This window comes from Bufo bufo, chromosome 9 (assembly GCF_905171765.1).
Source record: "Bufo bufo chromosome 9, aBufBuf1.1, whole genome shotgun sequence".
Taxonomy (NCBI): domain Eukaryota; kingdom Metazoa; phylum Chordata; class Amphibia; order Anura; family Bufonidae; genus Bufo; species Bufo bufo.
The window spans coordinates 188,583,384-188,727,562 of record NC_053397.1 but is presented as its reverse complement, the minus strand read 5'-3'; positions in this window follow the sequence as shown (position 1 = coordinate 188,727,562).

The window sequence follows — 144,179 nt, the reverse complement described above, 5'->3', positions numbered from 1 at the left end:
AATCTACCTTGCCAAGGGGTAGGTGTTCAATCATAAGAAGTGTGGAGCTTAAAGAAAATGGTTTTGTGAGATGTCTCCCTGGGGCTACTGCTAGAAGAGATAGAAGACGTATTATTAATATTGTTAAGCAAGCAAAGCAGGAAGGGGACGTGGATGTTCTTGTCCATCTAGGGACAAATGACCTGGCTTGCAATGAAGTGTCAGAGGTGAAAAAATCTTTTATCACACTTGGTAATGACGTACAGGATTTTGCATCCACCATTTCATTTTCTGAAGTTCTGCCTGTGCATAATGTTCAGAATGATAGGCAGAGGCGCATAAAGGAGTTCAACATATGGCTTGGTAAATGGTGTCAAGAGCAAGGATTTGGCTTTGTTTCTCATGATAGCTCTACTTGGAATAGAAAGGAACTGTACAAAAAAGATGGTTTGCATCTTTCTCTCAAAGGAACAAATGTACTTAGTGAACAACTCCAAGAATTTGCGAAAGAGTATTTAAACTAGGAAGGGGGGGCAAAAGAGTGAAAATAAAAGAGTCCAATTGCCCCCCGAAACAATGCCAGAACAGGCCAGAAGCACTGAGGTTAAGAAATGATAAGCTCAGAGTCCTGTCTACAAATGCTCGCAGTTTAGGTAAAAAAATCAATGAACTTGGGTCAATAATGGCATCTGAGAATGTAGATTTAGTGGCTGTTACGGAGACATGGTTTAATGAAAGAAATGACTGGGACATAACCATACCAGGGTACTCTTTATACAGAAGAGACAGAGAAGGCAAGAAAGGAGGAGGAGTGGCCCTGTATGTGAAAGATAGCATTAAATCTAACCTAATACAAGTTGGTGAGGCCAACATAGAGTCAGTTTGGGTTACGTTGCAGTTTGCTAACCATGCAGTAACTCGTGTAGGTGTGATATATAGACCACCTGGTCAAGTTAAAGAACTAGATGATCTACTAGTTGAAGAAATAGCTAAAATGACAATGAAAGGAGAAGTTATCATTATGGGAGATTTCAATCTTCCAGATATAAACTGGAAAACCAAAATAGCAAGTTCTACCAGGAGTACAGATATTCTAAATTCCCTACTGGGGTTATCTCTACAACAAGTGGTTGAGGAGCCAACCCGGAGGGAGGCCATTTTGGATTTGGTATTCACAAATGGGGATTCGGTATATGATGTCATTGTAGGCGAAACCTTGGGATCTAGTGATCACCAGTCAGTGTGGTTTAATATAAGAACTGTGAAAGAGTCCCACCACACAAAAACAAAAGTTTTAGATTTTAGAAAAACAGACTTTTCAAAAATGAAATTAGTCATAAATGAGTCCTTATCAGACTGGAACGGATTACATGGAGTCCAGGAGAAATGGGACTACTTAAAAGGTGCATTATACTTGTCAGTAAAAGCAAAAAAAGGAGGAGACCACTGTGGTACTCAGCAGAAGTGGCCCAAATCATTAAAAATAAAAAGCTAGCATTTTGTAATTATAAAAAAACCCAGAGCAATGAAGATAAGGAAATCTACAAGATTAGGCAGAGAGAGGCCAAGCAAGTTATAAGAACTTCTAAAGCGCAGGCAGAAGAAAAACTAGCTCAGTCTATGAAAAAAGGGGATAAGACATTCTTCAGATATATAAATGAAAAAAGGAAATTAAAACAAGGAATAACTAAATTAAAAACAAAGGACGGAAGGTATGTAGAAGAGAATAAAGGGCTAGCCGACTGCCTTAATGAATACTTCTGTTCAGTTTTTACAAAAGAAAAAGGAGAAGGACCTCCACTAGAAAGAATGACTATTAAATCGTTTGATGCATGTATCTTTACAGAGGAAGATGTTCTAAGTTTGCTGTCTAAGGTGAAGACAGATAAGTCACAGGGGCCTGATGAGATACACCCAAAATTATTAAAAGAGCTTAGTGGTGAGCTGGCAAAACCGTTAACAGATTTATTTAACCAATCATTAGTAACAGGAGTCGTCCAGGAAGATTGGAAATTGGCAAATGTCGTGCCCATTCACAAGAAAGGTAGTAGGGAGGAATCGAGCAACTATAGACCAGTGAGTCTGACATCAATAGTAGGCAAATTAATGGAAACCCTATTAAAGGATAGGATTGTGGAACATCTAAAATCCCATGGATTGCAAGATGAAAAACAACATGGGTTTACTTCAGGGAGATCATGTCAAACAAATCTTATAGATTTTTTTGACTGGGTGAATAAAATAATAGACGGTGGAGGTGCAGTAGACATCGCATATCTAGATTTTAGTAAGGCTTTTGACACTGTCCCACATAGAAGACTTATCAATAAACTGCAGTCATTGAGCATGGACTCCCATATTGTTGAGTGGATTAGGCAGTGGCTGAGTGACAGACAACAGAGGGTTGTAGTCAATGGAGAACATTCAAAACAAGGTAATGTTACCAGTGGGGTTCCACAGGGATCTGTACTGGGACCGATTTTGTTTAATATCTTCATAAGTGATATTGCAAAAGGCCTCGCTGGTAAGGTTTGTCTTTTTGCTGATGACACAAAGATATGTAACAGGGTTGATGTTCCTGGAGGGAAACGCCAAATGGAAAAGGATTTAGGAAAACTAGAAGAATGGTCAGAACTCTGGAAACTGAAATTTAATGTGGATAAGTGCAAGATAATGCACCTGGGGCGTAAAAACCCAAGGGCAGAATATAGAATATTTGACACAGTCCTGACCTCAGTATCTGAGGAAAGGGATTTAGGAGTAATTATTTCAGAAGACTTAAAGGTGGGAAGACAATGTAATAGAGCAGCACGAAATGCCAGCAGAATGCTTGGATGTATAGGGAGAGGTATAAGCAGTAGAAAGAGTGAAGTGCTTATGCCGCTGTACAGAACACTGGTGAGACCTCACTTGGAGTATTGTGCGCAGTACTGGAGGCCATATCTCCAGAAGGATATAGATACGCTAGAGAGAGTTCAGAGAAGAGCTACTAAACTAGTACATGGATTGCAGGATAAAACTTACCAGGAAAGGTTAAAGGACCTTAATATGTATAGCTTGGAAGAAAGAAGAGACAGAGGGGATATGATAGAAACTTTTAAATACATAAAGGGAATCAACTCGGTAAAGGAAGAGAGCATATTTAAAAGAAGAAAAACTACCACAAGAGGACACAGTTTTAAATTAGAGGGGCAAAGGTTTAAAAGTAATATAAGGAAGTATTACTTTACTGAGAGAGTAGTGGATGCATGGAATAGCCTTCCTGCAGAAGTGGTAGCTGCAAATACAGTGAAGGGGTTTAAGCATGCATGGGATAGGCATAAGGCCATCCTTCATATAAGATAGGGCCGGGGGCTATCCATAGTATTCAGTATATTGGGCAGACTAGATGGGCCAAATGGTTCTTATCTGCCGACACATTCTATGTTTCTATGTTTCTATGTTCTAGCAGTGTTCCGCAGTATGGCGCTTTTTTGAGGAAAGTGCAGGCGACAAAAGAGTGGTAGTTTGCAACCTGTGCCATACCAAAATGAGCCGGGGCGTGAACACTAGCAACCTCACCACCACCAGCATGATCCGCCACATGGCATCCAAGCACCCTAATAAGTGGGCCGAATACCTGGGTCCACAATCTGGGTCTGCGGGTCACACCACTGCCTCCTCTTCCCCTGTGATAGGCACTGCTGGCCAATCCCCTGTCGAAGGCACAGGCCCGGATGCCTCTCGCCCTGCACCTGGACCTTCGCATGAACCATCAGCAACAACATCCAGTTCCCTGTCCCAGCACAGCGTTCAAATGTCCATAACACAGTCATTTGAACACAAGCGCAAATACCCATCCACCCACAGGCCATAGCACTAAATGCGCAACTTTCGAAATTACTGGCCCTGGAATTGTTGCCATTTAGGCTTGTGGACACTGAGGCCTTTCGCAGCCTGATGTTGGTGGCCGTCCCTCGGTATGCAGTCCCCAGCCGCAACTATTTTTCCCGGTGTGCTGTGCCCGCCTTACACCAGCATGTGTCCCAGAACATCACCCGTGCCCTGACCAACGCAGTTACTGGGAAGGATCCACTTAACCACGGACACATGGACAAGTGCTGGTTGCCAGGGATGCTACATTTCCCTGACCGCACACTGGGTAAATTTTGTGGAGGCCGGTAGTGAGTAATACCCTGGGTTGGCACAGGTGCTACCCACGCCCAGGATTGCGGGCCCTACTTCCATCAGGGTCTCCGCCAGCAGCTATTTTACTGGCTCCAACCCCCACTTCTCCACCTCCGCCGCCTCCTCCTCCACTTCCACCTCCAGCAGCAGTCATCCATCAGTCGCTAGCTGGAAGCAGTTAACAGGCCGTGCTGAAGCTGATTTGCTTAGGGAACAAACAGCACACCGCCGCAGAGCTGTGGCAGGGTATAAGGGACCAGAATGAGCTGTGGCTCTCGCCACTCAACCTACAACCAGGCATGGTTGTGTCTGACAATGGCCGTAACTTGGTGGCGTCTTTGGAGCTCGGCAACCTGACACACATCCCAAGCCTAGCCCACATCTTAAACTTAGTTGTTCAGTGGTTTATCAAAACCTACCCCAATTTGCCAGAGCTACTTGTGAAGGCGTGCCGCGTGTGTGCCTTTTTTCTGCAAGTCGTTCACAGCTTCAGCTGGTCTGTCAACGCTGCAGCAGCGCTTGCGGCTTCCAGCTCACCGACTGTTGTGCGACGTGAGCATGCGCTGGAACGCTACGTTCTACATGTTGGCCAGGCTTTGTGAGCAGCAGAGGGAAGTTGTGGAATACCAGCTGCAACATGGTTGTCGCCTTTCGAGTCAACTGCCACTATTCACAAGCTAGGAGTGGGCATTGATGTCAGACCTCTGTGAGGCTTTAAAAAACTTTCATGACACCCCGCCAGCAACCTCACCCTGAAGCGCGGCCTAGTGGTACAAGGAGGGAAAATTTTTGGAAGATGGTGAAGAAATACATAGCAGACTGTGTCAGCGTCATAAATGATCCCTCAGTGCCTTACAACTACTGGGTGTCCAAGCTGGACACATGGCACGAAATTGCGCTCTACGCCTTGGAGGTGCTGGTCTGCCCTGCAGCCAGCATTTTGTCTGAGCGTGTATTTAGTGCTGGTGGCATTATAACAAATAAGCGTATCCGCTTGTCCACTGACAATGTTGACAGGTTGACTCAGATAAAAATGAACAAGGCCTGGATTGCCCCGGACTTCTCAACTCCACTAGAGGAGAGCTGAGCTGATGATGAACATAAAGGCAATTTCAATCTATAATTTATAATGTACTCAATCTACTGTAGTGTATTACCATGCACCTTTTCCACCACAAAAAAGAGTATATGGTTGAATCGTGTTTTCTCCTCCTCATACAGATTGTATATATTCCCTCCACTCAAATTTTTTTAATAGGGTCAGCTCAACTGCAGGCCCTCAACTCAAAGTTTTTATAGGGTCAGCTGAACAGCATGCACTCGCATATAATGTTTTAGAGCGTCAGCTGAACAACATGCACTTGAAAATAATGTTTTAGAGTGTCAGCTGTACAGCATGCACTCGCATATAATGTTTTAGAGCATTATTTGAACAGCATGCACTCGCATATAATGTTTTAGAGCATCAGCTCACCTGCAGGCACTTGCATATAATGTTTTAGAGCGTCTGCTTAACAGCATGCACTTGCATATAATGTTTTACAGCGTCAGCTCACCTGCAGGCACTAGCATATAATGTTTTAGAGCGTCAGCTCACCAGCAGGCACTCGCATATAATGTTTTAGAGCGTCAGTTCACCTAGCAGGCCCTCGCCCCTAATGTTTTAGAGGGTCAGCTCAGCAGCAGGCCCTCGCCCCTCATGTTTTGATGGTAAGATCAGTAATCCCTTGCTCCAAATGTTTTTGAGGGTCATCAGCAGGCCACCATGTTGCTTGAAGATCTTGCACAAAATCCCATTCACGGTGACGTATGACGTCACCACGACGGCCGACGTGATGACGTAATCATGGGCCACACGAGATTTCAAGGCAGATCTTCAATCAAGATGGTGGCAGCCAGCCTGTGGTAAGCAAATGGATGAGGTAAGTATGATTTTTTTTATTTTATGTTACACTGTGTTCGATCAGCTATGGATGCGGCATCTGAGGGGTACAATGATAGGGGGCGGCGCAATCGCCCCTTCCTGTCATTGCACCCACTACAAATTTTTGGGTGAAATTCTGCAAAACAGCCAAAACGAATTTTGGAATACTTTGCTTATCTCTAATTACAATGCTTGAATTGTGCACAAAACCCATCATATAATTCAAGTTGAAACAACTGCCATGGTGAGGCATGAATTCACGAATAACCCCAGGGATATGTGCAGCTAAACTATAAAATTTACATTGAGGACTGAGTAACTCTGTCCAATAAATAAATGGTTGATCTTTCTATAGATAACTAATGTATCAGGAGGTACACTGTGCACTGTGGGTAACCATGTACTGTTACATATGTATGGGCATAATGTCAAAGTCCAAACATAGTCAATGTCAGGCCCAGGGATGTACAGGTTTGTGATTGTGGTATGGTGGCTCAGTGGTTAGCACTGGTGCCTTCCAGCACTTGGCTCCTGGGTCAGAATCCAGCCAAGGACAACACCTGTCTGAAGTTTGTATGTTCTCCCTGTGTTTGAGTGGGTTTCCTCCGGGTACTCTGGTTTCATCCCACACTCCAAAGACATACTGATAGGGACCTTAGATTGTTGATGCTCAGAGTGATGCTAATGTCTGTAAAGTGCTGCGGAATATAGTAGCGCTATATAAGTGCGTAAAATAAATAAATTGAGCACAAACTGCAATGTTCTATCTAAACCTACCTCTATATTGTATAGATATGATATTCCAAACGTTCCTATTTCTACAGAACTGCTTTGTGGCATTCCCATTATTGTATAGGATATACTGTACAGTAAAATGTACCATGATTTAGGCTAGTTTCCCACTAGCGTTAGACATCTCCGGCAGGCTGTTCCATCAGGGAGCAGCCTGCTGGAGATATCTGGATCCGGCACTGCCAGACGCTACCTGACACCCGCTGGCCCCATTCACTGTAATGGAGACAGGCATGGATCCGGCCGCAACCCGGCACACATGCTGAGAATTGGCCAGATGAAAACCGCTGCACGTGGCGTGAAAGTAGCCTTAAAGGTTAGTAAGTATGCATACCTACTATATTTCTCCTAATTCACTGAACAGTGCATCTGCAAGTTCAGTCATTATATTACTTTTTTTAATGTATTGCTTTTATTGTCTTTGCTGTTTGAGGGCTTAAATCCGGTTGTGTGCTTTCCATTATCAGGAATTTATAGTGTAAGGTTACATTCAGACATGGCAGATTTGTCATGGATTTTCAGGGCGAACGCTATTTGCATGTATTAAATTAAAAGAGAGTCAGAACTCCAATGAATAGTGATGCAAAAAAATTTGAAAGTTTATTTAGCCATATGTGACATACGCAAAGATATTCAGTGTCCTATGCAGAGTTTATGTCAGTTTAGATGCTGTGTCGACCTCAAGCTGCTACAATGTTGGTACCCTACTGTAGCAGTGAATGCAGAGATATAGAGCACAGTCACCTATAATTGTAAGCAGGAAATTACCGGTAACTAGGGTTGAGCGAACCCGAACATTTCAGTAAAAGTTTGGGTTCGGTGTTCGGCGCTTTCTTGGCGCTTTTTGAAAGGCTGCAGAGCAGCCAATCAACAAGCGTTTAACTCTGTGCCCTTAGAAGCCATCACAGCCATGCCTGCTAATGGCATGGCTGTGATTGGCCAGTGCAGCATGAGACCCAGGCTCTATATAAGCTTGAGTCATGTAGCGCTGCACGTCACTCTGCTGTTATTAGTGTAGGGAGAGGATGCTGCTGGTGATTTCAGGGAGAGAATAGGAGAGAATCTTTGGTTCAGCGATCGACATACATTTCGTTGTGTGGGTGCAGGGCACAATCTTTTTACCCTGCCCTGAGCCCAGTGACTGAAAAAAAACAACTTTTATCCGTCTGTTAGTTAGGTGGGAGGCGGCAGCCATTTTATGCAAGCTCAATGCACCAGCACTGCATCTGAGCTTTTGTGACATTGAAATCCAATCTTTGAAAACTGCACTAATAATCTGGTTGTAAAAAATCACCCTTTTTTGGCAATATACAACATCTGGTGCATTTTCAGGATTAGCCAGTGTGCAATTTAAAGGGCTTCTGTCACCCCATTAAACCGTTTTTTTTTTCTTTACTAATAATCCCTACACTGCGATCTCAGCATACATAAGCTAATTAATGATTTTCGTTCAGTAGAATTTGCTAAAAATCGATTTTTATAATATGTAAATTACCTTGCTACCAGCAAGTAGGGCGGCTACTTGCTGGTAGCAGCCGCATCCTCCGATCCTAATGACGCCCCCTCCGCTTGTTGATTGACAGGGCCAGGGAACGGAATCGTTCTCTGCTGGCCCTGCCTGTTTTCATTCAATATCTGGCGCCTGCGCCGCGGCCGTGCCTATCTTCAATCTGCGCAGGCGCACTGAGAGGCGGCCATTCACTCGGCCGCTCCATCCTCAATGCGCCTGCGCCGATGATGTCACATCTACACCCGGCGCAGGCGTATTGAGGAGCGAGCGGCCGAGTGAGTGGCCGCCTCTCAGTGCGCCTGCGCAGATTGAAGATAGGTACGGCCGCGGCGCAGGCGCCAGATATTGAATGAAAACAGGCAGGGCCAGCAGAGAACGATTCCGTTCCCTGGCCCTGTCAATCAACAAGCGGAGGGGGCGTCATTAGGATCAGAGGATGCGGCTGCTACCAGCAAGTAGCCGCCCTACTTGCTGGTAGCAAGGTAATTTACATATTATAAAAATCGATTTTTAGCAAATTCTACTGAACGAAAATCATTAATTAGCTTATGTATGCTGAGATCGCAGTGTAGGGATTATTAGTAAAGAAAAAAAAAAACGGTTTAATGGGGTGACAGAAGCCCTTTAATCTAGAAATACAGCCATAATTTTCTGGGTTTTTTAAAACACCCTTTTTGTGCAAAATACACTATTTTACATCCCTAGCTGCATCTGGATGTGTGAAATTCAAACGTTATATACAGATTTCATATTCTGTTAGTAAAAAACATCTGGATTAGTCAGTGTGCAATTTAAGCTAGAAATACAGCCATAATTTTCTGGGTTTTTCAAAACACACTTTTTTTTGTGCCAAAATCCACTATTTTACAGCAAGTATGAAATTCAAGTTTAATATATACAGCTTTCATATTCTTTTAATAAAAAAACACACTTTTTTGGCAATATACAACTTCTGGATTAGTCAGTATGCAATTTAAGCTAGAAATACAGCTATAATTTTCTGGATTTTTCAAAACACACTTTTATTTTCTCCAAAATCCAATATTTGACAGCAAGTGTGAAATTCAAGTTTAATATATACAGCTTTCATATTCTGTTAGTAAAAAAACACACTTTTTGGGCAATATACAACATCTGGATTAGTCAGTGTGCAATTTAAGCTAGAAATACAGCCATAATTTTCTGGGTTTTTCAAAACACACTTTTTTCCCAAAATACACCATTTTACAGCCCTTTCAGCATTGGCACGTGTGAAATTCAAGGGTTATGTACTGCTGTCATATTCAGTTATTAAACAAACACCTGTTTGGGCAAAAAAAGTTTATTTGGCTTTTGCTGCATATGTCATTTATTTGGCCTTTGCTGCATATGTCATTGTGAGATACACCCTTTATATACAGGGGTTCTATTCAGGTATTTGAAATACAGACATTTTGGGCAAACCAATTTAATTAAGGCCTATTCTGGATCAGGGCTTGTGAGATACACCCTTTATATACAGGGGTTACATTAAGTTATTTGAAATACAGCCATTTTGGGCACAAATCTTTAATTGCGGCCTAGTGTGGGTCAGGGCGCGTGAGATACACCCTTTATATACAGGGGTTATATTCTTCTAGTAATAAAACACCCCTTTTTGGGCAAAATACACAATTTAACAAAATAATAGCAAAGACAGGTGCACTCTGCGGTCTTACTAAACCCTCAAACTGATTTTAAAATTGAGAGATTAGCCAACATGTCCTACGGTGTAGGACATGTCTGAGCCCGAGCACCGCGCCAAGGTTTCTCAAGTAGCTCGGGACCTAACACTCACCTACCTGTGCCATGTGGGCAATACCAGGAGCCAGTGGGCAAATTACAGGAGCATGAGGCCGACTCACAAGCAACTCACCAGTTGCCTCCAGCATGTACCCATGCTAGCAATGGGAGGAGGGAGGAGTCTGCGAGTCCCACTCAAGACTGGCTGATATGGCTCCTGTAATTTGCCCACTGGCTCCTGGTATTGCCCACATGGCACAGGTAGGTGAGTGTTAGGTCCCGAGCTACTTGAGAAACCTTGGTGTGGTGCTCAGGCTCAGAGATGTCCTACACCGTAGGACATGTTGGCTAATCTCTCAATTTTAAAATCAGTTTGAGGGTTTAGTAAGACCGCAGAGTGCACCTGTCTTTGCTATTATTTTGTTATATTGTTATATTGATTATCACATCCACATAATTGCTATCTTGTGTAGGATGTCTATTGTGGTACTTGTGGTTCGCTGCGGGCATCCTCCATTGTATGCATTTTTGCTGGGGATCGTCATTAGCAACGGGCCACAAGTGCAGGATTTGCTCCCCTGTATATATATGCACAACTGCATGTGGGTTTGAGCACTTCCTGCTTGTTTAATACCACGCCATTCTTTTCAGTTTGTACAAAATACACAATTGTTGCGCCCTTGCAGTATCAAGTCGTTTGAAATTCCAGGGTTATATACTGCTGTCATATTCAGTTATTAAACAAACACCCATTTGGGCAAAAAATATATATTTGGCAGCCTTTGCTGGAGATGTCATTGTGAGATACACCCTTTATATACAGGGGTTATATTAAGTTAATTGAAATACAGCCATTTTGTGAACAAATCTTTAATTGCGGCCTAGTGTTGGTCAGGGCATGTGAGATACACCCTGTACATACAAGGGTTATATTCAGTTTAATTAAAATACAGCCATTTTGGGCACAAATCTTTAATTACGGCCTAGTGTGGGTCAGGGCATGTGAGATACACCCTGTATATACAGGGGTTATATTCTTCTATTAATAAAACACCCTTTTTTGGGCAAAATACACAATTGATGAGTCCTTGCAGTATCAAGATGTTTGAAATTCCAGGGTTATATACTGCTGTCATATTCAGTTATTAAACAAACATTGTTTGGGCAAAGAAATAATTTGGCACGCTTTGCTGCAGATGTCATTGTGAGATACATCCTTTATATAAAGGGGTTATATTAAGTTAATTGAAATACAGCCATTTTGAGCACAACTCTTTAATTGCGGCCTAGTGTGGGTCAGGGCGTGTGAGATGCACCCTTTAAATACAAGGGTTATATTCAGTTATTTGAAATACAGCCATTTTGGGCACAAATCTTTCATTGCGGCCTAGTGTGGTTCAGGGCATGTGAGATACACCCTGTATATACAGGGGTTATATTCTTCTAATAATAAAATAACCTTATTTTGGCAAAATACACAATTGTTGCACTCTTGCAGTATCAAGACGTTTGAAATTCCAGGGTTATATACTGCTGTCATATTCAGTTATTAAACAAACACCCGTTTGGGCAAAAAATAATTATTTGGCAGCCTTTGCTGCAGATGTCATTGTGAGATACACCCTTTATATACAAGGGTTATATTCAGTTAATTGAAATACAGCCATTTTGAGCACAAATCTTTAATTGCGGCCTAGTGTGGGTCAGGGCATGTGAGATACACCCTGTATATACAGGGGTTATATTCTTCTAATAATAAAATAACCTTATTTTGGCAAAATACACAATTGTTGCACTCTTGCAGTATCAAGACGTTTGAAATTCCAGGGTTATATACTGCTGTCATATTCAGTTATTAAACAAACACCCGTTTGGGCAAAAAATAATTATTTGGCAGCCTTTGCTGCAGATGTCATTGTGAGATACACCCTTTATATACAAGGGTTATATTCAGTTAATTGAAATACAGCCATTTTGAGCACAAATCTTCAATTGCGGCCTAGTGTGGGTCAGGGCATGTGAGACACACCCTTTTTATACAGGGGTTATATTCTTCTATTAATAAAACACCCTTTTTTGGGCAAAATACACAATTTTTGCGCCCTTGCAGTAGCAAAACGTTTGAAATTCCAGGGTTATATACTGCTGTCATATTCAGTTATTAAACAAACACCCGTTTGGGCAAAAAATAATAATTTGGCAGCCTTTTCTACAGATGTCATTGTGAGATACACCCTTTATATGCAGGGGTTATATTCAGTTAATTGAAATACAGCCATTTTGTGCACAAATCTTTAATTGCGGCCTAGTGTGGGTCAGGGCGTGTGAGATACACCCTTTAAATACAGGTTTTATATTCAGTTATTTGAAATACAGCCGTTTTGCGCACAAATCTTTAATTGCGGCCTAGTGTGGGTCAGGGCATGTGAGATACACCCTTTTTATACAGGGGTTATATTCTTCTATTAATAAAACACCCTTTTTTGGGCAAAATACACAATTGTTGCGCCCTTGCAGTATCAAGATGTTTGAAATTCCAGGGTTATATACTGCTGTCATATTCAGTTATTAAACAAACACCCATTTGGGCAAAAAAAAAAAAATTGGCAGCCTTTGCTGCAGATGTCATTGTGAGATACACCCTTTATATATTTGGGTTATATTCAGTTATTTGAAATACAGCCATTTTGTGCACAAATCTTTAATTGCGGCCTAGTGTGGGTCAGGGTGTGTGAGATACAACCTTTAAATACAGGGGTTCTATTCAGGTATTTGAAATACAGCCATTTTGGGCACAAATCTTTAATTGTGGCCTAGTGTGGGTCAGGGCGTGTGAGATACACCCTTTATATAGAGGGGTTATATTCAGTTATTTGAAATGCATCCATTTTGGGCACAAATCTTTAATTGCGGCCTAGTATGGGTCAGGGTGTGTGAGATACACCCTTTATATACAAGGGTTCTATTCAGGTATTTGAAATACAGACATTTTGGGCATAAATCTTTAATTGCGGCCTAGTGTGGGTCAGGGCATGTGAGATACACCCTTTATATACAGGGGTTCTAATCAGGTATTTGAATTACAGCCATTTTGGGCACAAATCTTTAATTGCAGCCTAGTGTGGGTCAGGGCGTGTAAGAAACACCCTTTATATACTGCTGTCATATTCAGTTATTAAACAAACATTGTTTGGGCAAAGAAATAATTTGGCACGCTTTGCTGCAGATGTCATTGTGAGATACATCCTTTATATAAAGCGGTTATATTAAGTTAATTGAAATACAGCCATTTTGAGCACAACTCTTTAATTGCGGCCTAGTGTGGGTCAGGGCGTGTGAGATGCACCCTTTAAATACAAGGGTTATATTCAGTTATTTGAAATACAGCCATTTTGGGCACAAATCTTTCATTGCGGCCTAGTGTGGTTCAGGGCATGTGAGATACACCCTGTATATACAGGGGTTATATTCTTCTAATAATAAAATAACCTTATTTTGGCAAAATACACAATTGTTGCACTCTTGCAGTATCAAGACGTTTGAAATTCCAGGGTTATATACTGCTGTCATATTCAGTTATTAAACAAACACCCGTTTGGGCAAAAAATAATTATTTGGCAGCCTTTGCTGCAGATGTCATTGTGAGATACACCCTTTATATACAAGGGTTATATTCAGTTAATTGAAATACAGCCATTTTGAGCACAAATCTTTAATTGCGGCCTAGTGTGGGTCAGGGCATGTGAGATACACCCTGTATATACAGGGGTTATATTCTTCTAATAATAAAATAACCTTATTTTGGCAAAATACACAATTGTTGCACTCTTGCAGTATCAAGACGTTTGAAATTCCAGGGTTATATACTGCTGTCATATTCAGTTATTAAACAAACACCCGTTTGGGCAAAAAATAATTATTTGGCAGCCTTTGCTGCAGATGTCATTGTGAGATACACCCTTTATATACAAGGGTTATATTCAGTTAATTGAAATACAGCCATTTTGAGCACAAATCTTCAATTGCGGCCTAGTGTGGGTCAGGGCATGTGAGACACACCCTTTTTATACAGGGGTTATATTCTTCTATTAATAAAACACCCTTTTTTGGGCAAAATACACAATTTTTGCGCCCTTGCAGTAGCAAAACGTTTGAAATTCCAGGGTTATATACTGCTGTCATATTCAGTTATTAAACAAACACCCGTTTGGGCAAAAAATAATAATTTGGCAGCCTTTTCTACAGATGTCATTGTGAGATACACCCTTTATATGCAGGGGTTATATTCAGTTAATTGAAATACAGCCATTTTGTGCACAAATCTTTAATTGCGGCCTAGTGTGGGTCAGGGCGTGTGAGATACACCCTTTAAATACAGGTTTTATATTCAGTTATTTGAAATACAGCCGTTTTGCGCACAAATCTTTAATTGCGGCCTAGTGTGGGTCAGGGCATGTGAGATACACCCTTTTTATACAGGGGTTATATTCTTCTATTAATAAAACACCCTTTTTTGGGCAAAATACACAATTGTTGCGCCCTTGCAGTATCAAGATGTTTGAAATTCCAGGGTTATATACTGCTGTCATATTCAGTTATTAAACAAACACCCATTTGGGCAAAAAAAAAAAAATTGGCAGCCTTTGCTGCAGATGTCATTGTGAGATACACCCTTTATATATTTGGGTTATATTCAGTTATTTGAAATACAGCCATTTTGTGCACAAATCTTTAATTGCGGCCTAGTGTGGGTCAGGGTGTGTGAGATACAACCTTTAAATACAGGGGTTCTATTCAGGTATTTGAAATACAGCCATTTTGGGCACAAATCTTTAATTGTGGCCTAGTGTGGGTCAGGGCGTGTGAGATACACCCTTTATATAGAGGGGTTATATTCAGTTATTTGAAATGCATCCATTTTGGGCACAAATCTTTAATTGCGGCCTAGTATGGGTCAGGGTGTGTGAGATACACCCTTTATATACAAGGGTTCTATTCAGGTATTTGAAATACAGACATTTTGGGCATAAATCTTTAATTGCGGCCTAGTGTGGGTCAGGGCATGTGAGATACACCCTTTATATACAGGGGTTCTAATCAGGTATTTGAATTACAGCCATTTTGGGCACAAATCTTTAATTGCAGCCTAGTGTGGGTCAGGGCGTGTAAGAAACACCCTTTATATACAGGTATTATATTCAGTTATTTGAAATACAGCCATTTTGGGCAAACAAATTTAATTGAGGCCTAGTCTGGTTAAGGGCGTGTGAGATACACCCTGTACATACTGTCGTTCTATTCTACTATTAATTAAACACCTATTTAGGGCAAGATCCTAAATTCGAGAAATATGAGGAGAGTGTCAAATAAGGGACGTGGCCCAGGTCGTGGTGCTGCTGGGGGAGCTCCTGTTACAGGGAGAGGACGTGGTCGATCTGTGCCAGCTACACGCACAAGTTAAATCCCTTCCTCAGGTGCGAGTAGGCGACAGAACCTGAAACGGTATTTGGTCCGGCCTAATGCGGCTCTACGAATGGTGAGGCCTGAACAAGTACAGGTGATAGTAGATTGGGTTGCTGACAGTGCCTCCAGTTCCTTCACATTGTCTCCCACCCAGTCTCCTGCTGAAAGATCAGAGTTGGCACCTGCAGCCCATGTCCATCAGTCTTACACCTCACCCCCTTTCAAATCAGCCAAGCAGTCTGAGCCCCAAGTCATGCAGCAGTCTCTTCTGCCTTTTGATGACTCTGTTAGCAGGGTTTCCCAGGGCCATCCACCTAGTCCTGCCCCAGAAGTGGAAGAGATTGAGTGCACCGATGCCCAATCACTTATCTTTCAAGATGAGTACATGGGAGGACCATCGCAGCACGTCTCGGATGATGATGAAACACTGCTGGGGCTTTCGAAAGTGTGCAGACCGACAAGGAGGGCAGGGGTGAAGACTGGGTGGAAGATGATGTGGAGGACGATGAGGTCCTCGACCCCACATGGAATCAAGGTCAGGTGAGTGATCTATGTAGTTCGGAGGAAGAGGCGGTGGTCGCACAGAGCCACCAGCACAGCAGAAGAGGGAGCAGGGAGCAAAAGCAGAGCGGCCGTCCTCTAGACAGTACGCCTGCTACTGCCCACTGCAGCAAGGGACCGAGCACACCAATACCAGCTCCAAGGAGTTCCCTGGCGTGGCAGTTCTTCAGACAATGTGCTGACGACAAGACACGAGTGGTTTGCACGCTGTGCAATCAGAGCATGAAGCGAGGCATAAACGTTCTCAACCCGAGAACAACCTGCATGACCAGGCATTTAAATGCTAAGTACGAGCTGCAGTGGAGTAGACACCTCAAAAACCAAGAAAGATCTCTGGCTCCTCCTGCTTCCTCTTCTGCTGCAGTCTCGGCCTCTTCATCCACCTCTGGAGTGACAGTGCCACCTGCCATCCCGCAAACAGAGGATCTGCCAGAAACACCACCACCTGGGTCACCAAGCATCTCCACAATGTCCCACGGAAGCGTTCAGCTCTCCATCTCCCAAACACTGGAGAGGAAGAGGAAGTACCCCCCTACCCACCCACGATCCCTAGCCCTGAATGCCAGCATTTCTAAATTACTGGCCTTTGAAATGCTGTCATTTCCTCTGGTGGAGACAGATAGTTTTAAAGGCCTTATGGTGGTGGCTGTCCCGCAGTACGTCGTGCCCAGCCGCCACTACTTTTCCAGGCGAGCCATCCCTTCCCTGCACAACCAAGTAGGGGACAAAATTAGGTGTGCACTGCGCAACGCCATCTGTTGCAAGGTGCACCTCACTACGGATACGTGGACCAGTAAGCACGGTCAGGGACGTTATATCTCCATAACAGCACACTGGGTAAATGCAGTGGCGGCTGGGCCTGAGGCAGATAACAGTTTGGCGCATGTCCTTCCACCACCGAGGATTGCAGGGTGCTTCAGTTTGCCTCCTGTTGCTTCCTCCTCCTACTCCGTTTCCTCATCCTCTACCGGCATCTCATCCAGCGTAACACCTTCACCATTAACTTCAGCACAGCCAGGGGTAAACGACAGCAGGCAGTTTTAAAACATATCTGTTTGGGGGACAAACCCCACACCGTGCAGGAGCTGTGGACGGGCCTTGAACAACAGACCGATGAGTGGTTGGTGCCAGTCAGCCTCAAGCCCGGCCTGGTTGTGTGCGATAATGGGCAAAATATCGTAGCAGCTCTGGGACTAGCCGGTTTGACACACATCCCTTGCCTGGTGCATGTGCTGAATTTGGTGGTGCAGAGATTCCTTAAAAATTACCCCGATATCTCAGAGCTGCTGCATAAAGTGCGGGCCGTCTGTGCACTCTTTCGGCGTTCTCACCTTGCTGCTGCTCGCCTGTCAGTGTTGCAGCGTAACTTCGGCCTTCCCGCTCACCGCCTCATATGCGACATGCCCACAAGGTGGAACTCCACCTTGCACATGCTGGCCAGACTGTGTGAGCAGCAGCAGGCGATAGTGGAGTTTCAGCTGCAGCACGCACGGGTGAGTCGCTCTGCGGAACAGCACCACTTCACCACCAATAACTGGGCCTCCATGCGAGACCTGTGTTCCTTGTTGCGCTGTTTCAAGTACTCCACCAACATGGCCAGTGCCGATAACGCCGTTCTCAGCGTAACTATCCCACTTCTATGCCGCCTTGAAAAAACGCTGCTGGCGATGATGGAAGAGGATGTGGCACAGGAGGAGGAGGAGGAAGAGGGATCATTTCGTGGGGTTTCCGGCCAGTCATTCACAAGTGGCTCCGAGGGTGGGTTCCTGCACCCACAAACGCCAGGTACACAATTGTCCGGCCAGGGCACAGTTCTGGAGGATGACGAGGTGGAGGATGAGGAGATGGAGGAGGAGGAACCATGTTCACAGCAGGGTGGCACCCAGACCAGTTCATAGCCATCAGTGGTGTGTGGCTGGGGGGATACAGAGGACACAGATGATATACCTCCCACAGAGGACAGCTTTTCGTTGCCTCTGGGCAGCCTGGCACACATGAGCGATTACATGCTGCAGTGTCTCCGCAACGACCGCCGAGTTTCCCACATTCTAACTTTTGCTGATTACTGGGTGGCCACGCTGCTGGATCCCCGTTACAAGGACAACGTACCGTCCTTAATTCCCTCACTGGAGCATGATTGTAAGATGCGCGAGTACAAGCGCACGCTGGTAGATGCGCTGCTGGTGGCATTCCCACCTGACAGCGGGGGCACAGTGGAAGCACAAGGCGAAGGCAGAGGACAAGGAAAAGATCGCCAACGCAGCTGGGGCACCGCCAGCACCTCAGAAGGCAGGGTTAGCATGGCTGAAATGTGGAAAAGCTTTGTCAGCTTGCCACAACAACCAGCACCACCAGCTGATATGGAACATCTTAGCAGGAGGCAGCATTTCACCAACATGGTGGAGCAGTATGTGTGCACAGGCCTACACGTACTGAATGACGGGTCTGCCCCCTTCAACTTCTGGGTCTCCAAATTGGGCACATGGCCTGAGCTTGCTCTTTACGACTTGGAGGTGCTGGCCTGCCCTGCAGCCAGTGTATTATCTGAACGTGTGTTTAGCACGGCAGGGGGCGTCATCACAGACAAGCGCAGCCGCCTGTCCACAGCCAATGTGGACAAGCTCACGTTCATTAAAATGAACCAGGCATGGATCCCACAGGACTTGTCTGTACCTTGTGCAGAATACACATGTATACCGGCCTTAACCAGCCATTGTTATACTGCAGCGCAATTGCTCATTCTTGTATTTTGGATATTTCACACTCTTTTGGAGTGTACCCTAATTAAAATAAATAAATAATTAAAACAAAACCAGTGTTGGCTACCTTGTCCTCCTCCACCGCCACTTCCACCTACACTGCTACGTCCATCGCCTCCTCAAACTCCTACTCCATATGGAACTCCACCTCATAAATCTAATTTTAATTTTTTTATTTGTACGTATTTTATTTTATGTCATTTGACTACTTTGTCAGTTACATTTTCTGGTGAAATTCACCAATTTTTGGGTGTGATGTACCACTGCTATACCTATTAGAGCGGTAAAAAAAAAAATTGTCAGTTACATTTTCTGGTGAAATTCACAAATTTTTGGGTGTGATGTACCACTGCTATACCTATTAGACCGGTAAAAAATTAAAATAAAAAATGTCAGTTACATTTTCTGGTGAAATTCACCAATTTTTGGGTGTTATGTACCACTGCTATACCTATTAGACCGGTAAAAAAAATAAGATAAATTTGTCAGTTACATTTTCTGGTGAAATTCACCAATTTTTGGGAGTGATGTACGACTGCTATACCTATTAGACCGGTAAAAAAAATATTAAATAAAAATTTGTCAGTTACATTTTCGGGTGTTATTCCCCAATTTTTGGCTGTAAAGTATCACTGCTATACCTAGTAGACAGGTTAAAAAAAAAAAGAATTGTCAGTTACATTTTCTGGTTAAATTCACCAATTTTTGGGTGTGATGTACCACTGCTATACCTAATAGACAGGTAAAAAATAAAATAAAAATTTGTCAGTTACATTTATGGGTGAAATTCACCAATTTTTGGGTGTGATGTACAGCTGCTATACCGAGTAGACAGGTAAAAAATAAATAATTTGTCTGTTACATTTTCGGGTGAAATTCACAATTTTTTGTGTGTAATATACCTCTCCTCTACCTAGTTGACACCTTGTTAATTTCAATAATTTTTCTTTTACATTTTCGGGTGACAATTTTTTTCTGTAGACAGGTTAATAAATTTCTGTAATTTTTCTGTTACATTCTTGAGTTGACATTTTACAATTTTAGACGTGAATAAACCCCTGCTCTGCATAGGTGACAGGGGATAAAATTTCCGAAATTCTTCTTTAACCACCTCAGCCCCCCTAGCTTAAACACCCTTAATGACCAGACCACTTTTTACAATTCTGCACTACACTACGTTTATTGCTCGGTCATACAACTTACCACCCAAATGAATTTTACCTCCTTTTCTTCTCACTAATAGAGCTTTCATTTGGTGGTATTTCATTGCTGCTGACATTTTTACTTCTTTTGTTATTAATTTAAATTTACCAAAATTTTTGCAAAAAAATGAAATTTTTCACTTTCAGTTGTAATTTTTTTTTTTTTAAAACGACATTTCTATATAAATTTTTCTCTAAATTTATTGTTCTACATGTCTTTGATAACAAAAATGTTTTGGTAAAAAAAAAATGGTTTGGGTAAAAGTTATAGCATTTACAAACTAAGGTACAAAAATGAGAATTTCCACTTTTTGAAGCAGCTCTAACTTTCTGAGCACCTGTCATGTTTCCTGGGGTTCTACAATGCCCAGACAGTAAAAACACCCCAAAAATGACCCCATTTTGGAAAGTAGACACCCTAAGGTATTCGCTGATGGGCATAGTGAGTTCATAGAACTTTTTATTTTTTGTCACAAGTTAGCGGAAAATGATGATTTTTTATTTATTTTTTTTCCTTACAAAGTCTCATATTCCACTAACTTGTGACAAAAAAATAAAAAATTCCATGAACTCACTATGCCCATCACGAAATACCTTGGGGTGTTTTCTTTCCAAAATGGGGTCACTTGTGGGGTAGTTATACTGCCCTGGCATTTTAGGGGCCCTAATGCGTGAGAAGTAGTGTAAAATTAAAATGTGTAAAAAATGCCCTGTGAAATCCTAAAGGTGCTCTTTGGAATGTGGGCCCCTTTGCCCACCTAGGCTGCAAAAAAGTGTCACACATGTGGTATCGCCGTACTCAGGAGAAGTTGGGCAATGTGTTTTGGGGTGTCATTTTACACATGCCCATGCTGGGTGAGATAAATATCTCTGTCAAATGACAACTTTGTATAAAAAAATGAGATATTTCTCTCACCCAGCATGGGTATATGTAAAAAGACACCCCAAAACACATTGCCCAACTTCTCCTGAGTACAGCGATACCACATGTGTGACACTTTTTTGCAGCCTAGGTGGGCAAAGGGGCCCACATTCCAAAGAGCACCTTTAGGATTTCACAGGGCATTTTTTTACACATTTTGATTTCAAACTACTTCTCACGCATTAGGGCCCCTAAAATGCCAGGGCAGTACAAATATCCCACATGTGACCCCATTTTGGAAAGAAGACACCCCAAGGTATTTCGTGATGGGCATAGTGAGTTCATGGAAGTTTATATTTTTTGGCGATACCACATGTGTGACACTTTTTTGCAGCCAATATGCACAAAGGGGCCCAAATTCCTTTTAGGAGGGCATTTTTAGACATTTGGATCCCAGACTTCTTCTCACGCTTTAGGGCCCCTAAAATGCCAGGGCAGTATAAATACCCCACATGTGACCCCATTTTGGAAAGAAGACACCCCAAGGTATTCAATGAGGGGCATGGCGAGTTCATAGAATTTTTTTTTTTGTTTGGCACAAGTTAGCGGAAATTGATTTTTTTTTTTTCTCACAAAGTCTCCCTTTCCGCTAACTTGGGACAAAAAGTTCAATCTTTCATGTACTCAATATGCCCATCAGCGAATACCTTGGGGTGTCTTCTTTCCGAAATGGGGTCACATGTGGGGTATTTATACTGCCCTGGCATTTTAGGGGCCCTAAAGTGTGAGAAGAAGTCTGGAATATAAATGTCTAAAAAATTTTACGCATTTGGATTCCGTGAGTGGTATGGTGAGTTCATGTGAGATTTTATTTTTTGTCACAAGTTAGTGGAATATGAGACTTTGTAAGAAAAAACAAAAAAAAACAAAAACAAAAAAAATTCCGCTAACTTGTGAATGTCTGAATGAAGCCTTACAGGAAGGTGATCAATGACAGGGGGTTGATCAGGGAGTCAATGTGGGGTGATCACCCCCCTGTCATTGATCACCCCCCTGTAAGGCTCCATTCAGACGTCCGTATGTGTTTTGCAGATCCGATCCATGGATCCGTGGATCCGTAAAACACATTCGGACGTCTGAATGGAGCCTTACAGGGGGGTGATCAGGGAGTCTATATGGGGTGATCACCCCCCTGTCATTGATCACCCCCCTGTAAGGCTCCATTCAGACGTCCGTATTGTGTTTTGCGGATCCGATCCATGGATCCGTAAAACACATACGGTTGTCTGAATGGAGCCTTACAGGGGGGTGATCAATGACAGGGGGGTAATCAGGGAGTCTATATAGGGTGATCACCCCCCTGTCATTCATCACCCCCCTGTAAGGCTCCATTCAGACGTCCGTATGTGTTTTGCGGAGGATCCGATCCATGGATCCGTGGATCCGTAAAACACATACGGACGTCTGAATGGAGCCTTACAGGGGGGTGATCAATGACAGGGGAGTGATCAATGACAGGGGGGTGATCAGGGAGTCTATATGGGGTGATCACCCCCCTGTCATTGATCACCCCCCTGTAAGGCTCCATTCAGACGTCCGTATGTGTTTTGCGGATCCGATCTATGGATCCGTAAAACACATACGGACGTCTGAATGGAGCCTTACAGGGGGGTGATCAATGACAGGGGGGTGATCAATGACAGGGGGATGATCAGGGAGTCTATATGGGGTGATCAGGGGTTAATAAGGGGTTAATAAGTGACGGGGGGGTGTAGCTTAGTGGTGTTTGGTGCTACTTATTACAGAGCTGCCTGTGTCCTCTGGTGGTCGATCCAAGCAAAAGGGACCACCAGAGGACCAGGTAGCAGGTATATTAGATGCTGTTATCAAAACAGCGTCTAATATACCTGTTAGGGGTTAAAAAAATCACATCTACAGTCTGCCAACGAACGATCGCTGCCGGCAGGCTGTAGATCCACTCGCTTACTGTCACGGCCATGGTCATGGTCGTGACTCCTGAACCGCATGCGGTTCAGGAGTCACGACCATGACCATGGCCGTGACACTTACCTGCAGTTCCTGTGAACGCGCGCGCCTGTGTGCGCGCGTTCACAGGAAATCTCGCGTCTCGCGAGATGACGCGTAGATGCGTGACTCTGCCTGAGTGAGCCGCCTCCGGAACGCGATCCGGAGGCGGTCCGGAGGCGGTTAATTGATGCGTGTCACCTCCTTTCATTCAATGCTTAAACTTTAACAAGCTGTACCACATTTGCGCTTCAATAATTTGTCCCACATTTCCGCTTTACTCATTTGGCTAACATTTGCACTTCAATAATTTGTCCCACATTTCCGCTTTACTCTTTTAGCCCACATTTGCGCTTTAATAATGTGTCCCACATTTCCGCTTTACTCTTTTGGCCCACATTTGCGCTTCAATAATATGTCCCACATTTCCGCTTTACTCTTTTGGCCCACATTTGCGCTTCAATAATGTGTCCCACATTTCCGCTTTACTCTTTTGGCCCACATTTGGGCTTCAATAATGTGTCCCACATTTCCGCTTTACTCTTTTGGCCCACATTTGCGTTTCAATAATCTGTCCCACATTTCCACTTTACTCATTTGGCTAACATTTGCACTTCAATAATTTGTCCCACATTTCCGCTTTACTCTTTTGGCCCACATTTGCGCTTCAAAAATGTGTCCCACATTTCCGTTTTACTCTTTTGGCTAACATTTGCACTTCAATAATTTGTCCCACATTTCCGCTTTACTCTTTTAGCCCACATTTGCGCTTTAATAATGTGTCCCACATTTCCGTTTTACTCTTTTGGCTAACATTTGCACTTCAATAATTTGTCCCACATTTCCGCTTTACTCTTTTAGCCCACATTTGCGCTTTAATAATGTGTCCCACATTTCCACTTTACTCTTTTGGCCCACATTTGCGCTTCAATAATATGTCCCACATTTCCGCTTTACTCTTTTGGCCCACATTTGCGCTTCAATAATGTGTCCCACATTTCCGCTTTACTCTTTTGGCCCACATTTGGGCTTCAATAATGTGTCCCACATTTCCGCTTTACTCTTTTGCCCCACATTTGCATTTCAATAATGTGTCCCACATTCCCGCTTTACTCTTTTGGCCCACATTTGCGCTTCAATAATGTGTCCCACATTTACGCTTTACTCTTTTGGCCCACATTTGCGCTTCAAAAATGTGTCCCACATTTCCGTTTTACTCTTTTTGCTCACATTTGCTCTTCTGTGATTTGTCCCACATTTGCGCCTCAATAACTTTTCCCATATTTCCGCTCGATCCCAATTTTTTTTAATAAATTTATCTCCCTTAAATTTGGTCTCTTTTTCTCACGCTTCCTCTCCGGCGTGGAACCCTGATTCACCGATAACCGTGATCAACATGGTAGGCTCAGAAAAGAACATCGAAAGTTGATAGAGAAGATATCCAAATGGATGGTGGATGTCACTGGGGCACCTCTACATAGGTGACAGGAACATAAATTAAAAAAAATCGTTAATTACATTGTCAGGTGACATTTTTAAAATTTTGCCGGATAGAAACCCCTGCTCTGCATAGTTGACAGGGAATAAAATTTAAGAAATTCTTCATTAATTAATGCGCGACACATCCTTTCATTCAATGCTTAAACTTTAAAAAGTTGTCCCACTTTTACGCTTTAATACTTTGTCCCATATTTCCGCTCTATAATTTTAAATTTGAAAAAATGAATCCTCCCTTGGATGTGGTCTCTCTTTCTCACACTCCCTCTCCGGCCTGGAACCCTGATTCCCCGCCACCCATGATCACCATGGTAGGCGCATAAAAGAACATCGAAAGTTGATAGAGCAGATATCAAATTGGATCGTGAACATCACGGGGACGTGCAACATGGTGGGGCAGTAAAGATGCACACGCCTACACGAACTGACTGACAGGGGTCAGCGCCTGCGACTTCTGGGTCCCCAAATTGGGCACATGGCCTGAGCGTGCCCTTTACCCCTTGGAGGTGCTGGCCTGCCCTGCAGCCAGTGTATTGTCTGAACGTGTGTTTAGCACGACTGGAGGGGGTTATCACAGGTTATATTTCCCAATGTTTTGGGGTGTACCCTAATTAAAAAAATATATATATAATTTAAAACCAAAAAGCAGTGTAGGCTACCTCCTCTTCCACCGGCGCTTCCACCTACACTGCCACATCCACCGCCTCCTCAACCTCCTACTTCATATGGACCTTGTTCTCCTAGATCAAGATTATAATTTTTTATTTTTACGTACTATATGTTATTTGGGCAGACTAGATGGGCCAAATGGTTCTTATCTGCCGACACATTCTATGTTTCTATGTATGTTTCTATTTAAAGTCATTTCCCTATCCACATTTGTTTGTGTTACTGTCTTTGGTGTGTGCCGTGACACTTTCGCCGCGCATGCTAAGTGCCGGTGGCAACTTGTTGATATGCATGTGTGTGCTCTTTCCCTTTAAGGATGCTTCCTTTCCCTGCTTTGGTGTGCACGGGGTTAAGGTGTGCTTGGTAGGTGTGGCGGGTGTGACCTCAGGCCTCCTTATATGTTGGTGTGGTGGAGCCTGAAGGTAAGTTTGATTTTGCTTCAGTCTGTGTAGGAGCTCTTCTCCCTGGCTGAATGATTATGTCTGTGTGTGCTATCCCTATTTGTTATTTTGTTTACCTTGCTCTGTCTGTTGTCTCCTCTGGTGTGTTTCTGTCATTCCTCCCCCCACCTGGTGTATGTAGTTATGGTGTGGGTTTTGCTTGGAGGTTTGATTGTGGTATGTGGCTCCGGAAGGGGCGTGCTTTCCCAGAGGGGTTTAAGCGAAGACTAGACTGTGGATTTTCCAGCTTGGAGCCCCCTTTCATCATGGCTGCGGCAGGTAAGTGTGGATAGCATTGTTGTGTTGCTGTTACTTACCTTCCGTACTGTTTAGCTCATGGTCTTGCATCCTGTTTGCCACTGGGCCTCTGGAGACACCATTCAGGGATAGCAGGGTCAAAGGTTGGTGAGCATGAGCCCCCTTACCTTCTGAGGTGGCTCATGCGTTAGGAGTCTAGGGAGAGTTCAGGGTTGCACTAGGAGGTGACCTGCTCCCTGTTCCCTGCTATCTGGCGTTGCAGCCACTGTCATTGCATGGTGGGGGGTTTTCCCCACTCCCCGCTGTGACAGTTTTCAGAACACTTGCCATGCTCTTAACCACATTCTGATGCCATTTGCAGCCCTCTAGCCCTTTCCATTCCATTTTTACAGCCATTTTAGTGCTCAAAAGTTCGGGTCCCCATTGACTCCAATGGGGTTCGAGTTCGGGGTCAAGTTCGGGTCAAGTTCGGGTCCCGAACTCTAACTTTTTTCTGAAGTTCGGCCGAACCCGAACATTTAGGTGTCCGCTCAACTCTACCGTTAACTAATATTCGCGAATTTATCGAAAAACATAATTATGGATAGATTTTTAAAAAGGTTTTATTTTGTATATGAAAGACCACATCTTCTTTGCATAATGTACAAACTTTTAATTTATTTTTTATTCGGTAGTATGAGCCTCTTTTAAACATTTTAAATAGGGCCAACATTCTGTGCTGATTAAATTTGTCCATAGGCTGTGCGGTCTGGTAGTACAGCTCAATCTATATACTGTATGCCATTAAGGTTAAAACTTTAAAAATCATTTTAATGCTGAAAGTGCACACGGCGTCTTGCCTTTTTTTTGTGGCATTCTTATTGGCTTTTTTAGGTAAAAAATGCTGTAGCCATATGTTATCTTAAAGTCAATAGTAAAATATTAAGATTGAAGTCTAACATTAAAACATTTTGACTTGTGCCGTTTTTGGGGTCTTCAAAATGCAAAATGCTCTATTTCTCATAGACTTCTTTTTACATTTTGAAAATACCCAGTAGGAAGACTAAAAGATTTTATTGTCAGGGCCCCTCAACAGTATTATACAATGACATATATAGCAACACTATATACAGTGACATAACATACAGTATATACGTGCAGGAAATGGACCGAGCGGCTGCCTGGCCTGGTCATAGAGAGTGACCTTGATTAGCTGCAAGAGTGAGGGTTACATGAGAGGAGGGGGTTACTGGGGAAGCTGCTATACACAATAAAATGCACAATAAAATAAATCTCATCCAACCTGCAAACTTCAGTGGGACGCCCATCCATCTAGTATGAAGGTAAATGTTCCATATTTTCTCAATGGAAGATGTCATGGGAAAGAAGGATCAGGCATTTTGGATTTCGACATTCCCAGTACGGAGTACCCGTTGAAGATAAACCATTCCAAGTAAAGTCTGGCAGTGGCTTATTCCCTTCTCCCCACTGAGAATGCTCAGTTCGGTCTGCTATGGTGAATGGAGGAACTGCAGTTGCCCGAACAAGGTATCTAGCCACCTTACTTATTCACAAGCTTTTCCAGGGTGTGAGCACACTCAGGATCCGAACAGACTGTCAGCATGTATCTCTGTTGAGCTGGACATCTCCCTATGTAAGTCTGACCACCTTTACTGATTGGAAAATCTGTTAAATGCAGGTCCATGTATCCCCCATAACGCTATACTATTAAATTAAGCAGCACAACATAACGCTCTGGAACCCATTATTATTAGATGAAAAATATACCTGATTTGCCAAAGTACAGAAGACTCAGAAGGAATATTAGCAGCTTCATTCTGTAAAAAGAAGGTACATTTAAGGAAAACAAATAAATATACATCTAGCAGTATATAATTGTAGGGTCACATCACTAACGGTGCACACATTGTCAGGGGGTTGATATTCATTATTATCAGAATGTCACTGAACAGGTACAGCTACTGAATATATACCTTATTGAGCAATCCTGTAGGATTGGAAATGATGCCATTTTGGGTAGAATAGCCTCTCCAACGCCAGTTTTGAAATTAGGATTCTAGAGAAGAAATCAAACAGACTATAACCCATAACAAAATGTTATGGGTTGTGATAAATTTGATTACCTCGCTCTGCCTTTTATATGTTAGGTTCAGAAATAAAGTAGGTGGGGACACAGGGTTTATGAAGTGCTAAGGAAACTTTCCTTATGTATGGATTAAATGTAATGTTTTCTTAAGCATAACTGTATATGCAGAAGGATTTAGATCTAGTGCCAAAGCTGTTAAAGTACATCTTTACCAATGCTTCTGAAGCTACCGTATATGAACACAGCCAAACTTGCTGTTCCAAATAAATTACTCCTACAATTAATCTTTATGTATGATAAATGCTGTATTAGTTTAGTGGAGAAATCGGTTTGGCTAGTCAGTGATGAATGAGAAATTGCATAAAGGGAACCCTTCATCTCATTTTTTGTCATATAAACTGTACATAGTACCTTTGCAATATGCTCACGTTGCCCCCACAGTGCCTCTTGTTCCCTTAAATGTGCCAAAAATCTTATCTTTAATCCATGCTTCCGCCATATGCAAATTAGAAGTTTCAAGTCAAGGAGACCGGCGCTTTCCTCCTTGAAGTCAGGGTTTCCCAACCCAAACCCGATCTCCTGCACCTTGACTGATGGTCCCTATCAAACAGAATGTGATCCCCTCACCTTCTGAGATAGCAAACATCAATCAAGGTGCAGGAGGTGGATTTCGGATGGGGAAAACTTGACTTCGAGGAGGAAAGCATAGGCCTTCTTGACTTGAAACTGATAATTTACATATGGTGGTAGCGTGGATCAAATTAGATTTTTGGTACATTTACAAGTTGCAAAAAGGGAGCAAGAGGCATATTTCGGGAGCAACATCGGCATAATGCAAAAGTACTGTGGCTTTTGCCTTGAATCAAGGCAATGATCAACAGACCCGCAGAAGGATCCTCACATGGTCACCTGACCATTAGTGTTGAGTAAATCAAAGCATCTGAAGTGGAATTCGATCTGAAGTTTAGGAAAAATTCAGATCACAGCAAAGCTGAATTTAGCATAGCATTTTTTCTAAAATGGCTGCTGCATGTGTTACAAAGTGAAAGTAAGAAATTCGGGAATGTGATATGACCCATAATTCCATGCAGCTAGCCAATCAGCAGATAGCCAGCCCCTGATAGCCAGCCCCTGTGATGTCATATCCCTATAAAAAGCCTCATCCCCGCAGTCTCCGCCATTTCACTGTGAGCTGAGACTGTAGGGAGAGACGTGACAAGTGCTCTTGCGCTAGGGACAGTGCTGCAGAAAACAGTTAAAAAAGGAATATTGGAGAGGGAGGGTACAGGAAGAGTGCAGGGAGAACGTAGGGAGAGTTTTTTTTAGACTGTAGGGAGACTGCAGGGACAGAGCAGGCTGAGTGCGCCATGCAAAATTAATCTGTTCTGTTATACATAGACTTACTGTGCATCAGACTCAGTCTTAACAGGTGGTCTAATATATAGGTGCATTTATTTTGTTCACCTGCTGCAGCGTTCATACTTAATCTGTTAATATATGCAGTATATACAGTATATTTACTGTGCGCCAGACTTAGTCTTAACATGTGGTCTAATATATTGCCCTGGTAAAGGCGCCATCCCTAAGTACTTCCTAGGACTCATTGCTATTTCCTATTGGACAAAAGATCCCGGCTCTGTGTAGGTGTGATATAGGGAAACAGCTCTCCTTGTCTGAACACTGTTTGTGTAGATTAAATGAAATGATCTGGACTAACATTCTGTTGTTTGGCCACAAGATGCTGCTGTTTCCTAAACACAGCTACAGACTGCATATATTTCCATATTCATGAGAGGTGGAGTTACACAGACCCTGGAGAGGAAGAGAAAGGAAGCAGCCATCTTAGAGGGAGCTGAGACTGAGGAACTGTGCCATCAGAGGATTCAATGGCATCCAGGTGTGGGGGCATACCTCAGTGACCAGAGCGGCAGCTCAGTGAAGCTGATTGTGTCCAAGACCCTGATCCTGTCCAGAGGAACGAGGATTGCTTTCAGGAACATTGATGAGAGCTAAGGTGCAAAGCTACATGCACTGCAGGACCGCTTGGTTGTTGGAGAGGCATTTGTTCTGTTCAAAGTCACCAGGGGAGGCAGAGCAGACCTGGGCTGGTAAGATCGTGCACGCACTTGATTACAGTGTTGGCGCCTAGAGACTGAGACCAGGCTTGTAGTTAGATAGGGTCTCTGTTTGTGTCAGGCCACAAGTGTTGCTATAGTTCATTGCAAGGACTCCATAACTTAAAGGGAAATTTCACACCGGAGAGCTAATAAACTTCCCCACAAACTCAAGGGTGGTGTTTTGCTCAGAAGGAATACTCAGGCACGTGCTACAACACCAGTTATGAGGGGGGGGGGGGGGGGGTACTGTAGAGCTTTGTAAGATTGTAAGCTGTTGTGCTGCACCGCAGGCTATCCCGTACCACACACCCATACAGTTATTCTTGTAAGGTGGCAGGTGTGGTAAGGTGTGGCAGTTTAGTTATGCTCGCCAGTAGGTAAATTACCACACTTTCCTCCTGCATCCATCGGAGGGCGCCACGCTGTGCAGCACAAGGGTCTCAGCCTTCGGGCTTGGTGTATGTAAATTTATTATATGTTCCGTGCATTTGTGGTTGTGTTTATTACCACATTTAAGTAAAATTCTGTTTTGGCAAAAGCTTGTGGTGGAGTTGTTTTCCTTGTTTGTGACTTCGCTGTATCCTTGGGAGCCCACCCTGGCACACGGCTTATATCTGGATCAGCTGGGATAAACAGCAGGCTCATTCCAGATATCCAAATATGTCCCGCTGTGTTTCTTTGGGTGGTGTAGCCCAAATCATCAGGGGACTGATGGGAAGTCAAAGAACCTAGTCAAGGTATAGTTGTCACCCGAATCACAGAAATAAGATAATAATGCGCTTAATAAAGTAGATGCAAGCATTATATATGGACAAAGTCCTCACTCTGATATGATCTATCATATCAGAGTGAGGACTTTGTCCATATATAATGCTTGCATCTACTTTATTAAGTGCATTTTTATCTTATTTCTGTGATTTTCTTCAATAATATGGCCAGGGACATCCTCACATTTATATATCATACCGTGCAGGATGTTTTTATTTTTGTTTTTTCTGTGATTTTTTTTGTTTATGTAGTATGTAGTATGTGCTTGAGGGAGTGGCACCTTCAAGTGTGAATGCGCTCCTATTTTATCTTGGTAGTAGCATTCCTTTGAACTTTTGCCCTTCTTATCTCATAGAGCACCTTGATTAGGTGGTACATACAGGTGTGCTTGCTCACATTGGTTGCTTGATGCACATGGAGGTGACTACAGTCGTGGCCAAAAGTTTTGAGAATGACACAAATATTAGTTTTCACAAAGTTTGCTGCTAAACTGCTTTTAGATCTTTGTTTCAGTTGTTTCTGTGATGTAGTGAAATATAATTACACGCACTTCATACATTTCAAAGGCTTTTATCGACAAATACATGACATTTATGCAAAGAGTCAGTATTTGCAGTGTTGGCCCTTCTTTTTCAGGACCTCTGCAATTCGACTGGGAATGCTCTCAATCAACTTCTGGGCCAATTCCTGACTGATAGCAACCCATTCTTTCATAATCACTTCTTGGAGTTTGTCAGAATTAGTGGGTTTTTGTTTGTCCACCCGCCTCTTGAGGATTGACCACAAGTTCTCAATGGGATTAAGATCTGGGGAGTTTCCAGGCCATGGTCCCAAAATGTCAATGTTTTGGTCCCCGAGCCACTTAGTTATCACTTTTGCCTTATGGCACGGTGCTCCATCGTGCTGGAAAATGCATTGTTCTTCACCAAACTGTTGTTGGATTGTTGGAAGAAGTTGCTGTTGGAGGGTGTTTTGGTACAATTTTTTATTCATGGCTGTGTTTTTGGGCAAAATTGTGAGTGAGCCCACTCCCTTGGATAAGAAGCAACCCCACACATGAATGGTCTCAGGATGCTTTACTGTTGGCATGACACAGGACTGATGGTAGCGCTCACCTTTTCTTCTCCGGACAAGCCTTTTTCCAGATGCCCCAAACAATCGGAAAGAGGGTTCATCGGAGAATATGACTTTGCCCCAGTCCTCAGCAGTCCATTCACCATACTTTCTGCAGAAGATCAATCTGACCCTGATGTTTTTTTTGGAGAGAAGTGGCTTCTTTGCTGGTCTTCTTGAGGCCATCTTCCAAAAGTCTTCGCCTCACTGTGCGTGCAGATGCCCTCACACCTGCCTGCTGCCATTCCTGAGCAAGCTCTGCACTGGTGGCACTCCGATCCCGCAGCTGAATCCTCTTTAGGAGACGATCCTGGACGCCCTGAAGCCTTCTTAACAAGAATTGAACCTCTTTCCTTGAAGTTCTTGATGATCCTATAAATTGTTGATTGAGGTGCAATCTTAGTAGCCACAATATCCTTGCCTGTGAAGCCATTTTTATGCAACGCAATGATGGCTGCACGCGTTTCTTTGCAGGTCACCATGGTTAACAATGAAAGAACAATGATTTCACGCATCACCCTCCTTTTAACATGTCAAGTCTGCCATTTTAACCTAATCAGCCTGACATAATGATCTCCAGCCTTGTGCTCGTCAACATTCTCACCTGAGTTAACAAGACGATTACTGAAATGATCTCAGCAGGTCCTTTAATGACAGCAATGAAATGCAGTGGAAAGTTTTTTTGGGGATTAAGTTAATTTTCATGGCAAATAAGGACTATGCAATTCATCTGATCACTCTTCATAACATTCTGGAGTATATGCAAATTGCTATTATAAAAACTTAAGCAGCAACTTTTCCAATTTCCAATATTTATCTAATTCTCAAAACTTTTGGCCACGACTGTAGGAGCAGCACACCATATGTGCGAGGTCTGCGCTCCTAAACATAGAAGCCCAATGGCTTAGGGTGGTTTAGCGTAGGACCCGCCTAACCTGAGACCACCTTGGCGCTTGGTAGGCGGGCACAGAGGTGTTTTGATCAAAATATATTGGCTAAGTGTCTCTGATTTTATCATATCAGAGTGAGGACTTTGTCCATATATAATGCTTGCATCTACTTTATTAAGTGCATTATTATCTTATTTCTGTGATTTTCTTCTATAGTTCTCACCCGAACCAAGCAGTTTGTCCTCTCCCAGCTTAATAGTGCTAAATGCTGCGAGGACCAGGACAGCAGCGCGTAATCCATGGCCCAGGAACTTCCTTTGTGCCTTCATCTGTCCTGAACCTGCCTCTTGTAATGTATGCTGACGATTCTGCTCTGCTTTTCAGCAAGGATGAGCTTTTTGAGGACAGTCAGCAGTTACAGGCAAGCTCAGACTTGGAGGAGGGGTCTGCTGCGGACTCCTCTAGGCGTGCAACTACCGATTAGGACAGTCGGGTGGGAGCACATGTTGCGAGAGGTCAGGGACGTGTGCAAGAGACAGGTGAGGGTGACATTAGTGAGAAACAAACAGATGTAGATGTCGTCGATCGCACATGGGAGCCATGTGAACAGGGGCCATCGTCATCATCAGGGGGCAAGGGTAGAAGTGTGCCCATGAGACAGCAGGGTGGAAATGTACCCGAGAGACAGCAGGGTGGCAGCGTGCCCATGAGACAGCATGGTGGAAGAGTGCCGATGAGACAGCAGAGTGGAAGCAGTGGGAGATCTGCACTAGCAGTGCACGGGTTTATAAAAGCATTGGCAGGCAGGCATCACGCAGTGGTGGAGGTAAAATGGCATACTTTGCAGTGTGAGAATTTTTCTGCAAGTTGCTGGTGGACGTTAGCATGGCGCTATGCAGGATATGTGGGCAGAAAGTGAGGCACGGCCCATTTTACCCTGTTCAAATGAGCAGTGGAGGCAAACTTATCATAACCAATGGATTCTGTTAGCTGTTGCATTACATAGTGTCAGTATTAGGCCATGGTTAAATATTTTGCCCCCGTTCAATTGTGCAGTGGAACAAAATTTATCATAGCGCATGGCTTCTGTTAGCTGTTGCGTTACATAGTGTCAGTATTAGGCTACAAGATTCCAGCTATGAGCTTCTAAACTTCGTGAATCTTAATACACATCAGAGCTTTAATTACTGCGGCAGTGTGGGAATTTTTCAGCAAGGAGGGACGTTAGCATTGTGGTATGTAAAATATGTGGGCAGAAGGTGAGGTGCGGCGAGGGTGCTAATGTTGGCACAACAGCCCTCCGAACATCCGAAGTTGAATTTGATGTGAAGTTTAGGAAAAATTTGATTTGCTACGATACAGAATTTTCTCAAGTTTTTGTGGTAAGTTGGTAACCAATCAGTTTTTCCTAAAATGGCGGTTGCACGTGTTACAAAGTGAAAGTAAGAAGCCCAGCAACGCAATATTACCCATAATGCCATGCAGCCAGCCAATCCGCTGTTAGCCACTCCCCTGCAATGTCTGAGCCCTGTTCAATAGTGCAGTGGAGCCAAATTCATCATAGCAAATGCATTCTGTTAACTGTTGAATTATATAGCGTCAGTATTAGGCCACGATTAAATATTGTGCCCTGTTCAAATGAGCAGTGGAGGCAAATTTATAATAACAAATGCTTTCTGTCCAACTACGAGCTTCTTAGCTCGATGAATCTTTGATACACGCCAGAGCTTTAATTGCTGCAGCTGCAGGTGTAATATATCGCTATGTGCATCACGTTCTACTGCACCGACATTCAGAGTTAATTCATTATTTTAAGCCGCAGCTGGAGGATGCAAGGTGGTGCTGGGCTCCTTCACAATGGGCAGTGCTGGGCTCCTGAATCTCTGGTAACAGCCTCATGGGCTGCTTACTGACCTAATTAGCATATTAATAGAATTGTTACATGTGACATGCTAATGGTCATCTAGCAGCACAAGTAAAGAGCTCTATATGCTAAAACTAGTTGACAGAATCCCTTTAAGCCCCTATTACACTGCATGATTTTAAGGCTAATTATTGGGGAAAAAAGTTTATAGAAATGCTAATTCCTGATAACTGGCCTGTTTTTCAGTTGATCTGCATTTTTCAAGCACAGATGCACAGTTATAGGCAGCACCATACCTCCCAACCATTCCAGATCCAACAGGACAGTCCCAGATTTCGATGGCTGTCTCACAGTCCCAGGATGGCTGTAATATGTTTTAGTTTCTAGAGGATGCACATACAGTTGAATGCAATGGTGAAGGGAGCCCTGCTTTACCATTTACTGGCCTCCATTCACTAGCAGGTACGATGCAGTGACACATCGGCCTTGTTGGGCTGTGTAGGAGAAGTGTGCAGGCTGGGGAATCAGCCTGTGCACTCCTCCTACACAGCTTAGCAAAGGTGATGTGTAACTGCATCATACTTGCAGGGGAGTGCATGATGTGCTCCGATCATCAGGGGAATGATGCTAAGTATTATAGTTTATTTATTTATTTTATTAACAGTACAGGGGGCACTACTGTAAGGGGGAACAGGTCTACTGTGTGGGGGAACAATGTGGACATAACTACTGTGTGGGGCACAAAGGAGGCATAACTACTGTGTGGGGGCTCAATATGGACATTACTTTGTGGGGACACAATATGGACATAACTACTATTTAGGGACACAATGTTGGCATAACTACTGTGTGGGGGGCACATAGGAGCATATCTACTGTGTAGGGACACAATGTTGGCATAACTGCAGTGTGGGGGGCGCAAATGTCGTAAGAATGCTGTGTGGGGGGCACAAATGGGCCATAACTACTGTGTAGGGGCACAAAGGGGGCAACAGTACTATGTTGGAGACAAAAGCATGTAATAATTATCATGAGAGATCACTAAGCGGACTGATAGGCATTGAGTGGAGCTAGAGCCGTGGCTTAAATAAGAAAAAATTGCCCCGGCGTGCTTAATGTGACGCTGCAATTGTCCCCCCTTGGGCTTTTTAGAAGTTGGGAGGAATAAGCAGCACTTCTCTCTGTGTAATCAAGGAATTGCTGTCAATAATCTGCAGAATTGAACGAGAGAGGAATGGCCTTCCCCATTCACTTTGCATCACTGTGTGCAGTAGGCTGATGCAAACAAGAGCCGATCAGCATTTTTTTTGTGGTCTCCTGAAATACAGCCATGTAACAATCCATGTGTCCCTTAGACAAAAAAAAAAGTTGTGTACCCTTGCTGTAGAGTCTAGGGATGGTAGCAGAAGTGATGGCCCACAGTAATCTTGGCACTCAACTCTGCAGTCATCAGGGAAAGGTGTTATGGCGGTCTGAGCCAAACGGAGAAGAAAAAGAAAGAAAATGTCTATAATCAGAGAAAACATCACCTGTAAGTTACTTAGCTTTATTTCAACTTACATGTCTGTTATAGTAAATTACTTTATTCTACAAAAAATTTATATGTAGCCCAGGTATAATCGACAACTGGGTATTACCATTTACTTTGTGAAGAGTCTTCACACAGTCTGATTCTGTCAGCAATGGTTGGACACCTTAAGTTCATAGGGACATAGCCCTTTCACTAAGAGAATGATATCAACACTTAGCACAGAATGGTGGAGATGACTGTAGAGACAACATGGCAGGCCAATGGTGGAGAAGGGGGGGGAACAATTTTTCAGAGCAGCCCGAGGCCTATTTAATCCATCACTGATGGAGAGGGATTAGTAAGAAACTATACTTTTTGATGTGTTGCTTCTGTACCATCTTAACAAAATTATTATGTGAAATATGTGGGTAGATAACAGCATTTTTCCAGTTTGGAGTGTGGAGGTGATTATTGGAAATGTTACAATTGGAAGTGCCACAATTGTACATTGATTCTAAGGCTACTTTCACATCTGTGTTTTGGAATTCTGTTTCTGAAATCCGTCATAGGCTCCCAAAAGCGGTCCAAAATGGATCAGTTTTGTCCTAATGCATTCTGAATGGAAAAGGATCCGTTCAGAATGCATCAGTTTGCTTCCGTTCCGTCAGCATTGTGCTTTGGAGGCAGAGACCAAAACGTTGCTTAACACTGATGGCATATCCTTAGGATAGGCCATCAATACTTGATCACTGGGATTCCAATCATCGGAATCACACACAATCAGTACAATGACGGAGAAACCATAGGAGCGTTGTGTCCCCTATCTTGGTGACATAATCTCTTTTAAAATATGTTAAATATGTTTACAGTTAGAGTAATCAAACTATGGTAGTAATGGCAGATACTATGTCAGCATTTTACAAAGGGATACATGCTTAGGCTCCTTTCACATCTCTGCCAGAACAGCCTGATAGAATTCTCCGGATCTGGCACTGCCGCATGCAACCGGAATGCCTGCTGGCCCAATTAATTATAATGGGGTCCGGTGGAGATCCGTCCGCAATTTGGCAAAAATGTAAAGAATTGGCCAGAAAGAAACAGCTGCACACTACAGTTTGTGTCCGGCCATCCCGGCATTCTCTGACGGGACTGACCTGATCATAATGCCGCAGATGTGGAAGTAGCCTTATCTAATATCAAGTGGCATTGATGGTTACAGTTAATCTAAGAATTAATGTCATAATTGATCTGAGAAAGATTGAAGGACCTGTGTCCTAATGTCATGCTCTGCCCTGTGAGAGGCCTGAGAAGATCTGACAGACTTGCTACACGTGAGTCTATCTGACAGATTGTTCTGTTTCTCTTTGTTGTGGTTTTGGGCAGGATCCCACCTCCCCACAGGTTCTGCTCATTAGCTATTTAGTGGTGCTATTTATACCCACCTCTCACTTTAGCCCTTGTGGTTTATATTTGCTTCTGGACTTCTCAGCTGGTGTTTGGTGGATCTCCTGCTCCCCGTCCGTCTTAAGCTAAGTCCTACTCCTTCCCTTTTGTTCTGTGTTCTGGCTAGGCCTCAGGAAGACGCTGGTTCCTGCATCTTGCGCTAGGAACCGGTCGTCTTATCTCCAGCTCCCTAGCTGAGGGTTTGTTACAGTTTCAGCTAGGTTTAGGTTTCTTTGCATGAGCACTTCCACCTTAAGGATTTGCTCATGTTGTCAGCAGTCAGGGAAAGGCTCAGGGATTGTCAGGTGGTGACCTTTCCCTGTTCCCTAGCTTTGGGGCCTAGCCTGGTGTGTTGTTGCTTTTGTTGTATTTGGTTTTCTTCCCTTCCCTCACTTACCATGACACCTAACTACCAATGCGGTTGTTATAAATTAATGGTACCATTATTTAAAAAAAGACGTTATATAAAAAATGTAAGGTTTTAACATTTGCTGAAGCAGCCCAGTTGAAGAAATACCGGATCTCACTGACCACAGGACTAACCTAGGATGGTTGATAGTTAATAAAAAACAACTTTTGTGTTATTTGTAGGTTCAACAGACCTTAGCATCTGTAGATCAGGCAGTATTGAAATGGCTGACCTTAACAGCTGACATTTAATCATCTGCCAAGCAGTATCTACATTTACTGAGTCAACAAACTGAGTGAAACCTCATGACATTTCATTGTTTACAAGATATGCACAAAGACTTACACTGTCTGCATTAAAACCGCTACTAGACCTTGATTTTTAGATTTTAGACTTTTACATAATTACAGTACATAAATAGGATAGTATGGGATTGTCGGGATTGTAGCAAAAGGCCTTGGGTTGCATGTGGCCCAGAGTAGTTTGGTTGGGATTAGGTTTATAAAAAAAAGAAAAAAGACTTGTTACCATAGCTAAAATGTAAACCTTAAAAGCACTAAGGGGGCAGCATTACTGGATGGGGCACTAAGGGGGCATAACTACTGGATGGGGGCAATAAGGGTCAGTGTTACTGGATTGTGGGCACTAAGGGGGCAGCACTACTGGATAGGGGCACTAAGGGGGCAAAACTACTGGATAGGGGGCACTAAGATGCATAATTACTGAATTGGAGGCACTAAGGGGGCAGAAGTAATGGGTTGGAGGGCAAATTGGAGTTAACATTCCTCAGATGCAGGTTTGTGCAGAAGTGGTTAGAGCATGAGGCCCATTATAGGGGCCACAGAACATGAGGCACACTATAGGAGGCACAGAACATGAGGCACACTATAGGAGGGGGTAGAACATGAGGCACTAAAGAGGAACTATATAAAGGGGGCATAGTTCCAGGCATTATATAAAGGGGACACTATGGCGGATCCAGGGGGGGGGAGCAGCAACGGGGCAATTGTAGTGAAACATTCCAGGCCCAACGGTGGTGGCAGTGGCAGGAAGAGATGAGCGCTTCCATTGTGGAAGCGCTCATTTCCATATTCATCTGTATCGCCTTCCTCAGGACAGCGATACAGATGAATGGTGCGGAGGAGCAGGGGAGAGGCATCTCCCTTGCCCGTTCCGCTGATAGGCTACAGGCACTAGGCCTGCAGCCTATTAGAGGCCGGTGCAGGCGGCGCGATGACATCATGACGCCACCTGAGCCGTACAGAGCGGGACACAGGCTGGAAGAGGCCTGCATCGCATCGCGGTGTCATGAAGGTAAGTATAAGTGTTTATTGTTTTAATTATTTTTAGTACAGTATGGCAAGAAGGTGGGTGGGGCCCTATATACTGGCACATTATGGGGGGGAGCACTATGGAGGGGGGAGAAGCACTATGCGGGCATCTAATGGGGGCCCTATATACTGGCACATTATGGGGGGTCACGATGGAGAAGGGGGGAAAAGAGCACTATGGGGGCATTATATAGGGGCATTTAATACTGGCACCCATTTTGGTGCCACTATGGGGAAGGGAGGAGAGAAGCATTATGGGGGCATCTATGTGGGGCAGTCTATAGGGGCATTTTATACTGCCACATTATGAAGGGCACTATGAGGACGGGGGAAGAGCACTATAGGTGCATCTTCTGGGGCACTATATAAATGGGGAGGAGCACTATGGGGGCATCTTCTGGGGGCACTATATAGGATGGGGGGGAGCACTATAGGGGCATCTTCTGGGGGCACTATATAGGAGTATTTTATACTGGCACAAATTATAGGGGCACTATGGGCACCTTAGCTCAACTGGGGGCACTAAGTGTTTTTTTGTTTTTTTTGTAGTGGCACACAGTACGGGTCATTGAATCACATGAGGGCACTCTGGGGACATTGACTGGGGGCACTGAGGGGCCACACCTCGGAGCATTTTTTTGTACTGGTGCACATTATAAGGGGGCTTTATTACAACTGGGGGACTGGGGGACAATAATTACTTCTGCACTACAATTACTGTTGAGGGCACTGTAGGAGCACTATTACTACTAAGTGCACTCTGGCACATAATTATTACTATTGTTGGGATTTTAGGGAGCACTATTACTGTGGGGGCACCCTGGCACAGTATCAGCTTAGCTCAGTTATTTTTGAGGGACATTATGGCTACACTATTAGTGTCAGGGACACTATTTGCTGGGTGCAGTTATTTTTTAGGGCATTGTGTTTCAATAATTATTGAAGGGGGTGCTATATGTGTGTAACTAGTATTTTCAGGGGTTTATCTGTTTCTACAGTATAGTTTTTGGGGGCACAGCGTTTCAGTATTTGGGGTGCATAATGGGATGTTCATAAGGTGGGATGAAAAGTGGGAAACTAAGATGTCTGTCTGTCAAACTGCAGAGATGAGAGATGGTTGAAAGAAAACATCATGGTGGTCTAGTCTAAATGGAGAACATGAAGAAAGAGAACATCTACATCAAAGGAGACGTCACTGGATGTAAGAGGTAAAGGCGTGATATATGGGTGGGGCTTTGTGTGGGTAGGTCTGTGTGTTGGTGTGGCTTGAGGGTGGGAGGGGACACAGGGGCCCCATAATCTACTATTGCCCGGGGAAGTGCCCCTCCTGAGATCAGGCTCTGGATCCGCCATTGTGGGGCACAGAGTGTTTGGCACTACCATCAAGAGCACTGTGTGTGTAGTGCTTTATTTTTAGGGGGCATAGCATGTGACATGACTGTATTTAGGAGCACAGTGTATGCTGCGATTATATTTGGGGTATAGTATGTGGTACTCAGATGATTTTTGTGTTAGTATAGAGGTTGCCGATGTGTTGGTAAAGCAAGAAGCTGAAGACATCTCGGTGGCAAACTCTGCAGAGACAAGTTGTGGCCTCGAAGTCATCATGGTGTCTGAACTGGATGGAAATCAGGAAAGAGAATAACTTAGGTGGAGATTGAAATCAAGAAAGAGAATAACTTAGATGGAGACGTCCATTCACTGCTATGGAACTTTTGAAAATAACCAGTGCTCTGCTATTCTTGAAAGTCCCACAATAGTGAATTGAGGGGTGGTCGTGCATGGTTGTGGAGATATGTTGGGGGGGGGGGGAAGGGGTCACCGAAAAGACTTCTTGCTTCTTGCGCGGTCCTGCATGTGAGCACATACAGTCCTGATCAAAAGTTTAAGACCACTTGAAAAAAATGGCAAAAAATCATATTTAGTATGGCTGGATCTTAACAAGGTTCCAAGTAGAGCTTCAACATGCAACAAGAAGAAATGGGAGTGAGACAAAACATTTTTTGAGCATTCAATTTAATGAAAACAATGAATAAACTGAAACAGGCTGTTTTTCAGCGGATCAAAAGTTTAGGACCACACTTCCAAACCCCCCCCCCCCCCAAAACAGAAATCCAACTTCCAAACATGAACTCAGTAATGAGTAGCTCCGCCGCTATTGTTTATCACTTCAAAAATTCGTTTCGGCATGCTTGATGGAAGCGTTTCAATGAGGTGAGTGGGAACATTTCTCCAAGTGGTGAAGACGGCCGCACGAAGGCCATCTACTGTCTGGAACTGTTGTCCATTTTTGTAAACTTTCCTTGCCATCCATCCCCAAAGGTTCTCAATTGGATTTAGATCAGGGGAACACGCAGGATGGGCCAAAAGAGTGATGTTATTCTCTTGGAAGAAGTCCCTTGTCCTGCGGGAATTGTGTACTGTAGCATTGTCCTGTTGAAAAACCCAGTCGTTACCACACAGACGAGGGCCCTCAGTCATGAGGAATGCTCTCTGCAACATCTGGACATAGCCATCGGCCATTTGACGCCCCCTGCACTTCCTGAAGCTCCATTGTTCCACTGAAGGAAAAAGCACCCCAGACCATTATGGCAGCCCCTCCACTGTGGCGCGTAGAAAACATCTCAGGTGGGATCTGCTGGTCATGCCAGTAACGTTGGAAATAGAGTTGAGCGAACACCTGGATGTTCGGGTTCGAGAAGTTCGGCCGAACTTCCCGGAAATGTTCGGGTTCGGGATCCGAACCCGAACCGAACTTCGTCCCGAACCCGAACCCCATTGAAGTCAATGGGGACCCGAACTTTTGGGCACTAAAAAGGCTGTAAAACAGCCCAGGAAAGAGCTAGAGGGCTGCAAAAGGCAGCAACATGTAGGTAAATCCCCTGCAAACAAATGTGGATAGGGAAATGAATTAAAATAAAAATAAAAAAAATAAAAATGACCCAATATCAATTGGACAGAGGTCCCATAGCAGAGAATCTGGCTTCACATCAGCAGAAAATCAGTCTCTTCATGCCATAGCAAAGAATCTGGCTTCATGTCAGCAGAGAATCAGTCTCTTCATGCCATAGCAGAGAATCTGGCTTCATGTCACCCACCACTGGAAGAGGCCACTGTCACATATTTAGGCTCCGGCACCCAGACAGAGGAGAGCGGTCCCGTACCAGAGAATCTGGCCTTATGTCAGCGCAGAATCAGTCTTCATGTCATAGCAGAGAATCAGGCTTCACGTCACCCACCACTGGAACAGGCCACTGTCACATATTTAGGCCCCGGCACCCAGACAGAGGAGAGCGGTCCCGTAACAGAGAATCTGGCCTTATGTCAGCGCAGAATCTGTCTTCATGTCATAGCAGAGAATCAGGCTTCACGTCACCCACCACTGGAACAGGCCACTGTCACACATTTAGGCCCAGGCACCCAGGCAGAGGAGAGAGGTCCCGTAACAGAGAATCTGGCCTTATGTCAGCACAGAATCTGTCTTCATGTCATAGCAGAGAATCAGGCTTCACGTCACCCACCACTGGAACAGGCCACTGTCACACATTTAGGCCCAGGCACCCAGGCAGAGGAGAGAGGTCCCGTAACAGAGAATCTGCCTTATGTCAGCGCAGAATCTGTCTTCATGTCATAGCAGAGAATCAGGCTTCACGTCACCCACCACTGGAACAGGCCACTGTCACACATTTAGGCCCAGGCAGAGGAGAGAGGTACCGTAACAGAGAATCTGGCCTTATGTCAGCGCAGAATCTGTCTTCATGTCATAGCAGAGAATCAGGCTTCACGTCACCCACCACTGGAACAGGCCACTGTCACATATTTAGGCCCAGGCACCAAGGCAGAGGAGAGTGGTCCCGTAACAGAGAATCTGGCCTTATGTCAGCGCAGAATCTGTCTTCATGTCATAGCAGAGAATCAGGCTTCACGTCACCCACCACTGGAACAGGCCACTGTCACATATTTAGGCCCAGGCACCAAGGCAGAGGAGAGAGGTCCCGTAACAGAGAATCTGGCCTTATGTCAGCGCAGAATCTGTCTTCATGTCATAGCAGAGAATCAGGCTTCACGTCACCCACCACTGGAACAGGCCACTGTCACACATTTAGGCCCAGGCAGAGGAGAGAGGTACCGTAACAGAGAATCTGGCCTTATGTCAGCGCAGAATCTGTCTTCATGTCATAGCAGAGAATCAGGCTTCACGTCACCCACCACTGGAACAGGCCACTGTCACATATTTAGGCCCAGGCACCAAGGCAGAGGAGAGTGGTCCCGTAACAGAGAATCTGGCCTTATGTCAGTGCTGAATCTGTCTTCATGTCATAGCAGAGAATCAGGCTTCACGTCACCCACCACTGGAACAGGCCACTGTCACATATTTAGGCCCAGGCACCAAGGCAGAGGAGAGAGGTCCCGTAACAGAGAATCTGGCCTTATGTCAGCGCAGAATCTGTCTTCATGTCATAGCAGAGAATCAGGCTTCACGTCACCCACCACTGGAACAGGCCACTGTCACATATTTAGGCCCAGGCACCAAGGCAGAGGAGAGAGGTCCCGTAACAGAGAATCTGGCCTTATGTCAGCGCAGAATCTGTCTTCATGTCATAGCAGAGAATCAGGCTTCACGTCACCCACCACTGGAACAGGCCACTGTCACATATTTAGGCCCAGGCACCAAGGCAGAGGAGAGAGGTCCCGTAACAGAGAATCTGGCCTTATGTCAGCGCAGAATCTGTCTTCATGTCATAGCAGAGAATCAGGCTTCACGTCACCCACCACTGGAACAGGCCACTGTCACACATTTAGGCCCAGGCAGAGGAGAGAGGTACCGTAACAGAGAATCTGGCCTTATGTCAGCGCAGAATCTGTCTTCATGTCATAGCAGAGAATCAGGCTTCACGTCACCCACCACTGGAACAGGCCACTGTCACATATTTAGGCCCAGGCACCAAGGCAGAGGAGAGTGGTCCCGTAACAGAGAATCTGGCCTTATGTCAGCGCAGAATCTGTCTTCATGTCATAGCAGAGAATCAGGCTTCACGTCACCCACCACTGGAACAGGCCACTGTCACATATTTAGGCCCAGGCACCAAGGCAGAGGAGAGAGGTCCCGTAACAGAGAATCTGGCCTTATGTCAGCGCAGAATCTGTCTTCATGTCATAGCAGAGAATCAGGCTTCACGTCACCCACCACTGGAACAGGCCACTGTCACACATTTAGGCCCAGGCAGAGGAGAGAGGTCCCGTAACAGAGAATCTGGCCTTATGTCAGCGCAGAATCTGTCTTCATGTCATAGCAGAGAATCAGGCTTCACGTCACCCACCACTGGAACAGGCCACTGTCACATATTTAGGCCCAGGCACCAAGGCAGAGGAGAGAGGTCCCGTAACAGAGAATCTGGCCTTATGTCAGCGCAGAATCTGTCTTTATGTCATAGCAGAGAATCAGGCTTCACGTCACCCACCACTGGAACAGGACACTGTCACACATTTAGGCCCAGGCAGAGGAGAGAGGTCCCGTAACAGAGAATCTGGCCTTATGTCAGCGCAGAATCTGTCTTCATGTCAAGGCAGAGAATCAGGCTTCACGTCACCCACCACTGGAACAGGCCACTGTCACACATTTAGGCCCAGGCACCCAGGCAGAGGAGAGAGGTCCCGTAACAGAGAATCTGGCCTTATGTCAGCGCAGAATCTGTCTTCATGTCATAGCAGAGAATCAGGCTTCACGTCACCCACCACTGGAACAGGCCACTGTCACATATTTAGGCCCAGGCACCCAGGCAGAGGAGAGAGGTCCCGTAACAGAGAATCTGGCCTTATGTCAGCGCAGAATCTGTCTTCATGTCATAGCAGAGAATCAGGCTTCACGTCACCCACCACTGGAACAGGCCACTGTCACATATTTAGGCCCAGGCACCCAGGCAGAGGAGAGAGGTCCCGTAACAGAGAATCTGGCCATATGTCAGCGCAGAATCTGTCTTCATGTCATAGCAGAGAATCAGGCTTCACGTCACCCACCACTGGAACAGGCCACTGTCACATATTTAGGCCCAGGCACCCAGGCAGAGGAGAGAGGTCCCGTAACAGAGAATCTGGCCTTATGTCAGCGCAGAATCTGTCTTCATGTCATAGCAGAGAATCAGGCTTCACGTCACCCACCACTGGAACAGGCCACTGTCACATATTTAGGCCCAGTCACCCAGGCAGAGGAGAGGTTCATTCAACTTTGGGTTGCCCCGCAATATAATGGTAAAATGAAATTAAAAATAGTATTGAATGAGGAAGTGCCCTGGAGTAGAATAATATATTGTTAAGGAGAGGTAGTTAATATCTAATCTGCACAAGGGATGGACAGGTCCTGTGGGATCCATGCCTGGTTCATTTTTATGAACGTCAGCTTGTCCACATTGGCTGTAGACAGGCGGCTGCGTTTGTGTGTAATGACGCCCCCTGCCGTGCTGAATACACGTTCAGACCAAACTCTGGCCGCCGGGCAGGCCAGCACCTCCAAGGCATAAAAGGCTAGCTCTGGCCACGTGGACAATTTGGAGACCCAGAAGTTGAATGGGGCCGAACCATCAGTCAGTACGTGGAGGGGTGTGCACAGGTACTGTTCCACCATGTTAGTGAAATGTTGCCTCCTGCTAACACGTTCCGTATCAGGTGGTGGTGCAGTTAGTTGTGGCGTGGTGACAAAACTTTTCCACATCTCTGCCATGCTAACCCTGCCCTCAGAGGAGCTGGCCGTGACACAGCTGCGTTGGCGACCTCTTGCTCCTCCTCTGCCTTCACCTTGGGCTTCCACTGGTTCCCCTGTGACATTTGGGAATGCCCTCAGTAGCGCGTCTACCAACGTGCGCTTGTACTCGCGCATCTTCCTATCACGCTCCAGTGTAGGAAGTAAGGTGGGCACATTGTCTTTGTACCGGGGATCCAGCAGGGTGGCAACCCAGTAGTCCGCACACGTTAAAATGTGGGCAACTCTGCTGTCGTTGCGCAGGCACTGCAGCATGTAGTCGCTCATGTGTGCCAAGCTGCCCAGAGGTAAGGACAAGCTGTCCTCTGTGGGAGGCGTATCGTCATCGTCCTGTGTTTCCCCCCAGCCACGCACCAGTGATGGGCCCGAGCTGCTTTGGGTGCCACCCCGCTGTGAACATGCTTCATCCTCATCCTCCTCCACCTCCTCCTCATCCTCGTCCTCCTTGTCCTCCAGTAGTGGGCCCTGTCTGGCCACATTTGTACCTGGCCTCTGGTGTTGCAAAAAACCTCCCTCTGAGTCACTTCGAAGAGACTGGCCTGAAAGTGCTAAAAATGACCCCTCTTCCTCCTCTTCCTCCTGGGCCACCTCCTCTTCCATCATCGCCCTAAGTGTTTTCTCAAGGAGACATAGAAGTGGTATTGTAACGCTGATAACGGCGTCATCGCCACTGGCCATGTTGGTGGAGTACTCGAAACAACGCAACAGGGCACACAGGTCTCACATGGAGGCCCAGTCATTGGTGGTGAAGTGTGTCTGATCCGCAGTGCGACTGACCCGTGCGTGCTGCAGCTGAAACTCCACTATGGCCTGCTGCTGCTCGCACAGTCTGTCCAGCATATGCAAGGAGGAGTTCCACCTGGTGGGTACGTCGCATATGAGGCGGTGAGCGGGAAGGCCGAAGTTACGCTGTAGCGCAGACAGGCGAGCAGCGGCAGGGTGTGAACGCCGGAAGCGCGAACAGACGGCCCGCACTTTATGCAGCAGCTCTGACATGTCGGGGTAGTTGCGAATGAACATCTGCACCACCAAATTCAGCACATGCGCCAGGCAAGGGATGTGCGTCAAACCGGCTAATCCCAGAGCTGCAACGAGATTTCGCCCATTATCGCACACAACCAGGCCGGGCTTGAGGCTCACCGGCAGCAACCACTCGTCGGTCTGTTGTTCTATACCCCGCCACAACTCCTGTGCGGTGTGGGGCCTGTCCCCCAAACATATGAGTTTCAGAATGGCCTGCTGACGTTTACCCCGGGCTGTGCTGAAGTTGGTGGTGAAGGTGTGTGGCTGACTGGATGAGCAGGTGGAAGAAGAGGAGGAGGAAGCTGAGTAGGAGGAGGAGGAGACAGGAGGCAAAGAATGTTGCCCTGCGATCCTTTGCGGCGGAAGGACGTGCGCCAAACGGCTCTCCGCCTGGGGCCCAGCCGCCACTACATTTACCCAGTGTGCAGTTAGGGAGATATAGCGTCCCTGGCCGTGCTTACTGGTCCACGTATCTGTGGTTAGGTGGACCTTGCCACAGATGGCGTTGCGCAGTGCACATTTGATTTTATCGGACACTTGTTTGTGCAGGGAAGGCACGGCTCTCTTGGAGAAGTAGTGGCGGCTGGGAACAACATACTGTGGGACAGCAAGTGACATGAGCTGTTTGAAGCTGTGTGTGTCCACCAGCCTAAATGACAGCATTTCATAGGCCAGTAGTTTAGAAATGCTGGCATTCAGGGCCAGGGATCGAGGGTGGCTAGGTGGGAATTTACGCTTTCTCTCAAATGTTTGTGAGATGGAGAGCTGAACGCTGCCTTGTGACATGGTTGAGATGCTTGGTGACGCAGGTGGTGGTGTTGGTGGTACATCCCATGTTTGCTGGGCGGCAGGTGCCAACGTTCCTCCAGAGGCGGAGGAAGAGGCCGAGGCGGCAGCAGCAGAAGAGGCCGAGGCGGCAGCAGCAGAAGAGGTAGCAGGGGGAGCCTGAGTGACTTCCTTGTTTTTAAGGTGTTTACTCCACTGCAGTTCATGCTTTGCATGCAGGTGCCTGGTCATGCAGGTTGTGCTAAGGTTCAGAACGTTAATGCCTCGCTTCAGGCTCTGATGGCACAGCGTGCAAACCACTCGGGTCTTGTCGTCAGCACATTGTTTGAAGAAGTGCCATGCCAGGGAACTCCTTGAAGCTGCCTTTGGGGTGCTTGGTCCCAGATGGCGGCGGTCAGTAGCAGGCGGAGTCTCTTGGCGGCGGGTGTTCTGATTTTGCCCACTGCTCCCTCTTTTGCTACGCTGTTGGCTCGGTCTCACCACTGCCTCTTCCTCCGAACTGTGAAAGTCAGTGGCACGACCTTCATTCCATGTGGGGTCTAGGACCTCATCGTCCCCTGCATCGTCTTCCACGCAGTCTTGATCCCTGACCTCCTGTTCAGTCTGCACACTGCAGAAAGACGCAGCAGTTGGCACCTGTGTTTCGTCATCATCAGAGACGTGCTGAGGTGGTATTCCCATGTCCTCATCATCAGGAAAAATAAGTGGTTGTGCGTTAGTGCATTCTATCTCTTCCACCCCTGGGGAAGGGCTAGGTGGATGCCCTTGGGAAACCCTGGCAGCAGAGTCTTCAAACAGCATAAGAGACTGCTGCATAACTTGAGGCTCAGACAGTTTCCCTGATATGCATGGGGGTGATGTGACAGACCGATGGGCTTGGTTTGCATGCGCCATCTGTGCGCTTTCTGCAGAAGACTGGGTGGGAGATAATGTGAACGTGCTGGATCCACTGTCGGCCACCCAATTGACTAATGCCTGTACCTGCTCAGGCCTTACCATCCTTAGAACGGCATTGGGCCCCACCAAATATCGCTGTAAATTCTGCTGGCTACTGGGACCTGAGGTAGTTGGTTCACTAGGACGTGTGGCTGTGGCAGCACCAGAGGGTCCACTAACACCACCACGACCATGTCCACGTCCGCGTCCGCGTCCCTTATTAGATGTTTTCCTCATTGTTCCCGTTCACCACAATTTTGAGAATGGCAAATTTGGGAATGCTTTTTCAACCCAGAACAAAAAGTCTGCTTTTACGGTCACTACAAATAACTTGACCAGATAAAACACTGCAGATTTGGTTGAATAGAGATGTGAGACCTGTTTTTTTTTTGCGCTGTGTGACAGGTATAGGTTTAATGACAGAATCACACTTCTATCAGCACGCTAGCGTGTGTCTTAGGTTTTTCTGAATGACACTATCAATACCTTCAATGTAAGATTTTCTTTTTGGGATAGATTTCAAGTAGGCCTCAAATACCAGAAACTAGTTATTTTGAGAATGGCAAATTTGGGAATGCTTTTTCAACCCAGAACAAAAAGTCTGCTTTTACGGTCACTACAAATAACTTGACCAGCTAAAACACTGCAGATTTGGTTGAATAGAGATGTGAGACCTGTTTTTTTTTGCGCTGTGTGACAGGTATAGGTTTAATCACAGAATCACACTTCTATCAGCACGCTAGCGTGTGTCTTAGGTTTTTCTGAATGACACTATCAATACCTTCAATGTAAGATTTTCTTTTTGGGATAGATTTCAAGTAGGCCTCAAATACCAGAAACTAGTTATTTTGAGAATGGCAAATTTGGGAATGCTTTTTCAACCCAGAAAAAAAAGTGTGCTTTTACGGTCAATACAAATAACTTGACCAGCTAAAACAGTACAGATTTGGTTGAATAGAAATGTCAGGTCTATTTTTTAGGCGCTGGGTGACAGGCTCAACTTGCCTCTGATGTAATATATGGCCAAAAAATAACCACACTGTTGATGGTTAAATGCACTTGGGTGACACAGGCTCAGCCTGCACCAGATGTAGTATATGGCCAAAAAATAATCAGACTGTTGATGGTTAAATGCACTTGGGTGACACAGGCTCAGTGTCATGGTCTTACCTGCTTGCTGCTCTCCTTCGTTTGACATGTGCTGGCGGCCATCTTGGTTTCTGGGTTTCTTGTAGCCTTCCACCCTGCGGCTCCTCCTTCCCCTGGGAGGAGCTGGATGCCTAGCTCATATATATAGGAGGTCTGTGGCTTCAGTTCCTTGCTTGGTCCTCTTGTGTTCACATGCTTCTAAGACTGCTGCTGCTTCTGGTTCCTGATCCTGGCTTCGTCTGACTACCCTGCTGGTTCCTGATCCTGGCTTCGTCTGACTACCCTGCTGGTTCCTGATCCTGGCTTCGTCTGACTACCCTGCTGGTTCCTGATCCTGGCTTCGTCTGACTACCCTTCTGGTTCCTGACCTCTGGCTTCGCAAAGACTCTGCTCGGTTTCACCATCCGTTTGGACTTTTGCTTTACAGCTTTATTTTCAATAAAGCCTTCTTATTTTCACTTATCTCTTGTTGTACGTCTGGTTCATGGTTCCGTGACATTAGGACCAAGCCATGAATTCTGACGGTACAGGGCCATCCTCGCTACCCACGCTGGTTGCCAGACTTGATCAGCAGGATCACCCGTTGGGTCGGTTCGCTGTGGCGTTGCAAACCCTGCTTGAACGCACGGCTCATTTCGCTCCCGTTGCCGATGGGTCGGTTGTCGCTCCTGGGCTCGCTCCTACTGCCGCTTCGGTTGTTGCGCCAGAGTCTACCCCGACACCTGTTGTTGCGCCTGCGGTGTTTCGGGGTATGACCGGTTCTGCCCCTCTTCCACAGCGCTTTGGGGGAGAGCCAACTCAGTGCCGAGGTTTCCTTAACCAGGTGGGCATTTATTTCGAGTTGCTGCCACATGCCTTTCCTACTGAGAGATCAAAGGTGGGCTTCTTGATCTCGCTGCTCTCGGACAAGGCCTTGGCCTGGGCCAGCCCTTTATGGGAGAACAACAATCCGGTGGTTGCCGAGTTTTCCGGTTTTGTTGCTTCTCTTCGGAAGGTATTCGATGTGCCGGCTCGTGCTGCCTCTGCTGCGAAGCTCCTTATGTCCATCAGACAGGGTTCACGATCCGTAGCTGAATACGCCATTGAGTTTCGTACCCTGGCAGCAGAGGTGGGCTGGAATAATGAGGCTCTGGTCGCTGCTTTCTCTCATGGTCTCTCGGATGCCTTGAAGGATGAGGTTGCAGCTAAGGACCTACCAGTTGAGCTCGAGTCTCTTATTTCTTTCCTGATTTTGATTGACACCAGACTCAGGGAGAGACCTTCCTTTAAGGAGAACCTGCGGAGGTCTTCTAACAGATTGGTGCCTACGTTTGCTGTCCCACCCGTGCCTCCCTCTCCTCCCACGCCTCCTGGGGATGACTTGTCTGGGGGTGAACCCATGCAGCTGGGGTTTGCTCGCCTGTCCGAGGGGGAGAGGGCACTCCGGAGACGCGAGGGCCGATGCATGTACTGTGGTCTCGGTGGGCATTTTCGGTTGGCATGTCCGAACCGTCCGGGAAACGCTCGTACCCTGAGATCCTGTCGGGGGCAGATCTTGGGTGGAGTCTCCTCGTCCCCGGTTTCCCGTGTTGACAAACCACTGATCACTGTTGTCCTCTCCTGGGTCGGGGGCTCGGTGACGACCCAGGCGTTGGTGGACTCTGGTGCTGGTGGTTTGTTCATTGATAGTGTGTTCGCTGCCGCCAATTCCATTCCTCTGCAGGCTCGAGGTTCCCCACTGGCTCTTGAGGCGATAGACGGCAGACCCCTTCTGCCGCCACACGTGACTCATGAGACCCTTCCAGTGGGGATAGCCATTGGTGCCGTTCACAGAGAGTCGGTCTGCCTCCAGGTTATTTCGTCTCCACACTACTCGGTGGTCTTGGGGTACCCCTGGCTCCAGAAGCATAATCCGACTTTCGATTGGAGATCGGTCGAGATCCTCTCGTGGTCACCGCAGTGTGGGGCTAGTTGCATCCATGGGTCTGTCAAGTTGCTGTGTACTTCCTCGGACTCTCTGTTGCCTCCTGAATACGAGGAGTACCGGGATGTATTCAATAAGGTGCGCGCGGTTGCCCTACCTCCGCACCGCCCATACGATTGTGCCATAGAGTTACAATCTGGTGCCGTTCCTCCTCGTGGCAAAGTCTATCCACTGTCGGTAGCGGAGAATGAGGCCATGGAGGAGTACGTGAGGGAGGCGCTTTCACGCGGACACATTCGCAAATCTTCGTCCCCGGCAGGGGCTGGATTTTTCTTTGTGAAAAAGAAGGGCGGTGAGTTGAGGCCTTGCATCGATTACAGGGGTCTCAATAGCATCACGATCAAGAACGCTTACCCGATACCCTTGATTTCCGAGCTGTTCGATCGCCTTAAAGGGGCCACGGTCTTTACCAAACTCGACCTGAGGGCGGCATATAACCTGGTAAGGATCAAGGCGGGCGATGAGTGGAAGACCGCGTTTAACACCAGGACCGGTCATTACGAATCCTTGGTTATGCCCTTTGGGTTGTGCAATGCGCCCGCAGTCTTTCAGGAATTCATCAACGATGTTTTCCGTGACCTGTTGCAGCAGTGTGTGGTAGTCTATTTGGATGACATCTTGGTATATTCTGAATCCATGGAGGCCCACATTCTGGATGTCAGACGAGTGTTGCAACGGTTACGAGAGAACAAGCTGTTCGGTAAGCTTGAGAAATGCGAATTTCACCGATCCCAGGTAACCTTCTTAGGTTACATCATTTCCGCTGAGGGGTTCTCCATGGATCCTGAGAAGGTTTAGGCTGTCTTACAGTGGCCCCAGCCCAGTGGTCTTCGTTCCCTGCAGCGCTTTTTGGGCTTCGCCAATTATTATCGGAAGTTCATCAGGGACTTTTCCATGCTGGCCAAGCCTCTCACGGATCTGACCAGGAAGGGCAGTAATTCCCAGGTCTGGCCGCTCGAGGCCATCCGAGCTTTTGAGGCCCTAAAGTCCGCCTTTGTGTCGGCTCCGATTCTGTCGCATCCCAACCCTGGGTTGCCCTTTGTCCTCGAGGTGGACGCGTCTGAGACGGGAGTAGGCGCCCTTCTGTCTCAGCGTTGAACACCAGAGGGTCCTCTGCTTCCTTGTGGGTTTTACTCCCGGAAACTGTCTTCCGCGGAGTGCAACTATCAGATTGGTGACAGGGAGTTATTGGCCATCGTGCAGGCCCTTAAAGAATGGAGGCACTTGCTCGAGGGTTCGGTGGTTCCGGTTCTCATCCTGACGGACCACAAGAATCTGACCTACCTTTCTGAGGCCAAGAGATTGACACCACGTCAGGCCAGATGGGCTCTGTTCTTGTCACGTTTTAATTACGTGGTCTCCTACCTACCCGGTTCCAAGAACATCAGGGCGGATGCCTTATCACGGCAGTACTCCGAGCTGTCCAGGGAGGAGTCGATTCCGACTTCGGTCATACCTCCGAATCAGATCCTGGCCGCCATTCGCACCAGCCTGACCTCTCCCCTGGGTGAGCAGATTTTGGCGGCTCAATCTGGTGCTCCCTCTGGGAGACCCAACGGCAGATGTTTTGTGCCTGAGGAGTTGCGCACTCGGTTGTTGCGAACCTACCATAACTCCAAGACCGCGGGGCATCCTGGAAAGAATCAGCTGTCCTGGGCTGTTTCACGTCTGTTCTGGTGGCCTTCCCTACGTTCCGACATCGCCGCATATGTAGCGGCATGCTCCGTTTGTGCCCAGAGTAAGTCCCCTCGGCACCTTCCGTTGGGCCTTCTGCAACCCATAGCCACCGGGGAGCGCCCATGGTCACACCTGGGGATGGATTTCATTGTGGACCTCCCTGCATCCCGAGGCCATACGGTCATTCTCATGATTGTGGATCGGTTTTCCAAAATGTGCCACTGTGTTCCTCTCAAGAAGTTACCCTCTGCACAAGAGTTGGCCACGATTTTTGCCAGGGAGGTCTTCCGGTTGCACGGTTTGCCTAAGGAGATTGTGTCGGATCGGGGGAGTCAGTTTGTGTCCAGGTTCTGGCGCGCCTTTTGCTCCCAGTTGGGGATTCATCTCTCCTTCTCCTCGGCCTACCACCCTCAGTCCAACGGGGCCGCAGAACGATCCAATCAGGCCTTGGAGCAATTCCTTCGTTGCTATGTCTCCGATCACCAAGACAATTGGGTTGACCTCCTGCCTTGGGCTGAGTTTGCCAGGAACACGGCGGTGAACTCTTCCTCTGGGACGTCTCCCTTCATGGCCAATTATGGGTTCCAACCTGCCGTGTTACCGGAGGTATTCTCTCCCCAGGATATTCCGGCTGTGGAGGATCACCTTTCCGTCCTACGTGCTTCTTGGGTACAGATCCAGAAGTCCCTTGAGGTCTCTGCGCAGCGCCAGAGACTCCAGGCTGATCGCAGACGAGCGCCTGCTCTTTCCTACCAGGTCGGAGACCGTGTATGGTTGTCCACCCGCAACCTCAACCTTCGAGTGCCCACTCCCAAGCTGGCGCCTCGCTTTGTTGGTCCCTTCCGAGTGCTTCGCAGGGTAAACCCGGTAGCCTATGCCCTTGCGCTTCCTCCTGGCATGCGGATCTCCAACGTGTTTCATGTCTCCCTGTTGAAGCCACTGGTGTGTAATCGTTTCACTTCCTCGGTTCCTCGGCCTCGTCCGGTCCAAGTGGGCAATCGTGAGGAATATGAGGTGAGCAATATCCTGGACTCACGCCTGGTCCGCGGTCGGTTGCAGTTTTTGGTCCATTGGCGTGGTTATGGTCCAGAGGAGCGTTCCTGGGTTCCCTCCGCAGATGTCCATGCTCCTGCCTTGCTCCGAGCCTTCCACGCACGCTTCCCTCAGAAACCGTTTTGTGCTCCGCGGAGGAGGGGCCCTTGAGGGGGAGGTACTGTCATGGTCTTACCTGCTTGCTGCTCTCCTTCGTTTGACATGTGCTGGCGGCCATCTTGGTTTCTGGGTTTCTTGTAGCCTTCCACCCCTGGCTCCTCCTTCCCCTGGGAGGAGCTGGATGCCTAGCTCATATATATAGGAGGTCTGTGGCTTCAGTTCCTTGCTTGGTCCTCTTGTGTTCACATGCTTCTAAGACTGCTGCTGCTTCTGGTTCCTGATCCTGGCTTCGTCTGACTACCCTGCTGGTTCCTGATCCTGGCTTCGTCTGACTACCCTGCTGGTTCCTGATCCTGGCTTCGTCTGACTACCCTGCTGGTTCCTGATCCTGGCTTCGTCTGACTACCCTTCTGGTTCCTGACCTCTGGCTTCGCAAAGACTCTGCTCGGTTTCACCATCCGTTTGGACTTTTGCTTTACAGCTTTATTTTCAATAAAGCCTTCTTATTTTCACTTATCTCTTGTTGTACGTCTGGTTCATGGTTCCGTGACACTCAGCCTGCACCAGATGTAGTATATGGCCAAAAAATAATCAGACTGTTGATGGTTAAATGCACTTGGGTGACACAGGCTCAGCCTGCAGCTGATGTAGGATATAGCACAAAATAACCACACTATCGATGGTTAAATACACTTGGGTGACACAGGCTCAGCCTGCAGCTGATGTAGTATGTGGCCAAAAAATAATCAGACTGTTGATGGTTAAATGCACTTGGGTGACACAGGCTCAGCCTGCAGCTGATGTAGTATATGGCCAAAAAATAACCAGACTGTTGATGGTTAAATGCACTTCGGTGACACAGGCTCAGCCTGCAGCTGATGTAGGATATAGCACAAAATAACCACACTATCGATGGTTAAATACACTTGGTGATAGCTCGTGCTGGCGCACCACAAGTCACAAAATGGCCGCCGATCACCCCAGAAAAAAAGTGATCTAAAAACGCTCTGGGCAGCCTCAAAAAAGGGAGCAAGTCAATAATAGCACTTCAATGATCCACAGCTGCAGATCGATCACAGAATGAAGTCTTTTGGAGGAGTTAATCTGCCTAATCTCGCCCTAACGTCGCAGCTGCAACCTCTCCCTATACTGATCATAGCAGAGTGACGTGCGGCGCTACGTGACTCCAGCTTAAATAGGGGCTGGGTCACATGGTGCACTGGCCAATCACAGCCATGCCAATAGTAGGCATGGCTGTGATGGCCCTTTGGGCCAAGTAGTATGACGCTTGTTGATTGGCTGCTTTGCAGCCTTTCAAAAAGCGCCAAGAAAGCGCCGAACACCGAACCCGGACTTTTACGAAAATGTTCGGGTTCGGGTCCGTGTCACAGACACCCCAAAATTCGGTACGAACCCGAACTATACAGTTCGGGTTCGCTCATCCCTAGTTGGAAACCATCAGGACCATCAAGGTTAAATTTTTTCTCATCAGAGAATAAAACTTTCTTCCACCTTTGAATGTCCCATGTTTGGTGTTCTCTTGCAAAGTCGAAACGAGCAATTCTGTGGTGTTCAAGGAGACGAGGTCTTTGAAGACATTTTTTGTTTTTGAAGCCCTTCGGTCTCAGATGCCGTCTGATGGTTATGGGGCTGCAGTCAGCACCAGTAAGGGCCTTAATTTGGGTCGAGGATCGTCCAGTGTCTTGACGGACAGCCAATTGGATCCTCCGGCTCAGTGCTGATGACATTTTTTTGGGTCTTCCACTTGACTTTTTTGTTCCATAACCCTCAGGATCATTTAAGAAATTCCAAATGACTGTCTTACTGCGTCCCACCTCAGCAGCGATGGCGCGTTGTTAGAGGCCCTGCTTATGCAGTTCAACAACCCGACCACGTTCAAAAAGGGAGAGTTTTTTTGCCGTTGCCATCACAACGTGTGACTACCTGACAGAAAATGACAATGAATCCACATCTTTGCACAGATTTGGCCTTTTAAAGGCATGTGGTCCTAAAATTTGGATCAGCTGTAAAACAGCCTGTTTCAGTTTAATCGTTATTTCCAATTAATTGAATGCTCAAAAAATGCTTTGTCTCACTCTCATTTATTCTTGTTGCATGTTGAAGCTCTACTTGGAATCTTGTTAAGATCCAACAATGTAAAATATGATTTTTTGCCATTTTTCAAGTGGTCTTAAACTTTTGATCAGGACTGTATAAAAACCAAAAATCTGCTGCTCACATAGATTTTTCCTATATAGTTTGCTGTTGACTTTGCTGTGGAAAATTCTGTTGCATGCCTTTGAATCCATCCAATCCAAACTTTTTGGTTTTATTATGCTTTCCAAATAAAGCTTTCAATATAGGAGACATTATAAAATAGCTAAAATTAATGCAACTTACAGGACATTTTACCTTGTCTTGAAAAATTCAGTCAGGCAAGCACCTTGGGAGTATCTAAGAATAGTGTCTGTGTAATAAAGAGCGCCCCTCCAGAAGTAGTATTATTTAAATTTTTTTTATTTTTGTATGCATTGCATTATGCCAAAACACTTAACATCATGGACACCCTAACTACCATCAGGCTGGGGCCCAAGCATCAGAGTGTGCCCTCCTATCATAGCACGACCCAAAGAGGTATCAGTGTGAGGATTATCACTGTTATCACAGTGATACCACTCCTATCCTCAACTCACTCCTCCAGGGCTTACTGCAAATATCAACTAATTGGATAAATGTTAAAAGAACACTCTTTTGGCATCATGGACCTGTTTAGGATATGCACCAGAGGTATTTCTAGTGTGTACACGAAATGCACACTATAAACTGAGTGTGAACAGAGCCTTTTACATTATTTCTAGGGGTTACAGTATGCAACTGTATGTCATATTACAGGGTATTCCATAAATGCCTGATAGGTGTGGATTAGAGATGAGCAGACTTAAAACAAAATTCGGGTCCAAATCAATTCACTCAGAATAAATTTGGTCTGAATCAAAGGTGTCCCAATTGGTGCACTAAGTATTGTTGTGACATCATAGCACTATGTCTGTAGCATGCATGTATGGACAGCAGAGAAACAGTAATTCCTATCACACTACCTAACACCCTGCACTGGAACCTATTAGCAGTGGCGTCTCTAGCTTTCTAATTTTGGGGGGGGCACACTGGGGGCCAGGACAAAAGTTAGGGGGGGTAGCTATAACAATGATACATTAACACAAGTACGCTTAGAAATGCTGCAATACTTTACCCAATACCTAAAACCGCAACAGGGAAGAAAAGTCCAGCTGTCTGCGGATGACACTTTTATAGAGAGGGGGATCTGTGGATGACACTGCTATGGGGGGGATCTGTGGATGCCACATACCGTATATAACATCTTATGCTATATGTGTCATCCACAGATCCACCCCATGACAGTGTCATCCCCATTTCCCCCTCCATAACAATGTCATCCACAGATGTCGCTCCCTATAACAGTGTCATCCACAGATCTCCCTCCCTATAACAGTGTCATCCACAGATCTCCCTCCCCGCCTCTCACAGGAGTGTACATATATAAAATAAACATATTTCACATGAACACTTACAGTTACTTGGCTTGGCCCTTGGGGATCTCGGACGCCACTTCAACACTTGGCCGGGGGCTCGGCGGAGCTGATGTTGTGTTTTATCCTAATGAGAAAGATTTCATAATAAGGATTTGGAGAAGGGGTAGAGTGATAGCAGAGCAGGGAGAGGCTGGTGCTGCTACTAGGGGGTCATACCATGGGGGAGTAATAAAACCCACCATAATGCCCCCCAGTAGAAATAATTCTCCTTATAATGTGCAAAACATACCCCCTTATGCCCCCAGTTGAGCTAATGTCCCCCATAATGTGCCAGTATAAAATACCCCTATATAGTGCCCCAGTAAATGCCTCCATAGTGCTCCTCTCCCCCCTTCCTGCTAGTGCCCCCCATAATGTACCAGTATAAAATGCCCCATATATCGGGCATTTTATACTGGTAGATGCCCTCAGTGTCCCCCATAATTTGCAAGTATAAAATACCCCTTCTTAGTGCCCCCCTGTAGATGACTCCATAGTACTCCTGTCTCCCCTTCTCCATAGTACCCACCATAATGTGTCCCAGTATAAAATGCTACTGTACAGAGCCCCCCATATAAAACACCCCTTCTTTGTGGCCTCAGTAGATGCCCTTATAGTGCCCACCAATAATGTGCCAGTAATAAGTGCCCTCAATAACGTGCCACTGCCAGTAACAAGAGCCCCCATCACGTGCCAGTAATAAGCCCCCCATCACGTGCCAGTAATAAGCCCCCCATCACGTGCCAGTAATAAGCCCCCCAATGTGCCAGTAATAAGCCCCCCATCACATGCCGGTAATAAGCCCCCCCATTACGTGCTAGTAATAAGCCCCCATCACGTGCCAGTAATAAGCCCCCCAATGTGCCAGTAATAAGCCCCCCATCACGTGCCAGTAATAAGCCCCCCATCACGTGCCAGTAATAAGCCCCCCCATTACGTGCTAGTAATAAGCCCCCCATTACGTGCCAGTAATAAGCCCCCCCATTACGTGCCAGTAATAAGCCCCCCCATTACGTGCCAGTAATAAGCCCCCCATTACGTGCTAGTAATAAGCCCCCCATTACGTGCCAGTATTAAGCCCCCCCCATCATGTGCCAGTATTAAGCCCCCCCCCATCATGTGCCAGTATTAAGCCCCCCATCATGTGCCAGTATTAAGTCCCCCCCATCATGTGCCAGTATTAAGTCCCCCCCATCATCATGTGCCAGTATTAAGTCCCCCCCATCATGTGCCAATATTAAGTCCCCCCATCATCATGTGCCAGTATTAAGTCCCCCCCATCATGTGCCAGTATTAAGTCCCCCCCATCATCATGTGCCAGTATTAAGTTCCCCCATCATGTGCCAATATAAAGTCCCCCCCATCATGTGCCAGTATTAAGTCCCCCCATCATCATGTGCCAATATTAAGTCCCCCCCATCATGTGCCAGTATTAAGTCCCCCATCATCATGTGCCAGTATTAAGTCCCCCCATTGTAATAAGCCCCCCCATTGTAATAAGCCCCCCCCCATGTGCCAGTAACACTATTGTAAAAAAAAAAAAAACACTTATTATACTTACCTCAGTGTCAGCGATGCGATGCAGACTCTTCCTGTGTCCCGCGCTGTAAGGCTCAGGCGGCGCGATGACGTCATCGCCCCGCTTGCGCCGGCCTCTGATAGGCTGCCGGCCTAGTGCCTGCAGCCTATCAGAGGAAGGGGAAGGGACACGCCTCTCCCTCCCCTGCACCTCCGCTGGCACAGGCAGATTACTAAGGAGATGAGCGCAATAGAAGCGCTCATCTCCCTGTGCCCGGCGGCGGCGGCTCACTTGGGGGGGGGGGCATTTTAGTTGGGGGGGCACATGGGGGGCACAGCATGATGTAGGGGGGGCCGTGGCCCCCTCTGGCCCCCCCCTGGCGACGCCACTGCCTATTAGCTACCCTATATCACTATCTAACCTACACTGACTATCTCCCACTAACTATCTGTATTATATATGGCAAGGAATTAGAGGGAAAAGGAAAATCTGCGGCAATACGTAGGTTCACCTGTATATGTAATACTTAACATTTAATAGTATCAATAATTAAAATAATAGGCCCTTAGGTATAGATAAAAAATCTTAAATATATGCAATCGAAGTGCTGCCTATATATATCCTATTGGCGTGTGCCCATATAGGAATGAAAAAAGAGGGGGGGACCAAAAAATGAGGGATAGAGTAAAGGATAGATTGAGGGAAAGGAATGCACAGTAAGAGGGACACACTGCTGGGTCAAGGGCCCTAGGAGTCCCTAGCGCTACCTCCTAACCAATCTATAACTCTCCACTAGCCCTATGTCCCCCTGCCTAAACGTGGACTGCCCAGCTTTGTCCGAAAGATAGAGTGTGGTCCCAAAGATCTAAAAAGGGCAATATCTATCAGAAAAAGGAGGGCGGAAGATATGGACTGACGAAAAAACAGGTGTGAGGTAAACTAAATTATGTATCAGTATGGTGAAATGTACATGCATAGTCCTCTGGGGTCAATGATAGATCCCAATAGTAAACAAAAACGGATGTCCCGACGCGTTTCCTTGAAGGTTGACAATTCTTCAGGGGACTATAACCTTTAAGTATATAGGTCACTATTTCAACTGGATTGCAGACAAATATAATTCATAACAAATTCAGTCAAATGTCTCAGGCTCTGTAAGTATAGCCCTAAGATAACAGGCCTACGGCCAATCTCATGGTGTACAGAAATCCTCAGACCGATAGATTCTAAGTCACTCCAGTCCAAGTGGCTCAGGATCCCCAGTGGCCACTTATTTCAGGGTCACCAGTTACATTGGTCATCAATCAATCAAACTGACTTGGAGCCACTCCAGTCCAAGTGGCTCAAAATCTCCAGTGAACACCTCATTCAGGGTCACTTTTTAGATACGGTGTACTAGATGGATCACCGGTATAATCAAAGTCCAGGTTAAAGACAACATAGATAGCCTGGATTGAATTGCACTCAAATCAAAGAAAAAGCTGGCTCTCCAGTATTGAATCGGCTTTCTTGGTGTAATATGACCCACCAACTTAAGTTCACAGCCGTTCAATACTGTGTGCAAAAAGAGCGCTAGGCAATGGTGGTATACAAGCACAGAGTCAGCTGAATACTTAGCTGTGCAGTCTTGGTGAGACGACTGGTCACAGAGAGGTGCGGATATCACTCCTTGGCATCCCGCGTATGGCAGCAGCAACAAGGGTGAGTTCGCGGCTTGTTTAAATAGCCGTCCTGTTCCGCCCATTTCCCGCCCCGTGACGTCATTAGCTCATCTGATCGAGTCATGTGACAACAGCACATGATCGTTCCCCGGTCAGGTAACCCGGCAAGAGGTAGGAGGCGCTTGGCAAGCAGTTCTATTCCTGGCAACCTCCCAAGCAACATTCGTCTCCAGGGGGTGGAGATAACCGTCAGTAAGCTATCAGTATTGCGGCTGTCACTGCCATAGCGCCACCTCAAATTGCTCAGGGTTGTCGACGTCACTGTAATGCGGGTTTGTTCCAATGTATCAGTTACACCAGCAGCCATGACAGGTTCCCCAAATACATTGAACAATAGAGTCATATCACGGAGATCCATAGAGTCATAGGTCTCCAGATAATTTATTGAAGTTTTTATGGTTGAGCCTCAAAATAGCTGGCGTGATTAAGCTAAAGGATGCACCCCCTTTAAAGTCAAAAAAGTTCCAAACAAAAAACGAAGAGGGATAATGAGATTGCATAATTATATACAGAGCGTCAGAGATGTATATACATGATGTAAATGAGGGAGAAAGGTGGACCCACAAAACGGTGGTCCAAATGGTAATTCAGGGCTCAATGTAACAACTGAATGACAATTGCTCATTTAACCCCATCGGAGCCACCATTTTAAGTTGAAAGATCCACCAAGTCTCCCTCTGTAATACCTTCCTATCCCAATCACCTCCTCGTTTTGGTCTTTGGACCACTTCAATTCCCATGAACTTCAGGCCAGAGGTGTCACCACCATGTACAGTATTCACGTGTATGGCTAACGGTGTATCTCTGCCATTCCTAATATCGCCCAGAGGAGGAAGCGACCAAGAGCTCGCTACGGTTTATGCAACTATTACTGGACGAGGAAAGGATCAATCTTGTAGCCCTTGAAAACAAACTAAGGGATCAGATTGAACTTACACAAAAATTCAAAACTGAGACTGATTTTAATAACAAGGAATTACAACTTAAAAATATGTTGGAGAAGTTCCAGTTCCATCTAAAAGAACGAAAACATCGTCAGTTTAATCGAGATCTTCAAGACTTTAGGGACAATCGAGTCTATTCCACCATAGACAGAAGTACACCACAATTTAAACGACCAGACACAGATATTACATCTAGTGAGACTGATGCCTCTGAAAATGAGAAAGAGGTAGGTTACTACAATAAAGGTAGGGGCAGAGGTCGACAAAGGACAAGAGGCCGTAGAAGTGATAGGAACAACCAATGAGTGGGTCAGACTGGTGGTGGGCTAGATTTTTTAGAGACACCTTATCCACTCCGCAGTCGGGGCCCTCAGAAATTGCCGTCACAAACAACAAGGCCACAGGGAAATCCAACCAAATAGTCAATCTTTCTAGTCAGCCATTGCAGGATTCAAAGTTATGTATCCTAAGCAAGGGCTTATCCTTTGTTCCTGTGTCAAATTTCAACCTTTTCAATTGGGTTAGAGACATCCACCTCTTTGCGAGGAAACTCAAGTGGCGGAAACATTTTGCGTTAACTGAGAGACGTGAAAGCAGAGAGATGGGTGTCTCACCCGACATTTTGAAGGATGTTCGTTTACTATTCAGTTTGAGTGAGAGTACACCTCAGGAGGGTAAGGGTCCATTCACTTGCCTTAAAAATAAAAGTGTTAAAACTCCTCCCTCAGGGGACCCCACATGTATAGACGTATTTGTCAACCAGGTATGTCGTGACTTACTGAACCTTACTCCATCTTCACATGGCTTCAACTGTAGTAGGGCCGAGTATAAATCACTGCAAGACCTAGAACACAAGAAAAACCTGACCATCAAACCTTCTGATAAAGGAGGAAACATTATCTTGATGGACACTACTGATTATAGGGCAATGTGTCAGACTCTGCTCAGTGACAGAGACACATATGAAAGACTGAGCAGCGATCCCACCAGCCTATTTCAGCAAGAATTAGTCCTTATATTACGTGAGGCCAAGTCAGATGACTTGATCTCAGGGGAAGAATTTGATTTCTTATATAAAAAACATCCAACCTTAGCCACCTTTTATAGTTTACCAAAAACTCACAAAGGTGGCACCCCCATAAAAGGACGCCCCATTGTGTCAGGTGTCAACAGCCTGACACAAAATGTGGGGATCTATTTAGACTTGGCACCTTTTGTTAAGACATTGCCCTCATACCTGAGAGACACGAGTGACCTTTTGGGCCGCCTGGAGGGGGTATCTTTGGAGGAAGGTACATCTCTGGCCTCAATTGATGTGGAGGCCTTATACTCCTCAATACCCCACACTCTGGGAATGAGGGCAGTAGAAACATACCTTAGCATGAGGGGACGTCAGTTCCATCAACACAATACGTTTGTTTTATGCTTGTTGAACTTTGTCTTGACAAGGAATTATTTCCTATTTGACGGGGACCTTTACCACCAGCTCAGGGGCACCGCGATGGGGAGTTCCTGTGCCCCGTCGTATGCAAATTTGTTCCTGGGCTGGTGGGAAAGGACCCTGGTCTTCAGTGATACACCCGGCAGATACATCCCATGTATCATAACGTGGGCCAGATTTATAGACGACCTTTTTGTCGTCTGGAAGGGCAATGAAAGTGAATTTATTGAGTTTTTACAGGAACTAAATCTAAATTCCATCAATATGAAGTTCACGTCAGAATTTAAAAATAACACCTTGCCCTTCCTCGACATTGAAATATCAAGAGATAAAGATAACATGTTGCTGACTAAAACATTCAGGAAGCCCACCTCCACGAATTCATTGTTACATTGGACGAGTCACCATCCACAACCCTTGAAGCGAGGGATACCGGTGGGGCAGTACCTACGTATCAGAAGGAACTGCTCCACCTGGGGTGATTTTAAACAACAAGCGAAAGATCTACGGTGTAGATTTCGTGAGAGGGGGTATCCGGATGTTGTCCTACGATCAGCATACAAGAGAGCTTGTGAGAGCAATAGGGATGAACTACTATACCCCAAACCAAAAACAACTACAAGTGGCCCTATACGCTTGATAGGCACTTTTGATGGTGCCTCAGATCAAGTTAAACGGGTATTGAAAAATCACTGGGAGGTTCTCTTGCTTGACCCTGATATTAAAAATGTTGTCTCAGAGACAGTACAAATCACGTATCGTAGGGGCTTGAGCCTCAAGGATCGCCTAGTCCACAGCCACTTCAGCGAGGACCAGGAGGGTGGAGCAACATGACTTCCGACGTCCTATCGGTAGTTTTCGCTGCAGTGGCTGTGTAGCGTGCCCGTACATTTCTCAAGGACGCTCATTTTGTGGCAATGTCACTGGTACTATGTACCAAATTAGACATTTTGTGAATTGCCGCACAAGGGGCGTGATATACAAAGCTAACTGCACATGCGGCCTGGAATATATAGGCAAGACCACCCGCGAGCTACGGCGGCGGGTGGGCGAACATCTGGGCGATATTAGGAATGGCAGAGATACACCGTTAGCCATACACGTGAATACTGTACATGGTGGTGACACCTCTGGCCTGAAGTTCATAGGAATTGAAGTGGTCCAAAGACCAAAACGAGGAGGTGATTGGGATAGGAAGGTATTACAGAGGGAGACTTGGTGGATCTTTCAACTTAAAACGGTGGCTCCGATGGGGTTAAATGAGCAATTGTCATTCAGTTGTTACATTGAGCCCTGAATTACCATTTGGACCACCGTTTTGTGGGTCCACCTTTCTCCCTCATTTACATCATGTATATACATCTCTGACCCTCTGTATATAATTATGCAATCTCATTATCCCTCTTCGTTTTTTGTTTGGAACTTTTTTGACTTTAAAGGGGGTGCATCCTTTAGCTTAATCACGCCAGCTATTTTGAGGCTCAACCATAAAAACTTCAATAAATTATCTGGAGACCTATGACTCTATGGATCTCCGTGATATGACTCTATTGTTCAATGTATTTGGGGAACCTGTCATGGCTGCTGGTGTAACTGATACATTGGAACAAACCCGCATTACAGTGACGTCGACAACCCTGAGCAATTTGAGGTGGCGCTATGGCAGTGACAGCCGCAATACTGATAGCTTACTGACGGTTATCTCCACCCCCTGGAGACGAATGTGGCTTGGGCGGTTGCCAGGAATAGAACTGCTTGCCGAGCGCCTCCTACCTCTTGCCGGGTTACCTGACCGGGGAACGATCATGTGCTGTTGTCACATGACCCGATCAGATGAGCTAATGACGTCACGGGGCGGGAAATGGGCGGAACAGGACGGCTATTTAAACAAGCCGCGAACTCACCCTTGTTGCTGCTGCCATACGCGGGATGCCAAGGAGTGATATCCGCACCTCTCTGTGACCAGTCGTCTCACCAAGACTGCACAGCTAAGTATTCAGCTGACTCTGTGCTTGTATACCACCAATGCCTAGCGCTCTTTTTGCACACAGTATTGAACGGCTGTGAACTTAAGTTGGTGGGTCATATTACACCAAGAAAGCCGATTCAATACTGGAGAGCCAGCTTTTTCTTTGATTTGAGTGCAATTCAATCCAGGCTATCTATGTTGTCTTTAACCTGGACTTTGATCATACCGGTGATCCATCTAGTACACCGTATCTAAAAAGTGACCCTGAATGAGGTGTTCACTGGAGATTTTGAGCCACTTGGACTGGAGTGGCTCCAAGTCAGTTTGATTGATTGATGACCAATGTAACTGGTGACCCTGAAATAAGTGGCCACTGGGGATCCTGAGCCACTTGGACTGGAGTGACTTAGAATCTATCGGTCTGAGGATTTCTGTACACCATGAGATTGGCCGTAGGCCTGTTATCTTAGGGCTATACTTACAGAGCCTGAGACATTTGACTGAATTTGTTATGAATTATATTTGTCTGCAATCCAGTTGAAATAGTGACCTATATACTTAAAGGTTATAGTCCCCTGAAGAATTGTCAACCTTCAAGGAAACGCGTCGGGACATCCGTTTTTGTTTACTATTGGGATCTATCATTGACCCCAGAGGACTATGCATGTACATTTCACCATACTAATACATAATTTAGTTTACCTCACACCTGTTTTTTCGTCAGTCCATATCTTCCGCCCTCCTTTTTCTGATAGATATTGCCCTTTTTAGATCTTTGGGACCACACTCTTTCTTTCGGACAAAGCTGGGCAGTCCACGTTTAGGCAGGGGGACATAGGGCTAGTGGAGAGTTATAGATTGGTTAGGAGGTAGCGCTAGGGACTCCTAGGGCCCTTGACCCAGCAGTGTGTCCCTTTTACTGTGCATTCCTTTCCCTCAATCTATCCTTTACTCTATCCCTCATTTTTTGGTCCCCCCCTCTTTTTTCATTCATATATGGGCACACGCCAATAGGATATATATAGGCAGCACTTCGATTGCATATATTTAAGATTTTTTATCTATACCTAAGGGCCTATTATTTTAATTATTGATACTATTAAATGTTAAGTATTATCTAGCTACCCATATTGTTAAATTTCATTGGATTAAAGGGTTTAGCCCAATACACTTGCACCAGTCTGACCAGACTTTCATTTTGGTTGTGTTTATTCACCTGTATATGTCTTACATCTGTCAAGGATCCAAGGACGTGCAGCCGTCTCTGAAGACCGAAGTGGCGGTGCTCAGCGTGGTAAATAGTGTTCAAGTGGGTGAATAGAGAGAGACGCGGCACTCACCGGTGGTTATGCTGGTTGCTTTTATTGCAATTCAAACGCCATGCTGCGCAGGCAGGGGAGCGGGATGGCCACGATGTGCGTCGGCGACGGCCGTTTCGCGCGGAAGTCGCGCTTCTTCAGACCAGTCTGAAGAAGCGCTACTTCCGTGTGAAACGGCCGTCGCCGACGCACATCGTGGCCATCCCGCTCCCCTGCCTGCGCAGCATGGCGTTTGAATTGCAATAAAAGCAACCAGCATAACCACCGGTGAGTGCCGCGTCTCTCTCTATTCACCTATCTGTATTATATATACATGAGCTAACTAACTAGCTAATGTAATTGGATAAGGAATAGGATCCAGATGAAAGCACAGAGCACAGCAATGACACAGCTCTCTCAGAACTGCAAAAAACAGCAGAAAATGGCTGCTGGGCAGTTTCTTATATAGTAAAGGGGTAGGCAGTTTTTATATTGGTTTCTCTGACAAAGATATTGCAGCCTTCTCATTGGCCCACAAGCAAGAAGGGAAGTTACTGATGGAAAAAAAAAATCTAGAATATTCGCGATTACGAATATATAGCACTGTATTCTGCATCTTCGCGAATTCTCGAAGGGACGATATTTGCGATAAAAATTCGTGATTACGATCAACACTACAAGCGAATTAATAACAAGACAGAATTGGTAATGTCAAAGTGACAGTGACAGTGACATGTATGGCTATGGGTAAACAGAGGGTACAGTAGCTGGTGATAGCAAACAGCTAGAAATAAGTGAACCGATTCTAAACTAATTGGAATCAACCTGAATTTTGTAAAAATTTGAGGAGGATCAGAATGTGAATTTTTTCTTAGTCAATTTGGTCGCATTTTAGAGAAAGGAAATCAAACCAGAATCGAAATTTGAGCGATTTGCTCATCTGTAGAAACAGGCATTTAATGAAACACTGTTGCTGGATTTTCTCTGTAATTTTTGGTGGGAGATGCCTTCTTATTTGACTTCTGATCAGTAAAATAGGGGGTATCATTTTCAGCAATTTGCTATGAATAAGAAAAGTTTCCGATTCACCAAACTTTGAATTGTTTGGGAAATTCGTAACAAATGTGATTCATGTAGAATCAATTCACTCATCTCTGAGCCCTCACCTATGGGGAGATTGGGTATCATGTGATCTCTATTCACTAAATTGCATTAGATTTCTATGGATTGCAATGGAAAACTTTATGGAGACTGCAGCAGCCACCAATCTGCAAACAAGGCTCCCATTTTCCCAAAAGGACCTAAAACCTATCAAGAATTCATGGTATATCCTATGGATATGCTATAAATTCTTAAGGCCTGTTTCACACTTGCGTTGACATCTCCAGCAGCTTGCCGGACTTGTCTGGATCCGGCATTGCCGGGCGCTAACTGACACCCGTCTGCCCTATTCACTATAATGGGAACTGGCGGACATCTGGCTAAAACCTGGCAACGATGCCAAGAATTGGCCGGATGGTGCATGCAGCTGTATTTTTCCGTCCAATTCTCAGCATATTTGCCGGGTTAAGGCCGGATCTCTGCTGGTCCACATTATAGTGAATGGGGCTGCACAGTAATGTCGGAATTCAGAAAGATCCGGCAGGGAACAGCCTTTTGGATCTCTTTACCGCAGGCGTGAAACAGGCCTAAGATGTAAAAATCAATTTAAAAAAAATCAATTAAAAAATGCTTAAGATGGGAGTACACTTTGCATTTCTTGCGTAGTTCCTGAATACTAAAAGTACATAATGTAGCTAACCCTTATACACTGCTCAAAAAAATAAAGGGAACAAAAAAATAACACATCCTAGATCTGAATTAATTAAATATTCTTCTGAAATACTTTGTTCTTTACATAGTTGAATATGCTGACAACAAAATCACACAAAAATAAAAAAATGGAAATCAAATTTTTCAACCCATGGAGGTCTGGATTTGGAGTCACACTCAAAATTAAAGTGGAAAAACACACTACAGGCTGATCCAACTTTGATGTAATGTCCTTAAAACAAGTCAAAATGAGGCTCAGTAGTGTGTGTGGCCTCCACATGCCTGTATGACCTCCCTACAACGCCTGTGCATGCTCCTGATGAGTTGGCGGACGGTCTCCTGAGGGATCTCCTCCCAGACCTGGACTAAAGCATCTGCCAACTCCTGGACAGTCTGTGGTGCAGCGAGACATGATGATAGAGCGAGACATGATGTCCCAGATGTGCTCAATTGGATTCAGGTCTGGGGAACGGGCGGGCCAGTCCATAGCATCAATGCCTTCGTCTTGCAGGAACTGCTGACACACTCCAGCCACATGAGGTCTAGCATTGTCTTGCATTAGGAGAAACCCAGGGCCAACCGCACCAGCATATGGTCTCACAAGGGGTCTATGGATCTCATCTCGGTACCTAATGGCAGTCAGGCTACCTCTGGCGAGCACATGGAGGGCTGTGCGGCCCTCCAAAGAAATGCCACCCCACACCATTACTGACCCAATGCCAAACCGGTTATGCTGGAGGATGTTGCAGGCAGCAGAATGTTCTCCACGGCGTCTCCAGACTCTGTCACGTCTGTCACATGTGCTCAGTGTGAACCTGCTTTCATCTGTGAAGAGCACAGGGCGCCAGTGGCGAATTTGCCAATCTTGGTGTTCTCTGGAAAATGCCAAACGTCCTGCACGGTGTTGGGCTGCAAGCTCAACCCCCACCTGTGGACGTTGGGCCCTCATATCACCCTCATGGAGTCTGTTTCTGACCTTTTGAGCAGTCACATGCACATTTGTGGCCTGCTGGAGGTCATTTTGCAGGGCTCTGGCAGTGCTCCTCCTGTTCCTCCTTGCACAAATACGGAGGTAGCGGTCCTGCTGCTGGGTTGTTGCCCTCCTACGGCCTCCTCCACATCTCCTGATGTACTGGCCTGTCTCCTGGTAGCGCCTCCATGCTCTGGACACTACGCTGACAGACACAGCAAACCTTCTTGCCACAGCTCGCATTGATGTGCCATCCTGGATAAGCTGCACTACCTGAGCCACTTGTGTGGGTTGTAGACTCCGTCTCATGCTACCACTAGAGTGAAAGCACCGCCAGCATTCAAAAGGGACCAAAACATCAGCCAGGAAGCATAGGAACTGAGAAGTGGTCTATGGTCACCACCTGCAGAACCACTCCTTTATTGGGGGTGTCTTGCTAATTGCCTATAATTTCCACCTGTTGTCTATCCCAGTGTTTCTCAACCAGTGTGCCTCCAGCTGTTGCAAAACTACAACTCCCAGCATGCCCGGACAGCCTTTGGTCTATCCCATTTGCATAACAGCATGTGAAATTGATTGTCACTCAGTGTTGCTTCCTAAGTGGACAGTTTGATTTCACAGAAGTGTGATTGACTTGGAGTTACGTTTGTGTTGTTTAAGTGTTCCCTATATTTTTTTGAGCAGTCTATATTTCTTTTAGAAAAGCAAGTATTTATTTTACTTAACATATGTTTTACTTGCAATATCATAACTTAGTTGTTAACTTCTGAAGCCTATAATTTTTTTTTTTTATACAGCATGATTATGATTATAAAAAATGAACAAAAAAACTTATAACTTGGGACAGCAAAAAAAAAGAAAAGTTGATTGGGCTCAAAATTACTGTGGTCTTCCCTTTGAATTTCGGTGCATTTATTTTCTATATTCTGTATACTCTCTATTGCCATCTTGTGGTGCAGTTATACCTAGCAGAGCCTGTACAAGAAGTAAAAGTATTTTTCCAAAATTGAAAAGGTTCCCTTGAAGAAAGACTTGTAACCATTTCCAGAAAAGCCAAAATAATTCAGAAAATTTGGGTGATTGCTGCAACACATCCAAGAATTGACTGTGACCAGTCTGCTGCACACACATTTTTGTGAAACTATAGCGTAATAGACTGGAGTTAAAAACCCAGAAACTATTAGATCATTTCATTGCAGATGTGTCAGTCACACTGTCTACCCACAATGTTTCAGTGCAATATGTGAAAAGGCAGCAATAGCTATTACAGTCAGTAGCTATTAAACCCCTAGAGAACCCCTTTAAGAGTATCACCTCCAGTGATTTATGATATACATGATATCTGATATTTATGATATAGATGATAAGAACACAGGCGCTCCATAATGTAAAAAACTTAAAGTGTTACTGCAATTTAAAAAACTAAAGTTTTGATTTATCATAATGACAAATCAAAGTGGGTGCCGAGACCCCCACTGATCGCAGAAATGAGGAGGTACAAACAGTCACACACAGCACTGTCTCTAGTCACTAATGAAGAGAGTCTTAGGGCTCTTTCACACTTGCGTTGTCCGGATCTGTCTTGTACTCCATTTGCCGGAAGTGCCCGCCGGATCCGTAACACCGCAAGTGAACTGAAAGCATTTGAAGACTGATCCGTCTTCAAAATGCGCTCAGTGTTGCTATGGCAGCCAGGACGCTATTAAAGTCCTGGTTGCCATAGTAGTAGTGAGGAGCAGGGGAGAAGTATACTTACCGTCCGTGCGGCTCCCAGGGCGCTCCAGAATGACGTCAGAGCGCCCGATGCGCATGGATCACGTCATCCATGCACGTGGGGCGCCCTGACGTCACTCTAATGCGCCCCGGGAGCCGCACGGATGGTAAGTATACTGCTCCCCCGCTCCCCACTACACTTTACCATGGCAAACAGGACTTTAGAGTCCTGGCAGCCATGGTAACCATTCAGAAAAAGCTAAACGTCGGATCCGGTAATGCGCCGAAACGACGTTTAGCTTAAGGCCGGATCCGGATTAATGCCTTTCAATGGGCATTAATTCCGAATCCGGCCTTGCGGCAAGTGTTCAGGATTTTTGGCCGGAGCAAAAAGTGCAGCATGCTGCGGTATTCTCTCCGGGCAAAAAACGTTCCGGTCCTGAACTGAAGACATCCTGATGCATCCTGAACGGATTTCTCTCCATTCAGAATGCATGATTTTTCCGGCATAGAGCCCCGACGACGGAACTCTATGCCGGAAAAGAACAACGCAAGTGTGAAAGAGCCCTTAAAGGGATTGTATTGATTCTTCTGGACCTGCAAAGGGAAGATGACTTACCTGCTTCCTCCTTCCTCCTTAATTGGCTCCCCTCTTTTTCTCCCGCAGGCCTCCGATGCTCCTCTGGGCTCCATCGATATTGATGCAGTGGTGTCCGGCTCCCCTTGCGTCATGCAGCAATGTCAACCTGGATGTTGACATTGATGGAGCTAAGCAGAGGAGTATAGGCCTGCAGGAGAAGAAGCGGAGAGCCGGCACAAGTAGGAATCTTACTTGTGATGTCACATCAGCTTAAGGCATCATGCACACGACCGTTTTTTTTTAAGGTCCGCAAAAACGGGGTCCGTAGGTCCGTGATCCGTGACCGTTTTTTCGCCGTGGGTCTTCCTTGATTTTTGGAGGATCCACGGACATGAAAAAAAAGTTGTTTTGGTGTCCGCCTGACCATGCGGAGCCAAATGGATCCGTCCTGAATTACAATGCAAGTCAATGAGGACGGATCCGTTTGACGTTGACACAATATGGTGCAATTGCAAACGGATCCGTCCCCCATTGACTTTCAATGTAAAGTCAGGAGTCCCTATTATACCATCGGATCTAAGTTTTCTCCAATGCGATGGTATATTTTAACTTGAAGCGTCCCCATCACCATGGGAACGCCTCTATGTTAGAATATACCATCGGATTTGAGTTAGATCGTGAAAACTCATATCAGACAGTATATTCTAACACAGAGGCATTCCCATAGTGATGGGGACGCTTCAAGTTAGAATATACTTTGAACTGTGTACATGACTGCCCCCTGCTGCCTGGCAGCACCCGATCTCTTACAGGGGGCTATGATACACACAATTAACCCCTCAGGTCCTGAGGGGTTAATTGTGCGTATCATAGCCCCCTGTAAGAGATCATGTGCTGCCAGGCAGGAGGGGGCACACCACCCTCCCTCCCCAGTTTTAAATTCATTGGTGGCCAGTGGGCCCCCCTCCCTCCCCTGTATTACTGTAGATTCATTGGTGGTCAGTGGGCCCCCCTCCCTCTTCTGTATTACTGTAGATTCATTGGTGGCCAGTGGGCCCCCCTCCCTCCCCTGTATTACTGTAGATTCATTGGTGGCCAGTGGCCCCCCTCCCTCCCCTGAAGTACTGTAGATTCATTGGTGGCCAGTGGGCCCCCTCCCTCCCCTGTAGTACTGTAGATTCATTGGTGGCCAGTGGGCCCCCCCTCCCTCCCCTGTAGTACTGTAGATTCATTGGTGGCCAGTGGGCCCCCCCCTCCCTCCCCTGTAGTACTGTAGATTCATTGGTGGCCAGTGGGCCCCCCTCCCTCCCCTGTAGTACTGTAGAATCATTGGTGGCCAGTGGGCCCCCCCTCCCTCCCCCTCCTAATTAAAATCTCCCCCCCTATCATTGGTGGCAGCGGAGAGTTCCAATCGGAGTCCCAGTTTAATCGCTGGGGCTCCGATCAGTAACCATGGCAACCAGAACGCTACTGCAGTCCTGGTTGCCATGGCTACTTAGCAATTTTTAGAAGCATTATACTTACCTGCGAGCTGCGATGTCTGTGACCGGCCGGGCGCTCCTCCTACTGGTAAGTGAAAGGTCTGTGCGGCGCATTGCTTATAGCACAGACCTGTCACTTACCAGTAGGAGGAGCGCCCGGCCGGACACAGACATCACAGCCTCGCAGGTAAGTATAATGCTTCTAAAAATTGCTAAGTAACCATGGCAACCAGGACTGCAGTAGCGTCCTGGTTGCCATGGTTACCGATCGGAGCCCCAGCGATTAAACTGGGACTCCGATCGTAACTCTCCGCTGCCACCAATGATAGGGGGGGAGATTTTAATTAGGAGGGGGAGCCCACTGGCCACCAATGAATCTACAGTACTACAGGGGAGGGAGGGGGGGCCGCACTGGCCACCAATGAATTTAAAACTGGGGAGGGAGGGGGGGTGCCCCCTCCTGCCTGGCAGCACATGATCTCTTACAGGGGTCCCGCACAATTAACCCCTTAGGTGCAGCACCTGAGGGGTTAATTGTGCGGATCACAGCCCCCTGTAAGAGATCGGGTGCTGCCAGGCAGCAGGGGGCAGTCATGTACACAGTTCAAAGTACAGTTGAAAGAAAAAGTATGTGAACCCTTTGGAATGATACGAATTTCTGCACAAATTGGTCATAAAATGTGATCTGATCTTCATCTAAGTCACAGCAATAGACACAGGGCCGGTACAAGGCAGGGGCCGAAGGAGCGGGTGCCCTGGGCGCTACCATTTGCGGACAGGAGGGGGGCGCAGGTGAAGTGCCAGCAGTGTACAGCTTCACTGTACCACATTAGCCAAGCGCCACTTGCTGTGCTTGCTGTGCTGAGTGCGCTCCTGCACCCGCCTACACCGTCCACACCAGCCATGTCAGCGCTGCTCCTTCTCTCCCCCTATGAATTTTGTGCCGACTGCGCTCCTGGCTCGGGCTCCCTTTCCTCCTCTGCGTTTCCTCGCCCCCCCCCCCCCCATTGAGGATTCATTTGGTTCATACCACCGGCGTGCGCCGTGTGACGTCACGCGGCTCACGCCGGAGGCGAGGTGTGAGGTGAGAGAGGGAGGACTCGCGCAGCCTACAGGGAGCTGTGTCGGCGCGTGAAGAACAAGCCACGAGGCGCCTGCCTTCACTAGCTGCTACTCACACACAGACTGTAAAAAGTAAGAAAATAATGTAATACAAATAACAAACTAATTTTTTTCTTAAAAACGGGGGGGGGGGGGGGGGGGCGCAGTTTGCCATCTTCGCCCTGGGCACCAAATGGCCTTGTCCCAGCCCTGAATAGACAATCACAGTTTGCTTAAACTAATAACGCACAAAGAATTAAATGTTACCATGTTTTTATTGAACACACCATGTAAACATTCACAGTGCAGCTGGAAAAAGTATGTGAACCCTTGGATTTAATAACTGGTTGAACCTCCATTGGCAGCAATAACTTCAACCAAACGTTTCCTGTAGTTGCAGATCAGACGTGCACAAGGGTTATGAGTAATTCTTGACTATTCCTCTTTACAGAACTGTTTCAGTTCAGCAATATTCTTGAGATGTCTGGTGTGAATCTCTTTCTTGAGGTCATGCCACAGCATCTCAATCGGGTTGAGGTCAGGACTCTGACTGGGCCACTCCAGAAGGCGTATTTTCTTCTGTTTAAACCATTCTGTTGTTGATTTACTTCTATGCTTTGGGTCGTTGTCCTGTTGCAACACCCATCTTCTGTTGAGCTTCAGCTGGTGGACAGATGGCCTTAAGTTCTCCTGCAAAATGTCTTGATAAACTTGGAAATTCATTTTTCCTTCGATGATAGCAATTCGTCCAGGCCCTGATGCAGCAAGGCAGCCCCAAACCATGATGCCCCCACCACCATACTTCACAGTTGGGATGAGGTTTTGATGTTGGTGTGCTGTGTCTCTTTTTCTCCACACATAGTGTTGTGTGTTTCTTCTAAACATTTCAACTTTGGTTTCATCTGTCCACAGAATATTTTGCCAGTACTGCTGTGGATCATCCAGGTGCTCTTGTGCAAACTGTAAACGTGCAGCAATGTTTTTTTTTTACAGCAGTGGCTTCCTCTATGGTATCCTCCCATGAAATCCATTCTTGTTTAGTGTTTTACGTATCATAGATACGCTAACAGGGATGTTAGCATATGCCAGAGACTTTTGTAAGTCTTTAGTTGACACTCTAGGATTCTTCTTCACCTCACTGCGCAGTCTGCGCTGTGCTCTTGCAGTCATCTTTACAGGATGGCCACTCTTAGGGAGAGTAGCAGCAGTGCTGAACTTTCTCTATTTATAGACAATTTGTCTTACCGTGGACTGATGAACAGCAAGGCTTTTGGAGATACTTTTATAACCCTTTCCAGCTTTATGCAAGTCAACAATTATTAATCGTAGGTCTTCTGAGAGCTCTTTTGTGCGAGGCATCATTCACATCAGGCAATGCTTCTTGTGAAAAGCAAACCCAGAACTGGTGTGTGTTTTTTATAGGGCAGGACAGCTGTAACCAACACCTCCAATCTCATCTCCTTGATTGGACTCCAGTTGGCTGACACCTCACTCCAATTAGCTCTTGGAGATGTCATTAATCTAGGGGTTCACATACTTTTTCCACCTGCACTGTGAATGTTTACATGGTGTATTCAATAAAAACATGGTAACATTTAATTCTTTGTGTGTTATTAGTTTAAGCAGACTGTGATTGTCTATTGTTGTGACTTAGATGAAGATCAGATCACATTTTATGACCAATTTGTGCAGAAATCCATATCATTCCAAAGGGTTCACATACTTTTTCTTGCAACTGTATATTCTAACTAGAAGCGTCCCCATCACTATGGGAACGCCTCTTTGTTAGAATATAGTGTCAGATCTGAGTTTTCACGAAGTGAAAACTCAGCTCTGAAAAAGCATTTATGCAGAAGGATCTGCGGATCCGCCTGTGTGAAAGTAGCCTACGGCCACGGACCACGGACGCGGATGCCAATCTTGTGTGCATCCGTGTTTTTTCACTGACCCATTGACTTGAATGGGTCCGTGAACCGTTGTCCGTCAAAAAAATAGGACAGGTCCTATTTTTTTGACAGACAGGAAACACGGATCACGGATGCGGCTGCAAAACGGTGCATTTTCTGATTTTTACACGGACCCATTGAATCAGCTGGAGGAGGGGGTGTGCGGCGCTGCGCAAGTGCAGATCCATGGGTAAGTCAAAATTATAGCACCGCCGCGGGAGAATGAGTCTCCCCCTTCAAAGTACTTAACAGCCCCCCCCCAATACTGCACAGATGGCTGAGAGCGTTGGGAGCAGGGAGAGGCTGAACTGCTCCTGATCTCAGGGGTAGGGAGATCTGATGGATAATTTTTCACTGACAAATCTACCTACCCCTGAGTGCGCACGCGCGGTGTAATCCATGTGTGGCTGACGGGAGAATATAGCCGCACGTGCGCAGCCTCTCCTACCCAGCCGCGGCTACGGGCGCAGGCGCAGTGTGTCCCGGCCGGTTTCGCGCATGCGCATTAAGTGGGCGCTTCCCACAGCGGTGCTATAATTTTGACTTACCTTTGGATCTGCGCTTGCGCAGCGCCGCACACCCTCTCCTCCAGCTGATTCCGTTGCGGCCGCGTCACCGGAAGTGACGAGGATATAGCATTCTGATAAGGTATAGTATTCTGACAGAACAATGGCAGTGAAGAGGAGAAGAAGCTGTGGTGATGTCTGTATATGAGGAGAGGTAAGTGAAGGGAGAGGTTGAGCAATGCTGGGAGTTGTAGTAATTTAACTGGGACTGTATGTTAGGGCTGAAGTGAGGGATGTTATCATGGACTCAATGAAAAAAGTGGCCTAAACGGGTGAAAATGCTCCAAATCTAGACACTGTAGCGTGTCTATAACCGGGGGAGCAATTCCTCTGCATGCGGTCCGCATACGACGGCAATCCCCAGCAAAAAATGAGTACAATGGAGGATGCCGGCGCAGGCGCACTGAGGGAGTGCTGAGGAGGCGAGCGTCCTTCTCTCAGAGCGCCTGCGCCGAATGAAGACAGGCGCGGGATTTGAAATGCTGACAGGGTCAGCCGGAGGAGGAGAGCGCTCGCTGGCCCTGTCAATCAACAGGAGGATGCGGCGGCTACCAAAAAGTAGACGTCCTACTTGCTGGTAGTGAAGTCATTTGCATATTTTAAAAGATCGATTTTTAAGGAAACCAAGCCACAGACCAAGGTAAGAGCCCTATATAGGGAATAGTCGTTCAATAAAGATTTTAACAAGCCCAAAAATGAAAAATGTGTTTTGGGGGTGACAGAAGCCCTTTAACATCGGCCTGAGGAATTAGCTAGTATTGTCAGTTGCGTATCATTTTGGATGTTATCATGGGACTAAATGTTCAGGAGTGATGTTATTTACATGGGGCTGTATGTTGATTGTGGCTGTGGGAGGGGGTGATGTTATTCACATGGAACTGTATATTGGAGGTGGCTGGGGAGGGAGTGATGTTATTTACATGGGACTGTATGTTGATGGTGGCTCTGGGAGGGAGTGATGCTTACATGGGACTGTATGTTGATTGTGGTTGTGGGAGGGAGTGATGCTATTTACATAGGACTGTATATTGATGGTGGCTGGGGGAGGGAGTGATGTTATTTACATGGACTGTATGTTGGAGGAGGCTGGGGAGGGGGCGATGTTGTTTACATGAGGCTGTATGTTGAAGGCGGCTGTGGGAGGGAGTGATGTTATTTACATGGGTCTGTATATTGATGGTGACTGGAGGAGGGAGTGAAGTTATTTACATGGGACTGTATATTGGAGGTGGCTGTGGGAGGGAGTGATGTTATTTACATGGGACTGTATGTTGAAGGCTGCTGTGGGAGGGGATTATGTTATTTACATGGGACTGTATATTGATGGTGGCTGTGGGAGGGAGTGATGTTATTTATATGGGACTGTATATTGATGGTGGCTGGGGAGGAAGTGAAGTTATTTACATGGGACTGTGTGATGATGGTGGCTGTGGGAGGGAGTGATGTTTACATGGGACTGTATGTTGATGGTGGTTGTGGGAGGAAGTGATGTTATTTACATGGGACTGTATATTGATGGTGGCTGGAGGAGGGGGTGATGTTATTTACATGGGTCTGTGTGTCGAAGGTGGCTGTGGGAGGGAGTGATGTTATTTACAAGGGACTTTATATTGATGTAGCTGGGGGAGGGAGTGATGTTATTTACATGGGACTGTATGTTGATGGCGGCTATGGGAGGGAGTGATGTTATTTACATGGGACTGTATTTTGATGGCGGCTATGGGAGGGAGTGATGTTATTTACATGGGACTGTATATAAATAGTGGCTGGAGGAGGGAGTGATGTTATTTAAATAGGACTGTATGTTGATGGCGGCTGTGGGAGGGAGTGATGTTATTTACATGGGACTGTATATTGATGGTAGCTGGTGGAGGGGTGATGTTATTTAAATGGGACTGTATATTGGAGGGGGCTGTAGACAGAGAGGGATGTTATTTACATGGGACTGTATATTGGAGGGGGCTGGAGAGATGGTGTGATGTTATTTACATGGGACTATATGGTGGAGGGAGGCAAATAATATTATTTACATGGGACTGTATGGTGGAGGGGCTGAGGAATTATAATTTGTGAGGACACTAAGAGGAGGAATATAACTACAGGGGGCACTTCAGGGAGAGCATTATAACAGGAGGGGGCAGTATAAATACTGGGAGCACTGTAGGGGAATTTTAAATCCAGGGGACATTAGGCGTTCTTATTACTACTGGGGGCTCTAAAGGAGGGTCTTATAGATCCGTCTTATTTCTACAAAGAGCACTATGGGGGGCCTTTTTAGTACTGAGGGGTCTGTGAGGGCATTATTAATACTGGAGGGCTCTTTTACTAATGAAGGCACTCTTGGGGAGCATTATCACTGTTGGGGGCACTGTAGGGGGCAGTAGTACTAAGGAGGGCATTCTAGAAGGGAATTACTATTGGTGGGACTACGAGGAGCAGTATTACTATGGGGGGGGTTTCTGTACAGCACTTATTTTTCTTCAGGATAGTATTTGGGGGTATTGGGGAGCACAGCGAGCAGCAGGAGAACACTATGGGGACTCCAGGTTGGGGGATGATGATAGAAAAGTGAGGAGGCTAAGATGTCCGTGTGTCACACGCTGCAGAGACGAGGCGGCAGAGAGAAGTTGTCTGGACCGAGTGGAGAAGATGATGACAGAGAAAATCTACATCAGAGAAGACGTCACCTGGGAGGCCCTGGATGTGAGAGGTACTGTATGTGCTGCTGTGAAGCAAGTACAGCAAAATTCTGGGTGCGCGGGGAGGGTCGACTTCACGGGGAGTACGGCAAACATGCCGAGAGATGGGCTGAAAGAAACTACAGCATGCTGCAGTTTTATTCCAGCCGCCTCTCGGTATGTTTGCTGTGCTGCAGCTGGTCCTCCGGCCTGCCCCATTGTAGTGAATGGGGCCAGAGCAGACTTCCGGCGGCACGGTGCACTAGCGGTAGCACGCATCTGGCAGGCTGTTTCCCCGCTGGAACAGCCTGCAGGAGAAAGCTACCACAAGTGTGAAAGTAGCCTTAGAGAATTGGGTCATATTCATTGTGGCTTGGGCCCCGGATCCTTTGAGATCCTAGCAACGCCCCTGGATGTCACAGAAGCTCACCAGAGGAACCTACTTGTGATGTCACAGCAGTTTACCTGAGGAATCCCACTTGTGATGTCACAGCAGTTCACCTGGGGAAACCCACTTGTGATGTCACAGTTATCTGACTGAACCACTCATATATAATATCACATCAGCAGACACAAGGGCAGACACCAACTACAGACTACTATTGTAAAATAACTATTGGGGAGATTTATCAAAACTGGTGTAAATGAAATTTATCTTCGTTGCCCATAGCAACCAATCAGGTTCCACCTTTCATTTTACAGAGCTCCTTTGGAAAATGAAAGGTGGAATCTGATTGGTTGCTATGGGCAACTAAGTCAGTTTTCCAGGCCCTGTTACACATGGCCGATAATACAGGGATGGACACTAACAGCAATGGAGCCCTGTTTAAAAACAGTATATGAACTCCTTGATTTCAAATCTGCTAATACTATATATTGTATATCCACCCCGGAGCTTGTCTGACTCCAACTAATTGTGATGTCAAGCTGACTGACACAGTTATGATTAGAGATGAGCGAATCAAATCCATTAGAGATCAGCCGAATTTTCTCGTGCTTCGTGATAGCAAATTGATTTAACCTGAAATAGTGTAAAAAAAAAAATTAAACTTACCACCTCCATTTGCTCGCGACGGGCCGGCCACCATCTTGATTGAAGAACTCTGGCGAAATCCCGTGCGTAGTGATGTATGACGACGCCGTCTCGGGCTGTGCGAGATTTTGCGCAAGATCTTCATGCAAGATGGCAGCGGCTGGCCCATCGTGAGCAAATAGAGGTGGTAAGTTTAATTTTAAAAAAAATTATGTTAATTTTAAATTGTATGAACACGACATCTGAGGAGTACAATGATGGGGAGCGGTGCGATCGCATGCTCCCTGTCATTGCACCCGCTACTTACAAAAAAACGCGCTTCGTGATGAAGCAAATTTTTTTTTTTTTAATTCAGCGAAGCAGCCGAATCGAATTTACCAAAAGTTCGCTCATCTCTAATTATGATGTCACATGATGTGATAAAAACACCCTTGTAATGACACCATAGATTATCTTCCCCTATATACAGTATTTCTGAATGTGCGCATTTCTTTGTACTGAATGCATGTACGGTACACATGTACAGTACTCGGTGCAACTCGAAATTTTTTTTATATTGTGCAAAAGTTCATTTATTCAATAATGCAACTTAAAAGATGAAACTAATATATGAGATAGACTCATTACATGAAAAGCGAGATATTTCAAGCCTTTGTTATAATTTGGATGATTATGGCTTACAGTTTATGAAACCCCAAAGTCACAATTTCAGAAGCCCAGCCACGCCCCCCTGTGAAGGAGCCCAGCACCGCCTGTATCCAGGAATCTCCTCCTTGCTCACAAAGTCAGATCGCCGTAATCTTGCGGTGCGCGAGCTCGCGCTTGCGCAGTTCCTTCCCTGAGGCTGATGCCAGCACAGGGAAGGAACACTATGCCGGCACTGCGCATGCGCGAGTTCGCACACCATGAGATTAAGGCGATCTGACTTTGTGAGCAAGGAAGAGATTCCTGGATACAGGCGGTGCTGGGCTCCTTCACAGGGGGGAGTGGCTGGGCTCCAGAACGGTTAGGGCAGCCCCTTGGGTTCCTTACCAGGCTGATTTACATATATTTAAAATCATTTTTTACACTCAATAAAACCACTCAGAGATATGGGACAGGTATATTGAGGACATGCTAGCGGCGATCTAGCCGTGCATGTCCGCATCTCTATAGGGTAAAAAGAGGTGACAGAATCCCTTTAAAGGGAACCTGTCAAGTGCAGCTGTACTGGGGGGCGACAGCCTTTAGGGGAGGCTGCCATGATGGGTTTTGGGGAACGAGGGGACGTGGGGTAATGGAGTGTGGACGGGCGAGGTGAGGTAGGGGTTAAAATGGGGGGAAGTAGTGGCCGAGGTGGAGGGGTGGAGCTAAGGGTTTATATGGGTGGCGCCAAGGGCTATCCGGCGCCATCTTGATTTGGAAGCAAGCTGTGAGCAAGGTGTCTGCGGTGCTCGGGATGGAGGCCATGCTAGAAAGGCTGAGGGCGGTAGCGAAGGAGCGGGGCCCAGAGTGGCTGGAGGCGCAGGTATCTAGCCTGCTGAGTGGGGAGGCGGCGGGCACAGCCAGCGCGCCGCCGGAGGGCAGACGGCCGCGGCGGGTACGGCCGCCGGCGCGCCTTAGCCCGAGCAAGACCCCACGGACTCGGCGCCGAATTGGGAGCCCCCCTAGGGACCCTCCGCGCCGGGGAGGAGGTAGGAGACCCTCAGCATCATCCTCTCGGCGCGGGAGGAATCCCGCAGTACGGCGGAGTCCTGAGCAGGGCAGGGGTTCCCTCCCCCTGCCTTCTCCTGCTAGCAACGTGGGATCCGGACCAGGGCCTGCGGGGTCCCCCCCCTCCAGGGGGGTGGGGAGGCCCGCGCGACGAGGGAGCGGCGCCAGTGGCAGAAGCGAGGCTGGGCGTGTGGTGTCCGGCCACAGCAGGCCCAGGCCTTTGGACTTGGAGGGTGATGTCGCGGGCCCTATGGAGAGCGGTTGTGCTGAGGAGCTGTTTGCCTCAGATTATCCATCTTACGGCGCACCCAGCAGCTTGGAGGCTGGGGTGCGGGGTTCCTGTTCCGTGGAGGTGCCATGTGACGACGTCTCTGCGCAGAGGATGGATCATCAGGATTCCAGACCCACGGCTGCGGGGTTCACAGCGCCCGGGCAGCCAGGTAGGACCATGGGGAATGTTTTGCAGACTGTGGTAGGGGTTCAAGGTGTGGGTGTTGGGGGAGGTCAGGGAGAGTTAATTGGGGGCATTAGCCAGCTGTTAGGGAGTTTGGCGGGATGGGTGGCCGCCTTGGGGGGGGCAGGGGGCTTCTCAGGGGCCGGGCGGGGTTGGCGGGGGGATTCCGGTGGCGGCGGGCCGGGTGAGTGAGGCAGTTTCGGTGCAGACGCAGGCCGGTGGGGAGGAGGAGAGGCGCAAGGTAGATGATGCGGCGCAGGGGGAAGTTTATGTTTGTTTTGAGGGTCCCTTGGGGGCGCATTTGAAGCAAGAGGTGAAGGAAAAGGTTTGGAAGGGGGAGTATATAGAGATTTTCTCTGTGTTGCCGCTGGAACGGTTTAATCTGGATAGGGCGCGTCGTGAGGAGGGGAAGAAGGAGGAGGAGGAGAAGCGGCGGTATCGCTTGATCCCGCGCACGTTCTCAAATTGGTTGCAGGCTTTTGCGATACTGGCCAGCGTGATTGGGGAAAGGGCGCCGGAGTGTTGCTCGGCGTTATTTTGCTACATGGATGCGATCGGGGAAGCGTACCGGGTGTATGGGGGTGTAGGATGGCTCCGGTACGATGAGCAATTTCGGCAGAGGAAAGCGGTCCGCCCATCTATGAGGTGGGACCATAAGGATATTGGGTTATGGATGCGGGTAACGGCGCCGGGGCGGCAGGGGCAGTCCTTTCGGGGGGATGGGGGTCCCGGGGCGGGAACATCAGGTGCGGCAACAGCAATGGCAAAGGGGCTGTGTTTCCTCTTCAATGAGGGAACCTGCAAATTCGGTGCCAAGTGCAAATTTAAGCACGAGTGTACCAACTGTGGGGGGGGACATGGAGCGGCACGGTGTTTCAAGGGGGGACGGCAGCAGGGGGGGAATGGTGGAAAAGGGCAGGACGCCGGTGCGGGTGGCAGAGATGTTGCCGTTTCTAGATAGGTACCCGGATAGGGCTGCAGCGCAGTTGTTGTGGGAAGGTTTTAGTTGGGGTTTTAGGATCCCGTCGGATCCGGGGCCGGCTCCGTTCGTGGGGCGAAATTTGCGCTCGGCGGGGGATCATCCGGGGGTGGTGGCGGAAAAATTGGCAAAGAAGGTGGGACTGGGGAGGATGGATGGCCCATTTTTGGTGCCGCCTTTGCCTAATTTTAGGGTTTCACCTTTGGGGGTGGTTCCGAAGAAAGAACCGAACAAGTTTCGGTTGATTCATCACCTGTCATACCCAAAGGGGGCGTCGGTCAATGAGGGCATTGATCCCGAATTATGTTCGGTGGTCTATACCTCGTTTGATGCGGCTGTGGAGTGGGTTCGGAGGTTGGGGCCGGGGACCTTGCTGGCAAAAACGGATATCGAAGCGGCGTTTCGGCTGCTTCCGGTGCATCCAGATAGCCTGCATTTGTTGGGGTGTTTTTGGGAGGGGGGTTTTTATGTAGACAGGTGTTTGCCGATGGGTTGCTTCCTTTTCTGCGCGTACTTTGAGACGTTTAGTTGTTTCTTGCTGCCGGAGGACAAGCTGGTGGATTTACGGGCGGTAGTGGCCGGGGCAAGCCGGTTAGTGAAGATTCGTTTGCGTGATTTGCAGTCATTGCTAGGTAAATTGAACTTTGCATGTCGGATTATGCCCATGGGGCGGATATTTTGTAGGCGGTTGGCGGCTGCGACCGCGGGGGTGACTGCTCCGCATCACTTTATTCGTTTGGGGAAGGAATTGAGGGGGGATCTGGTGGTGTGGGCCCGGTTTTTGGAGGAGTTCAATGGGAGGGCGTTGGTTTTGGGGGATGCAGTGGATAGTGTGGATTTTGACCTTTTTTCAGATGCGGCGGGGGGGGTTGGTTTTGGGGTCTATTGTAACGGGCAGTGGTGTGCGGATCGCTGGCCTTCATTGTGGGTGGAGAGGGGTTGGGTCAAGAACGTTGCGTTGTTAGAATTGTTTCCCATTGTGTTGGCATTGGAGTTGTGGGGGGACAAGTTTAGGAATAAAAAGGTGCGTTTTCATTGTGACAACTTGGGGGTGGTGCAGGCAATTAATCAGTTGTCGGCTTTATCTCCGCAGGTGGTGAAGTTGTTGCAGCATATGGTTTTGAGTTGTTTGTCATTGAATGTTTGGGCAGTGGCAGTACATGTGCCAGGTGTGTCTAATGGTATTGCGGATGCTCTTTCTCGTTCGCAGTGGGATCGTTTTCGGCAGTTGGCGCCGGACGCGGATGTCGTCGGGATGGAGTGCCCGGGGTTGTTGTGGGAGATATTGGAGGTACAGTGAGCAGGCTGTTTAGGGCGTCCCTGTCGGCTGGTACGTGGGCGGCGTACGATACGGCATGGGTTGCTTGGAGGGAGTGGTGTGGGATGTTGGGTATGGATGTGGATGCGGGGGAGGTTCCTTTAGTGTTGTTCCTGGGATGGAAGAAGGAGGAGGGTTGGTCAGTGGCGAGGATTAATAAGTGCATGGCGGGGCTGGCGTTTGGGTTTCGGGTACGGGGGTTGGTGGACTGTACCAAAGCTTTTGTGGTGCGTCAGGTGTTAAAGGGCTGGCGGAGGGGGTGGAGGTCGGAGGACCGGCGTCGGCCGGTGTCCTTTGATTTGTTGCTGAAGCTGGGGGTACAGGTGGAGCTGGTTTGCAGCTCAGGGAGTGAGGTTCGCTTGTTTAAGGCTGCTTATTTGCTGGCATTTTTTGGGGCATTTCGGTTGGGGGAGCTGGTGAGTGGGAGTGTTCGCTGTGCGGGAGGTTTGCGGGACGATGATGTGGATGTGTTCCCAGATCGAGTGGTGATTCGGCTGAGGACGTCAAAGACGGATCAGGAAGGGCGGGGTCGTTGTGTCTGTTTGTTTGCGGTTCCGGGCTGTGCTATGTGCCCGGTGGTTTGTTTGAGGGAGTATGGTGCGGGGTTACGGGAGACGGGGGCCCCTTTGCTCAGGCATGAGAATGGGGCGTTTTTGTCCCGGTTTCAGTTTGTGGCTGTGTTGAAGAGGTGTTTGCGGAACCTGGGGGTGGACTCAGGGTGTTACACGGGTCACTCTTTCAGGATTGGGGCAGCCACCGAGGCTGCACGGAGGGGTGTGAGTGATGAGGTGATTCGGAGGATTGGGCGGTGGGAATCTGATAGGTTCCGGTCATACGTGAGGCTTGGGGTAGTTTGAGGGGTGGTGGTTAGGGCTGGCTTTCTGATGTTGATTGTTTCTTTTGTATTTTAGGTCATTCGCCGGCGTTGGTGTGGATTATCGGCCATTCCTTTGTGTTCTGGGGGGCGATTCGGGCGGACGTGAGGCCTAACGGGAGGCAGTTGGGGATTGGCAGGGAGGTTGCGGCCGTCCGGTGGATGGGCTATAGAGGTATGTTGTGGGGCGGGGTTTTGAGGGAGGTGCATCGTTTTGTTCAGCTGGACCGTCCCCCGAATGTCTTGGTCGTGCACGCAGGTGGTAACGATTTGGGGGTGAAGCCGGTAAGAGAGTTGATAAGGGACATTAAATTTGATTTTCTGAGGTTGTGGGCCTTGTTCCCGGGGCTGGTGGTAGTGTGGTCGGATATTGTCCCAAGGAAGTGTTGGCGGGAGGCGCGTTCGGTGGAACGGATCAATAGGGCTCGTATTAAGGTGAATAGGGCGGTAGGTAAGTTTGTGGCTCGGAATGGGTCGGTGGTGGTGAGGCATTTTGATCTGGAGTCGGGGGAGGGAGCGTATTGGAGAGCGGATGGTGTTCACCTTAATGCGGTGGGGGTGGATTTGTGGGCCCTGGGTTTGCAGGGTGGAATTGAGCGAGCATTGGTGGTGTGGAGGGGCGCGCAAGCTTGAGGTAGGTGGGTCAAGTTGCGCGTCTGTGGCGGTAGGAGGTCCTGGAAGCTGGGCTATGACTTGGTGTCTTGTGGATGGGAGGGCCTCAATTGGTGGGGCTGGACTCCCAGGTTTCGGTAATCGGGCGGTTAAAAGGGGATACAACACTCGGGGGTCTCCGAGCTGGTGTGGTGCGGCTGGAGGCAAGTTGTACTTACCCGGGTGTTTTTGGTGCACTTGTTTTAGAGTGTAACTAGGGCTTTCAGGACCTCCTTCGTCAGGTTCATGATGGACATGTGTTTATTGTTAATGTTATGTTATGTTAATAAAAGGCTGCTGTGGCCATTTAATTCCAGTACCTGCCTCAGTGTATTTATTGGGGTAAAAAAGGGGGGTGGGGCTGGTTGAGTGTTTGGGGTGGGAAAGGGTATGTGGGACCCGAGTGGACTTCCCCAATAACCCTATCAAGTGCAGCTGTACTGGGGGGCGACAGCCTTTAGGGGAGGCTGCCATGATGGGTTTTGGGGAACGAGGGGACGTGGGGTAATGGAGTGTGGACGGGCGAGGTGAGGTAGGGGTTAAAATGGGGGGAAGTAGTGGCCGAGGTGGAGGGGTGGAGCTAAGGGTTTATATGGGTGGCGCCAAGGGCTATCCGGCACCATCTTGATTTGGAAGCAAGCTCCCACCCACCCTCCCTGTTTTTGGGTTTCAATATTGCTGGGTGATGGGTGATTGAGTCTGTTTGTCACGGCAGGGGTGGCGGTAGGAGGTCCTGGAAGCTGGGCTATGACTTGGTGTCTTGTGGATGGGAGGGCCTCAATTGGTGGGGCTGGACTCCCAGGTTTCGGTAATCGGGCGGTTAAAAGGGGATACAACACTCGGGGGTCTCCGAGCTGGTGTGGTGCGGCTGGAGGCAAGTTGTACTTACCCGGGTGTTTTTGGTGCACTTGTTTTAGAGTGTAACTAGGGCTTTCAGGACCTCCTTCGTCAGGTTCATGATGGACATGTGTTTATTGTTAATGTTATGTTATGTTAATAAAAGGCTGCTGTGGCCATTTAATTCCAGTACCTGCCTCAGTGTATTTATTGGGGTAAAAAAGGGGGGTGGGGCTGGTTGAGTGTTTGGGGTGGGAAAGGGTATGTGGGACCCGAGTGGACTTCCCCAATAACCCTATCATGTGGATATTTGTTTATAATCTAACTAATTATATACAATCATTAACTACTAAAAAGTGCCTTAGATGTATTCACTTAGTGGTGTGACAGATGGTTACCTCATAATATACACACAAAGATGCCGCATGCCGCATGCTAATGAGCTGATTGGAGTCCGGCGTGATGTCATTGAGTCCAGCGTATATTTAATTCAGAGCTATAGCCACTCCCCTGCCCACCTGCTGCTGATTCATATGGAAACAAACTGTCATTCAGCCCAGGTGGGCGGGGAGAGTCAGGAGCTCATGAATATTCATGACTCGTCATTATCAGCTGGAGCTTTTCAATACAAGATGTTGGCAGATTGTCTGGGTCAATTAAAGAAAGTGACCCAGCATTGTGCTAAGAGAATCAGTCACTTATTTATGTTGCCCTTAGTTAGGACACCATAAAACTGGTGACAGGTTCCCTTTAAGGGTCCATTCAGACGTCTGTTGAATGGGTCCGGATCTGTTCCGCAATTATGCGGAACGGGTGCGGACCCATTCATTTTCAATGGAGTCAGAAAATATGCGGACAGCACACAGTGTGCCATCCGCATCCGCATTTTCAGTCCGCGGCAGCTGCGGACAAGAATAGACATTTCTATTGGGGTGCCGGCCCGGTGTTTTGCGGATCTGCAAAACAGTGCAGACGTGTGAATGGACCCTTAAAAGGACCTATCCTGACATTTATATTTTAGTAAATAATACTACATGAAAAGCAAAAATGGGCCATCTTATCTATTGTATCATTCCTCTGTTATTCCTATAAAAAGATTTATTTTTTATAAATTGTCATCTGGGTGTTACCATTCCTCTTGCCAAAGGGGTCCCTGCACAGTCTGACATAGCCAGGACTGAATGGATAATGTCAGACTGTGAAGAGCAGGGTTTCTCACCTCCGGTCCTCGGGACCCACCTACCAGTCATGTTTTCAGGATTTCCTTAGTATTGAGCAGGTGATATAATTAGTGTCAATGCATCAGGACTTACCACAGGTATTCATTCTGTGGGATATTCTCAAATCCAGACTGGTAGGTGGGTCCCGAGGACCGGAGTTGAGAAACCCTGGTGTAGAGGCATGCCCCCAAGGGTAGCATCCAGTTGATAAGTTATTAGAAAACTTCTAATAGTAATAACAGGGGAAAAATAGAACAACATAACATATGAGTTATAAGAGGAATGTTCCAGAAATGATTTACTAGAATACACATGTCAAGAGAGGTAATGGGTCCTGGACATGAAGTGCAATTACCCCCATGTTTTATTTATACATGGGATTAAGAGGCTTTATTTGAAGTCACACATTAGTTTGGGGCTTAAGCTTTGAAGAGAGTGTTGGTTGGAACAACAAACAGTGAATACGAAAGAACAAACCTTCTTAATTCCTTCTTAAATACTGAACTAGAAGCTGCCAAACAGCAACTTATCTTAAGTGGCTATTTCAATGACACACTGTTTAATAATTTTATCTGAAGCGTTTAACATCAAAGGAGTTGAATCTTCCAAAAAAAAAAATATTTATACTTGAGTGTTGCCCCAACATTGTGTCTCCATTTTAACATAATATAAAAATGATCTTAATACGTCTAGGCACAACAATACAGGTGAAACTCGAAAAATTAGAATATCGTGCAAATTTCATTTATTTCAGTAATGCAACTTAAAAGGTGAAGCTAACATATGAGAGAGACTCATTACATGCAAAGCGAGATATTTCAAGCCTTTATTTGTTATAATTTGGATGATTATGGCTTACAGCTTATGAAACCCCAAAGTCACAATTTTGAGCTACCCTTTGCTCAGGGGGTACGGATGAATTAGCTGACTAGAGTGTGACACTTTGAGCCTAGAATAATGAACCTTTTCACAAAATTCAAATTTTAACCTGCATTAATGCAATTCCTTTTAACCCCTTAGTGACCACCCATACGTGTTTTTACGGCGGTCACTAAGGCGCCTTAGGCTGGGCCGCCGCGTTTTTACAGCGGCCCAGTCTAAGCGCTGCACGGCTCCCCCGTGCAGCGGGGAGCGCGGACCTGGCTCTCACATGAGAGCCGGGGCCCTGCTCTAACAGCCCGGACCGGCAGGAGTGCCGATCCGGGCTGTTTAACCCTTTACATGCCGGGCGCAATGGCGCCCGCTGCATGTAAAGTGGTGACAGAGGGAGCGGACTCCCTCTGTCTCCCATCAGCATCCTAAAAATGCGATCGCGGGGTTCTGATGTGTTGGGAAGCTTACCTTGCTTCCGATCAGGGCCCTGAGCTTGTCTTCAATTATCTCCAGCAGGCTGTGCCTCTCTGGCGCAGCCTGCTGGTCAATGTTTGAATAGCATTGCTATTGAAATGCAATGCATTATAGAGATAATGCATTACATTTTAAAAGTAATCAAAATACTGTATATTATAGTCCCCTTGTGGGACCATTAAGTAGTAAAAAAAATAGAAAAAAAATACACATTTATTAAATTTAAAAAATTCCATAAAATAAAAAAATATGCTTTTTTTTTCATTGAAAATACGCTTTTCAATGAAAAAAATTGCAAAAAGAAAATATCCCCCATATGTTTGGTATTGCCGCGTCCGTAACAACCGGGACTACATAAATATTACATAAATTATCCCCTATGGTGAACGCCGTAAAAAAAAAAAAAAGACAGAATTTCGAATTTATTCTTAGTTTCCACCGAAAAAAACATAATAACAAGCGATCAAAAAGCGGCATTTACTCCAAAATCATACCAATGAAAAATACAAGTCATCTTTCAAAAATCAAGCCCTCACACAATTCCATATAAAAAAATAAAAAAAAGTTATGGGTCTTGTGACGTGGCAATGCAAAATCATTTTTTGGTTAATAAAAGGGGTTTTATTGCAAAAAAAGTAGTAAAACGTAAACAAAATTATAAGTATTTAGTATCACTGTAATCGTACTGACCCAGAGAATAAAGATATTATGTTACTTGTACCGAAAAATGAACGCCATAAAATTTATAATGTAAAAACCCAGTGGCAGTATGGCTATTTTTCCCCATCTCCCTCCCAGAAAAAGTTAATAAAAGTTAATCAGAAATTTATGTGTACCCCAAAATGGCGCCATTAAAAACTACAACTTGTCCCGTAAAAAACAAGCCCTCATAAAGCTATATAGATGAAAAAAATTAAAACGTTATAGCTCTTGGAACGAAACCATGAAAAAAGGAAGAAAAACTCTTGGTCATAAAGGCCCAAACAGGCTTGGTCACTAAGGGGTTAATTTGCATTACTGAAATAAATTGACTTTTGCACGATATTCTAATTTTTCGAGTTTCACCTGTGTCCTGATTTAGAGATTTTTTAGGTTCTTTCATATAAGTCTAGGTGTCCCCTAAGTACTCTAGTTTCCACACATATGCAGTACCCCAGACCTAGGGGTCTCTGCAAATGTTTTATTATGTATTATATTGTTATGTTTAGACGTGTATTACAGCAGAAGAGGTGTGATTGGCAATGGTTGGTAGGAACAGGGCTAATTACCCTGTTCCTCTCCTCTTGGTAGAAGTGGACTGGTCCTACTTACTGCAAGGAGGGGAGTTCAAGTCCAGACAGTGTGGAGGAAGAAAGCACTTGTAAGAGCACCTACAAGGAACCTGATACTATTCTCCTATGAGAACCTTAGTCCAGGAACAGTCAAGATACAGATTTCCCAAAAGTTACAGCGCATAAAGTCAGCAGAGTGACCAGAAAGATTCAGTATCTGTCACGGCTGAGGATGGGGGAAACCCTCAGCCGTGTGCCGAAGGATGATGGTCGCTGCTTGACCAGGACAAACAGGATTAGGGAGCAGGTCACCTCCTACAGCGTCCCTAACCTGACCATAACTCCTACCTGCATGGGCCGACCTTGAAGCTGCAAGCAAGGGGAAACAAATGCAACCTATGGCATCGGCAGGTACTTGCCACAAACATAGCAGAGACCTACCACAGACAACCAAGCCTGGAACCCATGTGGATGTACTGCCCACAGACAGCAGGACTCAGCACACAAACACACAACACATGGGAACCCAGGACCACAGGTGCAATAAAGAAACATAAAACCAAACACATCTTCCAGACACCAAAGGACATGTATTTAGCTTATGACCAGAAGGTTGGCCCCCACTGGCAGTTGGTAAGTAACCAGGAGGATGTCTACAGCCAGCATGGCTGAAACACCCTCTCTGGCTACTGCCTACAACTGAGGCTATATAGGGCCAAGAGGCCACACCCAACAATCAGACACACCCCGTGACTCAGACACACAGAAAGGGAGTTAACCCTTCCAATACCACAGAAGGGAAAACAGAACTTAAAAGGGGAAGTGTCAAAACGAAGGTCACACTGTGGATGTTGCCGCAGGCAACGACATGGGTGGCTACCATGTCCTGGGAGTCAGCCCGAAGGCCGGGACACTGCCACCACATGTACAGACTATACAAAACGTTGCTGCGAGCAGCCACAGTGAAGGGAAAATGTCAGTGCACACCAAACATAAACAAAGTGCACACAGACATACAAAAGTGCTACAAATGCGCACACAACTCCAAGGGAACCGCACACATAGCTGTTGTCCGCGGCAACCGCACCTGAGGCCAACTACATTATGCCTCAAGCTACGGTTGACACTACAACCCAAAACCGCGGGCAACAGTATGCGGCTCCCAAGGAGTCACGGCCAAAACCGTGGCCGTGACAGTATCACAGACCCTGATGACGGTGAGGGAAAACAGGTCAGACACCCCGTTACCTAAAATAACTAGAGATGAGCGAATTTCTCAAAAATTTGATTCGGTCGGTTCGCCAAATTTTCCAAAAAGATTTGATTTGATCCGAATTTATTTGTGGCGAATTAGGTAAAAAAAAACAGCTATTTCCTGGCTGCAGAGAGACTGTATAGTGGTGTAGAACACTGTCCCTTGCAGTAACACTCATAGGGAGTCTGCTGTGCTAGTGAAACGCAGATGACAGGCATCGCTCTTAGAATCACTGCACACTTCACTTATTTTGGCAGTTATGGGGCCAAAACTGACCAAATAACTCAGGTATGAACTCAGCCTTACAGGTCAATGTTAGCATCAAGAAGAAGCGCACTCCTTTTACACCATCACCTGCTGATTACACATAGATGTCTACAGAGCAAGTTCTATTAAACGCAGTAAGTTTGTGTTGACGTCACTGATTATTTTGCCCTTCCTCTGATCCGTCAGAACAATAACCCCCAAAAAACTGATCCTGTCTGTTGAGCATCCGCCTTCACTCGGTCAGCATTTGGTCAGTAATCCATCAGTATTGCTAAAGCAAAAAAAAACAGGAGTGGATCCATAACAGAGATGACACGTAAAAGGAATATTTGCATGTCTTCTGTGTTTTGTACCCACTCCTGCTTTTGGCTACCAAATCATAAGCCAATTCTAATGCAAAATATAAACCATGTCATACAGGGGAATATAAGGAGGTTTGGGAGTGCTGGACAAGGAACAGCTGAGGAGAAGGAGCTACGGATCCCTGAGTGAGCCAAAAGGGTTTGCAAAGCAAACCCAGAAAGCTACTATAAGGAAACAGCCCTATCTTACATAGAGCATGCAGCCAACCGCTGCGACTTCCTGACCCCGGGTATAACGGAGTCAGGCGTGGTTCTTGACACCCTCGTGACACATAGTGTTGAGGTGGCAGCATGAGGAAACCACAGACTGTTAAAGTGGCAGCAGCATGAGGAGACCATAGAGTAGTGAAGTGGCAGCACACAGTGGCCCAGTGACATAGTGTTGAGGTAGCAGCAGCATGAGGAGACCACAGAGTGGTGATGTGTCAGCAGCATGAGGAGACCACAGAGTGGTGAAGTGTCAGCAGCATGAGGAGACCACAGAGTGGCCCAGTGACATAGTGTTGAGGTAGCAGCAGGATGAAGATACCACGTAGTAGTGATGTGGCAGCAGCATGAGGAGACCACAGAGTGGTAAAGTGGCAGCAGCATGAAAAGACCACAGAGTGGCCCAGTAACCTAGTGTGGAGGTAGCAGCAGCAGCATGAGGAGACCACACAGTGGTGATGTGGCAGCAGCATGAGGAGACCACAGAGTGGCCCAGTGGGGAGGTGGGGGGCAATACCAGTACTGGCTGAAGATAATGGATGGCAGTAGGAGCACCTGGCAGCAGGTGTGGCATCAGGCGGGTGGCAGCATCAGAATAGTAGCTGAAGCAGGCAGCCAGAAGAAACAGGTCTCTTTTATCAAAGTTTTGGTGTGGCACCATGGATGATCTAGTCTGATGCATCAGGCACTGGTGTTTGAAAATCCTGGCCTATCCACGCCTGATTCATCTTCACAAAGGTCAGTTTCTCCACAGGAGAGTTCTCCTTGGGGTAACTATGGCCCCCGCCGCACTAAACACCCGCTTTGATGCCACACTGCTGGTGGGGCAGGAAAGCTTGTCCATGGCAAAATCAGCCAGTTGCAGCCACAAATCGAGTTTGGCTGCCCAGTAGTCCAGGGGATCTTTGATGTGGGGTGGCAGGGTCCATTCCAAGTATGCCACAACCTTTTGGTTCAGGTTCTGCTAAATGTCTAGCTGCTGGTGAGTGGTTTCTTCAGTAAGCGGGTGAAGAAAACTGCTCATCAGCGACTCTAGACTTAAGTTGCTGCTGATGGAGCTGGTACTGCTCCTTCGCCCCCCACCCCCTCCCCAGCAGCCAAGGCAGTGTAATGTGAGAGCAGACGGCCCCCCTGGTCCTACCTGCATGAGTATGGGCGATGGCGCACATAGGCAGCGGCAAACTGACTACATAGGATGACTCGATAGTAGTTCAGTTTGTCCTCCCTCTCAGCTGGTGTAAAAAAGGCCCTCTTTTTTGACCGGTAGTGAGGTTCTAACATGGTAGAGAGCCAGTAGTCATCCCTCTGCCGAATGGTGACAATTTGGCTGTCACTATGCAAGCGAGCATGCATCGGGCCATTTGTGCAAGTGACTCGGAGGGACTCCCTGCCTCCATCTCCACTGCATACTGTCACGGTGTGTCTGGGTCCTCTGCCTTGTCTTCCTCATCTTCCTGTAGCTCCTCTGGCTGGTCCTACTCCTCCTCTCCTGTCACCCGTGTAGAAAAACCACCCATTTCTCTACATATTGCTTGCGCTCGAATGTCCTCCTCCTCCTCCTCTAGTTCAGCCCCCACAGGGCTCATGTGGCTGTGAGATGTAGTCACCACGTCTCCTGTCCTCTGGCCAGCCAGGTTTACCAGTATCTTTTCCAGGACATGAATCAGTGGAATGACGTTGTTCATCCCGTAGTCTTGGCGACAAGCAAATAAAGTGGCCTCCTCAAAGGGCACGAGCAAATGGCAGGTGTCAAGCATGAGCTGCCACTGGCTAACATCGAAGTTACACAGGCTGTACCTCTGTAAGACTGTATCATCAATAAATCATCTATGACCTCTCTGTTTATATAATCGGTCCAACATATGGAGGGTGGAATTCCAATGGGGGGAAACGTCGCATATCAGCCTATGTTGGGGGATTCCGTTCTGCCGCTGCAGCTCAAGGAGGATGTGCTTTGCGGTGTACGAGTGGCTGAAGTGCATACAAAGTTTCCTGCCCATTTTTAGGACGTCTTGCAGCTGGGATAAAGACTTCAGGAACCGCTTTTCAACCAGATTGAACCGGTGCGCCATGCAGGGTGCATGGTTTAGCCCTCCTTGATTCAGCGCCGACACCATGTTCTTCCTGTTGTCAGTCACCATGGTTGTGATTTTGAGTTGTCAAGGTAAAAGCCAGGATTCGATTTCTTGATGAAGGACCCGGAGCAGTTCCTACCCTGTGTGACTCCGTTCGCCCAGGCAAACCAGCTTCAGAACAGCGTGACACCGCCCTCAACATGTGGTATGCTGGAGGGGCACTGTGAATTGTCTCTGCAGTGGAGGCTGAGGACACGGTGGAGGATGAGTGTAATGGTCACGTACACACACACACACAGGGGGGAGGATAGTGACCACTGCGCTCCACCCTCAACTCCTGGCTCTGCCTACTTGCCTCGCAAGTCCTGATGACAGGGGACAACTGGACGGCTGTCCCTAGCTTAAAATACGTGCTGAGAGGACAGACAAGACAAATAACGGATAGTGAACGGACCGGGTCAATACCAAGAGAGCAACGCAGTACAAAAGGATAAAGCAGATAATAGTCAGGAGAAACCGGGGTCAAAATACCAGGAGAGCAGCGCATTACAGGAAGAGCAGTCAGGGAACATAGGAACAGGTAAGTATACCAGGTAACAAAAATCGCAATGAACCTAATTAAAAGGCAACCTGTGGCCAGCAGGCTGCCTGTTAACCTGTTTAGGACATAGGGCGTACCGGTACTCCCTGATGTCCAGGTCCTTAAGGACACAGGACATACCGGTACGTCCTATGTATTTCCAATCACCGCCGCTCGGCGGGCGGTGATCGGAACCCGGTGCCCGCTGAAATCAATCAGCAGGCACCCAGGGTCAAAGCCCAGGGGGGTCCTGTGACCCCGTTCTATCGGCGATCGCTGCAAACCACAGGTCAATTCAGACCTGCGGTTTGCAGCGCTTTCGGGAGGTTTCTGATCCCCGCGGTCTGTGCCTTTATTTTTTGTTGCGGGCGGTGCGGCAGTGCGGGCGGGAGGGCTGCACGATCATCAGGGCGGTGCTGGGGGGCGGGCAGGTGCGCGATCATCCGCCTGCCCCCTCTCTCAGGATGGCAGAGCGGTTTGCAGAGTGTCAGCACATTGCTGAAACTCTGCTTGAAACGCCTGACATCATCAGGCCTTTAACCCCTTCCATGCCGCGGTCCGTAGGGACTGCTGTATGGAAGAGGTTAACAGGGCGGGAGCTCCCTCCCTCTCCCATCGGGGGCTGATGTGCCTTTTCAGCCCCCCATGGGAGAGGGCCCCCCTCCCTCCCCATCACCCACTGCTCTGCTGTGGCAGCGAGTGATGGTCACCATGGCAACCGGATGCCTTCACAGGCGTCTGACTGTCCATGGTGCTGATCAGAGGCTGTCCATGGTGCTGATCAGAGGCTGTCCATGGTGCTGATCAGAGGCTGTCCATGGTGCTGATCAGACTTCTGCTAAAGGCAGAAGTCTAATCAGACTTTTTAAAGTGAAAATACAGTACAGTACACTATATAGGGTACTGTACTGTATTATACAGACATCAGACCCACTGGATCTTCAAGAACCAAGTGGGTCTAGTTAAAAAAAAAAGTAAAAAAAAGTGAAAAAAAAGTAAAAATAAAAAAAAACACATTTCTCACTGATTAAAAATGAAAAAAAAAAAAAATTCCCTACACATGTTTGATATCAACGCGTCCGTAACAACCTGATCTATAAAACGGTCATGTTGATTTACCCGCACGGTGAACCCCATAAAAAATAAAAAATAAAAACTATGATGAAATTGAAATTTTGCCCACCTTAATTACCCCAAAAAGGTAATAAAAATAATCAAAAAGTCATATGTACGCCAAAATAGTACCAATCAAACCGTCACCTCATCCCGCAAAAAATGAGGCCCTACATGAGACAATGGCCCAAAAAATAAAAAAAACTCTGACTCTCAGACTAAAACATGATTTTTTTGTTTCAAAAATCCTTTTTATGTTAAACGTAAAAAGAAATAAAAAAAGTAGACATATTAGATATCGCCGCATCCGTAATAACTTGCTCTATAAAAATTTAACATAACCTAACCCCTCAGGTGAATACCGTAAAAACATTAAAATAAAAACAGTGTAAAAAAAGCCATTTTTTTTTGTCACCTTACATCACAAAAAGAGTAATAGCAAGAGATCAAAAAGTCAAACGCACCCCAAAATAGTGCCAATCAAACCGTAATCTCATCCCGCAAAAATCATACCCTACCTAAGAAAATTGCCCAAAAATTTAAAAAACTATGGCTCTCTGACTATGGAAACACTAAAACATGATTTTTTTTGTTTCAAAAAGGAAATCATTGTGTAAAACTTACATAAATAAAAAAAAGTATACATATTAGGTATCGCCGTGTCCGTAATAACATGTTGTATAAAAATATCACATGACCTAACCTCTCAGATGAACAGCGTAAAAAAAATAAAAACACGGTGTAAAAAAAGCCATTTTTTGTCACTTTACATCACAAAAAGTGTAATAACAAGCGATCAAAAAGTCATATGCACCCCAAAATAGTGCCAATCAGACGGTCATCTCATCCCGCAAAAAAATAAGACCCTACCTAAGATAATTGCCCAAAAACTGAAAAAACTTTGGCTCTCAGACTATGGAGACACTAAAACATGATTTTTTTTTTGTTTCAAAAATGAAATCATTGTCTAAAACTTACATAAATAAAAAAATTGTATACATATTAGGTATCGCCACGTCAGTGGCAACCTGCTCTATAAAAATACCACGTGATCTAACCTGTCAGATGAATGTTGTCAATAACAACAACAAAAAAACGGAGCCAAAACACCTATTTCTTGTTGCCTTGCCTCACAAAAAGTGTAATATAGAGCAACCAAAAATCATATGTACCCTAAACTAGTACCAACAAAACTGCCACCTTATCCTGTAGTTTCTAAAATGGGGTCACTTTTTTGGAGTTTCTACTCTAGGGGTGTATCAGCAGGGCTTCAAATGGGACGTGGTGTCAAAAAAACAGTCCAGCAAAATCTGCCTTCCAAAAACCGTATGGCATTCCTTTCATTCTGCGCCCTGCCGTCTGCCCGTACAGTGGTTTACGACCACATATGGGGTGTTTCTGCAAACTACAGAATCAGAGCCATAAATATTGAGTTTGGATTGGCTGTTAACCCTTGCTTTGTGACTGGAAAAAAATTATTAAAATGGAAAATCTGCCAAAAAAGTGAACTTTTTAAATTGTATCTCTATTTTCCATTAATTTATGTGGCACACCTAAAGAGTTAACAAAGTTTGTAAAACCAGTTTTGAATACCTTGAGGGGTGTAGTTTCTAAAATGGGGTCACTTTTTTGGAGTTTCTACTCTAGGGGTGCATCAGGGGGGCTTCAAATGGTACATGGTGTCAAAAAAACAGTCCAGCAAAATCTGCCTTCAAAAAACCGTATGCCATTCCTCTCCTTCTGCGTCCTGCTGTGTGCCCGTACAGCAGTTTACCACCACATATGGGGTGTTTCTGTAAACTACAGAATCAGAGCCATAAATATTGAGTTTTGTTTGGCTGTTAACCCTTGCTTTATAACTGGAAAAAAATTATTAAAATGGTAAATCTGCCAAAAAAGTGACATTTTGAAATTGTATCTCTATTTTCCATGAATTCTTGTGGAACACCTAAAGGGTTAACAAAGTTGTAAAATCAGTTTTAAATACCTTGAGGGGTGTAGTTTCTTATATGGTAGAGAAATTGAAACTTGGAAATTTGCAATTTTTTCCAAATTTTGGGTAAATTTGGTATTTTTTTTATAAATAAAAATGCATTTTTTTAACTTTATTTTACCAGTGTCATGAAGTACAATATGTGACAAAAAAAACTATCTCAGAATAGCCTGGATAAGTAAAAGCGTTTTAAAGTTATCACCACTTAAAGTGACACTGGTCAGATTTGCAAAAAATGGACTGGTCCTTAAGGTGAAATATGGCTGTGTCCTAAAGGGGTTAAATACTGGCCAGCTGGGGTCATGTGACGTGGCCAGCGCCACATGACCTTGACCCCACACTAGTGAATACAGCTGAGCACTGAGTGCCCAGCTCGGTGCTCAGACCCCCCCTGGTTGCCGGGAAGGGACGGCGACGGTGTTGAGAGAGAGTGCCTCGGCGTCCCATGACAATTAGGAGGCAGAGGTGGACATTGTCGCAGGAACAACAGCGTGAGATGAAGCGGCGTCACCTGGCCAAGTTGCAGGTGTGGCTGGGCAGGAAACACATTTACCCAGTGGGCTGTAAAGGACATATCCAATGGCGCAGAAGCTGAACGTGCTCCTGGCCAAGTTGCTGCTGCTACAGTCCCTCCCTTTCCAAGTGATGAACTCTGCACTGCACCTTTCAGAGAACTGATAGTTTGCACCGAGCCGAGGTGTAGAGCCCCAAGCTGTCATTTCTTTGCGAATAAGGCAGTACCAGCCCTGCAAAAATATGAAGAGAAGGTGGGCCAGTTCTTGAGCCTGTCGGTGTCTGCCAAAGTGCACGGCAGCGCTGACGTGTGGAGCTGTAACTCCCGTGCGTGCCACTGGGTGATGCAGCGGTTGCTGCGGCAGGCTGGACCACCACATTGAAGCCACGGTTCTCCCAGGCCACTTTATGGTGATGCTGCATGTGTTGACGCAGGGTTGTGGTGCCAACATTGGCACCCTGGCCACACTTCACCTTCTGCCCACAAATTCGGCAAATGGCCATGTTCACCACCTCCTCCGGCGGCCTAACAAAAAATTGCCACACTGCCGAGTATGGCATTTCCCCCCAACACTCCACGTTGACTGCCTGCTACTGCTGCCTCTGAACTCCTGCACCTCTACTTTCCGGGGCGGTAAGCTCCTGCGAAGTGGGTGGTCTACTCTGGGCATGTTTCGCTCCCGACCTCCCACTGCTGCCATCCTGCTGACTCAGCCACTTCCTCACACGCAAGCTGCCACCCTCTTCTCCTGATGATGAAACCCCTTCTTCACCCGGCTCCTAAATGTGATCGGCTACATCATCATCATCACCCGCTACTGTCAGCACGTCACTGATTTCCCACTCAATGGTCTCAGGGCCAGGAGCCTGACCGCTTGCAACATCTGCTCCCACGTGACTCTCATCATCACTACTTGCCGGCCTACCAGAGGAAGCGGCGGATGTCCAGATCTTGATGTCCAGACACGGATGAACAGGAGTCTTAACCGGCCTAGATGCAAGGAAGGGAAAGGCAGTGAACAGCCACTGGATCAGCAGGTAGGAGCCAAGAACAACACGGACTTACCTGCTGCTGCAAAAATGATGGCTGGACCCCATGCAACAGTACTGGAACCCATACACCTCACAGGACACAGTACAAACAACAAATACAGGTATCCAGCACACCAGTCACTGCCTGAACCCCCATGCGGACAGGATGCATGGCGGCCCACGGCAGAGCTGCACACTGACTTGTAGTTCCCCCTCCGGAGAACCCTGAGACCCCCTTACGGAGGTACACCACACAGGGAACATGTCTATCAAACATGCTGGATTACAGACACCAACAGACCAGACATGTAACAACCACTAGACAAGACAACCACCCATACATAAACATCACCAAACATATGCAAGGGTAGTGAAGGGAAGGTAGACAACGGGATTACAATGATGACATGGAAAGACATCGATGTCCCACTAGGTGGCCCACAAGGGCTGGGCAAATAGAATACCCAGGAATGGAGCAAAGCTCCAGCACCAGCCAAGGCTGGAGTACAACTGACTCCAGCCTGGAAGCCACAGGTGATAAAACCCTAGTGGCCACACCCAGCCAGGTAGTTAACCCCTCCAGCACCAGACAGGGAGAAACCAAGATATGAGGGGCAGAGCACATACATGCTGCGTAAACAACATGTAGCCCCAAGCAATAGCATGCATGGCAAACGTGTCACGGCGCACAACACCGAGGCCTTGACAGCTGTAGTACAATGTTACTTCACCGCTGAATGCCAATTATGACATATATATTTTCCTTTTTTTCCTATTTCTACACCCCAAAAAAAGAAATATAACAATCACAATTCACCGCCGAACGGCTAATGGGACGTACGTATAATTCCTTTTTCTACACCACGTAAATGGCTGTAGTACAATGTTACTTCACCCCTGAACGGCAATTAAGACATATATATTTTTTTCTGATTAATAAACTCCCCCCCGAAAAAAAATATCACAATCACAATTCACCACAGAACGGCAATTAAGACATATTCTTTTTCCTATTTCTACACCCCAATATAAGAAATATAACAATCACAATTCACCGCAGAACGGCTAATGGGACGTACGTATTTTCCTTTTAATACACCATGTAAATGGCTGTAGTACAATGTAACTTCACAGCTGAATGCCAATTACAACATATATTTTTTCCTTTTTTTTTTTACTATTTCTACACCCCAAAAAAAGAAATATAACAATCACAATTCACCGCCGAACGTCTAATAGGACGTACGTATAATTCCTTTTTCTACACCACGTAAATGGCTGTAGTACAATGTTACTTCACCGCTGAACGCCAGTTAAGACATATATTTTTTTTTTCTGATTAATAAACTCCCCCCCAAAAAAAAAAATCACAATTCACCACAGAACAGCAATTAAGACATATTCTTTTTACTATTTCTACACCCCAATATAAGAAATATAACAATCACAATTCACCGCAGAACGGCTAATGGGACGTACGTATATTTCCTTTTAATACACCACGTAAATGGCTGTAGTACAATGTAACTTCACAGCTGAACGGCAATTATGACATATATTTTTCCCCCACTAATTCACCCCCCCCCCCCCAACACAGAACGGCTAATGGGACATAGGTATCTTTCCTCACCGCCGAACGGCACTTATGACATATATTTTTTTTCCCCTATTAATACCGCCGTTAAAAATGGTCCAATTGATTTCACGGCCAAAAATAGGACATGTTCTGTGTTCTGACTGCTGCTATTCACTGGCAATTTAAAAAAATAAAAACAGCCATGTGAACAGCAACATAGACTGGAATTGGTCATAAAAATGGCCGTGTGATGGACGCTACTTAAAACTGCTGTTACACGGCTATTTTGTCACGTTTGTGTGAGTGTAGCCTAAATAACATCACTCCACTCCCTTCAGCCCCTCAAATATACAGTCCCATGTAAATAACATCACTCCCCTCCCTTCAGCCCCTCCAATATACAGTTCCATGTAAATAACATCACTCCCCTCCCTTCAGCCCCTCAAACATACAGGGAGTGCAGAATTATTAGGCAAATGAGTATTTTGACCACATCATCCTCTTTATGCATGTTGTCTTACTCCAAGCTGTATAGGCTCGAAAGCCTACTACCAATTAAGCATATTAGGTGATGTGCATCTCTGTAATGAGAAGGGGTGTGGTCTAATGACATCAACACCCTATATTAGGTGTGCATAATTATTAGGCAACTTCCTTTCCTTTGGCAAAATGGGTCAAAAGAAGGACTTGACAGGCTCAGAAAAGTCAAAAATAGTGAGATATCTTGCAGAGGGATGCAGCACTCTTAAAATTGCAAAGCTTCTGAAGCGTGATCATCGAACAATCAAGCGTTTCATTCAAAATAGTCAACAGGGTCGCAAGAAGCGTGTGGAAAAACCAAGGCGCAAAATAACTGCCCATGAACTGAGAAAAGTCAAGCGTGCAGCTGCCAAGATGCCACTTGCCACCAGTTTGGCCATATTTTAGAGCTGCAACATCACTGGAGTGCCCAAAAGCACAAGGTGTGCAATACTCAGAGACATGGCCAAGGTAAGAAAGGCTGAAAGACGACCACCACTGAACAAGACACACAAGCTGAAACGTCAAGACTGGGCCAAGAAATATCTCAAGACTGATTTTTCTAAGGTTTTATGGACTGATGAAATGAGAGTGAGTCTTGATGGGCCAGATGGATGGGCCCGTGGCTGGATTGGTAAAGGGCAAAGAGCTCCAGTCCGACTCAGACGCCAACAAGGTGGAGGTGGAGTACTGGTTTGGGCTGGTATCATCAAAGATGAGCTTGTGGGGCCTTTTCGGGTTGAGGATGGAGTCGAGCTCAACTCCCAGTCCTACTGCCAGTTTCTGGAAGACACCTTCTTCAAGCAGTGGTACAGGAAGAAGTCTGCATCCTTCAAGAAAAACATGATTTTCATGCAGGACAATGCTCCATCACACGCGTCCAAGTACTCCACAGCGTGGCTGGCAAGAAAGGGTATAAAAGAAGAAAATCTAATGACATGGCCTCCTTGTTCACCTGATCTGAACCCCATTGAGAACCTGTGGTCCATCATCAAATGTGAGATTTACAAGGAGGGAAAACAGTACACCTCTCTGAACAGTGTCTGGGAGGCTGTGGTTGCTGCTGCACGCAATGTTGATGGTGAACAGATCAAAACACTGACAGAATCCATGGATGGCAGGCTTTTGAGTGTCCTTGCAAAGAAAGGTGGCTATATTGGTCACTGATTTGTTTTTATTTTGTTATTGAATGTCAGAAATGTATATTTGTGAATGTTGAGATGTTATATTGGTTTCACTGGTAAAAATAAATAATTTAAATGGGTATATATTTGTTTTTTGTTAAGTTGCCTAATAATTATGCACAGTAATAGTCACCTGCACACACAGATATCCCCCTAAAATAGCTAAAACTAAAAACAAACTAAAAACTACTTCCAAAAATATTCAGCTTTGATATTAATGAGTTTTTTGGGTTCATTGACAACATGGTTGTTGTTCAATAATAAAATTAATCCTCAAAAATACAACTTGCCTAATAATTCTGCACTCCCTGTACAGTCCAATGTAAATAACATCTCTCCATATATAAATAACACCCCTCCCTTCAGCCCTAACATACAGTCCCATGTAAATAACATCACTCCCTAAACCAAGCAGGGAGGTGGTGTAAGAGAGGAGAACTATAACTCCCAGCATTACACTTGCTCTCACAGTGAATCTATCCCTTCACTTACCTCTCCTCATGTCACAGAAGTCATCACAGGGTCTTCTCTTCTAGTTCTCCTCTTCACAGCTTAGCTCCGCCCCTCCTGCACTAATCACATGACAATCACATAATCTCAGGTCTTTCTCTACCACCAAGCTCTGCCTCTAGCACAGATCACCCGACTGTGATGTCATCACAGATCCTTCAGCTTCTGCAGTGCATCCTGGTCAGTAGTTACTCTTATTTTATTTATCTGTGGACATATGTGTCCAGCAAGCAGTACATTCGGGGCCTGTAACACAACATCTGGGGCCAGGCACCAATTGTTTTAACCTAGTGATGCCCATGCTTGTGAACTATGTACAGTAGAGGTCACTGTGCAGAGAGTGGAATAAGGTGAGGTGTCCTCGTCACCTATTGTCAGTGATGGATAGTGTTGGTCGAGCACCAAAGGGCTCAGTGCTCGAGTAGAACACCTCGAGATGCTCGGGTGCTCTACAGAGCACCCGAGCACAATGGATGTCAATGGGAGAACCCGAGTATTAAACCAGGCACCCCCTGCTCTGAAGAGGGGAGGGTGTCTGGCTCACAGGAAAAGGTCAGAAATTGATAAAAACCCCACTGAAATGGTTCGGGAACAGCATGGGGAGGATGTCTGGATGCATCTTGGACTCCCAGGTAGCTGCTGGGAACGATGTTGTCCGAGTAGTATGCCACTTTTACAGACTGACAATAATAATGACACAAAACCAAAGATAAAATCGATTTTAGAGGAAAAATTGTTAGGAAACATTCTTTCCTGTATATTTACTTGCATATAAAGTGCAAGTGCTGCCAAAAATTACAAGGGAGAAGCACTCCGATACAACCTGTATATCACATAAAGAAGGGCCTCATTCACATTGTGGTACAATTGTTCAGGTAATGGTGTGGCAGGTGCAGCACTATGAAGTGCCTTTTGCACTGTGGCATTAGAAGAATTTTGATATCTCTGACTTTTAGTCTAACCAGACTGTTTATTACTCTGTAATTCCTCTAACGCCGGTCTATGGAAACAGAAGGTTTAAAGAGCACACCAAATGCTTGAAATAACTTCTTTATTAACTTCAACTTTTCTTCATATATAACACTGCCGCCTCCGTAGCAGATAGTCCATGTACAAAACACGTGTTGCATAAAGATTCATAAAATGGCGGCATGCATAAGATGGTGGTTTAACTGTTCAATCTTGTCATTCAACATAAGATGGTGGATATATTTCTCTCTTCAGTATCTGTACTCTCACTTTAAGTTATTTAAGCACTTTAAATTCTCTCTCAGAGGTATATCTGAGGTCTAACTAATAGTTAATTATGCTGAGAAGCAGTTATTAGATAAAAGCATAGTATTGAGGATGGGTGATCCATTTTTTTTCTTATATTTTACATGAATTGTAGAATCTATGCTCTTTTCCCTCCTGGTATCAGCACTCCTCCCTATTCGGCCCAGGTGCTTTTAATTAGCAGGAGTCTGCATAAGGGTATAAATTCCTGCCTCTCAGTTGGAGTTCCTCAGAGTATGTGATAAGGTGAGTTCCACACCTGTTCACATGGTGCAGTACTGCACGGTGGCCATTGTTGCTTCAGTGCCGGGTTGGTAGGGCCCAGTGCCAGGGTGGCTTTGCCAGACAGCGGGGGTGCTGTTTGACTGCTGGGTCCAGCTGCCTGCGGTGCTGCGGCGTCGGTGGTCGCCGTGCAGTGCTGCGCTAAATTTAGAATAGGGTCCCATTCAAAGAGGCAACCTTGTTGTGGTGATTGACCCTATGCTTTTTGATCAAATTGTAAACTAATGCCTCATGTACAGCATGCAGCATATGGGTAGGTATACGATAAATTGCACTGAGAAGCGATGTTAATTATGCTGAGTTATTAGATAAAAGCATAGTATTGAGGATGTGCGATCCAGTTCTTTTTATTATATTTTACACTAATAGTTCTACTTGCTCAACTTGGTTTGCAGTATGCAGTTAGCAGTAACTATTTACAGATTGATTGAGTATAATCTGGTATTAGCAGTTCGTTTAAAGTATTGGCAGACTGTATGCAATTTGCAATTTGTATGGAATTTGGTGGAACTGTAAGTAAACACATAACTGGTTCAGTATACAGTTCTAATCAATACATTAACATTAGGAACATTATATAACTGTTCTAAATACCTATTTTGGCCTCTTGCTTCCATAAAACACAGCTCTTAGTGGAGTGAATGTCTGTTAAGCTCCTCTCCTCTGGTGTATAATGATTCCAGCTAGGGGAATTTCCCTCATAGGCTGAGTGTAAGATTGGCTGTGATTGGCCAAGACTCCTGCTCAGTGTGAGGCTGGCTGTGATTAGTCTTACCTTCAGCTCAGTAACAACAGTTTAACTCTATGCTTTATGTTGTTTCTGCTGTCAATGAGCTTACCTTACATTATATAATGAATCTTAAAGGCATATTAACTTTTCTGCTTCTGTGAACACAATATATAACTGTTACATGACATCCAAAAACATGAAGTCACAGTAAATAGTAGGAACTGTATTAGGGTTATTGGCAGGTCTAGCTGTATAAACATATAATTTATATTAGCAACCTAGGACAGACCTTAGCTGGCCGGCTACACCCCACCAAAATTATCTAGAATTCTATTTTTCTTAGTGGTAGGACTTAAACAAGAATTTGAGGAATTTTCCATCAGGTTCTCAACTTCCAAGTGTCTTTTATCACTCTCAAGTAGAACAACTAACTTCTGTATAGGACTTTCCAATTTGAGTGGAGTAGTGAGACGTTTTCCTTTTTTGTCAGGTTTTGAGTCTCCTACTTGTAACAACACTCTTCTTACTAGTCTGTCTTCATCCTTTTGAACTTCTAGAACTTTGGCCAATTTCCATTGACTTCTAGGTAAATCTTCTTCTTTTACTAACACTATGTCACCAACTTGGACATTTCTTCTGGGTGTTTGCCATTTACTTCTTAGCATCAGATTGCCTGTTTGGCTAAGTACTCTTTCCTCCATCTATTCCAAAACTGTTCTGCTAGATATTGAACTCTTCGCCATCTCCTTTTGGTTTATAAATCCTCTTTGGTGTACTTGTCAGGCGGTGGCTGTATGTAATCAGACGTAAGGTGAAGTAGATGGTTGGGAGTTAAAGGGTCCAAACTTGTTTGGTCATTGATGTTATCAACTGTAAGTGGATGACTGTTAACAATAGACATTACTTAATAGAACAGGGTTCTAAATGAAGCATCATCCATTTTTCTGGTGTTCTTTTTCAACACTGAACTTAACACATTTCTTACTGCAGTACGCAGACCTGCAGGGTATTGCGATGTGAGGTCACGGTTACTTAGGCAAACGAGGGTTGCTCTGGGTTACTCACAGTTTGTAGGGGAACCGTGGGCAGGCATACAGCAGTGATAGAGAGGCTGGCACAGGGGTCCTCTGGGACACTCTCTGTATATAGGGACCAGGCCTGATGGTGGGCGAGGTGCCCTGGATGTTGCAGATGTTTAATGTGCCGGGGGCAAGGTCCCTTTAAGGTTCGTGACGCCAGTGCCTGTAACGGTGGCAATACCGGTTGATGATAGTGGTAATAAGTGAGGAACATGTTGTTTCCCTTACTGGAAACAGTTAACTTTATACAGTCTTTTGTAAGTTCCAGGTACAGCAGCAGTAATAAGCAGGCTTTATAAATATATGGCAGGCACAATGTTCTTGCAAGATACACAGAGGGTAAAACACTCACAGACCAGGCTGCACTTCTCCTCAGAAATCCTGTGCACTATTCCTCAGAACTCCTGGCTGTCTTTATCCCAAGGCCCGTATGCCCTAATGCTGGCTTTATCCTTGGTAGAAAACTTCCTCAGGTATATATCCTTGCTTTAGGTAAAATACTTCTGCCCTTCAGCTCTCTTGTCTAGCTGGAATACTGGCTCTGCTCTGCTTGGTTATGGGAACTTGGTTTCTCAGGAGGCAACTCTTCCCCTGGTGACAATCTTTTGAGCTAACTCTGGCTCAATATCCTCAGGCTGGCTAGTCTTCACTCACTAGCCTCCTGGACTACACTCCCCTTTTCCTGTCTGGGGCTAACTATATATATTAGGGATTCCCTAGCTCCCTCTACTGTCTTGGAGGAGGAATTACACCCTAACAGGCCTGATACACAGATAAACAGGAAAATGCACATAAAAATCATATACATTACAATGGTCATATTAGCTCTGGTGTAGTGCCCACCTTTACCTAGTGGGACACTACATACACCGTTGGTTTAACGTTGACCGTACTCGGCGCAACATAAGGGGCCCCCCCAGCTGGAAACTGCAACCTGAAAGACAAAAAGTGCAAAGCAGGAACACACATCTACATTTGCAGTACATATATATATCAGGCAGCTCCGCTGGCAAGTGTGGTGAAAAGGGGCGTTGTTCTCTTCACTCAGGATTGTATAGGGAACAGGGGGCGCTGACCTGGTACAGCGTATCAAGGATAACCAGGATAGTCCATAATGATAATAATAGGAGATGCAAATATAACATAAGTTCCTGGAGGCTCAAAAGAACAAAATGAGTCCGTACCCGGGTCTTGTAAATAGTTAAACAGAGGTTTCCCGGGAGGGGCTACTTGGGCCCACAATGTAGTCCCCGAATCTCACAGATGGGCGCCCCTTAGTAGACCGTGTGGACCTTCTTACTGGCAGAGGTTCTTCCTGCCTTGGTTCAGGAAGGTCAGAGGAGTCCACAGGCTCTGGAGCTCTTTCTGGTACACTCTGGGACAGGTCATCCTGGGGTTGAGGACTAGCAGGAACTGGAGCTGGTACCACCAAGTTCAACCAGGGTGTAAGGAACCAATAAAGTGGCTCTTTATCATGTATCAGGTTCTCAACAGCCTGCATAGGATCAGCAGGTTGGGCTGGCAACTCGGGCTCAGGAGCCTCTGGCTCAATGTCCGCTGCTGCAATTTCTCCTTCTATGCAGGGTTTTAAACGATTCCTGTGTACAATTTGGGAGCCTTTATCTTCTCTGGTAATTTGATAAATTTGGGCCTCAGCATTAGGGATGGCAGAAATGACATAGGGAGTCCTCTCCCACTTACTGTCCAATTTACTGGTTCGGTGGTTATTTTTCAACCACACAATGTCTCCTATAGCTAGAGGCTCTGCATGAGCAGCCAGGTCATGATCTCTCTGCTGTCGCTCTTGGGCATTTTCCATGCGCTCCTGAACAATCTCCTTAGCATTAAGGAGCCGTCTTTGATGCTCCATCACCCAATCAGTCTTTGGTAGTGGATTGATGACATCAGGCACCTGTACATCCAGGGAGTGGTCAGCAGGTAGCCTCCCTTGACGGCCGAACATCAGATAGAAGGGCGTGAACCCGGTGGAGCAGTGAATTGTATTGTTGTAAGTATACATGAGTTGTGGCAGCAGAGTAGGCCAATTACCCCTTGTCTCAGGGGGTACTGCTCTCAGCATTTCAATGAGAGTTTGATTCATCTTTTCACAGAGTCCGTTACCTTGCGGATGATAGGCGGTGGTCTGGACTTTCTGGCAATTATGTAGCAGGCACATCTCCTGGAACAGCTGTGATTCAAACGCGGACCCCTGGTCGGTGAGGATCCTCTCTGGGCAGCCGTAGGGCAGGAGGAAATGCTTCCAGAACGCCTCTGCCACAGTCTTGGCTGTCAGGACTTTCACAGGCACTGCTATGACAAACTTAGTGAAGTGATCAATAATGGTCATGGCATAAGTATACCCTGAGCGACTCAACTCCAACTTCACATGATCAATGTCAACAAGTTCTAAGGGAGTTTTACTTACGATAGGATGGAGAGGCGCCCTCTGGTCATGGCATTCACTTCTCCCCACGGCACAGGCAGTGCACTCCCTACACCATTTCTCAATGTCTTCTCTCATCCCGATCCAATAGAACGTCCTGCGAATAGTGGCCTCAGTTTTCTGTACACCGAAGTGTCCGGACTGGTTATGGTACGTCTCAACGTGGTATGAGGATTTGGTACACCCTATCGCAGGACACTGGATCCAGGCTCCTTCTAAGCAACAGGCCTTTTTGAAGGAAGAGTTGGTGGCAATGTCTCCACAGTCTCAATAGTTCTGGGTCTGCACTCTTCCTGCGGACTCTCTCAGGAGTTCTCCCACTAGTAAGGAAGTCGAGCAGTTCACCGAGGACTCTACTTTCGGACTGGAGCCTAATCCACCTTTCTTGTTCGCCCCTGGACTCAGGAATATTTGATAAGGAAGAATCAGCAGCTGAGCGATTTTCAGTGCAAACATTATCTTGCTGAGCAAATTTGTTGTAAAACGCCGGCATCTCCACTTCTTCCCAGGCATCTTTTGGTTCCTCTGGTGCTTCTGTAGTGGGAAGCCGGGACAGGGCATCAGCATTATCATTGGAGCGGCCTGCTAGGTATTTCACAGTTAAGTCATAGTTGGCAAGGCGGGAGGCCCATCTTTGCTCCAGCGCCCCTAATTTGGCTGTGTTCAGATGCGCCAGGGGGTTGTTGTCCGTAAAGGCGACAAACGGAGTGACAGCAAGATAGTCTTTGAACTTTTCAGTTACAGCCCACACTAAAGCGAGGAACTCCAGCTTGAAGGAACTATAATTCTGATCGTTTTTCTCAGCTCCCCTCAGGGATCTGCTGGCGTAGGCAATCACCCTCTCTTTGTTGTCCTGCACTTGAGCCAACACGGCTCCCAGGCCTCTTTTACTGGCATCCGTGTAGAGGTGAAACGGCTTCTCATAATCCGGGTAACCCAGGACAGGGGGTTCAGTCAGCTTCTTCTTTAGGAGCTGGAAGGCAATCTCCCGTTCTTCATTCCATTCAACAGGGATAGGAGTCTTTGGACTCTTCTTGGGATGCCCCCTTAGGAGTTCCTGAATCGGATCCGCAATTTGCGCAAAATGCGGGATGAAGCGTCTATAGTATCCTGCAAAGCTGAGGAAACTTCTCACCTCTTTCACGAAGGTGGGAGTAGGCCAATTACGGACAGCAGCAAGTTTATCAGGATCAGGCTGGACTCCTTCAGCACTAACAACGTGCCCTAGATACTTCACAGCTGGTTTCAGTAGGTGGCACTTGGACGGCTTAATTTTAAGGCCGTATTTAACAAGGACTTGAAATACTTCAGTCAGGTGTTTTAAATGGTCCTCATACATCTTTGAGTAGATAATGACGTCATCCAGGTACAGTCTCAAAGTTCCTTTGGCCTAAACAGCGCTCCATCAACCGCTGGAACGTCCCTGGAGCGTTACACAGTCCGAAAGGCATATAACTAAATTCGAACAGGCCCATATGCGTAGTGAAAGCGGTCTTCTCTCGATCTTCTGGGGCCATAGGTACCTGCCAGTACCCACTAGTTAAGTCCAGAGTGGAGAAGTAGGCTGATGACCCCAGGGCAGTCAAGGACTCCTCAATGCGTGGCAATGGATAAGCGTCTTTGTGGGTGATTTGATTGATTTTTCTATAATCCACGCAGAACCTTATGCTGCCATCTTTTTTTTGAACAAGAAGTAGGGGCGCAGCCCAGGGACTATGACTGTCCCGGATTATGTTAGAGTCCTTCATCTCCTGTATCAGCTCTTTCACAGACTGATAGGTAGTAGGTGGTATGGGTCTGTATCTCTCCTTGATAGGAAGATGAGAGCCAGTGGGTATGGTGTGTTTGATTACACTGACCTCTCCGTAGTTCGTGGAGTGCTTGCTAAAGGCCTTGTGGTGCTCTTTCACCAGACTCAGGACTCCCTCTATTTGCTCCTTCGGGGTGGATTCGTTCCCCACATGAAGTTCTTCCCACCAGGATACTGAAGAGGCACTGGCAGGGGCGTTGCTGCTCTGTGTGGTCTGGAACGTCTCCGTGGCAGGCAGACGGATCACATCCTGGAAAGACACCTGGAAAAGCTGAGCAACGGGGCAGTGCTTAAAAAGAGTAACTGGGTGATCACCAAAATTAATCAAACGGACAGGCACTTTACCTTGAGACACAGTCACCAGACTCTTGGCTGTTCGCACGAAGGGATGATTCTCAATTTGAATAGGTTCCACTAGGGCTTGATAGTCCTGGCCCTGGATCCCTAACACAGCACGACACCACAGGATAATCTGGGAATTTGGAGGCAGAATTATGCCGGATCCGGACAGTACAGATTTCTCCTTTTCCATTTGCGAACCTTTGTTGAGCACATAGCACACTGATAGCCTTTTGAATGACTATTTTAGAAGCAGGTGAGGCTGAGGGTATAGTTTGATTCAATGCTTCAAGTACTTCAGAGTAATAATTTTTAAAGACGTTAGTCCCTAGGATCACAGGATGTCCCCCTTTATCTCCGGCTTGTACCACAATTACACCTTGCTGTGGTAAGGTGGCCTCTCCCACCTGAAGAGTAGGTTCCCAGTACCCATGAACTTTCACTGGCTTACCGTTGCTGGCGATGATATCCAGCCAGGATTCTGGCGGCTGGGTGAGGAGGCTTGAATCCCAGAATTTGTCAAAAGCGGGTTGTTGAATGGTGGTGACCTGAGACCCAGAATCCAGCAGGGCTTCAAAAGGTATCCCGTTGATGCAGATGTTCATTTTTGGACGAGATCCTACGTATCTGGCTATCCAGCTTGGATCCTTTGGACCTATTGTTCGACCTCCCGAGGGGCGGTCCTCGGCCTCGGGGGTGGCCCGTTTAACTGCCAACACGTTGATTCAGTGTGTCCATACTTTTTACAATAGTGGCAGACAGGCTGCCTGCGACTCCTGGATCGGTAACTCGGTCACCCATCCGGTTCTTTGGGGTATACATCTTTATATGCAGACGGGAGCCTTGGAGGCAGGGGGCTTTCGTCTTCCAGTAACAATGGTCTCTCCCATTCCTCTATTTTCCTGCACACCTTCTCCAGGCTCTTAGTGAGATGGTTTACCTGCTCCATTAGTGCCGCCACCACATCTGTCACTGGAGCCTGCGTGGCTTGACTGACCCCAGACGGACTTACATTAACGGTTTTCAGCCAACAGGCCTGAGGTTCCAGGGGGGCTGCTGGCCCCGTGGCCGGGTGTTGGCCTAGGATACTGATGGCCAGCTCTTTAAAGTCCAAAAACACACAATTGGCTGGCCCTTTAAGTGCTCAGTATTTATACCCGCAATGAACTGCTCTCTTAGAGTCCTGTCCTGGACCTCGGCCTCCTTGGGGTCCACCTGCACCACAGCTCTCAGGGTCTCTTGCAAGGACAGAGCAAAATCGCAGAGCGACTCCCCAGGCTGTTGCTTCCTGCTGAAAAATCGCATCTTAACTTCGGACACCGTTCTGGCCTCAAACGTGGTGCCGAGGCGATCAAAGATTTGTTCTAGGCTACTCTTTTCAGAATGGGGCCATGACATGACTTCCCTGCGGGCGGCCCCTTCTAACTGAGGTAGGAGGATCTCCATTTGTTGTTCAGCAGAGATAGGGTAAAGCCGAAATAAGGCCAGGATCTGGTCTCTAAAGTCCTTCAATTTATGGGCCTCCCCGGAATATCGCGGGAACCAGGGGGCCCCGAAATAATATGGCATGGTCAGTGGCATCAGGCTTGATGCTGCCGCAGTGGCAGGTCCCCCTTTTGTCAGTTGCGTGCATTTCAGAGGGCACATCGGGGGCCGCCTGCCCCGCTTCTTCAGGTGCGGACGTAGCGTTGCTAAGGGGTCTTTGGAGTGAGTATGGCCCTTTAAGAAACTCCGGAGCTGACCGGAGCTAAGGTGGACGTATTTTTCCCCCAGGTCAAGTCTCTTATTGCTAGTGGGGAACCTTCCCCAGTCTCCTGGCAAGGATCGGGACCTTCCCGGTACCGATATATGAAGGGGCCGGTGAGATGCGTGATTACGTCAGACGGGAGTCCCACGCGCGGCGTCAGAAGGTAGGCGCGGCCTCTGGGAGCTCCGGGATTCAAGGTAGGCGGTATCCTCTTTACAGTCAGGGCGGCGTCTCTTTCTAGCAGGCTGGGCGGTACCCTCTCTTTGTCTTTTTTTTTTTTTTTTGCCAAACGGACACAACGAGGCGCACAAATAATCCAGTCAGGTTAAGCGGCCATCTTTGAGCACATCGCTGTCTATTCACTGACAGCAAGCGGTGACTTAAATAAACGGCAAACAGTCCATGCAATAAAATCTTCACACCGCGATTATTACAGTTCTTTGGCCCAGCAATTTTCCCAATAAACAAGTAGGGCTTAGTCACTTTATAGGCGAATAATGGCACACAGTTTTTAAAGGGAACCTGTTATGTGGATATTTGATTATAATCTAACTAATTATATACAATCATTAACTATCAACGCACAAAAAATAAAGTGTAAGGTACGCGTTCGATTAGAAATATCAATTCACAGCCTGAAAGAACGTTACTAACAAAAACAATAAATTATTTATTAGGAATAATAATGGGTGTAGATAAAATCAGGCGTACAGGAAATCAGTAGTGTGGAGAGGGGCCTCATAATATACCATCCACCACTCTGATAGCCTGACTGGATCACCTATGTATATACGGCAAGAATCCAATGTTAGGACACACTGATTGATGTCTAGCCTGTGTATACAGGGTGTGTTATATGCAGCACCCAGCCTGGGGTTGATATATAGAGTACAATCCACTATTGAAGCTGCTCGTTATTGTGTCTGGCAGGCTAGTGGGTTGTCAGCTCGATTAGTGCAGTACAGTGGGTTATGGTGCACCCAGATACTGCTTCCCTATTAGCTGAGTGATGTGTTTACTTAGCTGTGCTCACACATCGGCAGTCTCGTGATAGCAGTATCACTGCTGTAATGTGCCCTATGCACTGAGCACAGGTGACATCATACTACGCTCTACGCATTTCAACATGCCCTATCAGTTGCATGCATCATCAGGAGCGAGCTACACTTAGTTTAGGATGTCAAAGTCACTGAAGCACAGCACTGTAACGTGCGTCTCTCGGCGCTGTGATGGCCGTGTGTGGCCAGCCGCACGCCGGGTATAAGTAATCTAAGACCCGCCCCCATGCCGGTGGGTGCCGGCTTCAACATCCAATCAGGGATAGAGACGCATCCTCTGATGCGCTCCCTGACGATATCGTTGCCCTCTGCAGCGTCATACCAGCACGGGGAGGAGCATCGCTATGCTCTCTACATGTGAAGAGGAATATTCTAATGCGATCATTAAAAAGTCAAGTGACAGCGCTTGGAGAAGTTGGTCAGGGTATTACAAAGAGGTCGATTAAAGAAGGAAACATCAGTAAATGCCTAATTAAAGCAAAGTAGGTGGCATGTTTGAGTTGGAATATTATACTTCAAATTACACCACTAAGCATAAGATGATAACTAGTGGCTTACATGGGATAGGCAATCACTATGAGGACATATTAGAGGTGCTGCTGAATACATGCAGCTCCATGATAATAGTACAGAGGAGCTCTAAATAAAACAGGCAAATGACAACGCCTCATTTAATCCCTTGGGGTGAACAGTGTCTAGTTTAAAAATCCATTGTGTCTCCTTGCGGAGCAATGACGAATCAATGTCACCTCCGCGAATGGATGTAGTGACATGTTCAATCCCCTGGACCCGCAACACATCTGGATTGCCCTCATGAAGCTCACAGACATGACGTGCAACAGATGTATCGCGCTTGCTCTTAATATCCAATAGATGTTCACCAAAACGTCTCCGTAGCTCGCGCCTGGTTTTCCCCACATACTGTACACCACACTCACAGGTGATGAGGTACACTACTCCCACTGATGTACATCTAATGAAGGATCTGATGGAAAATCTCTCCTTCGTTACTTGGCTCATGAAATATGGCCCCTTCATGATGTTATTGCAGATGACGCATTTGCCACATGGAAAGGTACCAGTAAGTGTGTTCCTGAGCCAAGTATCCGATGTGGGATGTAGATAAATACTGTGGACCAGACGGTCACGTATATTGGAACTGCGACAAAATGTAATGGTGGGACGGTCTGACACTAGTCAACCAATATCAGGGTCCGATTGCAAGATAGGCCAATGTTTCTGAAGAAAATCTATATATTCCTAATAAATTATTTATTGTTTTTGTTATTAACGTTCTTTCAGACTGTGAATTGACAATCATTAACTACTAAAAAGTACCTTAGATGTATTCACTTACTGGTGTGACAGATGGTTACCCCATAATATACACACAAAGATGCCGCATGCTAATGAGCTGATTTGAGTCCGGCGTGATGTCATTGAGTCCAGCGTATATTTAATTCAGAGATATAGCCACTCCTCTGCCCACCTGCTGCTGATTCAAATGGAAACAAACTGTCATTCAGCAGCAGGTGGGCGGGGAGAGTCAGGAGCTCATGAATATTCATGACTCATCATTATCAGCTGGAGCTTTTCAATACAAGATGTTGGCAGAGTGACTGGGTGTCACGACTGTGACTGATCCAGACAGGTCTGGGAGGAGAAGGCCGCAGCGACTTGCTACTCGCGATAGCTTGTGAGTTTGCTCCGTGGTTCAGGGTATGTCATCCGGGTTTTGCCTTGTCAACCTTTTTGTCCTGACTGGGAGTTTGTAGGCATCCTTCTCAGGTGAGTCCTGTCCTGCCACTCCCAGCTACTATATTAGTTTCAGTTTCACTTGCAGTCATTGCCAGATATGGTCCTTAGTTCCAGTGCTATTCTGACCTTTGAAGGAGATCGTTTGACGGTATTGCTGTGGAGCTCTTGTCCGGCGTGGACTGTCGTGATTGGGATCACCTTCTCTGCTCGTGACTGGATAAGTCTATCTCTGCTGTTTGATTGTTTGTTTGTTGCTGTCTTCCCCTGTTGTTCTCCTAGACGCGAGTGATGGTGACTAGTGCTCCCATCGGCCTTTCCCCAGTCTAGTCTTGTTAGGGTGACTGAGGGTTTAGGCATCCTGCTCGCCGCACGGGTTCACACCCCGTCTAGGGTATCAGGGCAGACAGGTGCCAGCTTAGGGTTAGTCAGGGGTAGCCATTCTATTTCCCATCCGTAGATAAGGGTCCCCCTTCCCCTCCGTCTGGTGCGACATGACTGCTGCTGGGATAGCAGTCGTGACAGTATATCTGGCCTTTTAAAGAAAAAAAAAAAAAAGTGACATTTCTTTTATTTATTTTTTTTTTTTGCTTGCTGTTTTGCTTTGTATTTTTCTGTTCCACTATGGATCCGGTTACGGTTTTGGCGAAACAATTACAGGGGTTGTCCCTGCAAGTGGCAGGATTAAAAGCAACAGTGCTGCAGCAGCAGCAATCCTTGGGTTCCACCGTTGCTACGGGAAACCAAGGTACTCCTGAGCCAAAAGTGGCTTTACCTGATAGGTTCTCAGGAGGGAGAGACCAATTTGTAACCTTCAGAGAAGCCTGCAAATTGTTCTTCAGGTTACGCCCTAGATCCTCCGGCGGTGAGGAACAACGGGTGGGTATTGTAATTTCTCTCCTGCAAGGAGATCCGCAGGCTTGGGCTTTCTCCCTACCATCAGACTCTCCGGCCTTACGATCGGTGGAGGAGTTTTTTGAAGCCCTGGGTCTCGTATATGATGACCCAGACAGTGTCTCACTGGCTGAGTTTAAGCTACGTAGACTTCGGCAGGATAACCGGTCTGCTGAACTATATTGTTCCGAATTCCGTAGGTGGGCTACTGATACATTGTGGAACGACTCGGCCCTTAGGAGTCAGTTCTGCCAGGGGTTGTCTGAAAAATTAAAAGACGCTCTGGCGGTATACGAGGTCCCTGGGTCTCTTGAGGCTGCTATGTCTCTGTCCATAAGAATCGACAGACGACTCAGGGAGAGACTATTAAATTTTACGGAGGCCTCTATAGGGCAGGGATCGGTTTGTTATGATCCAGTCGAACCAATGCAAATAGGGGGCGCCACTAGACGGGTGAATCCTCCTAAGTTCCGCCGTAGGTCAGAGGTTTGTTTTCGTTGTGGGGGGAGGGGTCATTATGTAAAGGTTTGTCCCTCAGAACCCAAGAGACCACAAACAAAGGAGCCGCCGGAAAACTAGAGTCCCCAGATTGTGCGGAGGATAACAGTCTGGGCGTATTCGTTTCCTCCATACGCATGTCTCAGTTTTTGTTGTCCGCTACCGTTGAGGCGGGCAATAAGACTGAGATCTGTTCCATCTTTTTGGACAGTGGGGCGGGGGTCAACTTGGTGGATTCACGGTTTGCTCAGGCTCTGGGTTTTACTCTGGAACCGGTACGCAGAACTATTCCTGTTTTTGCCATCGACTCCTCCCCTCTTACTCAGAGAGAGTTAACTCAGATCATCCATAATATCCATCTGCAGGTAGGGGACCTCCATAAAGAGCATATCTCTTGTTATGTCCTAGACGGTCTTCCGGCTCCTATGGTATTGGGGCTTCCCTGGCTGGTGACTCACAATCCAGTGGTGGATTGGCAGGCCGGGGAGATTGTGGAGTGGAGTGAACATTGTAAGGACAACTGCTTGAGTAGTAGGTGCTCTACACTCTCTGTAACATCTTTACCTGCCTTTCTGTCAGATTTTATGGATGTGTTCTCTGAGAAGGGTTGTCAGGGGTTACCACCTCATCGTCCATATGATTGCCCGATTAATCTATTACCTGGGGCAAAACTACCTAAAACCAGGTTATACAATCTTTCTGGCCCGGAGAGGAAGGCTATGCAAGATTATATTTCGGAGAGTTTGGCTAAGGGACACATCAGACCCTCTTCTTCACCCGTGGCTGCAGGGTTCTTTTTGTTAAAAAGAAAGATGGGGGCCTGCGTCCTTGCCTGGATTTCCGGGAATTAAAACGGATAACTATCCGAGATCCCTATCCTCTTCCTCTCATTCCCGACCTCTTTAATCAGGTTGCTGGTGCTAAATGGTTCTCCAAAATGGATCTCAGAGGAGCCTATAACCTGGTTCGCATCAAAGAGGGGGATGAGTGGAAAACGGCTTTTAATACTCCGGAAGGGCATTATGAAAATCTGGTCATGCCATTTGGTCTTACTAATGCGCCTGCGGTGTTCCAACATTTTGTCAACGATATTTTTAGTCACCTTATCGGGAGATTTGTTGTGATATATCTTGATGACATCTTGGTCTATTCCCCGGATCTGGATACACATAAGATCCATGTGAGACAAGTGCTGCAGATATTAATGGCCAACAAATTGTTTGCTAAATTAGAGAAATGTGTGTTCGCCGTAAAAGAACTGCCATTTCTGGGGTATGTGTTGTCAGATTCAGGTTTCCGCATGGATCCAGAGAAAGTCCGGGCGATTATGGACTGGGATCTGCCTGAGAACCTGAAGGCATTGCAACGCTTCCTGGGGTTTGCCAATTTTTATAGAAAGTTTATAAAGAACTATTCCTTGGTGGTCAAACCACTGACGGACATGACCCGAAAGGGATCCGATTTTTCCAAATGGTCACATGCAGCCAAAACTGCCTTTACATCTCTGAAGGAGAGATTCACCTCGGCCCCTATTCTCGTACAGCCAGATGTCTTGCTTCCTTTTATTGTACAGGTTGACGCATCAGAGGTGGGGGTGGGAGCGGTGCTATCTCAGGGCCCGTCCCCTGGTGAATGGCGTCCGTGTGCTTTCTTTTCGAAGAAATTGTCTACTGCAGAAAGGAACTATGATATTGGCAACAGGGAACTTTTGGCTATTAAGTTGGCCTTTGAGGAGTGGCGTCATTTTTTGGAGGGGGCGGTTCATCCCGTCACGGTGATTACTGATCACAAAAACGTATTATATCTGGAGTCTGCTAAACGTCTCACCCCTAGACAGGCTCGGTGGTCGTTATTTTTTACTAGGTTTAATTTTGTAATAACCTATCGCCCGGGGGCAAAAAATACTAAGGCGGATGCATTGTCTCGAAGTTTTCCTGGAGGGGGTGATGTTGATGTACCAGAGCCCATTTTGCAAAAGGGGGTGGTGGTCTCTGCATTACACTCAGGTTTAGAGGGGAGGGTGTTGGAAGCTCAGGGCGACGCCCCGGCCTCCTGTCCCTCGGGTAAACTGTTTGTGCCAGAAAATTTACGCCTGGAGATACTAAAAGAACACCATAACTCCACACTGGCAGGACACCCAGGTAGTAGGGCAACCTCAGAATTAGTGTCTCGTCGGTTCTGGTGGCCTAAGTGGCGCCAGGAGGTGTTGAATTTTGTGTCTGCATGTGCTACCTGTGCTCGTTCTAAGGTAGATCATACTCGTCCGGCAGGGCGTCTTTTACCTCTGGCCATCCCCAACAGGCCTTGGACGCACCTATCAATGGATTTCATTACGGATTTACCAGTATCAGCGGGGAAGACTGTTATTCTTGTAGTTGTTGACAGATTCAGTAAAATGGTGCACTTTATTGCTCTTGCCGCATTGCCTAATGCTAACACACTGGCTCAGGTTTTTATTGACCACATCGTGAAGCTTCACGGGGTCCCTTCCGATATTGTTTCGGATCGTGGTACCCAATTTGTTTCTAAATTTTGGAAAGCTTTTTGTTCTCGTTTAGGGGTTCATCTGTCGTTTTCTTCATCTTTCCATCCACAGTCCAACGGTCAGACTGAACGTACCAATCAAAACCTAGAGACATATTTGAGATGCTTTGTTTCCGAAAATCAGGAGGAATGGTCATCTTATTTACCGTTAGCCGAGTTTGCCATTAATAATCGTTGTCAAGAATCCACCGATAAGTCACCATCTTTTGGTGCGTATGGTTTCCATCCTCAGTTTTGTACGTTTAGTGAGGGGGGGCCGTCTGGGATTCCCGAGGAGGAACGATTTGCGTCTTCACTTTCTTCAGTGTGGCAGAGTGTGCAAGAAAGTTTGAAGAGAATTGGTGGTAGATACAAACGTGTGGCTGATAGGAAGCGCTCTGAAGGTCCAGACCTTGGGGTGAATGACTTGGTGTGGTTGTCTACCAGAAATATCAAGTTGAAGGTTCCCTCGTGGATGTTAGGTCCGAGATTTATTGGTCCTTATAGGGTAATTAAGATCATTAACCCGGTGGCTTTTCGTCTGGAGCTACCTCAGACTCTAAGGATCCATAATGTCTTCCACAGATCTCTGCTTAAGAGATATGTAGAACCTCCTGAACCATTGCCACTACCGCCTCCACCGGTGGTTGTTGATGGCAGTCTTGAGTTTCAGGTAGAAAAGATTGTTGATTCACAATATGTTCGCCTCTCTCTTCAGTACCTGGTGCACTGGAGAGGTTATGTTTCCGAAGAGAGAATGTGGGTTCCAACATCAGAGATAAAAGCGGACAGACTCATTCGGGCTTTTCATAGCTCCCATCCGGAGAGGCCTGGTCTTGAGGGTCCAGGGGCCCCTCGTAGAAAAGGGGGTACTGTCATGACTGTGACTGATCCAGACAGGTCTGGGAGGAGAAGGTCGCAGCGACTTGCTACTCGCGATAGCTTGTGAGTTTGCTCCGTGGTTCAGGGTATGTCATCCGGGTTTTGCCTTGTGAACCTTTTTATCCTGACTGGGAGTTTGTAGGCATCCTTCTCAGGTGAGTCCTGTCCTGCCACTCCCAGCTACTATATTAGATTCAGTTTCACTTGCAGTCATTGCCAGATATAGTCCTTAGTTCCAGTGCTATTCTGACCTTTGAAGGAGATCGTTTGACGGTATTGCTGTGGAGCTCTTGTCCGGCGTGGACTGTCGTGATTGGGATCGCCTTCTCTGCTCGTGACTGGATAAGTCTATCTCTGCTGTTTGATTGTTTGTTTGTTGCTGTCTTCCCCTGTTGTTCTCCTAGACGCGAGTGATGGTGACTAGTGCTCCCATCGGCCTTTCCCCAGTCTAGTCTTGTTAGGGTGACTGAGGGTTTAGGCATCCTGCTCGCCGCACGGGTTCACACCCCGTCTAGGGTATCAGGGCAGACAGGTGCCAGCTTAGGGTAGTCAGGGGTGGCCATTCTATTTCCCATCCGTAGATAAGGGTCCCCCTTCCCCTCCGTCTGGTGCGACACAACTGCTGCTGGGATAGCGGTCTGTCACGGCTGTATGTGAGCAACAAGAGCATGCACAGAAAATAGAGCTACTGACCGGACCCAAACTAGGGAGGATAAAGGGTGACCCCTGTCAGACCCTCAAAAGCTCTCCCTATGCTGCTAAGCCCATGCCCGGATCCAAATGGTGGAAGGAGGCATGCCCGCGTACCTAAGACTGATGACCACTGTAACCCCTACAATATTGGAAGGGGCACGGCCACCGGTGCCCTGCTCAGTATATGGAGGGAACCGTGGTCGCCTCGGATCCAGTCAGAAAACACACAGATACACAGCAATGTCTGCACACTTAGCTGAAGGGCTGCAGCCGCAGTGAAGATGGATCCAAAGACAGGCTCGCAATATCCGGAGTACTTGCTGCAGCAGAACACAGGTCCAGTGAAAGGATAGCATACAAGGGAAGATACTCAAGCAAGAGCTACAACCCAAATGAGAAATATAATCCACACCTACAATAGGAGGAGGGGGAATATAAAGGCAGGGAAATCAAACGGAGGAGGAACAGCTGGGAGGAAGGAAACAGAAAACTCCTCCCAGCTCTAGTAGTGACATCATCACAGGGGTGGAGAAACAGAGCTGTGAGAACGTCCCAAAGCTCTGGTAGTGACAGTACCCCCCCCTCTACGGGTGGACTCCGGACACCCAGGACCCACCTTCTCAGGATGAGCCCTATGAAATGCCCTGATGAGGCGAGTGGCTTTAATGTCCGACACCGGAACCCACATCCTCTCCTCAGGACCATAATCCTTCCAATGAACGAGGTACTGGAGAGAACTGCGTACAATGCGAGAGTCCACAATTCTGGAAACCTCAAACTCCAGATTGCCATCAACCAAAATCGGAGGAGGAGGCAAAGAGGAGGGTACCGTGGGCTGGACATATGGTTTTAAGAGAGATCTGTAAAATACATTATGTATCTTCCAAACCCGTGGAAGATCAAGACGGAAGGCAACAGGATTGATGACTGACAAGATTTTATAAGGCCCAATAAACTTGGGACCCAATTTCCAGGAGGGCACCTTCAGTTTAATATTTCTTGTAGACAACCACACCAGATCACCCACACTCAGGTCCGGACCAGGCACACGTCTCTTATCAGCCACACGCTTATACTTCTCACTCATCTTTCTAAGATTACTCTGAATCTTTTGCCAAATGGTAGACAAAGACGAGGAAAATCTCTCCTCCTCAGGCAAACCAGAAAGAGCCCCTCCCGAGAATGTCCCAAACTGCGGACGGAACCCATATGCACCAAAGAATGGCGACTTATCAGAAGATTCCTGACGGCGGTTGTTCAGAGCAAACTCAGCAAGAGGGAGAAATTAACACCAATCCTCCTGGTTCTCTGCCACGAAACAGCGCAAATATGTCTCCAGATTCTGATTGAGGCGCTCAGTCTGACCATTCGACTGCGGGTGAAAAGCAGAAGAGAAGGACAGCCGAACCCCCAGGCGAGAACAGAAAGCCTTCCAGAACCTGGACACAAACTGCGTGCCTCTATCGGAAACAATATCAGAGGGAATGCCATGCAATTTAACAATATGGTCGACAAAAGCTTGCGCCAACGTCTTAGCATTGGGTAAACCAGGGAAAGGTACGAAATGAGCCATCTTGCTAAAACGGTCCACCACCACCAGGATCACCGACTTCCCTGAGGAACGAGGAAGATCCGTGATAAAGTCCATGGACAGGTGTGTCCAAGGACGGGAAGGTATGGGTAACGGGAGAAGGGAACCTGAAGGCCGTGAACGAGGGACCTTAGCGCGAGCGCACGTCTCACAAGCAGCCACAAAACCCTCCACCGACTTACGAAGAGCCGGCCACCAAAATCTCCGAGCAATGAGATCTACCGTGGCTCTACTCCCGGGGTGACCAGCAAGAACAGTATCATGATGCTCCTTGAAGAGTTTGTGACGTAGCTCAGGAGGCACAAACAACTTCCCAGAAGGACAATGGGCAGGTGCCTCAGTCTGGGCAGCCTGGACCTCGGCCTCCAAATTTTTGATCCCAGGGCGGAATGTGACGACAAAATTGAATCTGGAGAAGAACAGAGACCATCTGGCCTGTCTCGGATTCATACGCCTGGCCGACTCCAAGTATGCCAGATTCTTATGGTCGGTAAAAACGGTGATAGGGTGCCTGGCCCCCTCCAACCAATGGCGCCATTCCTTGAAAGCCAACTTGATGGCCAACAACTCCCTATCTCCCACATCATAGTTTTTCTCTGCCGGGGAGAGTTTTTTAGAGAAAAAAGCACAGGGTCGCCATTTGGCAGGAGAAGGGCCCTGGGACAAAACCGCACCCACACCCACCTCGAAAGCATCCACCTCAACAATAAAAGGTAACGAAACATCGGGATGCACCAAGACGGGATCAGATGCAAAACTCTCTTTAATCTTAGAAAAAGCCGAAAGCGCCTCCTCCGACCAAGAGGAAAATTCCGCCCCCTTTTTTGTCATGTCAGTGAGGGGTTTGACCACAGAGGAATAATTCAAAATGAACTTTCTGTAATAGTTCGCAAAACCCAAAAAGCGCATCAATGCCTTCTGATTCTCAGGAAGCTCCCACTCAAGTACAGCACGGACCTTCTCCGGATCCATGCGAAAACCAGAAGCAGAGAGGAGAAAACCCAGAAATTGAATCTCCGATACCATAAAAACACATTTCTCCAGCTTGGCGTACAATTTATTTTCCCGCAGAATCTGCAGAACCTGAAAAAGATGATCCTGATGGGTCTGAACATCAGGGGAAAAAATCAAAATATCATCAAGATACACCAATACAAATTTCCCCATTAAATGGTAGAAAATACTGTTAACAAAATGCTGAAAGACGGCCGGAGCATTCATCAGGCCGAAAGGCATAACGAGATTCTCGAAATGCCCGTTAGGGGTATTAAAGGCCAGTTTCCATTCATCCCCCTCTCTGACCCTGACCAGGTTGTACGCGCCTCTCAAATCCAATTTGGAAAAAACCTTGGCCCCAACAATTTGGTTGAAGAGGTCCGGGATCAGAGGAAGGGGATAGGGATCGCGAATCGTGATACGGTTCAGCTCCCTAAAATCTAGGCAAGGTCTCAGAGAGCCATCTTTTTTTTTAACAAAAAAAAAAAAAAAAACAGCGGCAACAGGTGACTTTGAGGGACGAATATGCCCCTTATCGAGACTCTCGGAGATATAGGTTTGCATTGCGATTCTTTCCGGTTGTGAGAGATTGTAGAGGCGAGCTTTTGGCAGCTTGGCGCCAGGAATGAGGTTAATGGGACAGTCAAACTCCCGGTGAGGAGGTAGCTCCTGAACACCGCTCTCGGAAAACACGTCCGAGAAATCAGAGAGAAATGATGGCACAGTTTTAGTAGACACCTCTGCAAAAGTCGCTGTAAGACAATTCTCTCTACAAAAGTCACTCCACTCATTTATTTGCCTTCCTTGCCAATCAATAGTGGGGTTATGTCTAGTGAGCCAGGGTAACCCCAAAACTAGAGGAGAAGGCAATCCGTTAAGGACAAAACAAGATATATCCTCCACATGAGTGTCACCTACAGCTAACCGGATATTGTGAATAATGCCCTTCAGAGATCTCTGTGAGAGTGGAGCAGAGTCAATAGCAAAAACAGGTATATCCTTTTCTAATGTGCAAACCTGAAAACCATGCATGGCTACAAATTGAGTGTCAATAAGATTGACGGCCGCTCCACTATCAACAAAAATCTCACAAGAAATGACTTTGCTCTCTAGCGCCACCCTGGCAGACAGGAGAAAACGGGAACTGCAGGTCAGAGGAAAAGCATCAATTCCTACATCAACTTTGCCCAAAGTAGCAGATGAAGCAGAGTTTGATGATTTACCTTTTGAGGTTTTTCTCTTATTATCGCTCTTAGTACAGTTCAAGAATCTCCTAGACGGACAAACATTTGCCAAATGACCTATGCCCCCACAACAAAAACACACCATACTCTGAGGACTAAATCCTCTTTTATCAGGGGCAAGTTGACCTAGCTGCATGGGCTCCTCCTCAGAGGGGAGCGAGACAGGATGAGGCCCCTGCACACTGAATGAGTCCGCACCACTGCCCCTAGACTGACAATGGCTGGACAGAGAGGTCTCGTTTCTTTCTCTTAGACGCCTGTCAAGGCGTACCGCCAATGACATGGCAGACTCTAAGGACGTTGGTCTCTCATGGAAAGCAAACGCATCTTTCAATCTCTCTGAGAGACCATGACAGAACTGACTCCGGAGTGCAGCATCATTCCAACCTGAATCAGCTGCCCATCTCCGAAATTCAGAACAATAAAGCTCCGCAGACAGTTTGCTCTGGCATAAAAAACGTAAGTTAGATTCGGCCAGAGCAACACGATCCGGGTCATCATATATCTGCCCCAGGGCCACAAAAAATCCTTCCACGGATCGAAGGGAGGGATCCCCTGATGGCAGCGAAAAAGCCCAAGTCTGAGCATTACCCCTGAGCAGGGAGATGACAATCCTCACCCTCTACTCCTGATTACCAGAGGAATGTGGACACAAGCAAAAATGGAGTTTGCATGCCTCTCTGAAGCGAACAAAACTCTCACTGCCCCCGGAGAACGTTTCCGGAAGTGAGACCTTTGGCTCGCAACAGACTCCATGGGCCGGAGCAGAGCCCAATGCTTGAAGCTGAGTCATAGATTGACGGAGATCCGCTACCTCCAAAGAAAGACCCTGCATGCGGTCAACCAGGCCAGAAAGCGGATCCATGTCAAAAAAGACGGTTTTGGTGGATTATAGTGTCACGGCTGTATGTGAGCAACAAGAGCATGCACAGAAAATAGAGCTACTGACCGGACCCAAACTAGGGAGGATAAAGGGTGACCCCTGTCAGACCCTCAAAAGCTCTCCCTATGCTGCTAAGCCCATGCCCGGATCCAAATGGTGGAAGGAGGCATGCCCGCGTACCTAAAACTGATGACCACTGTAACCCCTACAATAGTGGAAGGGGCACGGCCACCGGTGCCCTGCTCAGTATATGGAGGGAACCGTGGTCGCCTCGGATCCAGTCAGAAAACACACAGATACACAGCAATGTCTGCACACTTAGCTGAAGGGCTGCAGCCGCAGTGAAGACGGATCCAAAGACAGGCTGGCAATATCCGGAGTACTTGCTGCAGCAGAACACAGGTCCAGTGAAAGGATAGCATACAAGGGAAGATACTCAAGCAAGAGCTACAACCCAAATGAGAAATATAATCCACACCTACAATAGGAGGAGGGGGAATATAAAGGCAGGGAAATCAAACGGAGGAGGAACAGCTGGGAGGAAGGAAACAGAAAACTCCTCCCAGCTCTAATAGTGACATCATCACAGCGGTGGAGAAACAGAGCTGTGAGAACGTCCCAAAGCTCTGGTAGTGACACGGTCGTAACACTGGGTCAATTAAATAAAGTGACCCAACATTGTGCTAAGAGAATCAATCACTTATTTATGTTGCACTTAGTTAGGACACCATAAAACTGGTGACAGGTTCCCTTTAAATTCCACAATGGCGCAGGAATGATCAGATCCTGTTCGTGACGCCAAAATATGCGGTACGCAGCCCTGCAGGGTATTGCGATGTGAGGTCACAGTCACTTAGGCAAATGAGGGTTGCTATGGGTTACTCACAGTTTTTAGGAAGACCCTGGTCAGGCGTACAGCAGTGATGGAGAGGCTGGCACAGAAGTCCTCTGGGGCACTCTCTGTATATAGGGACCAGGCCTGATGGTGGGTGAGGTGCCCTGGATGTTGCAGATGTTTAATGTGCCTAGGGCAAGGTCCCTTTAAGGTTCGTGACGCCAGTGCCTGTAACGGTGGCACACCGATTGGTAGTAGTAATAAGTGAGGAACACGTTGTTGTGGTGAACCAAACTTTCTTTACTGGAAACAGTTCAACTTTATACAGTTTGAATTCAGTTCCACTTTGCAGCAGTAATCAATAGCAGGCTTTACATCAATGGCAGGTAATGTTCTTTGCAAGATACTTAGAGGGTAAAATAAACACTCACAGACCAGGCTGCACTATTCCTTTAGATATCCTGGCTGTCTGTATCCCAAGGCCTGTATGTCCTAATGCTGGCTTTTATCCTTGGTAGCAATCCTCCTCAGGTATATATCTCTCGCTTTAGTTTAATGATCCTTCTGCCGTTCAGCTTACTTGACTAGCTGGAACACTGGCTCTGCTCTGCTCTAGTTAGGGAACTGCAGGTTTCTCCCAGGAGGCAAACTCTTCTCTTGGGGTAAATCTTCTGAGATAACAGAGGCTCAGGAACTTCAGGCAGGCTAGACTGCACTTTCTAGCCTCCTGGACTGCAATACCTTTTCATTTCTGGGCCTAACTATATATATATATATATATATATATATATATATATAAGGGGTTCCCTAGCTCCCTCTAACATCTAGGAGGATGAACTGCACCCTAACAGGCCTGATACCCAGATAACACAGGAAAAATACACATAACACATCATATTAATTATAATGATCATATTCACCCTTGTGTAGTGCCCACATTTACCTAGTGGGACACTACAGATGTTTATCCATAACTTTCCAGCTATCTGCAACATCATCCGTGACATTATAAACCACCATTAGCGTCTTAAGCATGGATCCGGTTTCAGCCTTTATTGACCGCATGCAAGGTCTTTCACTGGAGGTAGCAGATCTCCGTAAAACTGTGTCTCAGTTTCAGGTGACCGGTTCTGCTTGCATTCATGGAGTTTGTTCCGAGCCTAAGATCTCGCTTCAGGATACGTTCTCCGGGGGTAGTGAGAATTTTGTTCGCTTTAGAGAGGCTTGCAAACTCCATTTTCGCCTACTTCCAAATTCCTCTGGTGATGAGGAGCAGAGGGGGGGGATCATCATCTCGCTGCTCAGGGATAACGCTCAGTCTTGGGCCTTTTCGCTGCTGGTGGGGGCACGGCCCCTCCGATTGGTGGATGAATTTTCTTATAGCCCTGGGGCAGATATATGATGACCCGGATCGTATTGCTCTGGCTGAATCTAAACTGCGTCTTTTATGCCAGGGTAAACAGTCCGCAGAGATATATTGTTCTGAATTTCGGAGATGGGCAGCTGATACTGGTTGGAACGATGCTGCACTCCGAAGTCAATTTTGCCATGGTCTTTCGGAGGGATTGAAAGATGCATTTGCTTTTGATGAGAGACCTGCCTCGTTGGAGTCTGCCATGTCTCTAGCTGTTCGTATTGACAGGCGTCTTAGAGAGAGAGGAGAGACCACTCCTTCCTGTCATATTCAGTCCAAGGACAGTGGGGCGGTCTCATTCAGTGCGCAGGGGCCTCAGTCTCTCTCAATCCCCTCTGAGCAGGAGGCCATGCAGCTCGGTTTGCTTGCCTCTGATAGTAAAGGATTCAGCTCTCAGAGGAGGGATTGTTTCTGTTGTGGGGGTATAAATCATTTGGCTAATGTTTGCCCCTCTAGGAGATTCAGGGAGTTTTCTGAGGGTAATAAAGAAACAAAAAGAAAAAAACCCTCTAAAAACTTTCCATTTGCTACTATTGGCAAGGTTGATGCGGAAATTGAAGGTTTGCCGTTTGCTTGTAGTTCCCGTTTTCTCTTACCTGCCAGGGTGGCGCTAGATAGCAAGAACATTGTTTGTGAGATTTTTGTAGATAGTGGAGCATCTGTCTCTCATTGATAATCAATTTGCTATAACACATGGTGTCCAGGTATGCACTTTGGGAAAGGATATACCTGTTTTTGCTATCGATTCTGCTCCACTTTCTCAAAAATCATTAAAGGGCATAGTTCACAATATCCGTTTGACTGTGGGTGATGCTCATGTTGAGAATATGTCATGTTTCGTTCCTAAGCGGATTACCTACTCCTTTAGTGTTGGGGCTACCCTGGTTTATTAAACATAACCCCAACATTGATTGGCAAGCAAGGCAAATAAATGGTTGGAGTGACTTTTGCAGAGAGAATTGCCTCACGGCGTCTCTTTCAGAGGTTTCTACTAAGACTGTGCCATCTTTTCTCTCTGAATTTTCAGATGTGTTTTTTCCGAGAGTGGTGTCCAGGAGTTGCCCTCGCACCGGGAGTACAACTGCCCTATTAATCTCATCCCAGGCGCCAAGCTGCCAAAATCACGTTTATACAATCTCTCCCAACCTGAAAGAGTCGCTATCCGTACTTATATCTCTGAGAGCCTGAGAAAGGGACACATCCGACCCTCGAAGTCACCTGTTGCCGCATTTTATTTTTTTTTGTTAAGAAAAAAGATGGTTCTTTAAGACCTTGTCTGGATTTCAGGGACCTGAACTGTATCACAATTCGTGACCCATATCCGCTTCCTATGATCCCGGACCTGTTTAACCAGATTGTTGGGGCTAAAGTTTTTTCTAAGTTGGATTTTAGAGGGGCATACAGCCTAGTCAGGGTCAGGGAAGGGGACAAATGGAAGACGGCCTTCAATACCCCTGAGGGTCATTTCGAGAATTTGGTTATGCCCTTTGGCTTGATGAATGCTCCGGCCGTCTTCCAACATTTTGCAAACAGCATTTTTTATCATTTAATGGGGAAATTTGTACTGGTGTATCTAGATGACATTTTGATTTTTTCTCCTGATTTCAAAACTCATAGGGACCACCTACTAGAGTTGAGCAAACACCTGGATGTTCGGGTTCGAGAAATTCGGCTGAACTTCCCGAAAATGTTCGGGTTCGGGATCCGAACTCGACCCGAACTTCGCCCCGAACCCCATTGAAGTCAATGGAGACCCGCACTAAAAAGGCTGTAAAATAGTTTAGGAAAGGGCTAGAGGGCTGCAAAAGGCAGCAAAATGTAGGTAAATCCCCTGCAAACAAATGTTGATAGGGAAATGAATAAAAATAAAAGTAAATAAATAAAAATTAACCAATATCAATTGGAGAGAGGTCCCATAGCAGAGAATCAGGCTTCATGTCACCCACCACTGGAACAGGCCACTGTCTGATATTTAGGCCCCGGCACCCAGACAGAGGGGAGAGGTCCCATAGCAGAGAACCACGCTTCATGTCACCCACCACTGGAACAGGCCACTGTCAGATATTTAGGCCCCGGGCACCCAGACAGAGAAGAGAGGTCCTATAGCAGAGAATCAGGCTTCATGTCACCCCCCACTGGAACAGGCCACTGTCAGATATTTAGGCCCCGGCACCCAGACAGAGGAGAGAGATCCCATAGCAGAGAATCAGGCTTCATGTCATAGCAGAGAATCAGGCTTCATGTCACCCACCACTGGAACAGGCCACTGTCAGATATTTAGGCCCCGGCACCCAGACAGAGGAGAGAGGTCCCATAGCAGAGAATCAGGCTTCATGTCACCCACCATTGGAACAGGCCAGTTTACGATATTTAGGCCCCTGGCACCCAGATGGAGGAGAGGTTCATTCAACTTTGGGTTGCCCCGCAATATAATGGTAAAATTAAAAAAAGAGGATTGAATGAAGAAGTGCCCTGGAGTACAAGAATATATTGTTAAGGGGAGGTAGTTATAAATGTCTAATCTGCACAAGGGATGGACAGGTCCTGTGGGATCCATGCCTGGTTCATTTTTATGAACGTCAGCTTGTCCACATCGGCTGTGGACAGGCGGCTGCGTTTGTCTGTAATGACGCCCCCTGCCGTGCTGAATACACGTTCAGACAAAACGCTGGCCTCCGGGCAGGCCAGCACCTTCAAGGCATAAAAGGCTAGCTCTGGCCACGTGGACCCAGAAGTTGAATGGGGCCGAACCATCAGTCAGTACGTGGAGGGGTGTGTACACGTACTGTTCCACCATGTTAGTGAAATGTTGCCTCCTGCTAACACGTTCCGTATCAGGTGGTGGTGCAGTTAGCTGTGGCGTGGTGACAAAACTTTTTCACATCTCTGCCATGCTAACCCTGCCCTCAGAGGAGCTGGCTGTGACACAGCTGCGTTGGCGACCTCTTGCTCCTCCTCTGCCTTCGCCTTGGGCTTCCACTTGTTCCCCTGTGACATTTGGGAATGCTCTCAGTAGCGCGTCTACCAACGTGCGCTTGTACTCGCGCATCTTCCTATCACGCTCCAGTGCAGGAAGTAAGGTGGGCACATTGTCTTTGTACCGGGGATCCAGCAGGGTGGCAACCCAGTAGTCCGCACACGTTAAAATGTGGGCGACTCTGCTGTCGTTGCGCAGGCACTGCAGCATGTAGTCGCTCATGTGTGCCAGGCTGCCCAGAGGTAAGGACAAGCTGTCCTCTGTGGGAGGCATATCGTCATCGTCCTCCGTTTCCCCCCAGCCACGCACCAGTGATGGGCCCGAGCTGCGTTGGGTGCCACCCCACTGTGAACATGCTTCATCCTCATCCTCCTCCTCGTCCTCCTCGTCCTCCTCGTCCTCCTCGTCCTCCAGTAGTGGGCCCTGTATGTCCACATTTGTACCTGGCCTCTGCTGTTGCAAAAAACCTCCCTCTGAGTCACTTCAGGTCTCGCATGGAGGCCCAGTCATTGGTGGTGAAGTGGTGCTGTTCCGCAGTGCGACTGACCCGTGCCTGCTGCAGCTGAAACTCCACTATGGCCTGCTGCTGCTCGCACAGTCTGTCCAGCATGTGCAAGGTGGAGTTCCACCTGGTGGGCACGTCGCTTATGAGGCCGTGAGCGGGAAGGCCGAAGTTACGCTGTAGCGCAGAGAGACGAGCAGCGCCGGAAGCACGCACAGATGGCCCGCACTTTATGCAGCAGCTCTGACATGTCTGGGTAGTTGTGAATGAACTTCTGCACCATCAAATTCAGCACATGTGCCAGGCAAGGGATGTGCGTCAAACCGGCTAGTCCCAGAGCTGCGACGAGATTTCGCCCATTATTGCACACCACCAGGCCGGGCTTGAGGCTCACCGGCAGCAACCACTCGTCGGTCTGTTGTTCAATACCCCGCCACAACTCCTGCGCGGTGTGGGGCCTGTCCCCCAAACATATGAGTTTCAGAATGGCCTGCTGACGTTTGCCTCGGGCTGTGCTGAAGTTGGTGGTGAAGGTGTGTGGCTGACTGGATGATCAGGTGGAAGAAGAGGAGGAGAAAGCCGAGTAGGAGGAGGAGGCTACAGGAGGCAAAGAATGTTGCCCTGTGATCCTTGGCGACGGAAGGACGTGCGCCAAAGAGCTCTCCGCCTGGGGCCCAGCCGCCACTACATTTACCCAGTGTGCAGTTAGGGAGATATAGCGTCCCTGGCCGTGCTTACTGGTCCACGTATCTGTGGTTAGGTTGACCTTGCCACAGATGGCGTTGCGCAGTGCACACTTGATTTTATCGGATACTTGGTTGTGCAGGGAAGGCACGGCTCTCTTGGAGAAGTAGTGGCGGCTGGGAACAACATACTGTGGGACAGCAAGCGACATGAGCTGTTTGAAGCTGTCTGTGTCCACCAGCCTGAATGACAGCATTTCATAGGCCAGTAGTTTAGAAATGCTGGCATTCAGGGCCAGGGATCGAGGGTGGCTAGGTGGGAATTTACGCTTTCTCTCAAATGTTTGTGAGATGGAGAGCTGAACGCTGCCGTGTGACATGGTGGAGATGCTTGGTGACGGAGGTGGTGGTTTTGGTGGTACATCCTCTGTTTGCTGGGCAGCAGGTGCCAACGTTCCTCCAGAGATGGAGGAAGAGGCCGAGGCAGAAGCAGAAGAGGTAGCAGGGGGAGCAGTCGTCAGCACATTGTTTGAAGAACTGCCACGCCAGGGAACTCCTTGAAGCTGCCTTTGGGGTGCTCGGTCCCAGGTGGCGGTGGCCAGTAGCAGGCGAACTCTCTTGGCGGCGGGTGTTCTGCTTTTGCCCCCTGCTCCCTCTTTTGCTACGCTGTTGGCTCGGTCTCACCACTGCCTCTTCCTCTGTACTCTGAAAGTCAGTGGCACGACCTTCATTCCATGTGGGGTCTCATCGTCCCCTGCATCGTCTTCCACCCAGTCTTCCTCCCTGACCTCCTGTTCAGTCTGCACACTGCAGAAAGACACAGCAGTTGGCACCTGTGTTTCGTCATCATCATAGACGTGCTGAGGTTTGTATTCCCATGTCTTCATCATCAGGAAACATAAGTGGTTGTGCGTCAGTGCATTCTATGTCTTCCACCGCTGGGGAAGGGCTAGGTGGATGCCCTTGGGAAACCCTGCCAGCAGAGTCTTCAAACAGCATAAGAGACTGCTGCATAACTTGAGGCTCAGACAGTTTCCTTGATATGCATGGGGGTGATGTGACAGACTTGATGGGCTTGGTTTTCAGGCGCCATCTGTGCGATTTCTGCAGAAGACTGGGTGGGAGATAATGTGAACGTGCTGGATCCACTGTCGGCCACCCAATTGACTAATGCCTGTACCTGCTCAGTCCTTACCATCCTTAGAACGGCATTGGGCCCCACCAAATATCGCTGTAAATTCTGGCGGCTACTGGGACCTGAGGTAGTTGGTTCACTAGGACGTGTGGCTGTGGCAGAACGGCCACGTCCTCTCCCAGCACCAGAGGGTCCACTAACACCACCACGACCATGTCCGCGTCCGCGTCCCTTACTAGATGTTTTCCTCATTGTTACCGTTCACCACAATAAGAAAAAAAATATTTGGCCCAATGTATTGAATTCAAATTCAGGCCTTTTTTTACAGGCACCTAACACTATCTGGCTATCTATTTAGGTACTGTTTTACACTAAGGCTACTTTCACACTTGCGGCAGTGTGATCCGGCGATCTGCCGCTGACTGAAAGCATTTGTGAGACGGATCCGGGTGCGGATCCGTCTCACAAATGCATTGCAAGGACAGATCCGTCTCTCCGCTTGTCATGCGGACCGAAGGATCCGTCTTGTACATTTTTTCACATTTTTACAGATCTGCGCATGCGCATGCCGGAGCGACGGATCCGGCATTCCGGTATTCTGAATGCCGGATCCGGCGCTAATTCATTCCTATGGGAAAAAATGCCGGATCCGGCGTTCAGGCAAGTCTTCAGTTTTTTTCGCCGGAGAGAAAACCGTAGCATGCTGCGGTTTTCTCTTTTGCCTGATCAGTCAAAATGACTGAACTGAAGACATCCTGATGCAAACTGAACGGATTACTCTCCATTCAGAATGCCTGGGGATAAAACTGATCAGTTCTTTTCCGGTATAGAGCCCCTGTGACGGAACTCTATGCCGGAAAAGAACAACGCAAGTGTGAAAGTACCCTAATACAGGCACAGCAGTAACCACAGATTTAGCTGAATATAAATTGTAGGCCTAGTATTTAGGCCCTGGATGAAAGGTTTCCTTTTACGGACAGAATTACACTTTGAGATGCACTGTAGCGTGTGAAGTTATTGAGAATGACCCTATCAGCACTTTAAATTGCACCTTGAGTGTAATATACCCTTTTACGGACAGAAATACACTATGAGATGCACAATAGTGCGTGCAAATTTAAAGGCTTATGCTATCAGCAATTGTAATTTAACACTTTGTGTAATATACCCTTTTACGTAAAAAAATAAACTTGGAGATGCTTGCTGAGTGTAATATCCCCTTTTACGGACAGATTTACACTTGGCCTGCAACAGCAGAAACCACTGATTTAGGGTATTGCTATTTTGGGAATTGAATTTCAACCCAGAACAAAAACTATGCTTTGACGGACACTAAAAAACTTGTCCTGCCACAGCTGGAACCACAGATTTAGACTTATCAGTGTTAAACCTCATCTGCCACTTCACTGCCCAAGCCTCCATTCTATAAAGATCCATCGGTAGTAGTATACTGTCCTCTTTGTGTAAATTACTTCTGTACGACTGTACGTGGGGCACTAAGTGGGCAACACTACTGTAAGAAGAATACTAAAAGGCCAGTACTACTGTAAGGGGGCACTAAGGGGTGAGCATAAGGGGGGCAGTAAGAGGGCAGCACTACTATAAGTGGTAATAAGGACGGAAACCACAATATGGGGGAATTAAGGGTGAATTCTACTTTGTAGGAGCACAAAGGGGACATGACTACTATGTGGTGGCAATAGGGGACAATAATTACTGTGTGGGCACACTAAGGGGGCATTCTACTGTATGGTGGCACAAAGGGGGCATGACTTCTATGTGAGGGCACTAAGGGGGCATATAGGGCCTGGGCTGTATACTGTAAACTCTTAACTCCTCTTCATTACTGTGTGGAGGCACTAAAGAAGCTTAACTTCTGTATGGGGGCACTAAGGAGGCATAACTACTGGGTGGAGGCACTAGAAGGCATACTTACTGTGTGGTGGCACTAAGGGGACATGACAACTGTGTGGCGGCACAAAGGGGGCATGACGGTTGTGAAGGGGGCACTAAGGTAGCATTCTACTGTCGGGGACATAACTAATGTGAGGGGATACTACGGTGGTATGACTAGTGTGAAGGGCCACTAAGGGAACATTCTACTATTGGGGGAGGGGCACAAAGCAAAATAACTACTTTGTGGGGCACTAAGGGGGCATATAGGGCCTGGGCTGCATACTGTAAACTTTTAACTCCTTGTCCTGTCCAGCGATGGACTAAGGAAGGAGGGCTGCAAGGTCAAAAATTTGCAATGGGGCCAAGCTATTTCTAGTAAGCCCCTCCAATTTAATAGTCTTCAAAAATGTATATATATATATTTTTAAATGTAATCCTTCTATAAGATCATTTATAAATATATTGAAGAGAATAGGACCCAATACCAACCCCTTTGGTACCCCATTAATAACAATGACCCCTCCAATATTGATTTATGTGGTACTCCACTAGAAACAGGATCCCAACTGAGTATGTGCAGTGACCCAGTGGATCACTGTTAGGCCTCTTTCACACGGGCGAGTATTCCGCGCGGCTGCGATGCGGGAGGTGAACGCATTGCACCCGCACTGAATACCGACCCATTCATTTCTATGGGGCTGTTCACATGAGCGGTGATTTTCACGCATCACTTGTGCGTTGCGTGAAAATCGCAGCATGCTCCTCTTTGTGCATTTTTCACGTAACGCAGGCCCCATAGAAATGAATGGGGTTGCGTGAAAATCGCAAGCATCCGCAAGCAAGTGCGGATGCGGTGCGATTTTCATGCACGGTTGCTAGGAGACGATCGGGATGTAGACCCGATCATTATTATTTTCCCTTATAACATGGTTATAAGGGAAAATAATAGCATTCTGAATACAGAATGCATAGTAAAACATCGCTGGAGGGGTTAAAAAAAAAATAAAAAATTTAACTCACCTTAGTCCACTTGATCGCGTAGCCCGGCATCTCCTTCTGTCTTCATCTGATCTCTGTGCAGCAACAGGACCTTTGGTGAAGTCACTTCGGTCATCACATGATCCATCACATGATCTTTTACCATGGTGATGGATCATGTGATGACAGGAATTACGCGCGATTGTATTAAGGTGAGCTAAGCTAAAGCATGTCTGTGAGTAGGAGGGAACAGACAGCTGAGGAAGTGAAGGAGAATTCACCAGGCAGCATCCAATGAGAAGAAGAATATAATTATATAGAGGGCAGAGCAGCCACTACAGAGGGACTGTGCATGAGATAATTCTGTATGCTTGTCTAAGGCTTCACCTAAGGGCCTAGATAGGACAACGTCTTACAGTAGCTGAGCAATGCAGAGGAGTTGAAGCCAGAGGTAGGGGTAGCCAATGGCTGCCTTGCCGCCTCACATCCTGAGAGAAGCTGAAACCTGTTCATTAAACTGGCCTGTGATCTTAACCAGCTTGTCTGCCACCTGTGAGCAATATTGAAAGAGAAATAGTGTGAAATGTGCTCGGAGGAAGGATTTACCATGACTATCAGGGGACACTAAGTACTGTATGTGTGGTTGAGAGGATGGAGATACTGCCACCTTGGAGAACCTGTCAGAGACTGTTAACATTGTGGGTGACTGGGACTGATGAAGGAGATATCTAGTGCCAACTATAGATAACATTCTTCACCACTGCTACCTTGAAAAGCCTTCAGCCAGAGTGTCCGTTCCCAGGGAAGTTGGGTGCAATGCAACAGAGAAGGATTCCGGGTATTCTCCCCAGCAGGCCCAAATGACAGCAGCAGTCTGGTAGGGTTCATTAGTGAATCGATTCTGCTACTGGAGCAGTGACTGTGCATGTGCCGCTACAGTTCTGGGTCCAATGCCTTTACATGCTCACCTCCTCCTGCTCTATACTACAATGCCCATGGGCAGAAATGCATGTACAGTGTAACAGGTTCCCTATACACAATTCATAATTTTATGATGATAGCTTCCATTTAAGCTCTGTATGTATTTGGCAGAACCATTACATTCCTCAGTGCCACATAGCATATTTATATTCAAATTTTGTTCACCTCCTATATACAATGGATCCACCTAATCATGGACCCCTCTGGCTCAACGTTCCTGTTTCTCCATGCTGCTATGTTAAGACCACCATTACAGTATAAAAAATAACAGTAATATCTTAAAGGCACAGAAACTGTAAAATAAAAGCAGATTAACAGTGTCCAGCTGGCTTCATTGCCATCTGTATATTTCGGGTGGTCAGCACAGATGCATTATCTGGTAAGGCATGTTGGCCAGTGCTGGGCAGATTCTCCCCACTTGAACACAGAAAGGGGAAATGTAACAGCTATGTAAATAACAAGTATATTCAAAACTGCTAGTAGGTCGCTCTACCACTAGGTGGCATCAAACACCTGAACAATCTGCAGAATTAAAACAAAAAAAAAATGAAACTCAGAAAAAAGTATGTTGTAATGTAGTATATTTTTAGACTCGAAAAACTGGCAATGATAGTGTTTTTTTTTATCTTATTGGCATAAAGAAAGTACAATATAAGCAATAGCAAGAATAAAATAATGTTACTATTAGAGATGAGCGAATTTCATATTTTGAAATTCGTTCACACTTCGTTTGGTGGTAAAAGATGAATTGCGTTATGGATTCCGTTACCACGGGGAGTCCTCTCCTGCATAACGGGACGGATCTGTTTTGCAGCCCATAGACTTCTATTATGATGGAATGAGTAACGGAATGCCTCTAAAGGCATTCAGTCATAAAATTGCGTTATGGTCCGTGGTAACGGAATCCATAATGCAATTCACCTTTTACCACCAAACGAAGTATGAACGAATTTCATAAGCGGAAATTCGCTCATCTCTAGTTACTATGATTTTACAACACCTGGAGTGCCAGAGGTTGCTGACCCCACAGTGGCGGTTAGGAACCTCTGGCACTCCAGGTGTTGTGGAACTACCACTCCCACACCTGTTTGGCTGTTCTCCTTCTTGAGAATGAAACAAGCTGGGAATTGTAGTTTCGCAGGATCTGGAGTGTGGAGGGTGCTGACCCCCTCTCCATAAAGGTTAAATAGAATTTATAATTTTCTGCTGTACCATAGGCAGAACACAAGTGCAACAAGATTTTGTCCACAGACTGCTCAGGTAGGTTGTGTAGCTTTTTGGGATACTGTTGGTTCGCACCTACTTGTAACGGGGGTAGCAGATAACAAAAGTCCCTAATTTATTCTTCACGCATTTTGACATACAGGTACGTCATTGCGTGCCAGGGGATGTATGGAGTGGGCCTCTGCAGTGAGCCGGCTCCATACGCGCGATCTGTCGGCTGTATGATACAGCCAGCATCCGGCCGCACTGACAGATACAGCCCTCAGGTGCCCCGATCAAGGCTGATTGCGGCGACTGTGAAGTGATGTGGCTCCATCTTCCTTCCGATCGGTTGCCATGGCAGCCTGGACGCTGCTGAAGCGATCCAGGCCTGCCATGGCTTTCTCCATAATGAGCTATGCACGAGGCATAGCGCAGAATGGAGAGTGTAAAAATCCTATTCACCGTAATAGATCTCTATTATGGTGAATAGGAGAGAGGACCAAAAGATCCCATGTACGAGGCCCCTATGGGGGCTAATTGCTGTAAAAAAAAGTTTAATAAAGTTTAAAAAAAAAGTAAAAAAAAAACAACAATATATTAAAAGTTTGAATCACCCCCCTTTCCCAATTTTAAATATAAAAATACATAAACAATAAAAAAATAAACATATTGGGTATCGCCGCGTCCGAAAATGTCAGAACTATTAAAATATTTATAAAAAATTCTTGTGCGGTGAATGCAGTAACAGAAAAAAATGAAAAACATGCGATTTGCCATTTTGTCCCCCCAAAAAATTTAATAACAGTGATCAAAACGTTGTATATACTACAAAAATGGCATCAATGAAAACTACAGTTCGTTACGCAAAAAGCAAGCCCTTATAAAGCTCTGTAGACCGCAATATGAAAAAGTTATGGCTGTCAGAATATGAAAGTAGTAAAAAAAAAATAATGTTCAAGTTTGGTATCGCCGCACTCGTATTGAGCCGCAGAATAAGAACGTCGGGTCATTTTTAGTTCATAGTGAACCCCGTGATGTCAAAACCCCAAAAACCTTGGTGGAATTCATTATTTTTTTCCAATTTTGCCACACAAATAATTTTTTGCCTTTTTTCTAATACAAGACATGGTACATTAAATGGTGGCATTAACAAATGCATCTTGTCCCGCAAAAAATAAGCCTGCATATAGCTATGTGAAAGGAAAAAAAAAAAGTTATGGCTTTTGGAACATGAGGAGGAAAAATCGAAAATGTAAAAATGAAAATAGCCCTGGTCTTGAAGGGGTTAAAGTCGTACCAACTTTAGTTGTCTTGATGTTAAATCATTGCTGGAGATTTATCAAGACTGGTGCAAAGGAAAACTGCCTTAGATGCCCATAGAAACCAATAGATTGATCCCTTCAGTTTCCGAAGGAGCTCTGAAAAATGAAAGTTGGAATCTAATCGTTTGCTATGGGCAACCAAGCCAGGTTTCCTTTGCAACAGGCTTAAAAGAACTGCCCCATTGTATTTAGAATACATGTAGGAACTGATGTATAGCCAGTTTTGCAAAATTTGCAACATAAAGTGGAGGACATGTGGATATTAGTTCTACTTGGGGCACTAAAAGGGGGTATTTTTTGTGCTGGCACACAATATAAGGAAGCGCCTTTTGTACTGGCACACATAAGGGAGCATTTTTTGTACTGGCATAGGTTATAAGGAAGCACTTTTTGCACTGGCACACATAAGGGGTCATTTTTTGTACTGGCACACATTATCAGGGGCATTTTTTGTACTGGCACATGGTATAAGGGGGTATTTTTTGTACTTGCACACACAAAGGGGCATTTTTATCATGGTACACGTTATAAGACGGTATATTTTGTACGCATTGTGCATTATAAGGCGGGCATTTTTTTGCTTACACACTTTATAAGGGGTATTTTTGTACTGGCACATATTGCTGCCTGAGGTGAAAATTGAAGCAGCGCTCCCCATGCCAAATTCTCAACATAACCCCCTTCTTCCTAACATTACATACAGCACTACAAAACATACAGGGTAATACAGCGCCACATACCTCTTACATCCAGTGACATCTCCTCTGATGTAGATATTCTCCTTCCTCATCTTCTCCATTCTAACAAACCGTCATGATGATTTCTTTCAGCCATCTTTTCTCTCTGCAGAGTTTGACACACAGACACTTTAGTTTCTTACTTTTCCATCATTCTCCCACCTTCTGAACACTGTGCCCACTGTTCTCCCCAATACTATACTGCAGAAACAGATAATCCCTCTGAAAATACTAGTACCACACAGATAGTGCCCCTCAATAATTATTACCACACAGTGCCCTAAATAATAACTTTCCCAAGCAAATAGTGCCCCTGAGACTAATAGTGTCGTAAAATAATTGTGCTAAGGGTACTTTCACACTAGCGTTATTCTTTTTCTGCATTGAGTTCCGTCCTAGGGGCTCAATACCGGAAAAGAACTGATCCGTTTTATCCTAATGCATTCTGAATGGAGAGCAATCCGTTCAGTATGCATTAGGGTGTCTTCAGTTCAATCTTTTTGACTTTTAGGGACGGAGATAATACCGCAGCATGCTGCGGTTTTATCTCCGTCCGAAATTCCGGAACACTTGGCGGAATGTTGGATCCAGCATTTTTTCCCAGTGACATGCATTAATGCCGGATCTAGCCCCGAGTGTTCCAGCAAAACGGATCCGGCATTAAGGTCTGCGCATGCTCAGACCGCAAAAAATGTGAAAAAATAAATGCCGGATCAGTTTTTCCGTATGACACCGGAGAGAGACGGATCCGGCATTTCAATGCATTTGTCATATGGATCAGGATCCTGATCCGTCTGACATATGCCATCAGTTTGCATGCGTTTTGACGGATCCGGCAGGCCGGAATCCTCTGCCGCAAGTGTGAAAGTACCCTAAGCTGATACTATGCCAGGGTCCCAAAAGTCCCACCAATAGTAAGTCCCACCAGTACGTCTCTGCCAGAGTGCACTTAGTCATAATAGTGCCCCTACAGTGTCCCAAACAGTAATAATGTCCCCACTGTGCCCATATTATTAATCATGTTCCCGATAGTCCCCCAGGCCCCCAGTAGTAATAATTCTCCTTATAATGTGTGACAGTAGAAAAAAATGTCCCCTAATGTGTGCCAGTACAAAAAATATCCCTTTATAATGTGAACCAGTAGAAAAATGCCCCCTAAGGCCTCATGCCCACGACCGTATTTTGTTTCCGTGTCCGATCCGTTTTTTTTGCGGATAAGATGCGGAGCCATTCATTTCAATGGGTCAGCAAGAAACGCGGACAGCACACCGTGTGCTGTCCGCATCAGTATGTCCGTTCCGTTGCTCCGCAAAAAAAAAAGTGCATGTCCTATTTTTTTCTAGTTTTGCGGACAAGGATAGGCATTATTACAATAGATCCACAAAAAAAAACGGATACGCAAAAAAAAAAACGGATGCCATACGGAACGTCATCCTTTTTTTTGCGGATCCGCAATTTGCGGACCGCAAAACACATACGGTCGTGTGCATGTAGCCTTATAATGTGTGCCAGTACAAAAAATGCCTCCTTATAATGTGCACTAGTACAAAAAATGCCCCCCTATGTATGCCAGTACAAAAAATGCCCTTATAAGTGCACCAGTACAAAAAATGGCACCTTATAAAGCATGCCAGTACGAAAAATATCCCCTTATAATGTGTGTCTGTAAAAGAGACCCCTTCTAGTGTGTGCCAGTACAATAAATCCCCCTTTCCTCTTAGTGCCCCCAGTAGAGTCTATGTCCCCATAGTGCACCC